Here is a 144179-nt window from a genome sequence, read left to right on the forward strand (position 1 = left end):
GGCCAAAACGACCGGAAAAATCAAACTCCACCACTCTTCAAAGTGGTCTCGACTTATTTTGACGAACTATTTCGCGAATGGTGAAGAGGCAATGGCGTGTTACGAACTTAGTACAACAAATACCACGAGCATAGTGGGTGGCAGCACCAGACGGAGGAAGTAGTTCGCCTAGGGTTTTTTCGACACCCTCCGCACGGACTCCACTCGTTCCGGAACGCTCACTTACTTGTTAATCTGCAGTGGTTAGCCTGTTTTTATTGCAGTAAAGAAATGTTAATCGGGATTTTATATTATATTTTATATTTGCCCCGGGTATACATATAGGGAGCTGTGCACTACTTTTACCCAGTGCTTGGGTCGGGTGAGGCAGTTTTGTTATGATGAGACGTGTATCACGTGATGAATTCCAATACGGTACTCAGAAAAATTAAGAGCGATTAACAACGAAAGGTGAAAGAGTGCGACCAAAATAAAGGGGGAAAATTGCGGAAATCGATGAATAGTGGCCCCAATACTTTCCCGGCTTATTTTTGTATAATCCCACACCTTTGATTTAACAGATGGCCCCATATGCAAATCAGACCTGCCGAAAAGGCCCCTTATTTTCATGAGTATGCCCATATATAGGAAGAAAAAAAAAAGCTATTTCTCCGAGATCGCTGCAAATTTTACCAATTTAACCCGGCGAGGTGCATCTCCATATCAACCACGACTTTCAGGAAAGGTTTCGAGGTCATCCGATCTGAACTGACGGAGGAGATGTGTGACAAACTATTTCAGCGCTACGTCCATTATAGTAGTGATGTGGGGTACAGAATCGTCTCAAATCGTCTGGATTCTCATCTTCTTCCTCAACAACATTGTCTGCTCTGCCAGGCTCTGCTTCCTCAGATTCATACCTGTATGGTTCAGCATCTTCAATTTCACCAAATTCATCAGCATCTAATGCCTCCATACCTCCCAATTCATTGTCTTCAATTGTCGTGTTTTGAGCTGCAGCATCCTAGCTCATGTATACAGTGAGTAACACGTGGGGCAATGTTTACTAATGATGTGACGTCAGCCATCGATGGCTCGTAGGGAGTTATTTGTGTCACCTATATAATTAGCTAAATGAGCGGTGTGTGTACTCTTAAGTCGATTTTTTCTTCTGGTATGCCTGGTTTTCATTACTGGCTATACCTTAGGCCAGGTTTGGTTTCATTTCTCATGATTTTGTAGATTTATCAGGAGCCCTTTAAAGCATTTGGCTACAGCTAGAGTGACAACATTGTTATGGTTGGTGTATCTAATGAGTCGCCATTACATATCACCCTGGTTTTCGAGTTGACCTACTCTGCAAGGTCATAGGGGTCGAGCTCTTAAATTTCACCAATAAGTGGCACGTTTTGTCATTTTTAGCTCAGCTGACGAAAGACAGCAGAGCTGGTCCAAAATAACTATTCAGAATGGCGTCTGCCCTCCATCCGTCAACATGGGGGCACTTTTTGAAACCGTAAGAGTAGGCAATTCAAATCTGGGCATGAGGAAGAAGAGCCAATGAAGGAAATGCCCCCGACAGAAAATTTAGCAGCGTTCGACTTAAACTCTTCTCACCATGGAGCTAAATGCCCGAGCCGACGACATGTTTATCATTTTTATCATGTTTGGACATTTCGGGACTTAATACGTTGTGATGACGATCATTTCCAGGTCTATTTCGGTCAGTCAGCACATTAAAGAGGTCACCTAGCCAAACAAGACTGAGCATTATTTGTGTGTGTGATAAGCAACCATTCACAATTCCACTCAGTGCCAGCATCGCACACAAGCGCAGAAGGTATCACAACGATGTAATCATTTATGGTTATATCGTTTTCCAATGTTTTACCAATGTGTGCCTTCGGAATAGGCAAGGAATTCCACCCGTACGAAATTTATAGAGGGATCAGTATGATGATCTATGTGAAATGATGCTCTTATTGATGCTCCACATCTAGCGCTGTGTTAGTGAATACGGTACCCCAATGCGGACTGCCGGTAGTCTATCATATCTGCGGGCGTTTGAAACATGACTGACGGTCGTTCAAAACACAGCGGACGGGCGCTTGGGCCGCTAAAACTAGTTTCTTTGCTTTTGGAGACCAACCTTACCGGTGTAGTATCTGCGAAAACTGTGTGTCAGAGTTTCCCTAGAATAGACCAGGCCTTGTGAATGGTTGTTCTGATATTTTTTTCCCTGTGAATCTGTGAATAAGGGAACTATGAGGGAAACATTGGCAGATGTTACACCGGGCACTGACACCAATACGGCCTGCGGGGCATATGTACAGAGAATTAAAGGATACTAAAACACGATCATTCTATCTTAATTGTCAATATCCTGACCAGCGCGCAGGGGCAAATTGACACAACGGCGGATATGTTAGTTTGTCAAAGAATTAAATTCGCGTTCTTAATGACGAAAATTCAATTCCCGTAAGTTTAAAAATTGTTTAGCAAATTAATAACATTCGTGTGCATGTAGGCTAGTTTATTTACATGTGAATAAAATATTTTTTACCTAAGGGATCAATATTATCCGTAACCACTGTTGTAATAACCTAATTTAATGATATCTAATCGGGTGAGCGCGCATATGCTACACGCTGCAAATACTCTGCCGGTTATTACGGTTTTTTTTCAATCATTAGAGCACTCACTACCGCATAACATAACGAGTAAAACTTTGATAGATGCGAGGTCCTTTTGTTTGTCGTGCAAACATGTTTAGTTGCCTGGTCATTATGATAATCCCTCTCACAGATGGCGCGGTTTATTCGCCGCCGCCTAACTATAATGTATTTGTGATTCAGCGGTGATTTGGTCATTAAGATTACTCGCTGGCGCTGTTTTTTAATAAGAAATGGTCGGCTTTTTATTGCAGTATGGTTGTTCATCCTCTGGTTCATCAGTAAACTATTTTTCTGAACGTGTTCGATGCTTTTCCAATTATGTTTCAGGTCTTAAATAATAAAAAAACGCGTTCTTTCATAACGCGCGAGTCCTGGCGCGAAAGACCTTTCCCGCCACGTGAGTGCACGCCCTGATCCTAGTTCACGTCACCCCGCTATTCAGGTCTCATTAGGGAGGGTTTTTTTTATCCATCCCCCCCCCCCCCCCCCCACCGTAGTTCCTAAAATCATTGATTTCTCGGTCCTTACAGTATGTCAGTGTTGATTCAGCACGAGTTGTTTTGGCAAAGACATGTTTTTTTGGAGTGCGCTACTCAATAGGCGCTGACAAGAAACTACGCATTTATACTGTTGTTGCCGACGTATGTGTACACTGAACTTGGGATGTGCGTCGGCCCCGTGTTGAAATGCCGTCCAGTGACAGTTGGTGCGTTTTTCGCTGATTTGTGCAAAATTCAACATAATCAAAAGTTCAATGGTTGACCCTCGATTTTTTTTGATTTTTGTGTAGCGTAAGCAACTGTCTTTCATGAGAGAATGGTCACTGTAAGAATTATTCAGGAAGAAATGTATGATATTTGGGGTTTTTCGTGATTGTCCGGCCCAATTGGCAATATTGCCATTTGGGATGGTGAACAGAGCTAGGAGCAAATGCGACGCTTATGATTTATTTAAAGAAATAAAATGCCCGATTTAACATCCTGCAGAATCGGGGAATAGGGCGTTTCCAGTGATATACGACACAAATGGGTTGTCCTCATGCATTCACTTTGGAAACACATTTTAAAATAGATGTTACGTCATGTTAATGGGGCACGTCATCATCGCGTACATTTGGGAAAAGCTCCCTACCTTCAGGTAGTTGATAAAGTATGGAATTAGTGAAACCTTGGAAACACTGATAAACCTTGTAATATTCAATGTAAACCATGGAATCACTGTGCAAATAGCGCGGGAAATCGGGTGCGTTCCTTCCACGATTTATACCCTCCCAACTGACAGTCTCGTCCCAGCTGACTTTATTGATAGCAATTTGCCAGTTAGTTCAGAAGCCAACATTTTTAATGTGGAGGATGACGTCATCAATTGGCAATGCGCTGTGGTCGTTAAAATATTTTATTTCTCTTCAATGGAAGCAAAAATTAGTTTTTATGATTGTTTTGTATTCCATAGACGATAAAGTATTATGCTCGGTACTAGATGCACGAGATCATAGGACAAACACACACGTGAATAAAAAAACCGCTTAGAACTGGTGACGTCACAAAGATCTCTGCATCCCTCGATGCTTACTGGAAGATGTAAGAAATCGCTCACGGCGAAGGAAATTTTCATCCGCAAACTTCGGTAATAAACATACATGACTAGGCTTCTTTTATTCATCGTTTGTTATAAAATATCAGTCAATCATAGACAATTAGGCCTAGACATAGTCGTCAACCTTATCCATGCATAATGCATGACAGGCCCCCAACTTCCCAAGCAACTCGTCTGATCGAAAAGGCCCCGCGTGGTGGTGGCGTATTTATAAGCGGAGCGCTATTGGTCCATATTATGGGTGTGTGGTGGGCGTGTCTTCCCATATTTGGGAGATCATTACTGTACACTGGAGGCGAGGTACAACTGGGTTGTTTTAAAATATAGACTATTGAATCGGATATGCGACAGATTTCTAAATTACCATAAAATTCCGATCTGATCATGTAAGAATAAGCTCCAAATGTTGATTCGTAACCACGTTAGGTTCGAATGGCATTATTTCATGTTTTTATGCATTTTAAGGAGTGTTTCCAAGGTTTATCAGTGTTTCCAAGGTTTCACTAATTCCATACTTTATCACCTACCCTACCTTCAGACGTAATGACGACATTTTCATGTGCTCAGAAACTATTAATTTCAACTTAACCACGTAGCTATGAATAATTTGATTAATTTCCAACAGAAATATATATGAAATATGCAATATTGGTGAACAGAGCGCCGTTTGAAACAACAGTGCGTCATCGTTTTCTTCAACGCATTTTCAGTATGCCCGAGGTGAAACTCGGCCCTTTTCATCAAATTTGGTATCTCATGACAACGGAGGTGTCCTCTTAGAGAATCCAGTCCGACTTTTTGCACATATTACAAAGAAATGCCTTGACTACCTGAAAATACAATCTGTTCGGCATTCCCAAGGTCAGTTTTGCTTGCAGCGCGAATGCAAAAAGACCAGTTGCGCTTAAAGGGGTACCTGTTTTAAGTGCAGTTTCCGCCAAATGTGAACACTACGGTGGCACAAGGCATGAATTGCCTTGCCCAAGGACTAAACAAATATGTTTCTATATGATATATGTTGAATATTTGAATAGCTTGATTCTTTCCGGATAAGAATATGCATGTTTTGCAGTATGTGATTGACGCTGAACGTGATTATTTTGCACAATTGAGGCGTTCTATATATTTCGACGTATGGGATGCTAAGTATGACACAATTTGAGCAGATTGTCATAGTACATATGATATTTCTAGATGGTCGTTCCAGCCTTTCCTTTTGAGGAAACCAGTGTTGTCGGGTATCAGGAGACTTGTAGAAGGCTGCAGTTTTATCATATGTTAAAGAAAGGCTGTCAGGGTAATGTCAACCTTACCTCAAACGTAACGTCATTACCATTTATCGTCGCAGTTGCGAAGAAATCAAGCGCCATCAGCGTGACGTCGGAAAAATCGATATCAGCACCAAGACGTCACAGGGTAGATCCATGCCTCCAGGAAGCACCTTTACTAGTGCACCGTTCAACGTGGAAACGGTCGATGCATGGAGAGCTAACTCGGGTCAAATCGGAGTTAACATCATTTAGTCAGATTTTGAATTTTTCCTTTTTGTGCAATTTGTTGATGAAAACTACTTAATGTAAAAAAAACAAAAAAAAACATTGGTCCTTAGGGGTGTCATAAATGATGCCGACCGCATTACCGTGGATATAAAAAATAATGCCGGCGTGGCTATAAAAAATAATGCCAATGGTCCTTTATTAGTGTCATAAATGATGCTGACCGCACTACCGTGGATACTTATAATTTATACCAAATAACCACTACTGGGATGGAACATATTAACGTTTGTCTCGTCGCGCAATCACAGCGAGAGAAAAATACTCCAGTGGTATCTACACTCCGGAAGCAGTGGACCGGCGGCCTCGTTCCTAGGATGACGCAATGGGCTGCCCAATGAGTCTAGTGGCGTCAGGCCTTTATTCTGATTAGTCGATGGTAATATTGATCTTGTAATTGCCAATCCCCGGAAACAAGAGTGTGATAGAAAAACACTAGCAAAACAATGACTGTCCAGGCCTTAAAAAGGAATGAGACTCGGCCTCATCCTCACTCACGAGACCGACTGACACACTGAAGACACCATGAAGTCCGTGATTATCTGCGTGTGCGCCCTGTTGGCGGTCGTCGCCAGCAGATATATAGACAAGCCAATTGATGAAGGTGTTAATCATAGCCTGGTTTGATAAAGTTCGCGTATTTGACTGCGATTTGAAGCACATGTTCAATCACAGCGAAACGGGCGTCAGTGTCGAGCATTATTACAAATGACTCCAAGTTCGTCACAGCTTTCTCGGTTTTTGGCTCACCGTATGGGAGTCGATAAAACACCGCAGTGTCCGTCGTCCGTATCCTGTTTCAAAAACAGTGGCATGTTTTTAAACCGCTAAGTCTTTGAACTTGAAACTTTGTACACAGGACCCCCCCCCCCCCCCTCCCCCAGGTGACCTCTTGACAATGAATTTCGGTCCGATCTGATTCTTCATTTGGCCACTAGTGGGCCATCAGTGGAAACCTAAATAGTGTGATATCTCTCTCGTGAGTGACTCGTTTTCGATAAAAGAATTATGGTATGTTCTCCAAGTAAGGTTACATCACATATCATCCGGGTTTTTGATTGGACCTAATTTTCATGGTCACATAGGTCAAATGGCGTAAATTGGCCATTTGAGTGTCACTATGGCACATTTCTTAACTACAAAAGCTATGAACTTGAAATATGGTACACATGTCCCTCTACGTTATGCAACCTCGGACACCGAAATTTGATCCGATCTGATTCTCGACTTGGCTACCAGGAGGCCAAGACTAAAAAAAGGTAAAAAGTGCAATATCTCGCTTATTAGTGACTTGTTTTCGATGATATTTTATGGTAGGTACTCCAAATAACCGATTTTGGTTTGACCTGTGTGCTATACATGTAGCAATTTTATACCAAATATCCATACGGTGAGCACAATGGACCTTGGCCGTTTCATTCATCATTTGAACTTCTGGTTGTTCTGTCCCTTTAAGATAGTGAGCGTGTATTCATCAGAGATCTCGACCAAAGCGGGGAAGCTGATCCTCCGATCGTGACCTTGAAGATTGACCACCCTGGAAAGGAGAGAAGCTTGACCCTACGTCGCAGAGACAATTTCAACAAAAACGTCCCCGTGTTCATAACTGGTGAAGATGGAAAGCCAAGGAAGGAGCCGAGATCCCGTTCACTGGTAAGTAGACAACATAACGTTCCATTGGTGTGGCCTCTTTGTGCTGCAACTGCGGTATAATGATATCTCGCAGCTGCAATCAGTTTTTGACTATCTAAACTTTTCGCATGCAATTATGGCGATGTGCCGCTGTACGGAGGGACCAAGTAGAGCCTGTTTTCTTTGCCTGAGAATGTCGACCTCCGCTTGAAAATTTCGTTGCTATTGAAATCAATGACCTAAGATTACGATTCGACCTTCATTTTGAGCTCACCTCTGGGGAGCTTATACGATACCGTGGCATCCGTTAGTGGAGCACGTTTCGTCACCGCTAGGGCTAGATGGCTAAAACTTGGTGTAATGGTAGCTTTGGGCAACATGCCCAGACACATTTTTCTTTTTCGCGATATAACCTACTTTATGACCTCCAGGCGGCCATCTTGGAAATTGATTTTTTTCCATTTTTGAAGCTATGACGAAACATTTATGCCATATCACCCGGGTTTTTGATTTGACCTACTTTTCCAGTTCACAGAGATCAAAGTTCACTAAATCACCGATAGGTGGCACGTTTCGTTTATATTTGAGCTAAAAGGTTCTAAACTTGTGAGGACATAATATTAAGGGAACCTCTATTCTACCCCAAAATTTTGTCCTGCTCGGACTTCAAATATGGCCGCCAGGCGGCCATCTTGAAGATTAACAAAGTCGGATTGCAACAAAATTTCATGTAATTGTATATGCATGTACTCTCTACAACATCCCTGATTTTCAGTCAAATCCATCTACCTATATGGCCGCCAGGCGGTCATCCTCTAAATTAAACAAAGTCCTATTAAATAATGATCGGATTGGCCACCAAACTTCATGTTATTATGTATCTGTGTACTCTTATCAATATTCCTAATTTTCATTCAATTCCAAACACAAATATGGCCGCCAGGCCGCCATCTTGAAAATCCAACAAAGTCCTATTAGTCCTAAACTGTTGAACAGATGTCAACCAATTTCCATGTGACATGTACAGTCTTTAATAACCCTGAAATTCAGTCAAACCAAAATGCTATACTTTATGGTACCGGTAATTTTCTTTTGTGCTATTAAGCCGAGAAGAATAATATTATTCAATGGAATCAAAACTGGTGAAAGTAGCCAGAAACTGTTCTCCCCATTTTCACTGCAAATGACATGCATTACATTACCCGAGGTGAGCACATGGTTCCTGGACCATTTAATGCAAACCACGGCGAAGGTGCCGGGTCGTGTTAGCCAAATTTGCGGACAATGCCCACTTTAAAATTGCACACATCCTCGGCGACACCCATCGTCTCGCTTGGGAGTACTGGGAGAGACGAACAACTTTGCTTGAAAGTTGTTCAGCGAGAAAATGGTGAAGCCAAAAAAGGGGGGGAGGGAGGGCAAAACTTAACCGTGCGGGGGTTGAGCCTTCTAACCCGACAGGGAGCACAAGCAGTCTAGCCGAAGTGTAGTGCACCTCACGTGCAACACCTATCCTCGACAGGAGAGAGAATAGTGAACGAGGCCGAATGGGTGGGCATATTCATACTACCGCTCGACGTTAGGTGTCGCCAGGGGTGTGAATTTCTCCTAGCCATGATGGATTACCGACTTCTAGTGAAGACGTCTTGAATACCGAAGGAATTTTGCGTATCATAAAAGCAAAAAAAACATTTTCAATAGCATTTAATTAGGAAAATTGCTGATACAATAACATCGGTATTTTCAACATAAACAGTCTAATCACGCCGAGCTCCGTTGTCCGATAAACCAATTAACACTCGTGATCAACGCAGAATAACTTCAGATCACGTTTAATTAATTGATTACTAACTAGTCGTCTTAAACGCTCAAATTTCGAATTTTCGTGTTTTTTATCAAGTTACCTTTGGAAAATTGAAAAAAAACCCTCTCTTACGTGAAAGCCAAAGTGAGTGAATGCAACTACACGTATCAACTTCCAATGCAATGTTCCAAAAAAGGGAAGTAGGAAGTTGAATTTGGTCAGCAATGCATTTATATTAGTAATTAGCCAAATTGAGTGGCATCTTTTAAAATCTTTTGTGTTTCTTGCTTATCAAACACACATCTACCTATTCGGATGGAGTCGTAACTTTATGATACCAGGCATTAATTGAATATTTGCGTCTCGATGCCCCGCATATTTTGGTAACATAATCCGGCAACTTATAGGCGCATGGTTTCCCGCTTTGCCGCGTTGATTGACACTGCCTTTTATCAGAGGCTTTAAAATAAAGAGTCCAGCAGGCAACTAGAGAACTAATGGCCACCCACCTAGGCCCCAAAAGACGCGCGTTGGGACAAAGCTCTCTCGGGTCACTCATTGACTCATGAATCCAATCCGCACAACTAGAACTGGAACAATTTTTCGATCAGCTGAACATGGCCATTACAAACACACCGTTTTAAAGCAAACACCAGCTTCGAATTCTTCGATTTCTATAAAGCAGTTTAGTGTCATAGACGACATTGATGTGAAAACCGATATGTTTCGACTTTTTCATTTCGACAGTTTTGAGAAAAAGTGATGGCAATTATTTGAGAATAATTTTTGAAATGCGTTTTTCTACTCCACATCATCACACATCTTTGTGGTTAGCAGTTAAGTATGTTGTCGGTTCAAATGGACATCCAGGGGTATCGTATGGTTCCATTTTTTCTCATCTAATGGAATATTCATATCTTATCAATTTTGACCTACCACACAACGAGTTTTATAGCAGGTTTAGTATCGCATTCTCACGGTTTAAAAAACGAAAAATGTATGAAAAAAAGCAATGTCTCGACCTTTGTGGCAAAACGATTAAATGTTTAGAAATCACATGTTTGAGCGCATGGTGTGAGGTATCGCCTTTTCAAATATTGTTGAACACACAATTTGGCTTAAACCCTTACATGCATTTATCATGTGTACTTTTTGATTCATCTCATTCGTTAAGATACAACTGTATACAGTGTAGGGCAACAATTTATATTGTATGTATTTGCTTCCCGGTAACTCATTATGTACATGTATATCGCATGTGCAGAGTGTGTTGTTTTGCCACTCAGCTCAGTTTGTAGCTGAATTAAAATGGGCCTTTATAGGGCCTCCAGCTGAGACTTATTATTTGAAGTATTGAGTTTTTGCCTCCAGTTAATTGCCCGAGAGAGCTGTTGGATCAAAGAAAATTTGCCGTGTTCTGATTCTTTATTTGAAAGACTCCGCTTTTATACACTTATGTCTATGATTTTAGGGTACAGCGTACCACGACGCAGAAAACGGAGCGGCCTTTCTCATCTCAAGTGATCTCACTGAAAGTGGCGTTTACAGAAGGAGTGTGGTAAGTATAGATGTCTTGCCTTGATGGCGAAATGGCCAGCCATTGCAATTGGAGTCGCCTCGGGCGGATTCTATACAGTGGCACAGCGGTCGCTACGGATGGCGACAGAAGATTCTGGTTCGGTTGTGGATGTGAAAGGAAACTTAGTCCCAACTTAGTCGTAGCCCCATTGTTTGATTATTGATAATGGCTTTATAGCAGGAGGCAAAATAACGGCTTTCGGTTATTTCTAGTTGTAGTATTTGTAATTCGGTCCTTAGACTAAGACTGCACACTAGTTGTTTACGTCTACATATGCATGGTCTAGACCTTTCGTGGACACCATGAATTACCATTTTAATGTTTCCTTCTGCCAATAGAGGGGTCTGCTTCATGATGGCGACTACACCATCCACTTCGAGCCCAGCCAGGAGATCACCACGGACAGGAAACGTAATGTTGATGGGGGTGTACCACACTTCATGGTCAGAAAGAGGAATGAAAAGATTGACTTTGGAAATGGTAAGTTGTTACTTACTGCATAGAAAGCGCCACATATTCGCGCCTTTTTACCAATTGCGATTCCTGGAAATATCGGATTTTTCATGATTGCTATTTTTGCGGAAAACACAGAATTTCTTTTCATTTCGTTGACCACTCTAATACACTTACAACCCACGATGGGGGTGCATACTGCTGGCGTAGCAACCCGAAGTTTTAATTGATTGCACTGAACATTATACTACTGTACGCGACGACACACAATTTTACATTTATTTCACAAACCCCTGCTCCTGATGCCAAAATGGTGAAGCTGTAGAAGGCCAATTCACCAGCATTCGTGAAGGACAGGTCCCTCTCCGAATTCGTGTCACCTAACTCCTAATCCGTTAATCAATCGTTTCCCCTCCTCAGATGCTCTCCCTATCCATGGCAACTGGACGACAATGAGCAAGAGAGCTGAGCCACCGATCATCGTGTCGAAAAGAGATGGCTGTAAGACAGCATACGGCGTTGAATTGATGTTCTTCTGCGACTACAAGTGCTATAATAAGTGAGTAGACAACAGTCAGGTGGAAAGCTAGGCATTACACTGAATGAGATTGAAGCGATTTCACATAACGAGTCACGTGCACTGATGCACATAACGAGTCACGATTTCACATAACATGTCACGTTCCAGCTTTACTTAACGTTCCTCGGTGAATGCACGGCCTTGTGGCATGCATTCAGTGAGGAACGAACGCATTAAGGGGAACGTGACATGTGGGAAGTGAACGAATGAGGCCTATGTAACGTCAGCCTTAGGTGCTTCTTTCACGCGAAACAAATTCTCTAGATAATATTAGGCATCATGAGATCAGGGTTTTTTACTCCATCGTCATTACACTATTATCGACTGGCGGAGTATATTGAAAACCACTGGTTATGTCAGGACGTCTAATAGGATGAAGGAAGAAGCAAGACGGTCTCTACAAAATTTGTGCATTTTTAAAGATTTATTCGTTTAGCTAAAAGTGCGTGTGTAATCTCACGTGATTCGAGTTTTTCTATTTTAGCCACAACCAGAATATAACCGAAATTAGAGAGCACTTCAGCTACGTCATAAATGGAGTAAGTCGACACGCATTTCCTCTCAGTCAATGATAAAGCCACTGGATTTTTGATCAGGTCGTAAATAAGATTAACATCCTTGTATTGCAAATGATGTTGACGTGGCAATTTGGTGTCCACTACGCCTGCATGACCGCAACTGAATGAAGAGATCATTCAGGGACTGTCTGGCAGCTGTTATGTTGACCAGACGTCATGACATCATGATGACGTCATGGCATCCTTGTTACGTCATCAGTGACATCGTAGCCTGAGCCTGCATGCTCTGTTGCTCATGGCAACAAGAGAGGACCAAAATGAAGGATTTTGGCTACTGGGCACCGTGCACTGATGATATGAAGCAACCACGTGTGCCTGATAGGTCATGAAGGTGCAGGAAATGCGGTTTCGTCAAGAGAGACTCATCAGATGCGTGTGGCGACAAAGAAATACGGTTGGATATACAGAGGTATCCTGATAGCGGGACCGCAAGGAGTCAATTTCTGCCCTTGATTGACCTAGAGTAGATCTTGGTCAGTCCATCCAGGCATTATGGACTGCTGAAGGGCGGTCTGAGCCAAGCAGTTGGCAAAAAGTGGGTCTAGATGGTTAAAAGTTTAACCTGTGTGCCTTAAGAAGACACGTGAAACCGGAGAGGTTGAAACAGCTGGACAGTAAAGGAAATAAGTATACGGAGGGAAATAGTATTTAAATGACGTGGCAATGTACGTATACTTACCTTGGGAACATGAAATCACTCACTTCAGAGTGCATTATTCATGGGCTTCAGCTCCATGAAGCTTTCATCAGTGCACCCAGCCCCTGTGGATTTCATGTTCCCAAGGTAACTATACGTACATTGCCACGTCATAAACATCCTTGTATTGCGTCCACATTATTATGTTTTTGAATTCTTGTTCTTACATATCGAAGTCTTTTGAAAAAATAAAACAATTTGTCTGGTGCGGGCTTATTTTTGACCTGCAACCGTGTTACGTGTTGACAAAGTAGTCCGGGCCACGAGTTCTACGTGGCAGGTAATTTTTTGAAGACGTGTCCTGTCCGCTACACCGTCGCCTCTGGTATGACATTTTTATTGTTTATTTTCCATCCGATATGAATTCTTTGAGGGGTGAAATGAACCTACGATATCTCCCTTTTTCACCATTCAGAATTCATCGAGTGTTCTGTTGAGCATGTTCCTGCTAGTAAAAATATCGTTGTTGATTTGTGTTCGCAGATGGACCTCCGCTACGCAAACATTGAAGATTCTTCCTTCTCCATCTACGTTCGACTGGTTGCTTTGCAAATCAGTGCAGTAAGTAAATAATCAGCAATCGAGTAGTCATTATTCCGAAGTTCAGTAGATTAATTTCTGATCTGAAACTCTGAATTTCTGAATCTCAGGTTAAGAACTATCAGTCCTATATGGATGGTTCTGAGCCCCCCTAGGGCCTAGTGTTCAGACACGGCCCACATGAGATTCACCCGTCCCGCGACATATTTCCGAAAATTGCAGCAGTTTTACAACGAGTATAAAGTTGATAAGACTACCTACTTAGTCGGAACCACCCAAAGCATTGCTAGAACTAGGCTCATATATTCGAGGAGAAGTACTGACAATTTGGTTCCGAGACAAGACCACAATTGATTTGTTAAGCCTTTTAGCAGTTAAATTGTCAATGTTTGACCGCGACGCATCAAATACTGCGTTCGGTTGTGAATCTGAAATTTAGATTATGTTATTCCGGACAGTCGGGCAAGTAAATGGTGAAAAATAAACTGGTGATTGACCACGGACATTTTTTGATAATCGACAAATTTAGACAGACTTTGATATTTCCACTCTTTTCAGCCAACTGGCAGAAAAAACTCAAAACACGCCCCCTATTACCCAATTAGCAAAATTCGAAATTAATTTTTTATCAAACAATTTCTTTATATCTGTAGACTTGCCACAACAAATATTTTTTCAATACCTCTCCAAATATGTACTTGAGAGTTAAAAACATGCACTCGTCTAATTGATAGGCCTCGACCCTCCAACCTATGAATATTCATTAGTGGTCTTGTCTCTTCCATGCCGATTCTTTGATATCGTGGATCTATAATACCGTGTCGATAACAACACACAACGCCGATTTTTACATGGGCATGAAATCTCCCGGCGATAAGGCCTTTTTTGCGAGCAGTGCCAGCTTTTCATAGAATGGACCATAGTCAGTGACAAAACCTATCCATGCATGGCGTTTATGAGATGTTTCTTGATCTTCAGTTTCCCGACAACTGGACGCACTCATTCGACAGCGATGGAGTTGTGGATGCTAACTCAGTACTAAAAACTTTCAACGACTGGCACAACTCGGCAATGTCCTCTCTTCCCGACCATGACCATGCCATGCTCATGACTGCGTAAGTCTTTCAGTTCAGAGGCCTAATCAACTTTCGATCCCGTGACAAATGGAGTGGTGCGTGACGTCACTTCGGAGACCTTTGGATATTATATTCTCGTTCTCTCCTACCTGGGTCTACTTGATTAGCAATTCAAAATGACTGCACCGTAACCCCTGGTAACACCCATAAACACCATGCCGCGTCACCACCAGAATCTGCTGGTGACCTAGCATGTCTGACCTCTGACCCGTCTAGTTGGCCGTTACGTGTCACTACTGTTTCTACATGACAACAAAATTTTGATGAAATAAGTTTTAAATTGAGAACACATCTTATGGTAGAAATATATCAAGATACATGAAATAGATTCTTTGTCGCGAATTGTGATATGATATTTTGCCACCTGCAAAAATAGAACCATTATAAAAACAAATCCAAGCGGCTGTCATTTAATACGGATGACAAGTTTTTGTTGCAGTTAATTCAGAATAATCATGCAGCAAATGGTAAATATTTGTCCTTGATATTCTTGTTAGTCTCGTATGAAATATTCTCGTGCAATTTATTGTTTTATTTTTGCCGCATTGGGGAAATTAACACTAATTATAACTAAAGGTCAAGAGCTAGAATTCAACCCATATGAGGTTTGGATTACTGTTCATATGATTACCAGAGGCAAACTTAAAATTGTATAAGTTCATATGCTGATGAAAAAATGTGATAGCGAGTGACGTCGTCGATATTTATGTTAATTGTCAGTAACTAATCATAGAGCATTTACTTTTGCATGAGTCCAGGGGTTAATGAGAGAACCACCGGAAGTGGCGAGCGCATTGACGCCTGGAAATAGAGGTTTCGTCATATTTGTCTCCTTAGAGCTGGTCGTGTGGGCAGGTTTCCCGAGGCCATCTTTATAGATCTCGAATTTTTTGCCCGCCGAATATGAAAAATACAAATCCTAAACGGACCTTTTGACCTATTGATCAATTCATCCAGCTTTTGGCGGCGTTCCAACACTATCACAATTTAGAAAAATATCTGATAACGTTATTCTGATAACGTTATTCTGATATATACGTTGTGACACCACCGCGTAATTTCATGATATTTATCATATATCTGTCAGACATGCTATGCAAAACATCATGATTTGCCACAAAAAGTAAGAACAAACTTCTCCAAAATCATGACGTCGACTACATTTATATACGTCACAAGCGCCGAACCCGGTGATGACGCCACCATGCTTAGCAACGGTACGCAACAGTTAGCAACGGTGCCGTCAAGACCGAGATCACCTCACAACCCCTTCAAAAATTGGTCACAGTTACTCTGACGATCAAATTCTACAGCAAAATAAACGTGGTAGCGACCAATATGGTTGAAATGGCACTGGTTGATAGCATCTTAAACATTCGGTCTCGAGCTTTCTTAGGCCGGAGAAAACTCGTGCAATCTGGCGACCCGGATCACACACTCGAGCAGTATTCTTATTATACCTTGGGCGATGTTGGAATTTGGAATCGTTCAACGACCATGATGGCAACTTTGACCAATTATCATAACGAGATTACTGATGTCATTAAGACGATATCAGTATTGCCATATATATAGTAACTTATGATAATAACGGTATATATAACGTTATCAGAGAATTGTGTTCGCCCTGGATAGAGCTAACATTGTCACAATAAAAATGCGTTTTATTTTTAAGGTACAAAATGTACTACAGAAATGTAGGTAAGAAACTTATCTAGGTTTTCTAAGTTTGGCGAACTTTGAATTATTTCGTACTTGAAAGTTTCTAGGTCTTCTAGGTTTGGCAGACTTGGAATTTATTTTTGTACTTATATGTTTTCTAGGTTTTGTGAACTTGGAATTTATTTGCACTTACATGTTTTCTATAGGTATGGCGTTTACGGGATGTATCTGCACATCAAGGGCTACATCAGTCGCCAGGGAGAACTTGGATCTTACGAGGGTCATCGGAGTGGCTGCACATGAACTCGGTCACAAGTAAGTAGTCTTCGGTTTAACGAACTATTTATCTCAGTGGTTCCACATTGACGAACTCGGCCACAAGTAATACATAATATTCAAACATTATTCTCTCATCATTGGTTTCCATCTTGTGACGTAAACTCAACATTATAGTGTGTCATGGTACTCACCAAAGAAGTGAAAATTACCGAAAAAAAAACGTTCGTTTTAAGTCGCCAAGTATAGACGTCCCTATGACGAAATTAGCGATTGATACGAGGTATAGTCACGAAAACTATGCATTTATTAAAAGTCTACACGCATTTCCTTTTTGTTTGTCAGTATCGGTGCAGGACACGATTCTGTTGGGAACACCTGTAGTGCGGGAGACCGTTACATCATGTCGCCTGAAATCGGCAGGTTAAGCGCGGACGACACTCTTTACAAGAATTCGTACCGTTTCTCCTCCTGCTCTATCAATTACTTCAAGAACGCCATCAACAGCCTCGGGAGGTATGTGACCGAAACAGACTCGACACAATGTTGGCGCTTTCTATTGTTAATCTCCCACATCTGCTGTACCAAACTGCAGTATCATGCACACGGCACGGAAATAAACTTTTGAGCACTCAAACGAGAAAGAGGTGGCATTTCGACGATGGATGTCGCGTTACCTTTGTCAGAATTGCAATAAACAGAGTGGTTTTAACGTTTAGTATGGTATGCCCAAAAACAATAATACAACACGATCAACTTGACTCTATGACATCGATCAGAGAAAAAAGTCGCCTTGTTCTCGTTCCTGTTTTCGCATCATATTTTAAACCTCTCTTGTGCAAAACGCGGACGCGGACGGAATTCTTTCAACAGTCTGTGATGTATCGTGTCATTCTTGGCAACGGCTTTCACCTCAGGTTTTGTTGAACGTCTTCTAGAAAAGCGACAAGAACGCTTGTGTTATACAACGTGCGGTTTTCTAGATCTCGAAAATCTGCGATGGTTTCTGAGGGGTAGCTGACCAAAGTGTAAAATAGCGACAATCCCCTTTTAACTCCACATTATTCATCTGTTTGTATTTAGCTCTAAAACAAACTGTCTGCTGGACTCGGCTGCTCACGGCTCTGACGTCTTAGAGTTGGAGGCACCAGGCCAGAAGTTGGATGTCGACGACCAGTGCGTGATAGCATTCGGAGCTGGATACAAATACCTCAGGGTGCGTAAATTGGTCAAAATCTATCGTACCTTTTTTCAAACATAGTTTACATTCAACAGTCACGATGTGAGCACTGATAAGAAAGTTTTATCCAGTCTGCACTATTATTTTTCTTAGTTGATATCACAGGGGCCTCGACAAAACGGAAAAGGGATTCAGAGGAATAGGGATCAGTAAATCTCCTAGCCTCGTCATTGGTAAGGGTTTCCTCGAGATACTAGCGTACATTTGGCCCTCTTCCGATTGGTCTCTACCGGTTTAAGAGGCAGAAAATGGCAGCAAGTCCTCTCGTTGGAAGACAAACTCGCCCCGGTGCCAAAATTAAAAAAAAATTTTAGACACTGGAATTGATCAATTGCCGCCATCTTGGGGGGCCTAACGGTATTAGGCCACGCAGCAATCAGACAGATTCTTTCCTGATCTATATCTCAAGATGGTGGCAACTTGCCAGTTCTAGAGGCGTTCTAAGGAACGAAATCAGCACCACTGTTAGAGGGAGGCTGTCTACGGAGAGGCTAAAATGTAGGAGTCGGTTGAAGAATAGGCTAAACATGGCCTTTTGTGGCACCAATTTCACATGACCTCGCTTTTGTGCTGTATTTGATGCCAACAATGTGGTTTTTCCCACACAGGGGATGAACGGAGAGAAAGATTTCTGCAAGGAGCTGCTCTGTTTGAAGGTAGGACCGAGGGTGGGCTGGAAAAATGCAGGCCATGCCCTTCGTGGAACAAGCTGTGGTAACAAGAAGGTAAATAGTATGATAATATCTATTGTCCACAGAAAATATCCCATTCTCCGTCCAAAGCAGCGATAATATTCGAGCATATTATTTCTGCCAGTATTGGCTTCCATTTCACGTGTATTGCAAGTATAATGTACACAAAAGTATGCTGCGAGAATGCTCGAACAAAATGCCGTACATATGGCGATTTACTAAAGATCTTCGAATCGGCTGTAATGTAACCCAGTTTAATATCACTGAAGTGAATATTCATTTCTATTTTGAGCCAATTAAAACAGTTCAAGGACCTATCTTGCCTCGCTTCAAATCATCGTCTGCACGAACAAACCTTATCACGCAGCAATTTTCTATGCGTCACCAAAATAAAAAAAATTAAATAAAACCCTCTCTCGACCCAGGGTGGAGCGCAACACCAAGAGGGTAAGAATTTCAACACTATAAGGGTTAATGTCGTCATAAAGTCGTCATAATGTCCAATCAGTTTTGACTTTAGTACGAATCCGACCAATGAGCGGTGTTTTTCTTTCAGTGGTGTGTCCAAGGGGACTGTGTCCATGACCCGGCAGCTCCAGCGATGGACTCGGGTAAGTAGTGAACTTACCGGCCAGTTGATACGAAATGATGTCAATTGACATCTAGTTGGGTCGTGCCTCTTCTCCGTAGGGGTGTGCAATCACTGTCAATTACAGATTTATTATCTCTTTATTACTGCATTAAGGGCAACTCTTTAACTGTCTCACAATCCGGGGTCTCGATCTAGGCACAAGTTTTTGGGGTCGTTGAAGCGGGGTGGGGGGGGGCAACCTGCTGCGTGTTTTCGCTTCAAAAAACGTAATTCAATTATAACTTGATTCCCAAACACGTGGTTTCTGGAGCATGTGCTTGATTTAAATGAAAACAAACCCTCTCATTGGTCAATGACTTCGGCAATCATCGGAAATTTCCGAACTAAACCAAACGGTCGACGGACGGATAGGTTAACGCAATTCCGACGTCATTCATCTGACAGAAAGACCAATTCCGATTCTTATAATTCATGAAATATAATAAACTCCTTTATCTTGAAGAGTCTTATTTCAGATTTTGACGTCATATTTTCTCTCCAGATACTTGCATGTATGGGGACTCGCTGCTCAGGTGGAACAGTGATAACGACCAATGCGCACAGATACCTTGGGCCTGCAAGACTTCTAGTGAAGTTAGGAAGCACTGCTGCAAGATGTGCGCTAAAGGTAAGATAAACCACAAAAAGAGGTACTGCGGGTAGAGTCAGATTAAGGAGCACTGCTGCAAGTCGTGTGCCTAAGATAAGATAAACCACAAGGCAAGGTACTGCGGGTTGAGTCAGATTAAGGAGCACTGCTGCAAGTCGTGTGCCTAAGATAAGATAAACCACAAGGCGAGGTACTGCAGGTAGAGTCAGATTAAGGAGCATTGCTGCAAGTCGTGTGCTAAAAGTAAGATAAACCAGAAGACGAGGCACTGCGGGCAGAGTCAGATTAAGGAACATTGCTGCAAGTCGTGTGCTAAAGGAAAGATAAACTACAAGGCGAGGTACAGCGGGCAGAGTCAGATTGAGGAGCACTGCTGCAAGTCGTGTGCTAAAAGTAAGATAAACCAGAAGGCGAGGTACTGCGGGTTGAGTCAGATTAAGGAGCATTGCCACAAGTCGAGTGCTTGAGATAAGATAAACCACAAGGCGAGGTACTGCGGGTAGAGTCAGAGTAAGGAGCATTGCTGCAAGTCGTGTGCTAAAGGAAAGATAAACTACAAGGCGAGGTACAGCGGGCAGAGTCAGATTGAGGAGCACTGCTGCAAGTCGTGTGCTAAAAGTAAGATAAACCAGAAGGCGAGGTACTGCGGGTTGAGTCAGATTAAGGAGCATTGCCACAAGTCGAGTGCTTGAGATAAGATAAACCACAAGGCGAGGTACTGCGGGTAGAGTCAGATTAAGGAGCATTGCCGCAAGTCGAGTGCTTAAGATAAGATAAACCACAAGGCAACGTACTGCGGGCAGAGTCAGATTAAGGAGCACTGCTGCAAGTCGTGTGTTTAAGATAAGATAAACCACAAGGCGACGTACTGCGGATAGAGTCAGAGTAAGGAGCACTGCTGCAAGTCGTGTGTTTAAGATACGATAAACCACAAGGCGACGTCCTGCGGGTGGAGTCAGAGTAAGGAGCACTGCTGCAAGTCGTGTGTTTAAGATAAGATAAACCACAAGGCGAGGTTTTCTGGGTAGAGTCAGATTAAGGAGCACTGCCGCAAGTCGAGTGTTTACGATAAGATAAACCACAAGGCGAGGTACTGCAGATAGAGTCAGATTAAGGAGCATTGCTGCAAGTCGTGTGCTAAAGGTAAGATAAACCACAAGGCGAGGTACTGCGGGCAGAGTCAGATTAAGGAGCATAGCTGCAAGTCGTGTGCTAAAGGTAAGATAAACCACAAGGCGAGGTACCTCTTGCAGAGTCAGATTAAGGAGCATTGCTGCAAGTCGAGTGCTTAAGATAAGATAAACCACAAGGCGAGGTACTGCGGGCAGAGTCAGAGTAAGGAGCATTGCTGCAAGTCGTGTGCCTAAGATAAGATAAACCACAAGGCGAGGTACTGCGGATAGGGTCAGAGTAAGGAGCATTGCTGCAAGTCGTGTGCCTAAGATAAGATAAACCACAAGGCGAGGTACTGCGGGTAGAGTCAGAGTAAGGAGCATTGCTGCAAGTCGTGTGCCTAAGATAAGATAAACCACAAGGCGAGGTACTGCGGATAGGGTCAGAGTAAGGAGCATTGCTGCAAGTCTTGTGCTTAAGGCAAGTAAAGTTAAATTGGAGATGAAGCCTAGAGACACCGATTGTTTTCAATTTATTTTTCAGTTCCGGTCTAAATGACTGATGCCGCATTGAAGACGTCGGACACGCCCGTTGCTATGCTCGTTGCTATGCTCGTTGCTATGATTCCTCGATGTTTATATGTAGACTTCGTTATACAAAATGGTGGCATAAGCAATAAAATATAATTATCATGAACACGGAGTGTCACCGTTCTTTATTTATCCGTGATATCTTTGCGGAAATTGGCCAGTTCCGCACTAAAGCTGACTCATGCGTTATGGCATTCTGTATGTTATTAATTGTGTGAGTGGCAATGACTAAACGGGCGAAATTCACCGACATTTTACATGCCTAACATGAGATCAATTCGATCAATGTCATATTAACATTTCAGGTCCTTTTCCAGTGAAATAGACCATGATATATTTCTGGTGGTTCAAAAATGCTCCGAACATTGAATGAGCCAACGCAAGCTGTCGGCTGCAAAAGTCGATCAGCTTTCACACTCCAGTGTAGTAGTTTCAATCAAGGAATTGAAAACAAATTAATATCAAAATATCAAAATCGGACCAAATTAGCACGCTCTTCCGATTTTGTTTAAAATACCGACCTGAACCGGTGCAGTGATCATCTGTGCGCGGGTCAATGCTTTGACGACGCACTGCTCGGAGGCTGGATTATTCCCCATGACGTAACGATGGCGACAACCGATAGGTACAAACTGGTTGCGCCGAGTATGGGGTTGACGAAAATGTCGAATTAATTGATCGAGGGAATGATACATCGCCGATTTCTTAAAGACAAAACCCAAGACTTATTTTTCAGGGAATCGAGTTTTAGCGCTAAAAATATTTCGCCCTCCTCGGTCAAGATTCTGTTATATGGTCGGCGCATTTGTTTATAACCCATCGAACTGAGTGCAGTCCATTTGCTCCTAGCTCTGTTCTCCATCCCAAATGGCAATATTACCAATTGGCAATATTGCCAATTGGGCTGGACAATCACGAAAATATTATACATTTCTTTCGGAATAATTCTTACAGTGACCATTCTCCCATGAAAGACAGTTGGTTATGCTACACAAAAATATTTTTAAAAATGAGGGTCAACCATTGAACTTTTGAGATATGTTTAATTTTGCACAAATCAGCGACAAACGCACCAACTGGCACTGGACGGCATTTCAACACGGGGCCGACACACATCCTAAGTTCAGTGTACACATACGTCGGCTACAACAGTAAATGCGTAGTTTCTTGTTAGCCGCCTATTGAGTAGCGCTCTAGGTTTCAGAAACTCCAAAAAAACATGTCTTTGCCAAAACAACTGCTGAATCAACACTGACATACTGTGAGGACCGAGAAATCAATGATTTTAGGAACTACGGTTAGGGCTTGGCCGAGCATGAATACAAAAAAAGTCCCTAATGAGACCTAATAAAAAATAGTTATAAGCCAAACAGGTTTGTGTGACGTAAGATAGTGACGTCACAGACGACATCGTAACCTCTCTGACGGCGGAAAACTTATCTGGAAAACTGCATGAAAGTTTAAGTTGATAAAATTGTAATAAGTGTCATTACTTGAACTGGTCTAATTCTCATCCGGCTGATCCTCCCGTGCGTCCAACTCCTCTACGACACCTCCACTGTGGTGGATCTGTATGTTATCTGCTTCATTTTTTACATTGGGGGGAACTTCACTGCCCTCCGTAACCCCAGTGACTTGGAGACTTTCGTTATCTTGTTCAACTATATTCGCCTCAGTGACCTCGTTTGCCCCACTTTCCTGGTAAACGTGGTGGCTTTGGCGGTCTTCCTCTCTGGGGGAAACAACAGTGTTTTCCGTTCCAACAACACCAACACTGTGGTGGCTTTGGTTGTCATGAGCAATACCACTGTCCTCATTGACGCCAACACTGTGGTGGCTATGGTTGTCATGAGCAATACCACTGTCCTCATTGACGCCAACTCTGTGGTGGCTTTGGTTGTCATGAGCAATACCACTGTCCTCATTGACGCCAACACTGTGGTGGCTTTGGTTGTCATGAGCAATACCACTGTCCTCATTGACGCCAACACTGTGGTGGCTTTGGTTGTCATGAGCAATACCACTGTCCTCATTGACGCCAACACTGTGGTGGCTTTGGTTGTCATGAGCAATACCACTGTCCTCATTGACGCCAACACTGTGGTGGCTTTGGTTGTCATGAGCAATACCACTGTCCTCATTGACGCCAACACTGTGGTGGCTATGGTTGTCATGAGCAATACCACTGTCCTCATTGACGCCAACACTGTGGTGGCTTTGGTTGTCATGAGCAATACCACTGTCCTCATTGACGCCAACACTGTGGTGGCTTTGGTTGTCATGAGCAATACCACTGTCCTCATTGACGCCAACACTGTGGTGGCTATGGTTGTCATGAGCAATACCACTGTCCTCATTGACGCCAACACTGTGGTGGCTTTGGTTGTCACGTGCAATACCATTGTCTTGTGTCACGCCAACACCGTGGTGTCTCTGACTACCCTCAGCTAACTCCACACTATGTCGACTTCTTTTATCCTCATTTAGTTTACGGCTGTGATGACTGTGTTCGCTCTTGGCAGTGTGGTGGCTTTGTACACTGTGGTGGCTCTTGACACTGTGGTGGCTATGTGCACTGTGCACACTGTGTTTGCTCTTGAAACTGTGGTGACTGTGAACACTCCGTAAACTGTGCCTACTCAGACTCCTGCTGGCATGGTGATCCTCTTGCGTCACGTGACCATTCTCAATCTCGTGATCTTTCACGAGAGAGTGATGGCTGCTAGCCCGTCTCGTCCCTCGTGGCTCGGGGCTATTTCGAGGAGTGGCATCCGAGCTTGATCCCTGAATATAAAGAAGACAAACAGTTAAACAATGATACGGACATTGGCAACGGTATACAATGGATACGGATATGCGGATTGAGAATTGCACATGTTCGCGCATGCATTCTCAAGATTGTGTCAGCTAGCTGTCATTCGTGTTCGTATTTTGATAATCGGTTTTCCTACCGCGTATTAAGCACCAAACTTTACTTGTTTTGTGATATTGCTCTCTCGGTCTAACGATCAATTTGTGCATGCCTCAGAATGGTCAGTTTGATGCCGATGCCCAGATAGACTGGCACATATGACAGTGATAAAGCATCTTGGAGCTGTATCACGGTGTTGATTCAAATTATAGCAGTTACGGGCCACAATAAACTTGTCGGAATTCTTTGTGACGTAATTGAGGGGCGAAAAGAACTGAAAAAATCCCTTATGGCGAATTTACTAGATGGCTCGTACAACCGGTATAGTAATTTGACTGTATATCAACAATCCCTTACAAATTTGAAATAATTATTTTGACTGGTCTCCGCGATCTATAAAATTGGTTTGGAGGTCCCCCCCCCCCCCCCACACACACACACAATTGATTGGTTCCTGATTGTAAGGCCTACTCGATTTTTACAAGGAAGTTGCATTCTAAAAGATTTCTGTTGAAAATAGATAATAAATACAGAAATTAAAAGAATGCAGTAAAGTTGTCTATCTTGATATCCATCTAACAAATACTATGAATGCCAATATTCAGCGAAATCGCATGCAGAAAATCTACACTACGACAACGTATACTTCTATTTGCCTAAGTCCCATCACAAGAACATAAAATAACACAAACAGCGCATGTTGGACTTGAACCATGTTAACGAAGACAAAATTATAAAAACTTACGCAACCCATAATGAAATGGTCCCTTTGAAATCCAGGAGAGATTGTCCGAATGTCACGTATCTGGCCCCGAGCTGGGAGCGCGAGGGAAAGACTTAACTGCTATGAGGTAGTGGCGACTCGGGTAAATGCCTCTCCTTTTGACAGATATCGAGGAATACCTTCACGCCGAGGGGATTAACGGGAACTCTATGAACAGACTGGTATCAAAGCCTAAGACGAGTTGTAACTAAAGGCTAGTCTTATTTACACGGCCGGGTATTTGTTGTGAAACCCTTCTTGGTTCCCCGAGTTACTAAAACAATGTATTTGTTTGCTTTCACGACCATTATTGAGAACCATTAGAACTAACTGGCTATCGGACGCCAGTTTATAACACATGCTAGTGTTGTTATAAACGATACCATGTTTGCAGACTTGCGTTACGTAATCATTGACAAACGCTATGAATTTGTGATAACTTGGGGTGCCATGCAGAATTGGAATTTTAATGTTATTGATTATCTTCCAACTATAATATTAATGATAATAATAATAATGATAATAATAATGATATAATGATAGTTTTTCGAACCTTTATGCGGATCGACATCAAAAAACATTTACATTAATCACACAACAATTTACTCTTGTTTTAGTGTCGCCAAAATGCATTGTCTATCCAAGTCGAACAAGTGAAATGGGGTTGAAAGACTATGTCGGTTATATCTAGCTCGAACTGAATGTTCAAACCGGTTTTAGATCGAGGAAATTAGAATATACTCTCCTTTCGTCTTTCTAAGGTTCCTTCATAAAGACCATCATTTTTGTCGGGCTTTACAAGAAGCAAACCAGTTAATCGTAATTTCATTCTTGTCAATCAAGGAGATGAAATACAATACGGCCACTAATATGCCGAAATTAAGTATCACAGGATGTGAAATCGTGATGGAAACCTGGCTGCGTAGAAAATTGCACACCGACAATATTTTTACCAAGCAAATTCCCAGTTCACGGCCGTTCGACTGTTTCATCAGCAAGATTAGGGAAATTGCGCCAATTTGAAGGGTGATCTCACTCTCCTGTTGAAGGGACAATATAGACAGCAGCTACAATGTACAGGTAAGATAAAGTTACACAAAGTAGCCAATAGGGGTCTCTCGCAATACGTCGAAATAGTTCACACTTGTACGCGGAATATATCTAGTGCTGAATCTGACATGACCCAGGGCCCTTATACTTCGTATATTAGTCACCTGAAGATGGCCACATTGGCCCCTCTGCTCATGCCTATAGTCCTCCTTCAATATCAGTTGCATTTCGCTTTATTTTAGATCGTCGAACTGATTTGATATGTTGAAACAGTTAAGGCTGTCTTTCCACAGGCTGTTCACTAGTGAACGTGTGGACTAAAGGCGTTGTTTCCAAAGGTCCCACTGCATGTAGCACTGGTAAAACCAATGGGAATGTCCTAGAAAGTCACACTAAGGCTGCGTATCCATAGGCTGTTCCGTGCCATGCACAACATTCCCTTTTTACCGCCTGGCGCGCCACACGGACAATGAACCTTCGTTGGTGTTATTGATCGTTCCCATAGGTTATGCCGTGTCACATTGCGGGCAAATATGCACTGTGGATTGGGAATATAGGCCCATATTGGGATTGAACGTGTCCATTCTTTTGCGAGTGAACAACACGGAAGCAATGTCTGGGGCGAAATTAATTCAAGAAATTCATCAACGGGAACTACTCCGGGACCCTGAAACTGATGATTATCATAACAAGCACGAACCTGTAATTTGTTGCTTAAAAGTCAAGTTTTATATACATGTACATGTCAATTTGATGTTGCAAGTGAAAATACAAGTTACTTGTATTTTCATTTTTGACAGCGTGCGGATAAACGCGATTGACCGCTGCGAAATGAGGACTACAAAGGCCTACATGACCAAAAAGGAATATCCAATGGAGACGCAGGGCATAGTGCCAGGTCACAAGGCTGTTACGCCATGACGCCACACTACACAAGGGCATACCCTATGGATACGCGGCCTTAGGGTGATTTTCCGCGTGGCGCTTCATCATTAGGTCACACAGGAGAACACGGAATCTTCATAAGCTGCCTCTCAGCGAGGAAACATAAAATTAAACAACGATTTCGGCTCGAATGGAAGGCACTCCTGTGTAGTTTATTTGGAATCATTATGATAAAACAATAATGAGTTGGTGAAATGATCTTCCTCAATGAAGTATATTAAAACAATGACGCATGCAATTATATGTTCTTTACAGTAAAGATCGTCGTCGTCGTACAGTGTAATGCGTTAAAACATGATGACATAATGACATACAATGTACATGTATACTAGTAAATAACCTAGGTCATACGACGATTGTGAACTTATTTTGGCGCCATTTTCAAAATACGTTTCGCCAGGCAATGCAGGAAACTTAAACATCAACTAGCGAAATAATAGTTTCGTTTACTCCAGTTGCCATTTGTAACTGTTCTTTAAAAATGGCCGCCAAGTTATTACGCCACTTAGGTATTCTGTTCTTACTTCTTGACAGTTATCCTCGTCCGATGAAAGCCAGGCACACAAGCGATTTCTGTCGCTACGATCTGCGCCAATTATCTAGGGGATGGGCGATGAAAAGATCGCTCGTCTACGGAAAACACTGGTAATCACTGGGTTTGATAATGCTATCATGTTGCAGCGATAACCGATTTATGTCGAAATGAACAATATTGCTTGCATGCAATCATGATCACAGGTCGCAGTGATAAAAATCGCTCATTTACGTGGTGCTTGAGTGCGTGAAAACATAATGCAGAAAAATATTCATCTGTAAAGATCGTCCAAAGATAAGTGCTTTAAAACATTATGACATCCATAATATAAGGAATGGTCTATTCTTGACACTACCGTCTTGTGTCCCAAATTACTGAATTAACATTAAATAACAGTTATGTGTTATACCTCACGTAAAGCGGGCACATTTCGATGACCTCACCGCTTTCCGCAGTCTTAACCAAGCCGTCAGTTACCTTAATCTTGCCTTTGGCGTATGTTGTCATGAACATAGAGGGGGTCTTTCAAATGTAGAGATGTCCAATAGGAGGCAGCTTATACCTAACTGGTAATCTGCACCAACTACTGGCACCAGGGGAACCTCAATTCACATAAAACAGTAAAACATAAACACTTTCGACTATTTCTTCCTTAGTAAAACCAGGGATTCGACGGAGAAAGCCACAGGCATTAGTACCAAAAAAGTTTCTCGTTAAAACGAAACCATGTAAGAAAGTGTGTTGCTGTGATACAAGGAGAAGATGGCGGGATAACAATGCTCGAAACACGCCACATGCGTCACAAGCGATCAGTGCTATACAGAGAGAGCTATACCCTGCATAACAAAGGAATGATATCAAAAGATCTTTCCTCTGGAATGTATAGCACTGTTTTCTTGTACACAGCGAAGACACAACAATGACTAATTGTAATTCAACGTTAATAACAACTCTTGAACAAGTAAACCTAACAACGAATAGTTTCGAAATGGAAGAGAGTGTTGTGTTGTAGTTGAGCAAGGTGATATTGCTGTGATGAATATTCATTATCATATATGCAAATATATATAAGTCATGGGCATTTGGTCTACACATCCCATTCTGTGGTGTAGGTTATAGAACAGATAAGTCTGTGGCCAATATAGATACTAGGATACTAACTATAATCTCCTTTCTAAGCGGTCAATGAGTCAGCCCTTCACGTGCATGGAAATCCAAAGGCTCATCACTGACCTCTTAAGGGGAGATCAGAGTATTTTTCATTCTGGCCACTAAAGGAGACAACGTGAGAAGGAGACAATTCAGTCATATTCAGAGAACTCAGATGCAAAAAGTTCCACGCCAGTATCCACTAATTGCATGGGACGAGGAAATATGGTCAGCTTTATAATTCTTTCGAGACTGGAATTGCTGTTCAATTTCATAACAGTCAGCTCAGTTCCTTGCAATTAGTTAGCTTGATAGTTTCTCATATCATAAACAACGCTAGGGCATGTTTAACTCAAATATTTCGAAATGGATGGATGTGTGGCGTTCTACACTTCACTTCAAACTCATGGCATGATTGTCGCTAGTATTTGCATAAATATCTTCATTACTATAACTTACTTTGGGTCAAGCCTTTGATGTCGTGTCCATAATATATTTCAGCGCTAACCAACCGTGTTCGTCGCTATCCCTTGCCGAGTAACATACAAGACGATAAGCAACGTGGTACAATTACATCCCTGATACAATAATAGCGCTTACAATTCAGAAAACCCCCAAAAGTACACATTTCTACACGCTATAATTGCACCAGGACTATACATGTACCACCCCGTACACATTGATTACAGTTAAAAGTGTCACCCATAAAACGACATTTCACACGATGTTCCGCCACAAGAGATAAAAAACCTGGGTTTTAACAATTGGTATGTTTTACCTTATGCCTCAGCACTAACAAGTTGCCACCATTCTAAACATGTCAGTCACATCAATATCGAAAATAGTAACATATCATTTATGAAACAAATATCCTATGATAAACAATATATTCCTGAATAATGAAAAATGTATCAGCCGCATGGATGACAGACAAGGGGATGCTAACAGCAATAATAGTACCTACACCGCTCACTAGATGTCCCTAGAAATAACATAATGCTATCCACGTGAAGTCCCCAGGTTGTCCATGCGCTACTAGTGACGTATGTGGACGACAACATCTGCTAAGTTGCGCTGCAGTCGCCAATATTTTGTTAGGCAGCGACCCCTGTTGTTAATCCTGCGGAAAATCCAAGGCGCGCGTGTTTACATCACCTCGATTGTGCAGCACTCAGCACTCCCGTGGCAGAGGTTGTGTCGATAGGATAGCGGTGATGAACGTACTGGCCAGCTCCCATTCGCATATTTTACTGGCTCTTACGCCCCACACTACGGTCACAGATATACTTACGATGAATAATATATGTCTCTCCCTGATACGGTAATTCTCCGCTGCAAGGTACATGTTGATCATTTCAGTATCCCTCGAAAGTGATCAATGTGTCAATTGTGCTAACCAACAAAATTTGTCTTACAGGTGATATGAAATCCGCCAAATCGCAAAGGTGAATCTCCAAAACGGAGCGGCGGGTAACTTAATAACCCCAAACAGACCCTGTCGACCTGCACATTTGCACATTTGCACATTATTATGTTTTTGGCACATTATAGCCCCCTGGGCTGAGTTGTTCAAAACAACGTTAGCTTTAACGGAGTCGTTAAGTCTTAACATGAAAATTCTAATGGGATTAACTGAAAGAGATAACGTCATTATGGACACTTAACGTAACCGTTCGGGATAACGTGACTTTTGTGCTTTTGAACAACCGGGCCCAGGTTGTGATATGATCAACCTCTACCGCGAAAACAATATGGTTTGAAGACCACGAGTTTTACTTTGGTCTGCCGACATTGTCATTGAAAGCACGCATCATATTTCCCGCTGGGTAGTAATTAGCAACGACGTAACACTTATTCCCCTTAATGGCCTTCCCGATTCCTAATTCTTCCGAGCCCTTCCATACCACCTGGGTGAAGTGACCTGCAGAAGGAAACAAACAATAAATAAGATCATGAATGAGTGATGAATACATAATAGTAGTGAGGGTACGTGATGACATCAAACACGTCGTATTTACGTGCTATATTACAATGGTCATTGCATATGGCGTTCATGTAAGCATGTACATGTAAGTCAATCCGGTCTTAATTCCTACTTAACGTCATCCCAGTACACCACCTGATTTATGTCCTCTGTCGAAGTACTCTAGAGGCGCCTCTGAGCCGTTTCAGACAGAAACACAACTGTACAATACTCTAGGGTACATATAAAATGACGGTTCGGCAATTATGCGAAAACTAAAGAGCGATTTCTGACATCGTCATTTCCAAACCTCCTTTTCAGACACTTAACCCCAACGTTCAGTAACCGAGTGTTTTCAACATTTGTTACGGTGCACTGAATCCATTACACCATACTCATTTGTGATAATACAGATTTGCTAGAAGGCCAATCAGTGTCTATGTGTGCTGTAGCCCGCGCATAGATGCTTAAAAATAAACAAAAAAATACAAAAGCTGAGACTACAGATAAGCGTGGCATCACGATTAGTGTAAGTCGCTGCTCTAAACATTGACACTATGTAGGCAACAGTTAGCAAAAAAATCATAAAGGTTTCTGAGCAACAACATCTTTTTCAAAAATGTGTTCTTAAACTGATACAACACAATCAGCGCTTCCTCCTATGGTAAGAGCTCATCGGATTAGAAGTATGTGTCGTCACTTGATGTACCCATCAATGAGCTTCACTTAAAAATAAAGGCAGGTCAAATTTTGCTTTTGTTTATTCTTGCTGTGCTCATTTCAGAACCGTGCTATGAAAACCCCCGCGAAAACTGTAAAAATCGTAAATATTTTCGAAATTTCTGAAAACTCATTTAGAAAACACAAAAATGCATCGTGTTTTTTTTCTAAACCCGTACGGAAACCCCACCTCCCGAGTCATTATCTGCATAGAGTTGGCTTCATTTGGTTGACAAAACTGTCGACATCTTGCAGATAATTCCTGAGAACTCCGAAAAATTTACTGATTTTCGGCATCTTTGGCTGGGGAAACCTCTCCTCATCACACATCTGAAGAAAAAGCGCAGCGCCATTTTCACGCCAAGTATGTAGTTTGATATTGTTATAGTTTTGTAAGATGTGAGCCTTGCGAAGGCATTATTTTGGCTCGGGAAATATCTTAGAGGTGTTTGAGAATTTCAGTTAAATACCACATCCTTACACTATTGAAGGCACGTATATTTGTGACAAAACTTGAGCAAAAACCACCAAATTGGAGCAACAGCCATTGAATAGTGCAAACCTATCTTGTAAAGTCATCTATTGTCAGATGTTGGTACTAAGTGCTAGGTACGATGTTACCATACTCTTAGTCTTTATCAATTCTAGGTATTATATCATGACTTTTGTTTGTTTTGCATTATGGGAGATTTATAGCGACTCGAGCATGCCGGGAGGAAACACTGAGAGACATAACAGCCCTTACCTCTCCTTCGCTTCGCTTCGTGGAGGAGATAAAGCAAGTTATTTTATTGTTTGGATATAAGACATTTAAGCTTTACTTGCTGTTAGTATATGCAACAAAGATTAATAGTACTCTTTGCTTAGTATATGTAAACCAAGAAATATTTTGAAAGAGACGCAAAGCAAACGTGGAGTGGCTTATTAGGGAGGAGCAAACTTGAATAAGGAAGGTAAGATAAGATGGCACAATTATATCCCCAGACCAATTGTATCCTTCCCGTGCCTCTTGTTGTTCTCTACACTCTTAGTGCTATTGTACTGGGGCTATTTACTGTACCACTCTGCTCTAATGCCTAGTTTTGAAAATACTGGCAACAAATAGACACATCCGAAAGTGTACAGAAGCATTTTTCGAGATCATTTTGCACTTATAATTATTTACCAAACCGGGAAGCGCCCCCTGTGTTATATCTCTGTAAATATGCACTAAATAACAACATGCATGAGATGAATGATTATCAAGAAGAACAACCTTAACCCAGTCATTTGTTCTAGAATATTGAGTTTAGAGCTGAGTGTCAACCAGGGACATTATAAGTTCTATAAACGATGTTTGGCGATTTTCATGTAAGTAGGAGGAAACCAGAGATCCCGGAGGAAACCTACGCCAGCGAAAAGTCGCCCTCTCTATCACACGAGGGTACCGGGAATTGAACTCGGGACATCTAGATCACAGGTGAGAGGCGCTGATGTTTCCACTGCACCACCCCGACAGCCCGATGGCGGTCATCGATTGCAATGGGACTTGCAACTTCAGGAAGGCTTTCATTTACATGCATCTTCCAATCCCATAGACGTAAAACTTGTCCTTTAATGGTCACTTTGGAATCAAATTCGCTAGTAAGACTGGTGGTATGTAGTCAGGATAAGTACTGGTGAACAGGCCACCACGTGACTTGCAGCAGTTCACATTTGATGACGTCGCGGCAATTTGTGAACATTGCTGCGCGCGCACCCTCCCACCCAGTCAACATATATAATGTAAGAACTTCTACAAAGCGGCATCATGCTGATATTTCTCTCGATAACACAGTGATGATTAGCCCATGATATACTGTTGTTCATGGTACTGCTCGTATCCGAGTGAAAGTGGCATCGATCACGCGACATTGAAACTGTAGGCCTAGCTTCACGCTGCCCTCTGTCCGGTGGCGCCAGGTGCACGCAGTCTCACAGCCAATAATTTATGCGTGATGTCAGAATAATATCTTTTTGTTGACAAAGATATCCATTAGTAAAGGTATTAGTAAATTATTAGTAGGCATGTCTTCATGTGCAATCAGTGTATCAATGTTAGTGTTATCTTGAACATGCACTAGTAATCATTCAACAGAAAAATTAGTTATCCTCTGAACTACACTCTACTCTTATCACATGTCTGTGAAACGCTACTGTACACACCTCTCAGAGCAGTCCATCGAAAATATGATAAACCCACCTGAATAAAGCCATTTCCGGCTCATGTCGGTAAAAGGAAACGCCAAGCAAATTATGTTGTAAGTCATATAATCCACGTTGGAAGTCGTGAAATAACGAACTGATATATGACGCAGGCTACTTAGAGGAATATGTACTGTAAAGCTCCACCAGGGACAATGGGAGTGTCCGTGCAGACATGGCAGAGGAATTCCGAAGCACTTATGGTCAGATGGCTTTATCTTTATTATTGTTGATGTTGAACTGGTGTAGCAGTCTTAAATGATCCGCTAGACAAAGTGTCCGTCCCTTTTGTGTGCTGAAGGATTTGGTATAGATAGTTATTTAGAGACAATGACCGTCAATACCTTAGATAGCAAGAGCACATAGTGATAATAATAATAATAATGCAACTTGTCATAGCGCACGTATCCAGGCACTAGTCCCGCTCAAGGCGCTTTCCAGAAGGCTCTTTTAAAGAGCAGAGTCTTTATATTTGATTTAAAGATGTTGATGTCAGTGCAAAGCGTCAGCCCCAAAGGCAACTCGTTCCACATCGCCGGTGCCACCACAGAAAAGGCCCGGTCCCCATATGATGGGATGATTGACCTTTGCTGTGACAAATGAACACCGACTGATGATCGGAGCGCCCGGGACGCACGCTTCACACTGACCAGTTCACAGAGGTAGGATGGGGCAAGATTGTGAATTGCCTTGAACGCAAAAAACAGGATTTTGTAATGAATCCGCTGCGCGACGGGAAGCCAGTGCAGTTCCTCGTAGAATTATTTGCCTTCGGATACTCTATCCTTAAAACATTTCCACAGGTGTAGACGCTTGAAATGTCCTCGGAAAGAATGTCCGGGGAACAATCAATAAGTTTATCATACGCTTTAATCATTAAGCTAATGACGGTCATGGCCTCATATAGAACCATGTACCATAATGCGTCACATCACAATAGCCTTGGACACTTATTCCAGGGAGATATTTTCAACTTCTACACCGGTTTGATAAATCTTTGAGAAAGAGTCGTTCAACCTCACTACACTTGCTACAAGTGCGTATGAGGACCCGATTCTAAGTTGTGCGCTGGTCCTGGCCCCTTCAAGCACACTTTATGCATACAATCATAACTGAGTTTGCAATTTAAGTCTTCCTTTTCTGGGTCAGTAGCGGAACGCCATGCTTTAACACCATGCCCAGATAAAATATCGTCCTTACAATAACCAGACCATTATTTTTTCGGCCTGCCGACATTTTCCTTGAACTTCTTTTGGAAGTTTCCTGCCGGGGAATAGTTTGCCACAACGTAGGTTTTGCCCTTCTTTGTGGCTTTCCCTAACCCGATCAATTTGGAGCCCTTCCAAACGACTTGCGTAAAATGACCTAAGAGAATTGAAAATGCCAGATAATTCGTATTACAAACTTTAGATTTGTATCATAGAGATGATGTAATTTTGGGTCACACTGTCTATATTTCTTGGGGATGCCCCATTGAATTTCATGGTCAGTTACGTGGAACACATTCATTCACACTTGAATTTGCAAAGTAGCGGGGAGCTTTTCATATTAAGGGTTGACCATAGGCACCACCATTAGAAAGAACTTGAAATCCTAACGCAATGAGAACTCCTTCAAAACGAAGTGAATGCCAGTTTCAAAGCTGAGAGCTCCGATGTATTATGTCGCTTTCACTTCATTCTGTACAGCTCTAATTGCTTTAGGGTTTCAATTTCAAGCCGTAATGGTGGTGCCTATGTCCAACTCTTGGATTAAGTCTCTACACCCTGAACCTGAGAAGTGTGTGCCTTCACTCCCCAGACGGAAATCATCCTGAGCAAGACCATGGTTCATCTTCGCTCCTTCAGCCCTTCACACAGTACTTGTCTGCAGGGCCGAAGAAGCGAAGACAAACCCGTGACTTCCTCAGGCCGGGTGCGCGGGGAGTAGACACAATCCAAACGGTGATGACAATTTTGACGGGCAATACGGAGACGGACATCGCCCCTAGTAAGCAACTTGCCTGGTAGATGTCTCACATGTTTTTTTCGCTCTCGCGATGAAATTAGTGGGACGTTATCTGGGTAGTTCTCCGCTGGGGCCGATACAGGAAGATAAACTCCGCAGGGGAATACATTGAAATACTCCGATTCACTGCAACTCACTGGGCTGCCCTCAGTTGAAATCAGCTCCATTAAGAGTTGACCATATGCAAAACCATTTGGGCTAACATGAATCATAAGGCTGCTTCAAGATAAAGTGAATGCCAATCCGAGGATGGGAGTGTGTTCTCCGGAAAACAAAGAACTGACTCCCACCCTTAAAATGGACATTCGCTTCATTTCGAAAAAGTTATAATTGCTTTAGGATTTCAAGTTTTATTCAACCCTTTCCAATCACACACAACAAGTCGCCGAGTACATTCTACATTGAGACCGTGTGGCCTCTAGAAATATTTCAATTGCAAAGGAATGTCACTTTAGCTTACTGCGTATTGCAATGGACACCGCTTACCTGATTTTCCCATACTCTCTTGGTTACCGTAGCTATAGTCCTTCTCCTCGCTGTACCACTGGTCTGTCACTGCTTGGCCTGGAGAGGAAAGGGTTGATTGTTATGACCACCATGTTTGAGAAAATGTTCTTGTTTTACACTTCTATCTTTCTTAGAGAACAAATGACAAGTAGTGCGCAGAGAAGACAGGGCCGGGCATCAAATATTAAAAAGGATGTAAAGAGACAGTCACCCTGCTGTGCCCAATGTCAGGCCCGGGACCTCCGGTGATAGTGTAGAGATTCCATCAGCTTATCCTTCAGTGTTCGCTCTGGACTTAGAGGGGGAATCTTCAGAGAGTATTCCCTCTCCAAGGCCGGATGGGCGTGTTCACGTGCCACTAAGGCTCGGCGCAAATAAAATGTATTGGCCTAGCGACTGTGTGTACGACCATAGCCAAGGGGTTAAAGGTGAATGCATGGCTGTAATTGCTTCAAGCATAAAGTCAGATAGGTATAGTATGTTTACCGTTGTGTGTTTATGCTTTATGCGAGTGGATTGTTGTAGGTTATCATGTATGCATACAGGTATCAAACATGCCCGATTAATTGCTGCATCTACCTGAGATAGAGTCGCACAGTGTAGTGGCACAAAACCGCAGTGCAAGGCATCAGAATTAGAATAGCAGAAATCAGAAGGGAGATAGGCCTAAGGTCAACAGAAATGTCATGGCGGACATCTTGGACGCCTTCTTAAAACACAATGTTCCGGAGCTCAAATTCTATTCAACCTTTTGTTTGTTGCTTTTGACTGCCAGTAGCACCAAAAATCATTAAAAAAACCTTTTCTAACGATTTGGTTGGGGGGTTTCAAAGAGCGGACGGCGCTCACTTGAATTCACCCAGTCTGGGAACGACCTCTTGGTCATGGAGGCCGACTCTCTTCCACGGCGCTTCTGCTGCCCTAATAGTGAACAGCAGTGATATTGCATACCCCCAGCTTCTATGCTCCCTTTGTGCTACGTTCCCCCGTCCAGTGTTCCTTAGTGGGTTCTATGTTCCTCGGGTTTTACTATGTTTCCGTGATATATAGAGAGTTCTAAGTTCCCTGTGTCCGATGTAAACCAGATGTGTTCCGACGGCAAAGCCAGTTTTGAACAAACATTTTATGAACCGTTTGGTTGGGAAAAATCCAGACCCTTACAGTACCGCCATTCCTGACCTTAACAAACACGCTCATTACTGCTTCTAACCCTGACCGGCCCTATCTCATTCAATAAGTAAGGGCGGCAGCCATGTTGAATTCCAAGATGGTCACCGGAAATGATCTCTATCACGTGACACCTACCATCATAATCTGCTCCTGAGCTGCTCATCTTCGAAGCGATGTTCTCGCCGAGGTTATTGCCCTGGAATTTGTTCGTGCTATGTTTGAATTCCCCGGTCTTGGCAAGGTGGTCGGCCCATCCTTGAGCGATGCCGCTCAACTTCTTGTTGTGTTTGAGGGCGGGTGCGCCGTGTTTGGCCCGGTATCGGTTATGGGCCGCCAGAGCCTCGTCGATGAACGCAGCATTACTGCTGCTGCTTTTTGAACCCTGCAATGACATGAAATGAAGAAGGCATGATAAATCATTTGCAACGATAAAGTAATAAATCTCATAAACTGGCAAGTGCGCCACGCGTCCATTGTACGAGTTTACCCACATCGATTCGAAATCATTTCATATCGCTCGCCAGTCGGCGCTCACAGCAGCGCACTAACATGCCTTATCTCGCGGGGCACTTTCACACAAGGCACCGTGAGTCAGAGGTACTTGAGTATTGCAAGTAACTAAAACAGCCATTCAAGGCACTTTTCGGCGCATAAAACCCGACAGATATGTTTTCTGGGTTGATATTTCATTATTTCCACAGCCGCGGTATATTTTCGCGGTATTACATTTTCTCGAAGGCCAGGCGATGGACATAATTATACGCGGCAAAATGTTTTCGCGAGTCAAGAATTAATTGTTCCAATAAAATAAAAATTGCGGAAGTCTTTTGAAAAGGTGTTTTTGACCGTGATATATATAGCCAACACGTTTCAAAATATTTAATTGGCCCACCTCCCCTCGCCGTCAACAAACATTTAGCTACGGCCCTTTAATCTATACGTGTACAAGTACAAAAGATGTACATGCAATTCGTTTAACATGTGCAGGCACTTGTCGCATTTTATCTGTGGTTATATCTATATTGATAATTAATGGTGTGTTTTTGTTAAACGTCTAGACAGTCACATTATTTCAGTAAACATCATGCGATGATTTTTTTCCGCTCGCTCAACGCCTGCCGCGCCCAGCTGGATGTATGACAATATGGCTGTAAACTCTCCCCTATATGAATGGTACCCATACGGATAATTCATATCATATGATTTAAATCTCATATCTCAATATGACAATAATCAGCGGTTCCACCTTGAGACATATAAACAGTTACAGTTGTATGTTTGCTAGAGGGGCCCCTTTGACCCGTTCATTAGTTTCCAAACTGTTTTGGGTGACGCAACTTGGACCAACTCATCGTAATAAATCGTAATAAATCGCCTTGGTGCAATGGGAGTCTCAGGGGTGGCATTGAAATGGTTCACGTCCTATCTTAGTGGCAGGTGTCAGGAGGTGAGCGTTGAGGGTAAACTTTCAAAGCCAAGTATGATCAAGTGTGGGGTACCTCAGGGTTCCATACTTGGTCCCCTGTTATTTACCATCTATACTACACCTATCGGTGCTATCATCATGGCACATAGCATTTTTTACCACTTTTATGCCGATGACAGTCAGTTATACCTGGTTTTCACACTGCCTGAGCTCGGCCCCACATGTGACTTGATGTCAACCGGTGTTTTCGACCTCAACAAATGGTTGGTAAGAAACTTTCTCAAGTGTAATGGTGAAAAGACAGATCTATTGTTCATTGGTCCCAAGAAGCACATTGACGTGCTTAGGCTGCAATCAGTCCGCATCATTGACGCTGATGTGTATGCTTCTCTTTCAGCGAGAAACCTTGGTGTAGTTTTTGACAGTGAATTCACTTTCAAACAGCACATCAGTGCTTGTGTTAGGGCCTCATACTTTCATATCCGCAATATTGGAAAGATCCGCAGATATCTATCGGTCAACACCACCAGGCTCTATATTCAAGCCCTCATCACTTCTAGACTTGACTTCTGCAATTCCCTTCTTCTTGGCTTGCCTAAATCTACTGTCCGTCCACTGCAGTTAGTGCAAAACAACGCGGCTCGTCTTATTACCAAGTCTCGAAAGAGGTCACATATTACCCCAGTCCTCAAGTCTCTACATTGGCTCCCTGTTGAACAGCGTATCGCTTACAAGGTCCTCCTCCTTACTTTCAAATGTCTCCATGGTCTGGCCCCATCCTATCTCTCCGAGCTTATATCAATCTACACACCTAACCGTCCCCTTCGCTCCTCAGCTGAAACTCTCCTTCAACCTCCCAGAGCAAAGGTGCAATCAATAGGAACTAGAGCTTTTTCTATTGGTGCACCAAAAATGTGGAATAAACTTCCAGCAACTATCAGAAACATCCAAGACATTGTTCCTTTCAAACGTTCCTTGAAACATTTCCTCTTTTCTGAAGCCTTCATGAGCAGTGATGCAGCGCTTTGAGCGATCCTAATGGATCGGATACTGCGCTATACAAGACTCGTTATATATATATATATCGTGTTAAACGCAACGGAGCACCATATGGAACTTATCATTTAGCCCCATAGTCTTTTCGACGATAATTAATGGCTTGAACGCCAGAGGCAAAATACGTGTTCCAATTCAGGATTGATTTTGATTGCGATGGTTATTGATAATCGCAATCAAAATCTATGTTGTTATGTCAACAACAAAGCTACATAAATCACTCGTTTACGAAGTCCTTTATATAGTAGCCGAAACGGTCTCGCACTGATGATAAAAGTTGGTGCACTGGTACGCACAAGTAACAGGTTTCGCAAACCTTTCGAAGAGCTGCGAACGGCAAAGTATGAAGTGCAGTAAAACCTCTATTTTATCTACACCCTTGAGACTGAGAAGTGTTGTAATTAATAGAGAGGTGTCCTAATAAGAGAGGTCAAATTGAATTTCAACACCCAGTTTGGGACCAAAAACTAGTGTCCTTTATGGAGAGTTTAAAAAAAGTTAAAGACGGCTGGGCCAGAGCTGATCCCGGTTTACGTTGCGAAAGCGACTGGGAGTATTACTGCCCATGTCTATCGCAGGTTAGACCTGTTCACACAGATGGAGAGAAGTAAGTAGGGTTAAGTGCCTTGCCCAAGGAAACAAAGATGAAACAGTGCTGATCTGTCTGAGTATCAAACCTACGATCTCCTGGTTATAATTAGAGAGGACAACTTATAAGCCCGGAGCGCTAACCACTCTGCCACTGATCCCCTTAATGGAGGGTCTCTCTAATAGAGAGGTGACCGCTAAGGGAGGTTCCACTGTACATGTCAACGTACATTATCGTCGACGATTTGTTTTAGAATATTTCTCCCATTTCCTCCTGCAACTGATAACGAGATGATTGACGAGTGTCGCGGAAATGACACAACACAACATACATTTGTACTTTGTACTTCGTTGTTCGTTTGGATTGTAAAAACTATCAGTAAATGTTCTACATAAATCCACCGGTGAAAAATAAAAAATAAGTAGAGATCTAGAGCTTTCGAAATCGGTGATGAGTTGGACTTACGGAGCTTGCATCAACAGTTGCGGACGCGGCCTGCGCACCAGCCGGAGGCGCCGCAGTCTTCTTCTTGTTCTTCTTAAAGGGGTTCTTAAGTTTCAGAGGCATTTTATCAAACTTTCTGCACCTACACCTCTCCCTTGCTATGGCCAAGCAATCACTAATGCAAAATAGGATACACGGCCGACTTTACCCTCACAGTGTACTTTCGCACAGGAAAGGCGCTAATTTAGTCGGATTTTAGTTTCCATAAAAAGGACTTCTAAATAATATAATGTAATACCCACATAAGATAAAATATTTCGGAATAATACACAATGCATACATGTGTCCTGATAGTCAGCTGTACAGCGGTATCCACAGGGTGTCCAGACATAAATTGTACTGCACATATTTGACCATTACAATGAATTATGTAATTAATCAAAATTAAAATAGATTACGTCATCTCAGAGCGTCAAGAAGCTGTCCTTGGAACTGAGCCGACAGTTCGTTTAAAACCCTCTAGTTACCGGTGTTACTGTAGGGTAACACCGGTTTTCAAACTCACCCATATTCAACAGATGTCATAAATTTATCACTAATTATCAATATATCAATTGTGATACCTGTGTGGTACATTTTGTTTATCGCAAGATCCAAATATTCATATATTCAATATGGCAGCACCAAAGTATTTCGGGCGGGGGTGGGGGTGGAGGGGTTCATATTCGATCAGGTTGGAAATACCCACAGGAAGTACCACCATTCATTGTAGCTAGAGATTATTAACTCATATGTAGCCGATTTACAATACTGATCAAAGAAGGTGATATTAGTCAAACGGGGGGGGGGGGGGGGGGGTTATATTTCAATCAATTGTGCAAAGATTTAAGGTGTTTGGCACTATCCTAGCATTTTCCTAGGTTTTGGTCAATGGGTGGTCAACCAGATGGTTTTCATGTTGTTTTATTCATGTAGGTGCCTGTATTAACTACGCCGACTATTTAGTATTCAGATCGATATAGGGTTTATGAATACCACCTTTCTTATTGGGGCCACACTGTACGGGTGTATTTGATCGTTGGTCAGGAAAATAAGTACAGTGGTATCATTTCCACACCACACAAAAAGACATTCTTGGAGATATTTGCAAGGCGTGATGAGAGTGCTTTGATGGCGGCGCATACAATTACGACGGGAAAGAATTTTGTTCGACAAGTTTTGTGAAAAGTACTCTGGGATCAAACGACTGGCAACACTTTGATTTAGCGACAACTCATAAATTGAGGAGGCTTGCTTTAAGTTTAATGGTAGAGTAGACCTCCCTAATAAGGACTCTCTAGTTTTGGATCCATATTGGTTATTTCCATTCAGTTTGACCTCACTAATCAAGACACTTTTCTATTAGGGACAGTCATTCTCGAGGGTGTCCTCAATAGAAAGGTTCTGATTGTTTTGATAGCAAATTATGTCCAGGGGCATATGCCAGCAACATGATTTTCTGTGTCGACGCTACAGCGTGTCTGTTACACTGAGGTATATTGCACACGTACGATAGGCTGTACACAGCTGCCCCTCAACCGTCGCCACAATTTTACTGAAGTGGGGTCTTCACATACTTTCTCTCGGAAACACACCTGTTGTCTGGCTTGAATACATATTAGGTCTACAGTTGACTATACAACTGCATTTGCTACCCACGGTTCGCTAAATACTTTGCATGTATACCAGTATAAAAACAATATCTCATAATATTACGTGACAACAATGCGCAAGGTGTAAATCGTCGGGCAGAATCAATGGCCTATTTCGTTGTTCAAGAAGAGATGTATTCATTATTTGACAGAGGTAATATATAGGCGACCCTGGTCTATACATTTCGTGGATGTACATGTATATTGCAAACTAGCGTGTGATTGCAATACGCTATTAGCGGACGAGGTTGATTGGTGAGGTTGATTGGTCCACAGGACTGCGATATTTTGCTTAAAAAAGTATACCTCAGGTATGTTAAACCTGTTCACTATAGTCGTAGGGATATATCAGAAGGATCCGTTGAACAGCGTGATAAAATGACTTTTTAAATAACAGGCCGAGACATGAATGCAGATGAAAGGACAAGGAAGTCGAGACTCATGGATGCCAGCAATGGGTAGATAGCTTTCACCAATTTGACAGAAAATGCCAAGTCTCTATAGTATATCATATCGACTGCGTAGGACAGCAGACTACACTTACACCAGAGGTGGTTATCCAACAGCCACCTGCGAATGCAAACTTAGTGACAAATCACCAAATACTCAGACACATTCTGTGCTGAAAAGAAGTTAGAACTTTTGGCTAAAGCTGACGTCACAGACGACGAAGCTGTAGGGAACAACTGCATGACGACCTATATAGCAAACAGCCAATTTTGTTGCAAGTGCAGCGCAGGTCCAAGGTCCGGTTGTTCAAAGTCAGGTTAGTTCAGCGAGCGCTGAGTTTTAATTGCCGCTACCAAACTTAGCGAAGGTTAAGTGACCGCTCTAACCTGACGGCACCCCATGACGAGCCCTTGAGGCGTTGGCATAGCCGCAGGTGAGCCTACGGAGCCTAATTAATGAAGCCAAACGGAGCAATCATGGCGGCATGCTAATAACTGTGTTTTAACTGCCGCCAAACCACCGTTATCCGATAGCGGAGCTTTGAAAATCCGGCCCCGGGCTCCTTGAGATTAGTATTGATACCATCCGATACAAGTTTGTGGCGCACTCTTTCGATGTCGAAGAGATGGAAGATGTTGGTTCCAGGTGATGGTCACGAAATGCTGAACGCTGAAGAAGAAGTGACAAGATTGATGGGCTGACGGGATCTAGTCGAGAAGAAGTAAGATACCCACCAGATTCCCCATTGCGTAATAGCCAAATTATGTCACAATTGAACTGTATTAATCCGCCAGCGCTTCCAGCTCCCTCTAGCTATATGATCCAAGGCCGATGAGATATTTCAACTTGTCATGCCTATTTCACAAGCAGTGTCACTGCGTGCCTTGCAAACTATTTTTATTGTCTGAAAGCATATGGACGACCCAGTTGAAAGTATTAAATTTATTCCATGATATTTCAAACGCTTGGCATTTATATTGATATGATATATATCATGTTTGGTATAGAAGTAGAAATATCCTCCTGGAAAAAGGGTCCGACCCTTATGTATTCTGAAGGATTATGGTATGGTTCTATAGAGACCATCACCGTCAATAGATCAAGGATCAAAGCGCATAATAGGATCATTTCTTCCCTCGATATTCTATCCGAAGATATTTCGAATGTTTACATCAGTCGGCTCTCCCCACTAGGAACCAATTATTTCCCCATATTTCCCTGTTTCTGCGTTTGGTATGTGTACACCTTTTTGAGACAACCCTTATAGTACTTGTAGACTTATATGCACAGGTGACGGGACAAGGCAAACACATGGCAAGAGATCGATATTTTGCGATAGGCCCACTAGATCTGTATCACTGTCAGTTGATAGAAGCCTTACACCGAGGCCTATATTATCTAGTATCAAATACTCATGCTATAGCAGCTGTGGCCCCATCCGGGACAAATAGTCAGGTTTCGCAAAACTCACTAAGAGTTACGGTTGACAAAGTACAGAGTATGTGGAATTCAGTTTATCGAGAGTTTTGTTCAATTCCCGAGGTTTCCTCCTACGAGAATATACAAAAAGATGATGTACGAGACTCGTTTGCGTGTGAATAAATTAGCACAGGACGTGGTGGCACCACAGACCTACGTAAGTCGTTCGTATGGATTGCGAAACTTGCCTAATGTTCTATAAAACATAAAAAAGACAAATAGATGAGCTGTGCAAGTATTTGACGCATTACAAAATGCATGCCCAATAGGCCGGCAACAAATTAGGCTAATGATAGGACTACTCAAATAGATTTTTTCTCCTGATTTATGAGTGACCCCTTGTCTGCACCGAAATTAACTGACTAACACGACGCGGAGTAATCTAGCCTATACGAAAGTCTACTAAGCGGGCCCTAATACGTTTTCACTGCGGACAAGTGCGTCACAAGCATACAGCGCTATACAAACAAGAAGAATAAACAATGGCCACTTTCGTTGTTGTTTAGAGTGAAAGGGCAGCTGCAGAGTTTTTTTGTCGCCGGTGTATAGCGGATGCAAATACGTGCGAGAGCGGTACTGTCATACCCTGGTAACTGCTTAAGAATGTGTTCAATGGACTCATTTTCCGGATGTATAGCACTGTACGCGTGTACACTGTGCTTTTGTTTAGGCGTACTAATGCAAGTATCAATTCGTGTCTTGTACCCCCCCCCCCCCTCCTCAAGGGTACGACACCTTATCACCCTATAACGACATCTTAAGGCTCAAGCATCACCCTTTTTTCACCAATGCTACTTTTTCTTTCGTCAAGACATCACCATCAACAATACATCAGTTATCACCGTCATATAAAGTAACCGAACTAATTTTACTGGGTAAGGCTGTATGTTCGACAAGACATCGACACATTAGCATCCTTATTCTTTCCAGCTTCGCCAAATTTTCACTAAAGGAAAAATAAATACTACTCAAGCATCGGCAAAGATTAGTGGTGATAGCTTAACTACCCTTGAGGAGGGGGGGGGGGGGGGGGGGTACAAGAAACGAATTGATACTTGCATAAAGTCACTGGCCTATCTCTCAACAGCTGTAGAAAGCATCCCACTGAGAAGGCCCCGTTATTCATCAACACAACGAGGACCAACAAAGAGGACCAGGACCTATTATTCTAAGCCGTGTTACTAATACAATTTAGTGAATGATATAGACTGATTTCATGATAATTGTTTTATGTTGCCATCAATTATTCCAATCCCACTTTTGATCCATCATTGATGACCTTGAAGTGAACTCTCAGAGGTTCAAGCTAATTATTATAGTAGGCTGACACGTACGCAAAAGGCACCTAAGGTCAATCAATGATTTGGAGAGAGGTAGCAGATTCCTATCCTACACCCTCCACACCCCTTACTGACCGAGAACCCCTCTTAAAGGCGTACGCTGTTGATGTTGTTTGTAAATAGAAAACTACTTTGGAGTAGTGCAGTTATTACGCAGGCAAATTCGCTGGAACTTGGCATTTATAGTTTTACAACAGTCTACAAAATTCATATTCATAACGCAACTGGTAATTTTGAAATTCTTATTCTTTATTTTATTTCTGAACGAACGGCATCACGGAATTTTCTTTTTGATGACCACCGCCTTTAGTCAAAAACGTCAATAGAACGTTTCAAATAAGTATTATCGGCGGCGTAATAGGATTTTAGGCATGGCCGATCCTCTGAGCAGGGGTTAAACTGTCAAAATGGAAACCTCCGCTGAGCAGAGTGGGCGGTTGCGCCCGGTGCTTCATGCCGATCTGTATCGGTCGTTTTAAGTACTTGCGATATTCGAGTAGGCCTACCTCTGATACACAGTGCCACTAAGTGGATCGAGATTGTGTGAAATTGCCGAGGGTTCTAACCGCGACAGTCTCATGCACTGCTTTAAGGGCTGACGATATACACCCCTATTTTGGCTAGAACTTAAAATCCTACTTCCAACCTTAAATTAAAAATATTGGCATTCACTTAATCTTGGAGGATTTCTAATTGCTTTAAGATTTCAAGTTTTAGCCGAAGTTGTGGCGGCTATGGTCAACTCTGAAGCGCCGACTCGCAAGAGCAATGGTCACACGCCCATCCAGAGAAGCCGGTTACCACCTAGAGGCTGGTTACTCTAATCTAGATGCTACGTAAGGCAAATGTCAGCGAATTTGATGAGTTGAAAGAAATGCGAAAAATACTAACCACACATCCCATGTTGTCCTCTCAATAAATCCGGCAGTATTGACAATCAAACCCGAATTATTCCTACAACAAACTTTAGAGAAAGACTTCCTCTAAGAACAAACAAAGGCTAGAATTTCAGCCAACACCGCCCAGCGATCAGATCACAATACTACACTGAAGTCTGCATGTGCACTACTGCTCGAACAGCTGAACGCTGAGAAGCATTCACCAGGAAGTTCAGACACAATATGTGCTTCCTCTCTAACTCGAACTAGAAGCCGATAGCCGCGATGATATGAGATTATATATCATGATATTGCACAATCATCGGGGTGTCTGCAGTGGATAATGTATCCAGACATACGCTCATAACCTCAGTCAGCATTATCACCAGCGCTTCGGTGGAATTCCATCGGATTCGGGCGATATACTGATATAAGATCTGATAAAAACATTGAGAGTTGAGTCATCCCCATCCGAGCAATATTGGAAAGTTAACGGTTCTTATAGCCTGATCTACAGTAAACCTATATCATAATACATAATATCATATTATCATATCATTACCGGCGTCGTAACCCTATTGGATCTTCTGCCGGATGTATAGGCTGCTGTCCACCTATGTGGGATATTTTACTTGTACTGGCATAAAAACTCACGTACAAGGGACCACTTTTAGTCTCATCGAATCGGACACGACTAAACCGGAACCTCGCATATAACGGACAGTCCTCTTAGTCAAAAATTCAAGTTCCAATATGTGATGCGAAACTGAAATTCCGCTAAAAATCGATTAAGAAAATGGCCGTTCAAAAACCTATGTAGATTCTTTATGTGATTTTTCTATTAGTATTTTGTAAAGTAAAACCTTGTCTATAGATAAGACTATAGAAAAAACTATCTTTTTTAAATTCGTTATGTATTCTACTTATATAGCTTGTGTCAGGTTTTACATCTCACATTAGGAGACTTTACAAAATTCAATATAAAATCTTTGCAAAAAAAAAGATAATATACTGTATATGAAAATTAGCAAATACATAGTCTTTGAAAATTCTCCACGAAAATTCCTTTGGGGATTTTTTGTATCTATAATTCATTTTTCATGGATCTGTGAATGATTTTTGTAAAGATTCTTTATAGAATATTTTGTCTGCGAGCCTGTAAGTTTTATCGCTACGTAGTGCTTGGTCATGGTAGTGTTTTATTAGTTGGTCATGGGTTCGACTGTTTTGTCTTTTGGGATGGTGGTCTCGCACAATCCAGTGCAATCGAACATCTTGGTCACGAAGCAACAAGTAAGCAAACAGGGTCATTCAAAGCGTGGTGTCAGTGACGCAAACACCTCCACAAAATAGAACCCCAGACCAGGCACTGTCACCAATAAAATAATACAAAATAATCGAACCCATGACACTTAAAAGTAACAGGCCGACACCAGAAACAGTTATGTATCTAACCAATGACTTAGCACTACACCGCTAAAGAAAATAAACTCAAAAGAATCGAATCAAACCACCCATTTTATCAAAAAGAAAACGTAAAAACATTTAATCGTTAAATATTAAGTCCATCACAACAGATGCACGTGCAGATATCTATTGTTAGAACGTTGCGTTTGGAATTTTTGAAGTGACGACACATCGCCAATGGCCCTGAAAAGAAATTCCCAGTAAGGAATGGACACGTACTTTCATCGAAATATTATTAAGAACAAGATGTGCTAAATAAGACTGCTATTTTTAGAATCAGCACCGCTTTTAAGATTAAATACATGTAGGCCTGCCCAAACCTCCTTACCTAAAATACTGATTAAAAAACGGTATTTACTAACTATGGTAATTTGTGGCCCAAAAAGGGTTCAAATGGCTATTTTGTCTTGAGTGGTTCAAATAAGACTGCTTTTTTTTTAATCAGCACCCCTAAGTATACAAAATAAGCATGTCAAACCACCCTTTACCTGAAATTATGATTAAAGGCCTCTATCTCCAAGAGTACATTCACATTGGAAAATGGTTATTGTTTGTCGTCAAGGAACTAACCGATCACGCGATCGCTTCTTCAATAAAGTTGCCTGCGTGGCTTGGTAACCGGTTGCTATAGTAACGACTAAGCATTACTGAAGACAGCCATTGTAACATTAAAAGTTTTAAGTTTCAAAAATGGAACTCTGTCTGGCAAAAGAAGTAGTCTTTGTGTCTGATGGAACGATAGATTTTGCCGAAAAGTTACGAAGTTAACGCATTTCGTACCAGCATCTCCTTTCCACGCCTCAGTCGATATCAAATTACGTCATGATCCAGTCATACGCGAGTTTCTGAAACCCTATTGACGTCATGTTCATCACGTGAAATCTAGTTAACAGATATGCGCCGGACTAATAAACAGGAATTAAGAAGATACATTTTCTCAGGGGTGAAAATGTAAAGTAGGCTAAAGCGCCGGTCGTGTGAAATCACGTTTTAGTCTTAATTCACGAGTACCAATCTCTCTCAGATGAATATATGATTATAGAGTAGAACCCTCTCTACTAAGGACATTCTAGGGACTGATATTCAGTGCTGTCCTTAATAGAGAGGAGTCTTGATTAAAGAGGTCAAATTGAATAGAAAAACCCAATTTGGGACCCAAACTAGTGGCCTTTATAGATAGGGCAATTACTAGATAGGTGTCCCCAAAGGAAGGTTCCACTGTACTTTAAGTTTCTATTCATCATCATCATAAAAATGTTACATTTCTTAAAAAGATTGGTGTAAGCTAAATGTTGGTGATTAACACCATCTTAAAGAAAATTGACTGAGCAGGATGGGCCGTGACTAACGCCGTGCAATCCATTTCAAGTGGCATTTGCGCACCTGCAGTCTGGTCACTTTTTATGTTGTCTGGAGCATTTCTTAAGACGTGCTCATGGAACATTTTTATGCATCCGGTCTTGTTTAGAAACACTCAGGATGAACCAGTATTCCAGGAACAATCCCCTCACGATCACAGGCAATGCATGTGTGGAGTAACCGCTCGATAAATCGACCAGGACATCTCGTGGCAAAAGTATGAACTAACGAAAACTGAGATGTCGAAAAGTCGGTTGACGTAAAGGGCGCTGCAGTCGGTATATTATTATCAGTTTTTGGGGCGATTAAAGCACAAACATAATGGAAATAGGTACTATCCTAAGTTAGCTTATGTACCTGAGACCATACCGAATAACGATTTTTGCATTTAATCACGGTGTTTGATCATGTAAAAGGTACATTCACCGATAAAACAATAATTGGAGATTCGCCGCGTGGACATGGACTGTGATACAAATTATATTGGTCCTACCATAACGAAATACGTCGAGCATTCTCATTCGCTGTGTGAAATGATCTCACAGTTTCGTTACAGCAACGTTTATTGGCTGAGACACTGAGGAAGAAAAAAGCTAAGTGTTCTACATACCGACCCTGGCCTGTTGGCTGCGTTCATCTTCATATCGTTCATTCGTTTCTCCAGCTGCAAGAAGGTGTGACACAGGGAGGTATAAACAAGTGAAGGGGGAGAGTGAAGCGGAGAACACGAGGATTTTCATGAAGAAATTACAAAATCCCCGATGTAGAAGTTTGAAATGTCCCAGGACAGAATGTCGGGGAACCAATGATTCTAAATAGGCTCATTTAATTTCTCCATAAGCAGAACAACACACTGTATGACACCATAACTATATCATTCTTAATTAAGTCATGTGTTATTTTCTAGGTGGAGAGGGAAGAGCGAGGGGGGGGGGGGTCAAAGTCTCCGTCCACAAATAGTTGATGGGGTTTATCATGAACGTTCCATCCATGGATAGCTGATGGGAGACCAGTTGTAAACGAGGTTTGTGATGATCATGAACGTTTCATCCATGGACTTCCGTGGACAGAACGTCCATGAGCCGTCAAGTACAAGTGGACGGAGACTTTTGCCTGTGTACCCATACCGAAAAGCCCAAGCATCTGCTGGTGGGGAAGGGAAAATGGAGCCGATCATGCAAAGAGCGCTTCACCTAAGATGGACGATGCTATAATGGGCGGGTTTTGAGAACCTTACAAAGGCCGAAGCACGAAGTGAGGGCTGTGGTGTCATCAAGTCCTGTGCGTATTGAGCACTCAACAAATTGACTTTCATGTTGAGTAGCACGAGGATCGCGGAACTCTTCAAAATCGATCGTCGATATAATTCAATTACATACGATACTTTGAACTGCGGCGTTCGTAGCTCTTCATAGGGCTTGCTAAACCTGCTAATAAAGTAACGATGCTGTGTCATCAGAGACAAAGTTTGCTATTACGCAGGTTTGCAAGTTCAATGAAGAGCTACTACAATCGACGAAGTCAGTATGTAAATGTAAACATTTCTACACATTTCCCATATTCCCCCTGCAACTGAAAATATGATTTACGAGTATCGCTTAAATGATCATGAATCAGCACAAATCTTGTCATACACCACTCCCTTTCATTTTTCGTGTTTCGCCCGTTATCTCCCTTCCTTGCGAGACCTGTCTATTAATAAAGAAGGAGAATACGACTCACGTCTTGAGCTGGGGGTGTAATCTTGCCCGGCGTCCCGTCTGATTTAATCTCGCGTTTCTCCACAGTTCGTTTCGAGCCATCGGGGTAACTATACGTCTCCTTCACCGTGGTCTCCGTTTTCCCGTCAGGGCCTCGGCGCGTCATCGTTTCTCTTGAGACTGAGGTATAACCGGCTGGGATGCCCGCTGGCGGGGGCTTGCTGAGGGATGGGCCACCCACCCGCCCTGGACTCACTGGTCGGCCCTTTCCTGCCGACCCTGGTTTCAATGCTCCCTTTGGTGGTCCTGTAAATTAAATGGGCGATTGACTCAATAACATACTTTTCTGTAGCGATTATTTAGGGCCCCTTTCTTTGCTAGAACTATTCAACGAATTTTACGTTTAGTCTACAATTGAGGTCTATTTTGCTCAACATGGCGACCCCGGTTCAACCCAGACCAGCCTACGCCTCTCTCAAATGTGGGCCCAGCTGCATGGACGTGCGATGATTACCTTAATCAATGCGCTTACCTAGAACGCTGATAATTGCCTGACAATATTTTAGCCACGCCAGCACTTTGACGGGTATTTGCTGCCCGGGTTTTATATATGACTAACAAAGGTTTATGAAGCCAGTCTCCACCCTCCCCGACCCCCCAATCTAGGACTATTATATGACTTATGACTGAGTTATTAAAATAACCTACCACCCTTCTCTGGCAAGGTGATCTTCCCATCTTTCGTTGGGAAGACATTCTTATTATTGTCGCCCATCATATTCCCGGCGGGAGAGTAGCTGCCGACCACGATAACCTTCTGGCCTCCCTTTAGGATGGCACGGCCCACACCGATCTCTTTCGAGCCTTTCCACACGACTTGCGAGAAATGACCTGACATAGACAATAAATAAAAATTTGTTACGCTCTTTCAAGCACCCCATGCTATACCACGAAAAAATGATATTTCCCAGCTACAGCCTTCTTGGTTGTCTCGTTGACCCTGTTATCTTCTTTCCTTGGGCGAGTTCGGACTCTAAGAAACGTATGCTAATTATAGATCCTACGATAGTTTGTGGTACATAGATGTGTGTAGATCAGCGTCTACTATCGGATACTCACAGATACATGTATCAGTAGCAAGACGTCACATCCTAATGACTCATGCTAATATTAGAAAATCATTTTGGCATAATTTGGTGGTAGAGTATCCAGTTCCTTTGAATGCAATAATCTAAGTACATGTACATTCGTATTGAAAAACAGAGAATATCATGAGCATGCATCACATTACAGTCCCGAGGACAAATTCTTTCAAATATGCTTTGGGTACACCTTGCACTTGCCTCAAATTCAACATGGCTGCCAAAATCCACCATGGCCGCCAGATAGTCTAAGGTTGACTTTCTGGGCTCCTTTGCCCCATTATGTTACCATTTTCTGCATTTAATGAATTCCGTCGGGACAGGAAGTTTGTTCAAAGAAATGTAACACTAAATAGATTAGCGGCAAAATCTAGGGTGCTTCAAAGCTCTGTTGAAACGCTATGGTCTCAGGACAACAGTCAGGACTATAGAACCACTAGGAAAACCCTGACTGGGTACATTCTTAAGCACATCTGTCACACGGTCCCACTGAGTGGAGTATGAGTTCTAGGCACAAAATATGCAGTCTCGTGTACTGCTGTAAGCGCCGACTGGCGGGGCAATGAAACATAGGAACTCATCTCGCACAATGACAACCAAGTTTGCTTCTACATTTTTCACCATGCCCTATATACACTCACCTGTGCTTGGACCGCCATGCTTTTTAAAATCGTATCTCTCCACCTCGCTGTACCATTGGTCAACAAAATCCTTCCCTGAAAGGAATGTACGAACATGTACGCTGATATACATGATATACACGAACCTAAAATTAACTCCTGCAAAAGTCTATAAATTCCCCAAAGCGAAACTTGATAAACGACCAACAACATCTCTGGCAATTTTATTTCATGAATTAGCCAGCCCATAATTTAGTTCAGTTGCTTTGAATAATCTTGCCGAGTGAGAGGCCCTGAATCTTATCAAAGATCAGCAACAGGGCAATAAACGCATGTTTAGTGTACATCTTCATGCACAAGTATTCCCACCCTCTATTGTGACAAAAATATTCGTGCAGTTTTTCGCGGCAACACATGCTGTCGTTGTGCCTCCTCTTCCGCCCTCCTGGGCCCGATCCTGTTTTAGCGGGCGCTTTAGCATAAAAAAATAAATCTCACTGCCGTTTTAAATACCTTTATAATCTTGTGCATTGCTTGACATTTTCATAGCTATATTCTCCCCAAGACGCGTTCCGTTTAAGTCACATTTGCTATGTGCAAATGAGTCTGTCTTGGCTAAATGATCGGCCCAGTCCTGGGCGAATTTGTTGAGCTTCGGGTTGACAGTAACTGGCGGCACCTGGTGGAGACCTCTGTAATGATTATGGGCGGCCAACACCTCATCAATGAACTTCTTGTCAGCCATGTTAGACTGTCGTCAAATATCTGAAAAGAAGAAGCATTTTCGCATTTTTGAGGCAGGTCTTTTCAAAATTTCCACTGGAATGGCAGTGTCACAGCATATTGCTTCGGCCTTCTATCGACCAGCATACCCAAGCAGCCTTGCATTGCGTACGCTTCCATTAACCCTGGGTCCTTAAAGGGGACTGACTATAAAGGAGCTGGGGAGAGGGGCTAATTAATGGTATTTAGCTAACTAAGAAATCTATATATCTAAGATGTATCTAAATGGAAGCGCCGCGGCACACTGGAAGCCTCTCTGACCTGAGATCAGAAGGTCATGGGTAAAGAGCTCAGCCAGGGCCACACGGTACTTTTTAACTTGCCTAAAATGGCGCAGAGTCCCGCGAAATGTGCGCTCCGTTTTGATTCCTATGAAGCTAATTGATAACGCCATTGAACGCTGGAGAACAAATTTAAACAAATTGGTGAAAGTACGTATGTACAGTATATAAGCGCTACATAAGATCTTAGATTTTTTATTTCACTTCATAACCTCCCACTCCCACCCCCCGCCCCCCGAGGAAAGGAAAGTAACTAAAAATTGGCTAATCAATCAAAGTCACTAAGTCCAAGCAATTCATTGCATTGCAATATTTCCGTTCGATGCAACAGCAATGATGAATGGATATCTGACGCCCCTGTAACATTTATCTCTCGGCTTCATCATTATCCTGTTAATCTGGGTGCGATGATCGGATTTTGTTCATGGTGGAGACGCAAAAATGGTAGTATCGGGGTGTTGGTAAGGTTTAGGTTTAGTTGCGAAGTGTCGCATTCACATTGAGCAGTGTTTTCCTACACGTCGAATCTCTATCAAAGAGGAAAACACGTGTATGCCGTTTTCTTCCTCATATTGAGGTAACGTTTTGGCTTTATAGAGCCAATGAAGGAATTTTTGTATGCTGTGAAACCCTACCGACGACTCCAGTTTGACTCACAGCTTATAAAATGCAGCGGTCAACTTTAACTTCGTACCCCCCCCCCCCCCCCTCGAAAAGATGTCCATTGTCCGACGGAGAGAGAGAGGGGGGGGGGGGTACGGAGTCCATGTTGACCGCATCAGGTGAATCAGTGTCGAATCCGGACCTTACAAGATGAGATGGGTCGACGAGGCTTCGCTTACCAATGCAGGAGTACATGGTTCTAACTGTACATAGGATTAAAATCGCCCCCTCCCCTTCTCAATCTCGTCCGTACGACATTCCCTTCAATGAGCACATGGCGATCAAGGTACCGCAGAATGCTGCTAAGCGTGATTGATCGATTTCCAGCATCCCTGTAACACTGATCTATCAGCTTCATGACCATGATTCTGCTAATCTGGGTGCGATGATCGGATTATGTTCTCGGCTACAGCCAACATAACAAATCTCTCTATCGATTTCTCATCGATCTGATGCAACGACTGTAGCTGTCTCGGCATTGAACTCGTCACGTTGGTGACATGGGCTTGTTGAGCAAAATATTATTATATGGGTGGTACCCCCCCCCCCCCCTCACAATTCCGAAATCCCAAACAGTTGCGTTCTGTGTCCAGTCGTAGTCATTCGAAATTTCATTTTCCTCTTTAAGGGTCATCATATCAAACAGGCGACACTCACATTACGAATATTAGTGTCTTCCTTTGATCCGGTCACTAGATCGTATTTCAGTATACAAGCCGCATGCATAATCAATACTTAAAGCATTGGGATACATCGTGTGATGCAAATGAACACGAGGCCAAATACAAGTTAGTTCTGATCATGAATATAGTTGAAATTTCTTGGCAAAGGATTCAACTGACATGACTGACGCCAGCAGTCAACAGGTTGAAGAGGACGAGGGCTAGATGGAACTTGGAGGCAAAGACCAGATTCGAAAGTCGGCCGGGCAAGCGGGTAACGGCAAATATCTTGGAGTAAACCTTGACATTGCATCGTGTCGTGTACGCACGTGTATTGCGCATTTGCACCTGCTGACAGACTTTCGAATGTGGTCTAATGACGAGAAAGTGGGAAAGTTTTTTTTCAAGAGCCAGACCCTGGTAGATGATTTAGAGTGCAGCACAAACGAGCGTTTTTGTCGCTACGATTTGCGACTATAATAGCTGCCATGTAAAATAAAAGTCATTTTCTGCGGATAAAACCTGTAATCGCGCTGCGCACTGCCTCCCCCCCTTTCAACCGCGACTCTAACGACATTTTTATTCATTTGGCCGTCTGCCGACTCTTGAAGGACAAAATTGCAAGGGCCTCAGCATCGATTCCGACACCTAGTTACGCAGTCAGCAAGACACCACAGGTCCCGGCCAATTTAAACGCACCACACCTGAAAATGTTCCCTAAACGTTTACTGTTCCCACTGCGGTTGTGCGCCTAAAGTGCCGCGCGAACGAGCGCTTTTTGTTTTGGTTGCAGCGACTAGAATCACTCGTTTACGCAGCACATCAGGCGCACAACCGCAGTGGGAACAGTATGTTAATCGAGAAAAATACGAACCTATCCTTTTAACAAACGGCCTACGATAGTCCAAAGGGAAAATGACAGTCACTGCGGATTGTTAAGGTCTGATGAGTGATATTACGCCAGAAGTCGAAATCAAGCACGTTATGCATATGCTCGCCTAGACCGTTCGTGTTTATGTTATATTTATTGTCACGGCCACGTATTTTCTAGCATAATCTTGAAAGACTACGCATAACATTTTGTAATATTCTGATATACGACGCAACATGCAGGTATATCGTAGTTCAGTGTTCATATTATAGATCGGTTTGACCGCGGCATTAGATTACGTAATCACTCATTATGCTAGTACACACAATGGGCTGAAACGTGTAAGAGCGAGGTACAGCTATTTGTCACATGGCTAATGACATACACCTCAATAAGTTAATAGCTACTAATCTATGAAAACACAAATACAAGGAATGTTGTTTAGTACTGTAGATCTAAGAAAGATCGTTGCTTATACTCGCCTCAAGCACAAACTTTCGGAAGGACCAACGGAGCTAATCTAGCTTTCGGCTGCCCAGTCATGCAAGTCAACTTTTGCTGCAGTTTCCATCAAACTGCACAGATTTAGTGTTCAATAATTTCTTTTTCTATATGAATACGAAAGGACAACTATCGAAACGCCTATTCATAACTACATGCACATGACAATATTTATAAAATATAGCATGACAGGACTGCACGTGCTGAAATGTCAAGGGCAGAGAGGCTTGACGATTCGAGTATGGTAGTGATTGCCATCCGACTTAACACTTTAACAAACTCTATCCTGAAACCGTCCAGTAGAACTGACTGAGATGAGCTACTCAATAAGCGCTCAACCTGAGCATTTCCGACCAGTACCAATTAATACACGTGGGTGGAGTAAGGCGCGTACGGCAAAAAATACCTGCCGATAGCCTCACACCGACAGAGGAGAACTACCCAGGGACTTCTTGACCGCCAGTGATGAGAGACCCACGTCACCACCGCGACTCATTTTATGTTAAAGGAGCGTTCCTCGTTAGCGAGCCGGGCCAACGCATATGAAAACCCCAGAGCCGCCACAGGCTTAACAAAATATGTTGTTTTTTGTCATAAGGTCAGTACTTGCCTTATATAGCGATTATCTGGGCTCGGTTGTTCAAAAGAACAAAGTCACGTTATCCCTAATGGTTTGGTTAACTATCCTCAAGGACGTCATCTCATTCACTTATCCCATTGAGATTTTCATGTTAAGACTTAACGGAATCTTATTCGAACAACCCAAACTTGGGATTTGTAAACAGGCCAGACAGACTGCTGACGAATTTTGGATTCATATACAGTAGAACCTCTCTATTAAGGACACCCATGCGACTGACAAGTGCTGTCCTTTATAGAGAGGTGTCCTGATTAGAGAGGTCAAATTGAATGGAAATAATCAATTGCGGACAAAAACAAGTGACCTAATAGAGAGGTTGTCCTTATTAGAGAGGTGTCCGCGAAGGAAGGTTCCACTGTATATGTATTTGCTACCTATCGCTACCATCTACACAGTCATATCGCTTTAGTAGCCAAGTAATAAAACATGTTTTAATAAGTTAATAAGTTAAAAAGTTTTAATAAGATAACGTTTTCAGTTTGAGAGTCAGATTGATTCCTGTAATATTGTATGTCTCTTTTGAATATTACACATGAAGTTAAACTAGATACCACAGCACTGCTGAATACGTTCTTCACACCTTTTTCATAATTGATAAATTTGCATATTTCCGTCTCACCGCCGGCGGAAACCGCACCATCCGTTTGAGACGTTAAGCCAATAATTTGGAGACGTGAGATCATTCTAATCAGAATCGCTTGAATGCCTCAGGCAAAGAAACTTTATTCAACGACATTGTAGTTGCATTTGACGTCATTCTCGTCGCCATCTGGAACCGTTCGGGAATTTCCGGTAGATCGGAAAAAGTTCGAGACATCCGGAAGGCCGAGGTTTGACTGCTCAATACAACAATCAACATTACCCACAAGCTCGCACACAGGTGGAGTTCGATGAAATGTAACACTGATTGGTATGACAAAATTATGCCATCGGTCTATAAACGATCCCTTGTTAATGTTGCTATAAATCCTTGGCTAAGTGATGTACATTTTATTTCCCTTCTACCTGAATTCGAGCTCGTCAGTGATGTTCATTGTCATGATGAAATCTGTGTATTGGCCAATGACGGGCGAGACTCAGTAATGTTTGAGTCGGCGATCGAGCGACAGACTCAGGCACAGCGAATCGTCTGTACACGACAAGATAAAACCGCTAAAATTGTAACATCGTCTCTCGTTGCACGCAATGGGTTTCCCTTGAAGAGCGGCAACCATATACGAACATGGCACGCCGCATTAGAGCCAATGACCGTGTCTGCTGTCAGCTTGAAGATGACATGGAATGTATCTTTGTCTCTTGATGAGACAAGATGACACTAATCAGAGTAAGATGAAATGTATGAGAGTCATAGTGATTAGGGCTAATCCAGGGCGGTGAAGAAGTAGAAAATGTCCCCCTTGAAACAATGTCCGGCCCTATTGTATTCCGACAAATCATGGTCTATATTTCTACAGAGGCCAGGGCTGTCAATAGCTCAACGATTGAAGCACACAATAGAATGCTTTCTTTCCAGGACATTCTCTCCTAGGACATTTCAAACCACTACACTAATTCGGCTGGATCAAAAGACACCCCGACAGGCAGTGTAGTTGTATTACAAGGATAAACTTCCCTTTGAATTTGTATATTGTGAAACCCAATCTTCTGCCAATGTTGCGATATTGGAAAACTTGTTCGTTAAATTTCAACAATAGGGAGCTTCCGCACCGCTTACGATTACGATTACGATTACGATTACGATTACGATTTCAAAGTCGTAATCGTAATACTCTCAAAACCGGTGTAACATCTGTGGTTGTTCCCCATGTGTCAGTGTTTCCAAACAATAGGCAGCTAGAGAGACCACGACTTTTCAATAGGGGGGATACACAGAAAAACTTGTCAATCTATTTTTGAGCGTTCCCAAACAATGAGGGGAAACACTCAAAAACAGAAACACTCAAAAACATTACACCGGCATGAACCAGAAATTTTGTTTCCGCATTCACACCAACGACTTGGTGTACTGTGGTATAGGCCCTATACTCTGCTCTCGTGCTCTGGATGCACTTTTCTCGGCGCTAAAACATGATCAAAATCGCCGTTGATCAAATTAAATGCAGCTCCTATGTTTGACAGATATGTTCTAAAGTATTCTTCAATGAATATTTCACCTTGAATTTGATATGTAGCGTGAAAAATAGGCTTTTCGCCAATCCATGTAATCGTTTTTCGACTTACGAAGATCAGCCGGAATCCTCGTAAGAACGAGACGAAAGTACCATCGACGATTTCGCTGGGGACGACGTAGCACCGAAAATCGATGACGTCAAACACAAATCGTAATCGTAATCGTAATCGTAAGCGATGCGGAAACTCGCTAATGTTCATTTTGATGGATTACGAAAACATTTTCTGTTTTTTCGACTAAACGACATTTTAGTTTTCTTTTCCTTTTCGCGAATCTCGAAGCTCAGGAACACGAGGTGCTCGGAACCATGTAATGCTCGGAGTTTAGCATCATGATATTCCAGAGGTGGGGGAGGGGGGGGGGTAACTATAGATGCACTGGACGTTGATAACGATAAAGAGAGCGGACCCCGAATTCTTTCTTTGTCAGCCCCTATAAATAGAGCAAATCAGAAGACAAGATTATATAAATGTCGCCGCACTCCTATAAACACAGTCACCGAAGAACATAATTCTGAAAGCAGATCCGAACGCTTCAGGAGAATGGTTGGAGAGTAGACTAATTTCTCCTTGGAAACGGTGACGTGCATGTCGTCAGCTGTGACGAGGCCATTGAGTAAATAAGCGGGGGTTGTCAGGAAATGCACGAGTGTTATGTTTTCATTGGACTGCCATACATGTATAGAGATGAGCGATGTTCTTGAAGTAATGGATGCGTGAGAATTTGTTGGAACATGCCGACATGTTGTTGATAGATCTATCAACATGTCGACTGCTTAAACCTTGAGCACACATGTCATTCTCTTCGTGATTATGTCGCGGAGCTAGAGGTTCTTTAAAAGTCTATACCCAGTAAAAAAAACCCATGGGAGATAGATACACTGAACGCATATTTGCTAATCATCAGAACTCCAACTGTGTTTTTCGCCTTAAGGAACAGTCCATAAGAACAGACGAATAAGACGACGAAATGGACTGGTCTGGAGTGTGGAAGATTAGGTACATCTGACCCGGCTAAGAATCCCGCGGTCCCGGGTATATCGATCCGATCTAGTCCAAGGTCATGATAGAACATTCTATCATACCCCGCAATGACTAATTACTCCATCGCAAAAACGACCCTCTGGTATTAAATTAACACTGGGAGCGTTATACACAATGTATAGCAGATCTAAAAACGACGTTCGTAACAAAACGAATAGGACAGAGCTAAGAGAAGTCGAAGGACATTTTCAATAGTCCAGAGACCATGTACTTATGTGCTCGCCTGCAGTAGGTCCTCACATAGAAAATATGAGGTTTTCATCGAATTTAGTGGCATCTTGGGATTTTCTGGTGCTATAATGAAATCTTCGATGAGTGAATCAATCTGCAGCAAACTCCTCCAGTTTGCAGAGGACACTTTAGTACATTTGCAAATGAGACTTTGACAATGTTTGATGCCTTTGAACAGGGCCCACATTTATGATACATTTTCGCATGCCACTTTGATACAATTTGCTCAACCCACTCCGACACATTTGCGGAGGCCACTTTATAAACACATTTACGCATGGCCACTTTTATACATCCATGTATATTATGATACTATAACATTCTCTTATTCATTATTATTTTCTGTTTCAAAAAAAGGATTGGAGTGTATTTCCTACAGCTGTATCTAATGAGGGTATTTGTAGGGAGAACATGACAGATTTCAAAGTCAGGTCGTGCAGGGCTCGGCATAGTTATGACACTGCAATTATTCATGCCCTGGTGCGATATTTTGTGAAAAACAACAGACGCCACGCAGTAGTTTTACTGTTTTCCTAAATTTGCATCCAATTTGTGCAAAACTGGAAAAAGGGAAAACGCACCAGCTTGTACAAAAATATGTAAGTTAAGAAAGACCAAAACGCCAATGGTTAGCGTAATGTACCTAAGTAAGCTTATGGACGAATTGGCTGACTAGCCGGTGTAGAAGTTTGAAATGTTCTCGTATACATGCTTCCCGAAATTGATGGCTTGCATTGGAACTAACTTTTCCCCCCTTGTCCGTCATCAAAGGCATTCAAGTGTGTTGGTCAACCATGACTATCTCCTTTGTCCCTCCACCATAAGGCCTAGTTTCCCCTTATGACATCACTATTTCGGACACTCAGCGCCCCATTTTTGGAAAGGTGTATAGAATGTCCGGGGAACGATTTCATCATGCTTTTGAATCTTTGAGCTTTTAAATTATAGGTCAATGTGTATGCAGATACATAAAGCAAAACAATGTAATGGCGTAATGGACTGGATCATTTATTCATGTTTTTTATGCAGACTACACCATACATTCATCATAGCTGTGTAACACACTATATAGCATAGGATTTAGCTTTGTTTGCGGGTGTACACTTGCGCTGTATGCAAATGGTAGTATCATTAGCAATAGCGCTAATTGATATCATCCGATGATAAAATGACACAGGATAGCGGCCACCTTCATAAATGAGGTAGAACCTCTCCAATAAGGACAACCTCGGGACTGACAAGTGCTGTCCTAAATAGGGAGGTGTCCTGATTAGAGAGGTCAATTTTTAATGGAAAAACCCAATTATGGTCCCAAATTTAGCGTCATCAAGAGAGGGTGTCCCCATTGAGAGGTGCCCAGTGATGGGGTTTCACTGTACATGCATGTACATACCGCATGCGAAATATATCTGTACGAGCACGTCAAATGCTGCAACAACGACGTTATTACATGTACATGATGTTTGGCATTGTGACTAAAAATTACGGTGACATGCGTGGGCATATCATTTTTTATGAACCAGAAACTAATATTTTGACCCCCAAGCCAGTACGATCGGCAAGAAGGGTTTTGTTTCCAAGGCGTTGCTCTATCGTAGATGTGGAATGATATTGATATATTTATTCACTCTGTATGGGCAGATGACATAAAATGACCTCGAATTGTAATAATCTCAACACAAGCCGACCAGGAATTCCTTTATATTCATCTCGGCCAGAAACTTGATATACATGCACCACAAGAACTTAAAAGAAACCTATAGCAAAATGCTTATAAAGATAGGGAGTTTTGAACGTCCCGGTTAAAACCTAATGCGGGAATAAGCTTCCATTGATAAATGTTAGCAGTTTCGAGTTCCCTTCAGGTAGTTGTTTGTGTAGTCAATGAACTGTATGAGATGAAATCACCAATTAAGTTATTTTTACCACGTTCAGCTAGTCTCTAAATAACGACTTGTGCCACGATTGGATCTCTTTAATATAGCTTTGAAAGCTTTGGTCTTCACCACCCCCATTATCAACGGTTGAATGCGTCCATTTACGGACCAACAAAACGGAAATATGATAATTTTGTTATTCCCGAAAGGCGTAAATGAGAAGTGAGGGGGTCGTGAGAGGTTAATGGGTCAGGTCTCTCCAGTGACTCTTTTTATGATGAATGGACTCAATCAATGGTCAAGACACCCGGTGATATTCGAAACTTGCTGAAGTACATTTGAGTACATTGATCTTCAAGGTCTCATGACCTTGATTGATAGGCACGAGATGTTGTTTTGGCCGTGAATTGACACACTAACTTTTCCTGTGCGGAACTATTTTTTCGTCTTTCAGAATATTTCGTCATGCAGGGTGTTGAAATATCATTACAACGATATGCTCCTATTACTGCAGTTTTAAGGTTGAATAGTATTTTCATAAGTGTTTCCTTCCGAAAAGGATGTTTGCAATGAAAACTAGACGCGACAAGATTTGTTATAAGTGTCATCAGTCCTGCTTTAATTGGTAAACAGGGCTAAAACAATATGCTTCAAGGCCTACGCTGCTCATAAATTATTTGAAATGTGTAATTGAATTAGAAAATTTTAAATGGTGTAAATACATACTGAATATAATTTTCAACGAAGACGTTCCCCATGTTTGTATTTGCGTATTCTTACAATATTCTTACAAGATAGCATCGCGCAGGCCATTTCAGTTTACAACAGCTGTCATTAAATCTCCCCTCATCTGTCTGATCCAGAGCGTGAACGACATAGTCTAAACCAGGCTTGCAGCACTAAATTGCTTGGGGAAGTTACAAGCCACAGCAATCTGTATAAATCAATATCAATAAAACTCGGGCTATAAACCTCGGGGCATTCATCAAAGGGCCATGTCGGATAGAAATATTACCCGTTTTATCACATCACGGCGATAAAAACAGGTCTAACAATCAAAAAGGGTACAGTTTATGTATTACAGGTTTATAGATGCAAGCAGTACCCGTGAAATATACCCTTTTGGGTGTAAATAAGGATGTAGAGCAAATCTTTGGTTTAACACACTTAAATTACTAATAAACTGTAGCCAATGAATGCCAGGGTATTTTTTTTGCAAATAGGGTTGTTCGTTTCCCTGAAAAAATCACAACTGACTGCATATTTTGTGAAGGTCGAAACAAACAGCAAAGGTTCTCCAGAAGCCAAAAAAGCTTTATTTCTCAGACTAGAGTGCAGGGATAATACTTCCTGATCCTTTTTGATAGGGCGACCTGTTGCTGTTTCCCTCATTGAACGATGTCTCGCATAGGCCTACATTAAAAGCCGAAGTTATATATACATACCGCACGAAAACATCAGTTGTAATATTATACATGTATAATTCGAAATCAATTCCATACCGCACAATCAATAATGTTAATTATTCGGATTATAGAAAATGTGAGAATACTATCTTGTCAATGGTATGCATGTACTCGTAGTTTGCTGCATGCATCTATTGAAGCATGCTGTGCCTTACCACGAGGATGCTAGCTTATGTATACACCGCCATATTGACCGCCAATAGCAACACGTCAACGCAGAAGCGCCTGGTGAGCATTTACCGATAACGTAACAAGTCGAGCATGGAGCTAGTATAACCGGTATGGGCTTATCGATCCCTGGTAAAGCAGTGGTAGTAAATAGATGTCCATGTCATGACATTGTGTGTGCATGTAATTTGAATAGTTGATTATGGCACTTATCTACAATAACATAAACAGCTGCCTTTTTGAAGAGATACATTGCGCCTCCAGAAGACTCTTCTTCGGAAGAGTGCCAGCTAGTCGAAGAGAACTTAGCTAAATATACATGTATTGTACGGCGAGAGTTCTTAGCTGTATAATCATTCATGTACGAAAAAGGTTTTGGTTAATAGTCTGATATCAGCAACAGTAGACAGTTCAAACAACGATCCCTAAATGGCACGCTGTCGCCAATTCGGGCGACAAACCACTCGAAACTCCCAATGCGAGTATGCCATGGAGATACAACATGTACAGTGGTGAGTCTCATGCAAGCAGCTAGGTCTATAGTTGTGCCAACACGTGTCAGAATGTACAGCGTTTTACACATGTACATGTACATGAATTTGTGATATCTCGCTAAATTTTACCAATAGTCAACTGGTGATACACCAATTGATAGAGAAAATGGGGGAACACTACGTAGAAATCATCACGACCTTGCACGGATGTGAGCTTTATTTTGGAGACCCTTATATTAGAAGTGACACCGATAATAGTCATGATAGTGAGACTGCTGTCAGGATCCCAGCCAAGACGGTAGTCGAATCGGCAGGTGTCCTGGCGAAATAGCTCGTTTTTGCGTTCGGGGATCCTTGCCTCACTGATAAAAGGTTATCATGATACATTACGCTCTGCATGCTATAAACAACTTAAATGGACTCTTTAGCAGGAGTCAAGTGGGCCGGATTAAGTTACACAGAGCCGTCAATAGGAGTCTCAATGAAGCACAATGAATATTTTTATTTCTCGGTCTTGGGGGAAGTGAATGATATCAAAGAGACATGTATATTAAACCAAAGTCATAGCGAAGGCCGGGGCTTGCCAGTAAACTGCATGAAAACGCAGAATGGCATGAATGAGATCTTGCTAATCAATTAGACAAGCCATGCAGGATATCCTGAAAAACGCATCACGACTTTATCAACACAATACGATACGACTAGGAAAAAGAAATGAGCATCAGGAACTTACATCGATACCAGTATGTGTATATCGCATATGAATACAATGTGATATTCCCACCAGTACCAGCAGCAGGCGCCAAGGACGTGACATTAAAGCAAGCCGAACAGCTTTATTTTATGTCCTTGGCTAGTTAATCCTGACAAAAACAATACATATTCTCGGCCAGCGTGTTTTCTAAAACGAATTTCGAGCTAAAATTAAAGTAAACACTCACATGACAGAGATAGAGAATGTATCCAAAGGTTTATCCAATATGAATCGTGCGCGTATCAGCGCCAACGCTGGATTGAATGTCACCAACACACGCACACACACGCAGATCGCGGCGCTTTTTATGCAAATACAAATCTCGTAATCTAAATATAATCACGTGGCATTGAAGTGAGATATGTTCTAGTACCCTAGTCCACCCTTGATACAGTTCCCTTCCTGTTTCCTTTATGTCGCCTACACCTCCCCTACACCCCGTATCGTCCCCTAAGGGTCAGACCAAGTTGCCATGGCAACCTATTCAGAAGCTTTGTTGCATTGCGTTTGACAGCGACTCAAACATGCAAACGCACGATATCAAATCAATGCGCGCGTTGGTTTACTATGACCTTGACCTTGACATTCAGATGACAATCAAACCGAAACTAAACAAGCAATATTCTCAATTCATTATGATGCTGAGATGAATGAGAGACAGTGAGTGTTATGGCAGCATGGATGCTATGGTTATGAAGACAACGATAATTGTTGAATGTACTCCGAATTAGCTGCGACCGATGGCTCGCTATTCCTTTAACATGTGCAAGGGGAACGCGGTTGGTAATTACTGTGGTACAAGAAAATAAGCGGTCATACGCAATGTCGTAGTACTGTAATGCATTTTAATTCATTAAAACTCGGTGCTTATGGGTATGGCATATGTGTATATGGTCACAAAGTCATCGTTTGAATTTACTTTGCGGTCATCGACGCGAATTTTCTAAAGTCAAAATCGCAGCCAGCTTTCGGCATATTACCGCACCTCAGATTCAGTGCGTATTCACACAGCTTGAAATGTTCAAATTCAATAACAAATTTTAATTCAAATATTTGACGAATGACGTATAGGAATTAAATCGACCTTCGCCGTTTTTTCGTAATCAAAAATTCTATAATCACATTTTTTGATTATGTAAATACACTGTACTAATTGAATGTAAGTTTCAACACTGCTTATTATGTTAGTATACACTGCAGGATATAGATATTCTCAATACGTCAATCTTCGTCCTGCTGACGCGTCTGGTTCTATACAGCGGCAATGTTTATTTCGATATAATTGTGGCACACGTAAATACAGTATATGCGAACAGCGCAGGCATTTGATCCAGTAAACAGAGAAATGGATTTGATATTCGAAGGTCGATTGTAATAAAGTTATCCTCTGCTAAACTAATTGCTGATAACTTCCGAGCATCGCTGGAACAACCTCCTCTGCCATAGGAACTCGTAATCTCCGCCCAAGCGCGGAGTGATAATCCGCAGCACTCAATCTACCGCGTTATTGATGGGACCCGTGATGGAGGATGAACACCGCAAGCGGATGCTGATTAACATGTGATGGCATAACGAGAGAGCGCGCCCATCCATTGATTACAGTGATTAAAGATGATAATTTCATGGTCGGTTGGAAGTGTGGGACATAAAATTTTCCGTTGCCGTTGCCTGATGCTGAATTATTGTCTTGGATTTGATTTAGATACGCTCTTCTCTTAAATCACGTTCTTTTTCCAATAACCGCTGGCGTAGTTCGGGCTAATACCCTAGCGCCCCCCCCCCCCCCGCACACGTAATAGCCACGCATGGGTCCTCATGAACTGATCATGATGGTTCCTGTTTGTTGAATCCTATAATCGAAACGTCTGCGTTGTACATGTACAGGGCTGAGAGCACTATTAACTGTTAAGTGCTATCAATTACGATAAAATGCTTAAAAAGCCCTGTCGTGCCTTAATACGGCCTGGAATATTAGTTTGGGTTTCCAAACATCATTTTGGGCTTTTCTGATTTTGAATTATATAAAACTAACAGAATTATGATCGATCTTGAAATTTGAACTCCTTTTCTAGATTTTACGGGGCTGGAATTATATTCTCTCACAGGCAGTAAACATGGCCGCGTATTGTCTCATATTCTGACATGTCTCACGAAAACGCTAATAAAACAAATTAAAATCATTATTATAGAACTGTTTCAAATTTACATATGACATTGACAAGATATACATGCTTCCCGAAATTGGTGGCTTGCATTGGAACTAACTCTTTTCCCCTTGTCCGTCATTAAAGGCATTCAAGTGTGTTGGTCAACCATGACTATCTCCTTTGTCCCGCCACCATAAGGCCTAGTTTCCCCTTATGACATCACTATTTCGGACACTCAGCGCCCCATTTCTGGAAAGGAGGACTGCACTTTTGCGAAGTGTGATGAAAATACCAGCATGGATTTGTTTTTATATCACGAAAATGTATGTTTACAGAATGTACACGGAATGCATAGCCGATTTATTTGTGCACTGAGCCCTACTACAGAGCGGTTCATTCAATGAGCAAAATTATATATTTCAGATTACTGCATAAATCGCCTCTTTTGATTTTACTGCACCCTGTAGTGTATTGTGTGGGTGATTCATGTTGGCATTTGATTTATAAGTTTGAATGAAAACAACTCAGTTATTCAATCAATCAGTCATTCAATATCTGAATCACTGCAATTACTGTGCCTTATGTTGCCTTATCACCATTTGCTCAAATTCTTATGATTTCTTTTTAATGAAAACATGGTAAATGCAACCAATCAATAGGTTTGCCATGGTCGACTTTCCATTCGACACTGCAGAACGATTTTATACAGAACCAGCCATCATGGCACACTATTTGATATTTGGGGACAACATGCTACAATTTACTAATGGCAGGAGCTAGGGGGTCCAATCAATAGTAGGAGCCTTTTTCCGACTGATTAAAGGTTTCTCTAACTTTTTCCGGATTTATCCGACATTTCTCTGACATTGTCCAACTTTTCTCCGACTTGTTACAATAAACTTCTTGAATTGTACACCATACTCAAATCTGTTTGCAAAATATGAGTCCGAAGGTATGTTGTATAGACTTGAACAAGTGCAGCAGACAATGTATGTTTAACAAATCCTTATATCGCAATTCCGAAAGTACAATCGTGCTGTGTATGGAGGAGGGTTCGCATATTGCATTGCCTGCCAAATTTAATGCTTGTGTATGGCTCTTGAAGTTTGAATTTGATGGTGCATTCTAGAAAATCTCAAAACTAAAATCCCCACAAAAAAAATCCTATTCAACTTAGGCCTTTTATCTTTAATGAACTATTTTGGGAAGCCCTAGTATTTTTCACAGGTTTTCTGGAAATCCGACCTTTGGACGAAGTCGGACAAAAGTCAAACAATGTCGGAGAAATGTCGGATAAAATAGGAAAAAGTTAGAGAAACCGTTAATAAGTCGGAAAAGCCTCCTAGAAGTGAATACATCTTTTGCTACCGCACCGGTATACACTGACCACGCCAGACCTGCATTAATCCGTACTGCCCAATTACCCGCAGTTCTGTCGTTCAACCACAGTCCCTATAAGTATTTGGTTGGTTATATAACAACTGAAAAACGAGATGGCAGCACTGAAATCAATCCAATGCAGACCTCCAACTTTGGATTGGGTAATGCTAGCTATTTTACAATGAAACTTTGCCTAGCCCATGTTGGGATCCAAGCCACTCGATCTATACCGGGTGCGGGAAAGGGAGTACAGTACATACACTTCAATAACCCTTCGGTAGCGTGTGATACTGGGCTTGCCGGTTTCGTTTAAGGCCCAACGAAAACACCCGCAATGCAAAAATAGCTTTTTCGGAACTTCTGGCACGGAAGAAAACGAAAATGAAAATGAATTTTTGCCGTCTGATGTTAAAGCATTCTATTTTCGTCGTGGACGGCTCGAACGTAAAGGAAAGCTCATTTTCTTCTTGGACGGCTTCAGGCCATTGTATCGTCCCTAAAAGACACTAAGGCAATGTCCAGTGTTGCAATATGTGTGAGTAAAAGATGAGAAAACTTGACTCTGATTAGAGAATGACTCTCTGGCCGTGACCAGCCACAAGCCCGCGTGCGAGATCCAACTTCAGAATAGCGCTTGTGTGAGTGCAGAATCGATCGAAATGCCTGCTACATGGGAGTAGGGCGAAAGGTGACTTCGGTTGGAATCGAAACAGGGAGTTTCACAACCCCCCCCCCCCCATCTCGTTGTTCGATCTCGTGGTAACGAAGTCGAACAATGGGATAGGCGTTCACGTTGACGTTTCGGGTGCTTTGCGAATGCTCTCTATTCATTAATATCATTAATCTATTTAGTCCCCTTTAATTCAGCTTCGTTCTCTGATGTCAATCTAAGTCAAAATCTCTCTGACAACAATTTCACAATTTTATTGAGTATATTGCCCATAATGAAGACACATTGACATGATGTCCTCATGAATCATGTTATCAATAAAGAAACTCTGGGCTATACCATGAAGGGAAAGTGAAAGAACAGGACTTCCTGGTGACTGCAATGACGGGATGTCCGCAGATAAGTTATTAGGTTAAGGGTCAATGACTACACTTGCTTATCATAGTACATTTCTGTACATACTAACTATAGTCATAAAGACCGGGAACAATTTTCACTGAATTGATATATCACGACCGTCATAAATTTGTTACAAACAATTATTATTTGTACTTTAAAAAGCTTTGTATTTGAAAGATTTATCAGCGAAATTAACATCGTTTATGACATGTAATAAATATCGAACGCCTTTGACTCGATACATGTTATTGTTTGACAAACCAACATCTTTGAGGCCGACGAGACAATTTTGCCACGCAAAATGAAACAATTTATGATTATGTAGTTTTAGGAGACATTTTAAGTGTACGATTTATATCTACCTACCTTTGATGCCAGGCCAGTTTGAAGAATAATCATACTATAGACAAATTTGCCCCCTCGTTTTTCTAAAGCCTATAAACGATCAATGGAAAATGCATCATTCACTTAATTTGGTTGTGTCTTAAAATTAGAGATGAGTCTATGCTGTCACGATCAAGTATTTTATAGCTTTCACCCTCGCGGTGTTTGGTGCAAAATTTATCACCTCCAGCTCGGTATCAATAAAAGGACTTCGCCGTTTGTTTACATAATTTCAGTTGACTTAAAGAAGTGGCTCGACTATATCTAGTGCCATCTACGATCGCCAGGCGACGCCCGCAGTCAATGTGTGGGTTTGTGTACAGCGTATATGAGGGGTCATAATGTACATGGAGGTTTGCGAATAGCAAGGCGTACTTGTGTTAACCTTCAACTGATACTGATAGGCTCTGCATACACGTAATCATTGATCATGATTGGCAATAGATCATGTTCTTTAAATTAATGCAATTCAGCGGTCGAAAATTTGCTAAACTCGGCGGGTAATCAGTCCCATACGTTGCTATATTTTTTACAGGGGGGGGGGGGGGGCAGAATGACCCCCGCCCCCTGGTAATTATAGGTGCAGTTGCGGCTGCGACGAGGCGGATTTTTCCTAGCTTTATCCTAACAACATCAACAATTATGTTCTCGATTATCGAACATGAAAGCTTTTGGCCTTCGAATTCACTTCCTCGCCAAAGTCAATAACTGTGTCACACCTCTCACGACATGTAGCACACTCTGAATAGGGACTATCACTAAGTAAATTTGTTGAGGCATGTAATCATGTTTTGTCATTTTATCTCAACCCCAGTTGGTGCATCATTAAGTACATGAGTAATGAGATAATTATTATATCAAGGGGAAATTTTGGAATTTCATTTCGCCGTTGTTCGATGAATTTTTGCATGACCACGTTACCATTTAGGTTTGAAGAATATATTTAAATGTATTTCTATGGCGTTTGTCGGTTTTGATGCCTCTGTTTCACATAGGCCTATTGCACGTAATTATTGCCTTTTGTACGGGCGCCCTTCAATCGACTTAATGACGCCTCCACAGTATATCATGAACAATGTCAAGGTCTAAACGCTGTCGCCAATCTAACATGTATGATATCTGCGCGCAGTGAATATAAAAAACAATTTCTTCGGCACTGTCAGCTATATAAAGACTTCATAGAGTCTTTGATTATTCAAACAACCTGTCTTCCCGTGGTCTAAGTTTCAATTAATGAAAACCTCCTTTTATCGAATGAAAACAAGATGAAATCATTTAGTAAGCGCATTCTGTGAAAAAGCTCTTGATCTCAAGATGAAGCCTGACAGGCTGAGTGATTTCACACGATCTTCATAAAAGAATATTGAGATATAGCTGAGCGTCGACTCTTTAAACAATATTGCAGGGTAAACCAAAGAACCCGGAGGTAACCTACGTCGGCAAAGACAGTCGCCTTCTCTATCACATGAGTATACCGAGACCGACTGGATATCGAACCCGGGACCTCTGAAGCGTCGGGCGCGGATGTTTGCACTGAGCAGCACCAAAACTTCTACATTTGCTCTGCTGATAGAGACATCCGCGAAAAACAACTCATCCACGAATCTCTGGCTTCGTTGACTCATGTTAAAGCGGTGCCTTTGATGATGATTATAAAACAATAAAAATCTCTTTCTCTGATCAAAAGGAAACTTTCATGTATGTCGGGTCAATGACATGGCGAACGTCAAAAAGAGATAAGCTTTATGTTGTCATTCACTTATCTTGGATTGCGCCGGTAAATTTGGGACATTAGACAAACATAACCAACATAAGACATTCTAACCCACTGGTAGGATTCTTTTCCGGCTTCTTAATGGTTTCTCTAACTTTTTTCCTGATTTATCCGACAGAAATCCGACACTGTCCGACTCTTCCCTGAAAGGTCGGATTTTTTAAAAACCTGTGAACAATATAGGCAACACAGATCAAAAGTCTATGTTGAGTGGGGTTACCGAGGTGTGAGCCAAACACTCAGATTGACTCTAAGTGTGAATGCAAATTAGCTCACTCAATTAGGTCACCTCACCTGTATTGTCTCGGGATTTTAAAACGACTCATCCAGCGCGATCTTTGATGCCATAACTACGCCCACCGTCGTATTTTAATCATAATAGCCTATTGAAATAATGCTTGACCTAATTTAATATCAAAGATTTGACCAGACAAGTTGTTCGCTTATTTCTATATTTTGCTTTGTTCTTAAGCGGCATCTTTGATGCCTCACCAATATCGCTTTCATGTAATGAAACAAAGACCTCAAAATCGGGCCGATACCTCGTGATCCAAGGGAACTGTCCGGCGACCACACTTAAGATTTAGGCCGGGTCTATTTGGCAAGCCGCTCGCCGAACAGGCATCTTTTTTTTGTCATGTTTGGAGAGCCGCTTGCCAAACAGCACTAAAAAGCCACCCTGTTCGGCCAGCCGGGCTTGCCAAACAGGTAAAAAATCTACCCTGTTTGGCAAGCTGGAGACTTTACTTTAATATTAATGAGTTCGGCTCTCCATTCAGGACAAGAAAAATGGGGCTGTTTGGTAAGCCGGGCTTGCAAAGTAGTCACTTCCTAAGATTTATTAGTAAAAACAGCTAAAACCTGGTAGTAACTATTACTCTAACTTTACTGTGAGATAAGTAAACAAATAGCGTAATTAACAATCACTTAATTGTTCTAGCTGAATAAGAATGGTAAAAATACCCATCAAAAACGGTAAAGAAATAATATTTCGATAGCTACAGCAACTAGTTTCACAGTCGCTGCAATGGGAATTACCAGTTGACAGAGTGGTCGAGTTATTTTCACTGATTAGTCTTAAGAGTGTATAAGCACCGTATAAGGAAACTACATATACCAAGAATATGTTTTTCTCGTAATCGAACGCGTAGTGAAAAGACCAGATAAACGAAGCTTTATTTTGGTTATCAAACCAGTATCATATTTCCCAACGTTTCTCAGTCTTTTTGCTCCATTCCGAGGACAGTACAGATGGATCGGGCAAGCTCTGTAGTAACCCGATTCCCGGCAAGTGGGGAAGCATATTGTCCATGATTTTTGTGACAGCGCTGAAAATGCCAAATAAAAGCGACAAAAATGGTAAATCTACTCAAGGTAAAGACGCGTAAGGTTGGTCATCAAATGCTGGCGAACAAACGTCTTAGTTATCTGAAAGACTAGAGTCAGCATGGCTGGGACTGATACTAACATACAAAAGTTCATGATGCGTGATTCAATTTCATTTTACTTATTTGTACGAGTGGTTATGTAGGAGGAATTGTAGAAAGTTTCAAAAACGTATCTTCGATAACAAGCATACACACTTCTTACTTCGCGCCGTTCGTAGCTTTTCGTAGGGCGTGCGAAACCTGGCTATTTATACGAGTCCGGCCGTGTTCTGGCCAGCTGCCACAAGGTCACAACATACCTGGCCATGAAGTGACATAAAGGATAAAAGATAGACATCGATTAGATCGAGTGTACTTTATGACCTCCGAGCCATGGGTGACCAAACAAGAAGTATGCATGCTCTATGTCACGATGATAGTGCACAAGCATTATGAACACTATCTTCACTTATTAAAGGCCTGCGCTGTTCGTTAAAAATTTAAAATTTGTAATTGATTGATAATTCAGCACGATTTTTAATTGCGTGAGTATTGTAAGATTAGATTTACGCATTGCTGTTGTGAAGACAGATGTACCAATACTTTTATTACCAATTTTCGAGTTCATTTATTTGCATAATAACTGGACTGTGGCATTGTGTATAACTGCATTTTTCTTTTCCTGGACCACCATTAGTTACGAACGGCGTGTACCCCATTAAATTGTTGTCCAAGTATATATTTGTTTAGACATATATGGTGACAATTGTTTATATATCATGTAGATTTTAAATTTGGTCGCTTTGTTAAGTGGCATGAACGGGGTCGTTGAATATCGGACAGTCCACCTGTGGTGACAACCTCAATCGCAATTCTCGGCCGATATGGAATTCCGCCTGCCCCATACAACGCCTTTATTTTTGGTGGTCGCTATGTGACACATCATAGCCATCATGCATGACAGGCCAATGACTGAATGCTCTCAACAATAACTAAAGACTAATAATTTCGAAAACAGTACCGCAGCATCTTAACTAGCACTAGGAACCAAATAGGAGCTTTTGCAAGATCATTCGGCTTCTATTCAATGACCATCGCTACTTTTGGCTGGTGGAGTCGTTCGCCTCTGCTCACACCTATATCTTTGAAGGCAACGTTCGGCATATAGATAACCTTCACCCTGCACCTAGTCCTCTGACCCGGTCAAATGGGCCTATAGAGACTTGATAAAGTCAAAAGTCCTTCAAACGAAATTATTTCAAAATATCAATGGAGTAAGTATTCACCTTGGTGTTGTCAAACTATCAAATTTCGATCGAATATTGTTCATATATTGCGAATGCAATATTGCATTGTGAAATGCATGTTTGCAGTAAGTACCTGTATTACTATACGTTAGTTTACACAACAAGCAATTTTCCGTCCGCGAGTCAAATAACTTGGCCCATTTCCCCCAATTCAAAAGCCCTTGAGTTTATCCAATATTGAGTATAGAATGTCATTAAGGCAGTGAAGGGGGATGCAAGGCCACCAGGGTACTTATCTGTCGTTGAGAAATCATTTTCATGCGAAATAGATTTTCCTGCTTCAAATGCAGATTTGGCGGGCCTTATGAGAGGAGCAGATAAGACGAATTCTAGTGCACGTCTAGTAAGTAATTGACAGGCCCGGCTTATAGGTTCTTGGTTGCATCGATTTCAATGCAATATTCTAAAACACCTTGATTTCTGATAAAAGGTTGTTTACAGTAATATAGGTGAAATCAAAAGGCGGCTTCTGAGGCGCATATACCAGTTACATGTAGTATTATGCGCCTTTGAAGCCTCCTTTTGAATTGGGTTGGTGCAAAACATGGAAGCAGTTTAATTTGAGGTGTTTGTGAACCACCATGGCAACCCATGTGTTAGGGCCTATCATCAGGTTACAATTTATGCAAAACGCATCACACCACAGGTGCGCAGCGCATAGTTGTGCATGTCTGATGCTGTATACGGGATCATCTGTTATCCTCGTTATGGATCAGCAACAGATCGAGGCAGCGCATCTGTGTTCCCCAAGTCCTATGTTCCCTTGGTCCTTTGTTCCGAAAATTTTATATTCTCCCAATAAAAAAAGGTTTTCTTATGTTCCCAGTCAACGGGTCCTATGTTCCTTATCCCCGGCCCTATGTTCTACCGGTCCTATGTTCCTGGGTCCTATGTTCCCTGGCTTTCTATATCCTCAGGGTTCTACATTTCCCGGTATAAAGAGTAATCTATGTTTCTTAATCCTATGTACCCCAGCCCTATGTTCCCAAAGTTCTATGTTTCGACGGTTTTACGCTCCCCGAATTCTATAGTCCCCAAAAAGATGAGGTTTTCTTTACCTCGCCGTTGGCGGGTTATTGATTGGTGGTTCTTTGGCTACCCAGCCTCAAAATAAACCGGAGACCAGAGAGACGTTTCAGGTGGACAGGCAGACACAGAGGAAATGAAATATTGGACCAATGTGAAAGCGGTCTTCAACGCTTGAAGAGAAAGACTAGTCCGCTCTTTCTTCCACCTGGACTTCAATTGTTTTGCTTTGATAATACAACTTGATCTTGATTCATAAAGCTGCATCAAAATAGCTTTTGCCGACGATGGTTAAGACCAATGTTGTGTATTACTGCGCGTGTTCAGGGAGATGCGGATGTGTACAATACTGAAAAACGAATAATGGTAGTCAACCTGCCTCAGGTCTGTCAAAATATAAATCCCGTGACCGGCGGATTTGAAGCCTCGATTGCAGGACACTGAATTGTTTAGGGTGCCACTGATCCTACCGAGGCATATTTCTGTGTTAAACGGGATTGGGCCTGTGGATAGATATACTAATATGTCTATATGGCATATAGAGAGCACTTTACTTACCGTGTTAGTTGCTATGTATACTCCAGGTGACAGATGTGATGCCTTCTAATCCAAGACTAGGTTATGATTATCACTTATAATGAGTGTCATTATATTCAGGCCCATCTGCATCAAGCAGGCCTACGATATCCAGTCAGGGACTCAGTTTCTTTTAGTATATATCATATGATATATAGATTCAGGGATATTAGCAAATGGAAACTGTCAATCGATTATCCGCCATAGAACCACTAAAGGCCCTTGGTAGAATCGATAATGATTAATCACTATACATCATCGAGTCATCGACAGAAACTGTTGCTGGCGTATGGGTGGATTACATTCGCGGCTCCTTCTGTAGAATGCAGTAACCCATAACAATGTCATTCATATCTGATTTTGAAAAAGCGAAGACCACACAAATTTCTAATTAATCGTCATTTTCTAAAACTTAAACAAATACATCTTTACATGTATTAATCATAATCTTTTTAAATACAGATTTAAGAGTATACACAGCGTCAATTAGTATACAATAGTCTAATAGGCTCGACAGTATCGGTCGATATGTGCATTATAAAACTCTAATTGTGTGTTACGTGTTATCAATCACAGTAATAATAAATAGGTGGCCCACAAAAAAATGAGTACACTCCTGATTATGAAATTAGACAAAAGGGATACACTAATTAAGATATTTCTCAGTCATATTGGAATGTGCGCCACGTAAATCAAAAGAAGAGATCCGTTTATGAAAGGGTTATTAGACAGTACGGCCTATTTGAAAGACACGGTTTCTTTTTCCTGATGTCCGAAAAATACATACACTGTATATCTTACCCAAGAATTCAATTTTTTTCCTATGCGAGAGCCTGCGGTCCCCCCCCCCCCAACCCCTTTCGTCAAACGGCAGATTTACTCAATTTCAGGCCTAATCAGCCATTGATTTCCTCATACCCAGGATATGCCCCCCCCCCCTCCCCAGGTCAGACTAGCCTTCACCCCCCTGGAATGTTGTCAGTTCAATGTAAAAACAGCAGTTTTAACGGAAAATCGCCTTCTGTGCGAGCAAAATTCCGATTCCGGGTAATCCCAAAAATCAGTTTCTTCTGCGTTCGAAAAAATCTGCGTGTCATTATTGAGAAAAGGACCATTATTCTATTGGTGACCTGAGATAGATTGTCATCACAGCGCACGAGTATTATTGCGTAGCGATTTTGGTAGTTATTTTGGTAGCAATTCAATTTTTTCCAGCGGAATGATACACATATACATTTTTGGGGCATCGACGTTTGGAATGCTTTAAAAAAAAATCGAGTCAGGTTTAAAGCAATAGATGAAGAAACTCATTCGAAACGTCTTTGCCATAAATCACACCGAAAATGTAAAAGTCAAAATACCAGTAATCGAAGAGTAGACCACACCCGCTCTGAAATCCCTATCAGTCCGTTCACCAGTTCTGAATTCAAGACATTTGTGTACTGATAACTGGTCAGAAGTCTCTGGTTTCCTTTTGTTGTGCTAATCGTGTCAGTTGATTGGTGGATTCTGGTAACTTCACGCGACTATATGACTTCATGTGTAGTGGAAGTCTGCCTTTGGAGCGAGAATACTCTTCGAGCTGCTTGGAGAATTGGATGCAGCACTGTATTACCGTACAGTCTTACGCGTGCTCACCGCCGTAGAGCCGTCAGGCTTGGTGACCGTTTCCTTCACAACGGTCTCCGTCCTTCCGTCAGGGAGTCGTTTCGACGATGTCTCCGTTTTGACCGAGCTGCTTCCTGGGGCACCCGCTGGTTGTTGGCGAGCTAACAGGCCACCCGCCCTCCCTGGACTCACTGGGCGGCACGCCCCTGCTGACCCTGGTTGCAGCGCACCCTTTGGTGGCCCTGAGGAAGAAAAAATGCTTGAAGGCGTACGTCGTTCGAGTTCATTTTATCTACCAGTGATTTGGATTCAAGAAATACACAGAGCTGTAATGCATTGAAGAATGCATGTCAATTCGCTTACTTGGTAACTGTAGTATTAGTTTATCTGTCTGTACAACGGTACTGTTTGATAGCATATTGCATGTGTGTTAACATAGTAAAAATTCATGAGAAATAAAATATATTTTCGAAAAATTTAAGTTCAATTTTTGACCAAACGGAGATGGTCTTTCATTAAACACTGGCCTTGGCGTTGAGAGGGCTTTCTGAAAACGTCATATTGTCCATAGTTTCAATTCAATGAAATTTATGTCAAACAAGTGATAAGTGTGGTCATGGTTGAAGAGGCAAGATAAGCATTGTAAGCTGTTTCCGTTTATTTCTGCTTGAAATTGGGCTAGATTATTACAGTGATAGGGGGAGGTGCCAAGAGTAAACATAGACCGATTACATTGTGGTCCACGGAAGCGGAACCGAGAGCAAGAACTTACAATGCGTGGTATGTCAATACATAGTCTGAATAACCGCACTGGTGACACTATGGTCCGAGATCCTACATGAAAAACTCACCACTCTTCGCTGGCAAGGTGATCTTCCCATCTTTCGTCAGAAAGACATTCTTATCATTGTCGCCCATCATATTCCCGGCGGGAGAGTAGCTGCCGACCACGATCACCTTCTGGCCTCCCTTCAGAACCGCGCGGCCCACACCGATTTCTTTAGAGCCTTTCCACACGACTTGCGTGAAATGACCTGAAACCCATAACAAATGAAATGTGCTAAATACACTGGAAAATACATGTTTTAAACTGGCACTGCTTCAACAGTCTGCTTTCGTAACTCTACGAAGGACTACGAACGGTATCATCCGAATGATCTAAATAGACGACATTCTGAAGTTGGCCAGTGGGTAATAACAAATCCGCAATACATGGAACACATGTGGTTCATCTATATTATATCGAAAACAATCGTTTTGATTTTCCCCTTTTCCTAGTACTACCAAGTACATGACCTATGAGTGTAACGTAACTGAACGCACACAGGAATTAGGTTGCCCCAAACACTCTACTTCATCGTTCGCGCGTTGTTCGTAAGGTTTGCCAAACCTTCCTAGTTCCTGAACGACTCACCTGTGCTTGGACCGCCATGCTTTTTAAAATCGTATCTCTCCACCTCGCTGTACCATTGGTCAACGAACTCTTTCCCTTAAAAGGAATAATGTATACAATCATGTATCACACATGTTTTGACTGCAGGATTCCGCCGCGTGCGAGTGCGACAACTTCGTTCATTTAAGCCCCACTGCACACCCACAGAAAGTGTAATTGGTTCTGCATTGCGCATATCCTGTGTGCGATCGAAGGGACAACGAATTGAAGGAATTAAAATGGCCATCTTAGCCAATGTCAGTGCATAAAGACAAATGGGTTGCTTCTGTAATTTGTGACTGAGGTTCCATAATTTTCATAAAACAAACCCCTTTATCACGCAGGTAAAATGCCAATTTGATATATCGTAAGTCAGTGTGAACAGGTTTGCAATGTGTACATGACTGTGTACAGGTATTATTCGGGCAAATATCGCAGTTCTGTGGTCCAGCAAACCTGGTCAATAAAACTTATCTCATCCACATATTGCGCATTGCATTAGGAACACCGTCACAGACGAAATAATACATACACAGGCTGTGAATCTGCTATAGAGGACGCTTTTCAAGCATAAAATCACACAGTACCGATTTATTACCTTTGTAATCTTGTGCATTGCTTGCCATTTTCATAGCTATATTCTCTCCAAGCCGCGTTCCATTTAGGTCACATTTGCTATGTGCAAATGAGTCTGTTTTGGCTAAATAGTCGGCCCAATCTTGGGCGAATTTGTTGAGCTTTGGGTTAACTGTAACTGGCGGCGCCTGGTGGAGACGTCTGTAATGATTGTGGGCAGCCAACACATCGTCGATAAACGTTTTATCAGCCATGTTGGACTGTGGTCAAATATCTGAAAAGATAACACTGATATGATGATAAAAGTTACATAACGGATATTCCGCTATGAATATTGTTCTGCGGCACAACAAGTCAGACGTATCATTATATTCCTGACAACTTGGACGTGATACTCACAGAGGTGGTCTTAAGGATAATACCCCTGCTAGCCACTAAATGCCGCCACGAGTAGCACCACACACTTCGGATCTCTAAGAAATAACTTTCGCTTTAGTGTGGAATGGGGGTTTTGGACATTTATGGCCTGCGCATTCCAGGTAATTAAACAAACGGTCACCTTCCGTTTAAGGGCATTGTCTACAATAGTTAAGTGGTTTTTCGATGATCTAGTCTGGAAAGTTACGGTCCAGATGTAAGAGTTTTGGGATGGAAAACCCACCATAGAGCAAGACCGATGCCCTGCAAATTGTCCCTCTAACAAGAGCCGCTGGAATAAAGATCATGTTCGCATTTTTCTGGACACTCAATTATATTCATAACTAATACTGTGGTATGCCGTTATGACTAACATGAACGTCAAGTACATAATACTGCCTTATTTGCAACAAACAGCTGGACTTTGTACAAAGAAACCAGGTAATAAATATCGATTGTTTGGCGATTCGGGTCGCTGTGGTAATGCCTGAGAGACCGGTGGCTTCAGCGGCCTCGATTTAGCAACGAATGTTGAGGAAAAAATTTAGCATTCATTTTAACTGCATTTCCCCCAAAGATTTGTCCAGCTAGATAGATATAGGGTGCATTATTTCATTAACACTTATAGATGTAGCGTGGTCATAGCATGAAATCCCTTATAAGAGCATCTTGCTTTGAACGTTTTCTCTTCATTTGGGAACATAGATCTAATCATAATGACCTGAAATTGCATTTCAGAATTTTTCAAAATCTGCACTCTATCTTGATAGTGTTTATACCGGGATATTATCTAATATTAGACTTTCAGTAGCCTAACTGAAACTATTATCAGTGGAAGGGTAAATTTAATCCTCTTGATAAATAGTCCAACACTATTGTTGCATTACGGACTTTAGTTGATGACAACATAAGAGGTGAATGTCCTCTTCAATAGCTTGCAACAAAAAAGAATCACCCTCCCCACTGATTAATAGTCTAACACTGATCCGTGATAGATGAAAAGTCGATGGAGAAAATGACCAATGTTCTCTTAAAAGCATGTTTTAGAATAAAATCCCCGATATCCCAAACCTTGCCCTCAGGAAGTCATCAGTCCCTTATACACTGGGCCGCCACCAAGCTGACGTCAGTTAGAGGGGCCTAAAGATGCATAAAAAACACTTAATCTTACCTTTTATACCCGTTACTCTCCAAATAAAATAACCTTGTATACTCCAAAAATGTCAGGACGGTGTTCGTCCTTCAAATCCACAATAGGTTATGATTATCGCCGACGATGTGTGTCACCTTTACAAGGCCTATCAAGTTGGCCTCAAATACCTGAGTAGGTACAGTTTATTGCCTTATCGATAGGTGATAATGCAGGCCTGATAGTTCTCGTGCATTGTTTATTGCAATTCAGCGATTTTTCAGTTATCCGGTTTGGAGAAATCATGGTCCTAGTAATAACGAATGTAAGGCCTCGATTACCATAGAGAAACCATTCCATTCAAGTTACGGACTTTGTATTTACAACAAAAACGAGAATATGGTGCCACAGTGGTATGAGCAGTGATTTGTTAAAGGGACAACTTTGACGTGAGCTATGTTGGTTTTTCAGCCGGACCGTAATTTCTCCAAACGGGATTATTGAAAAAAATCGCTGAATTGCAAAAAAACAGTGCACTTGAAAGAGCCTGCCTGATATTCACAAGTCAAGTCCAAAAAACAGTTTCGCAACACTGGGCAAAATCATTATCCGAGTGCGGAGGTTTTAGACTGTGAGTGGCAGCGCATGGTGATAAGCAGGGGCATTATCCGCCTGGCCCGGTAAGCCCCAAGCCCAAGTTGTCCTTTCAAATGTTAGTTTGTGTGTAGTCTATAGCTCATATTAATATTAACACCTACTTCAAACGATATCTCTCACACTAATGCACGAAATGCAATGCGGTTTTTAGCATATTGTTAGAAATTTTGTTTTCTAATAATCCATTGCGACAGAAATGTAATGACACAGGTTTTTCATTATTTTCAAGCCATATCAAGAGTTCTGACTGGTCGATTTTAATGAACTAAAGACCAAGATTCTTAGAACTCTGTGTTTTATCATTCAAAGGAGAAAGACTCTTTAGAGTTCGTTTTTTTGTAAGGGTTTTTTAAATGGCCGATTCCATTACGAAAAACGTATGCGATTACATTTCTGCTATAATGTATGATTAGAAAACAAAATTTCTGACAATATGCTAAAAACCGCATTGAATTTTGTCTATTAGTTGGTGAAATATAGTATAAAGTAGGTGTTGATATAAATATGAACTTGGCTGTACATGAGATTATGTATAGGCCAGAGTCCTCTATTAAAACATGTGTGCATTACGTGTACATTGTTGTGCATAAGTTTTGGTAAAAAAAGTACTCATTGGACCAATCAATCTGCACAAAATTTTATATGTGTCAAGAAGAACCCTTTGCCAATAGCATAATAAAGTTTAAAAACATTCCAATACCGATTGCCTGAGAAAAAGAGATTTCCGTACACCATATCCATCAAAACGTCACTGGCGCATTGATATGGCCCTGTCAAAGTACAAGTTCTGAACTGACCAGTGAGACCACATTTTCTTAAATATATTATCGAAAAGCATATTTCTGTGATGGCCCGACTCTGTAGATTAGGAATAAACCACAGATTGAGAATTAATTCCACTTTGGTCCATCCCAGCCATGTATTTACCACAACTTGACATTTTGATAAGCTCTATGCCACACTTCCGGTCGTGGATGAATACAGGTCTCTGCCCTATATCATAGGCCGCTTTTTTTTAATGTGAAACTTATTTGGTTGGCGAGAAAAATATCTTTGGCACTTTGAAACAAAAATTTGACACAAAACGTCAAATATACGGATCATCTGTCACACACGCCACGTCATCTCCTAAATCCGTCGATCACATGGTCTCTGGCGTATGGGTGTTACCAGATATTACCGTCACTATAGTTAAAAAAGGCTTTTTTCAGACTTTTAACGATTTCTCTAATTTTTCCTCATTTATACGACTAAAGTCCGACATTTGGTTGGGTTGATGAGGCGACTTAATTGAGTGAGCAAACCCCATTCAACATTAGGCCTTTGATCTGTATTGCCCTATTTTGGGAAGGAAGCAACAATCATGGCAATGTTTCAAATGAAGCTTGTAGTTCCACCAAATCAAATATTGTACGACAAACCTTGGAGGGGGGCGACAAAGTTTGTTTGGGCTCGGACCAGTCAAGCTTTTCTCCAGGAACAAAGAGTGGCAGTGGCCCAGGCCCAGGCCCTCTCCGATAATAGGTTCTGATGAGCTCGCGCATTTGCTTTGCTTGGGCGCTGGTTTGAAATGATTAAAACATTGTACGTTTTGGCAAGCTAATCCCAGCTGATGCCGACAAATGGCCGATGTTGTTGGCGACGAGGTTTCTTGCATACCTGGTGTGTTTGGAGACGGCTTTCGCGGTATCAGGCAGAGACGCCCCTCAATTATAAGAACGAAAATTCGTGAGCATGGTCATATATTCCCAAGTTGAATAGTCTTCTACGATGTTGGCGCGAATTTTCAATTACAGCAGTGATTTGGACAGTTGACTTTTGTTAAAATAAAGCTTTAAATTCCATGGACATTGTCATGTAGTCCCGTGCTTCGAGGTACATAATGTTTGTGATAAATATCCAATTTGACATTGTCTGAATATCTCAGTATCTCAATGGCTTAAGAGAGACGTTGATTTAGTAACTTGGGGTCCACAAACACACGATTGGAACTCATCACTTGCCAAAAAGCCAAGTTATCGTCAAGGTGCGACAGACAAAAATCGACATTAAGGTTTCGTAAACCCGGGTATCCGAGGCCTGTATTGGCGATGCAATTCCGTTGCAATATTCAAGTTACCTAGAGGTAAGTCGCCTTTTGAGGTTGTGCAGTTTGTGAAGCAACTTTAGCAACCAAATACAATTAAAGGTTTCCGATCTTCGATCAAGATCATAGCGGCCAGGTTAGAAAACACAATTAGAACTAAGGGACCGAGAGGTAAAGACTTGCATCCAGGGGAAAGCGAAATCAAACTGGACATAATTATTTAAGACATGGCGTGCAACTCTTCCTCCACCTTCGAGTTCCAGACGAATTCTCCCAATGGTTTCTCAAGATGTACCAGAGCCGTTGACATTGGATCGCCTCCAAGCACCTCCAACAGTGATTTCATATTTCAGTGCTGGTATTGATCAGGCAGAGCAAACGATATTTTCTCCGGCAACACCATTACACCACGCGGTGTAAAAGGCGCAGCTGAGAAGGCAGAACAGGAAGACGTATTTAGCCAATGACAAAGAAAACGAGGAAATATTTTTTTACGCTTTTATTTCTCATCTTTACTGTATGCTTAACCCTTTTTCAAGGTGTACACCCATTTTCAATCGAGAGATGAATGGATTAGATTAAACACAATGAAATCCCCAGGAACATGTGCCTCGATTTTTTCCATCTCCGGGACAGCAGTTATTGTTCACCGTGCACCACGAGCCAATGGCATTGCAACCACTGAAAAGGAAGAGTGACAATCAGTTAAAATAAACCTGTACGTTGTACGTTGTGCTTATGTTGAACCCTTTTTGATGTTTCTTTCATCCGCAAAACTACTTCTATTGTGAACAAACGCCACGTGTTCGTATAACATACTTGTTTTTGAAAGTTAAGTATACTTGCTTCAAATTCGACAAGATCGTGCATATGGAGGAGATATGCTCGATTCATATTCTCATGTGTACTAATGTCACGTGCTCAATTTTAAATACAAGGAAATAATGGTGTGTCACAGGACCAATGAGTACGAGAGTCTTGCACTTTTGGCGAGCAATGTAAGTTGTTAAGTAGAGTTCCAAATCATTCTTCTCATTGTTAACACCCGTGATTATTCACCGTCGCAGAATTACCAAGGTTGGGCAAGGCAGATTGTGTCATGTGAAATCTCGCAACAGATTTACCAAGCGTTAAAAAACAGCGATTTTAAAGTCTTTAAATATTAAAAAGGCTAATAACACCGACAGAATGTCGGTGTCGGGAATTCTGGTGGTGCTGCCGGAGACATTTTAATAGGTCGATCAATCGAGTTGCATTAAAAAACGGATAAAAACACAAAATACACAAAAGACAGCAGGAGAGACGTTAAGAGCTGGCTGGTTGCACGTCGGCAAATGGCCCTGCAAAGACAACATTCGGCCGATCAATGCAACACTCGGGGCTACAAAGCATGCAATTTCACAAATGATATAATGGCCCGAAAAAAACGACGCAATTTTCTTGTAGATGCAATTATTTGTTTATATCGGCATTAGCGCATATATTATCCGTGTCAATTAAGTTCTATCATGCCGTCAATTGATTTGTGATCGCATAATAGGGTAAATGGTCATGTAAACTGATAAGTCACTTTTTTCGCCGATTCAATATATGCCATGAACATGCCAAGTGTCAAAACGTTATTCGTTGGCCAATCAAATATGTTTTAGCTCAACATGATACCAGGGTCAGTGCAAGTGACCATAGGAGCGCGCAATGACCCCTGGGTAAACAAGGTTGATGCCAAGTGCACATGTTCAGCCAGTGACCAAGTGACCCAATGACCTGTCTGGGGTTTGTATGATGCATTTCAGTATGATGCATTTCAGCACGAAAGCCGTGAATAAGTAGTACACCCCTCACTTTTATTGTTTTTGAAGCTCAATTTGACCTAAAATACACACATTTTTCAAAAAAGTTGGATCTTTATTTCGACTGAATTGCACATCAGTTTTCATAAAACCCCGGAAGCGGTTGTGATCACTCCATGTCGATATTTGGAGTTGGTCGACGATTTCTTAGAATCGTTTGACTGCCCTCGAGCGCCATCTAAGAGCAAAATATGGAAGTATGGACTAGGCCGCTTCAAATTACCCGGAGCTTAAAGGGGGGGGGGGCTATTAGGTAGGAGCAGGCTAATTAGGTCATCTTCAGGTGATTAATATACACAGTGAAGGCCCTGGGTCATGTCAGATTCAGCACTAAATATATTCCTCGCACAAGCCTGAATCATTTCGAAGTACTGCAAGATGTACACTCATGGTCAAAAGTAAATGGACACCAGTTTTTCTTGAATTTCTCAAAAACTAGGCTAAGCAGAAACATTCACCTAACACCGATTGTAGCAAATGATCTTGGCTATTGAATAATGCTCAAATTTTAATAATCTGTTTAGTTTTGCCTTTGATAGGAGAAATTTGGTAAATGTCTCTTTTTCACTACTTCTTTATTAGTAGGAATTCACCAATAAAAATTACATCCTCATGTTCGACTCATGAAGGCCTTTCATAAGATATCCAGTTTTTGGCCACTTTTACGGCAATGATTTGGATCATGCTTGACACATCTACGACATGGTCCCTCCTCATCTATTGAACAGACCTTTCGAGTGAATGAGTGGGCATTGTGTTTTTCATAGTAATCTGACCAGTTAACTAAAATGACAACCATGTTACGCAATTGGTAATAGACCCGACCATAATCGTTGGGCCTGTGCCTAGTCATTGTGAAACAGACAGATCACAATACAAGACAATTGGCATTCATTCACAACCACTTCACTTCATTTGGAGTCGACAATGGTTTAATGGGACTATGTCGAAGGTGTCTCCAGTGGGGTAAAAATCATTACCGTAAAAGTGGCCAAAAACCACATTTCTAGTTTGAATTATTTCAAAAACTGGATATATTATGAAAGGCCTTCATGAGTCGAACATGAGGATGTAATTTTTATTGGGGAATTCCTGCTAATAAAGAAGTAGTGAAAAAGAGACATTTACCAAATTTCTCCTATCAAAGGCAAAACTACAGATTTTTAAAATTTGAGCATCATTCAATAGCCAAGATCATTTGCTACAATCGGCGTTAGGTTAATGTGTCTGCTTAGCCTAGTTTTTGAGAAATTCAAGAAAAACTGGTGTCCATTTACTTTTGACCATGAGTGTACTGCGAGATGCGAGAGACCCGTACTGCGAGATACGAGAGACCCCTATTGACGACTTTCTGTAACTTTATCTTGCCTGCCTGGCTGCTGCCTATATTGCCCCTTTAAAAGAAGGATACGTTGTAACATCTCTTATGCAAAAAATTTACTCACCGTTTAGCGAATGCCTCGCTGTACTCTGCTTCCAACGATTCCATGTCGGGCTCCGAAATCTCGGACTCTGAAATATGCAGTACACCGATGTAAGATTCATTGACAAAGAGAGACTTTTATGGGCGTCATGACGGACCAATGTATGCCTCTCCTTCCGGGGACTAATACCCATGGATTTGAAATAATCATGCCGGAGCCCCGGGAAACATCGGCAACTGCATTGCTAAAAAAAGTAAAGCTATTTGGTGAATATATCCACGTGGTCTTTATCATCCCATTCGAATATTTATTGCAACAAACCATAATCATGGCAAAAAAATGGAAAACATTTGTCGTAGAAAAACCCCGGCCAGCAACTCCCGATTTAAGACTACGGAATACCTCGATCGGGGTGTTAATGGTGTTATGACCGGCAGCTATTTTGGTGTGAATTCTCACGAGTCACAAGAGAAATATTAACCAATAATTTCTTTTCCCCGCCAATAATGAGAGAATCTCTACAGACTTCTTTGTTTTCCAAAGCAAAGTCGTCCTAAATATTTATGAATACCTACATTCCAATGCTCAACGTACCCCCAATATTGGCCGGCAGAAAAATGAAAGAGATGAATAGGAAAAAAGATACATCTTCATCACGGAAAAACCGAACTGTCCTGAATTTCCAAATGCGTGAAGCATAAAAAAAGGCGATATTTCGTCAAATTTTACCAATTTTCACATTGTCTTATACCAAACAGACATAATACCCCCAGCATACGCCACGAGTCGGAGGAAACAAACAATCATGACAATATGTCTTGACGGTCAAAGACACCAGAAAGATGGCTGCGAAGCTAAACTACTTACCTGCTAGAGCAAGGCCCAGGATAAGCAGTCCAACGAGAAACAAACAGGCGGTCTTCATGTCGGCAAAAAATCAACAACTGAAAACAGACAAAAGTTCGATCGATTGTGGTTGAAAAACACAACAAACCGGCTGTAAAGAACACCGCGTGGCCGCATATTAGTTACATGGCATTCTATTCGGCAGCATCTAAAACCACATACCACATAACTCATACCCGAAGATATTCCCATTTGGCAGAGGGTGGAAATATCAACATAAGTTGCTGGCGGTTGCGACCTCCAAGGTCGAAAGATCGACAGATTTTCCTTTAACAATTGTTAAACCGTCATTCGATTGCCCCACCTGGAAAAAAATTTGTATGTGGGTATGTGTATATGTGGTATGTGGTTTAAGATACTGCCATTCCATACGAGGGTGTAGATTCAGCTTTCTTGTGGCAGTCACTGGCCTCCACGGACTGGAACGTAGTCACAACTACTGGCCAAATGTTCCGATATACGGCAACTTGGGCATTTTCACTCCGAAGGCATGACGAAATATAACACTGGTAAGAAGTGACCATGAATAACGAGCATCCAGGTAGTTGGACGGAAAAGATTGCCCCGGTCGAAACGGAAATATCGATGGGAAACTTACCAATTTGAAGTAATCTTTCAAGATGATCCGGCGAGTATGTGAAGGGGGAAGAATTGCCGGAGTTATATACGCCTTGGAAAGGTCCAAAATGTAACAGGGGCGAGGGAGGTGAACTTGCACCCTCGTTCACAGTGGATGGTGTTTTCACAATGTAATTTTACATTTTTGCCTATTAGAAGACAAATGTGTATTTCAAATTGAGGGGCGTAAGGCCCCTTTTTATTGATTGATGTAAAACCTCTGAAATAGGCCTTTTCTTAATTCTGTTTGTTAACTGATGTGGATCCATTGTAAAAGTAGGCATATTATGGTAATCAACCTTGACTGATAGGTTTAACCCTCTATCGTGTCTTTTGGTCAGTAGTTTCTTGACACGAACATCGTGGATTTATCAACACAAGGCCGGTGTAACATCTGTGGTTGTTCCCCATGTGTCAGTGTTTCCAAACAATAGGCAGCTAGAGAGACCACGACTTTTCAATAGGGGGGATACACAGAAAAACTTGTCAATCTATTTTTGAGCGTTCCCAAACAATGAGGGGAAACACTCAAAAACAGAAACACTCAAAAACATTACACCGGTATAGTAGGTGTAATGGCTATTTGAATAAAAAGGCCTAGCGGTAACTGTGGCTAAAGGTATCGGTTTGCTTAAGAAAAATACTTGCTTACCTTGAGAGGAAATGACGACACAAAAGAAACATACAAGAGATTCGTTCATTTTAAGGGACGTAAGGCCCGGATTTATTATTTTCATCCTCCAATACTGTAATGGGAGAGCCTTATTCTATTGTGATGCAAAAGTAAATCAATTTATTACCCACCGTGGTGATAGTCTGGTGACACTTGGCAGTAAAACCGAGCATGTTCTGCAGTATATCGTTCCAAATGTCTCGGGAAATGAGAGGACGAGAAACAAGCGGCAGACGTTATCGAAAAAAAGGAGAAGAAGGAAGTTAAGTTTGATACATTCTAAGCTACAGGACGCTTGGTTCTTGATATATGTCTTCACAAAGGAACCAAAATGTTCATAAACCTCCAAAATCCGGTGGAACATTGAGTTTGAAAACACTATACATGTAAATGAAAATGGCGACAGGGCCGGTTCAATTTTAGTGGACCGAGGTAAAAAATGTGGCCTGCGCATTCCAGGTAATTAAACAAACGGTCACCTTCCGTTTAAGGGCATTGTCTACAATAGTTAAGTGGTTTTTCGATGATATAGTCTGGAAAGTTACGGTCCAGATGTAAGAGTTTTGGGATGGAAAACCCACCATAGAGCAAGACCGATGCCCTGCAAATTGTCCCTCTAACAAGAGCCGCTGGAATAAAGATCATGTTCGCATTTTTCTGGACACTCAATTATATTCATAACTAATACTGTGGTATGCCGTTATGACTAACATGAACGTCAAGTACATAATACTGCCTTATTTGCAACAAACAGCTAGACTTTGTACAAAGAAACCAGGTAATAAATATCGATTGTTTGGCGATTCGGGTCGCTGAGGTAATGCATGCGAGACTGGTGGCTTCAGCGGCCTCGATTTAGCAAAGAATGTTGAGGAAAAAAATTAGCATTCATTTTAACTGCATTTCCCCCCAAAGATTTGTCCAGCTAGATAGATATAGGGTGCTTTATTTCATTAACACTTATAGATGTAGCATAAGAGCATCTTGCTTTGAACGTTTTCTCTTCATTTGGGCACATAGATCTTATCATAATGACCTGAAATTGCATTTCAGAAACTTTCAAAATCTGCACTCTATCTTGATAGTGTTTATACCGGGATATTATCTAATATTAGACTTTCAGTAGCCTTACTGAAACTATTATCAGTGGAAGGGTAAATTTAATCCTCTTTATAAATATTGTCCAACACTATTGTTGCATTACGGACTTTAGTTGATGACAACATAAGAGGTGAATGTCCTCTTCAATAGCTTGCAACAAAAAAGAATCACCCTCCCCACTGATTAATAGTCTAACACTGATCCGTGATAGATGAAAAGTCGATGGAGAAAATGACCAATGTTCTCCTAAAAGCATGTTTCAGAATAAAATCCGCGATATCCCAAACCTTGCCCTCAGGAAGTCATCAGTCCCTTATACACTGGGCCGCCACCAAGCTGACGTCAGTTAGAGGGGCCTAAAGATGCATAAAAAACACTAATAAAAAACACTCTTACTCTTACCTTTTATACCCGTTACTCTCCAAATAAAATAACCTTGTATACTCCAAAAATGTCAGGACGGTGTTCGTCCTTCAAATCCACAATAGGTTATGATTATCGCCGACGATGTGTGTCACCTTTACAAGGCCTTTCAAGTTGGCCTCAAATACCCGAGTAGGTACAGTTTATTGCCTTATCGATAGGTGATAATGCAGGCCTGATAGTTCTCGTGCATTGTTTATTGCAATTCAGCGATTTTTCAGTTATCCGGTTTGGAGAAATTATGGTCCTAGTAATAACGAATGTAAGGCCTCGCTTACCATAGAGAAACCATTCCATTCAAGTTACGGACTTTGTATTTACAACAAAAACGAGAATATGGTGCCACAGTGGTATGAGTAGTGATTTGTTAAAGGGACAACTTTGACGTGAGCTATGTTGGTTTTTCAGCCGGACCGTAATTTCTCCAAACGGGATTATTGAAAAAAATCGCTGAATTGCAAAAAACAGTGCACTTGAAAGAGCCTGCCTGATATTCACAAGTCAACTCCAAAAAACAGTTTCGCAACACTGGGCAAAATCATTATCCGAGTGCGGAGGTTTTAGACTGTGAGTGGCAGCGCATGGTGATAAGCAGGGGCATTATCCGCCTGGCCCGGTAAGCCCCAAGCCCAAGTTGTCCTTTCAAATGTTAGTTTGTGTGTAGTCTATAGCTCATATATTTATACAACACCTACTTCAAACGATATCTCTCACACTAATGCACGAAATGCAATGCGGTTTTTAGCATATTATTAGAAATTTTGTTTTCTAATAATCCATTGCGACAGAAATGTAATGACACAGGTTTTTCATTATTTTCAAGCCATATCAAGAGTTCTGACTGGTCGATTTTGGTGAACTAAAGACCAAGATTCTTAGAACTTTGTGTTTTATCATTCAAAAGAGAAAGACTCTTTAAAGTTTGAAATAAAAACGTTTTTTGTAAGGGTTTTTTAAATGGCCGATTCCATAACGAAAACGGTATGCAATTACATTTCTGCTATAATATATGATTAGAAAACAACATTTCTGACAATATGCTAAAAACCGCATTGAATTTTGTCTATTAGTTGGTGAAATATAGTATAAAGTAGGTGTTGATATAAATATGAACTAGGCTGTACATGAGATTATGTATATCATAGGCCGCTTTTTTTTTTAATGTGAAACTTATTTGGTTGGCGAGAAAAATATCTTTGGCACTTTGAAACAAAAATTTGACACAAAACGTCAAATATACGGATCATCTGTCACACACGCCACGTCATCTCCCAAATCCGTCGATCACATGGTCTCTGGCGTATGGGTGTTACCAGATATTACCGTCACTATAGTTAAAAAAGGCTTTTTTCCAGACTTTTAACGATTTCTCTAATTTTTCCTCATTTATACGACTAAAGTCCGACATTTGGTTGGGTTGATGAGGCGACCTAATTGAGTGAGCAAACCCCATTCAACATTAGGCCTTTGATCTGTATTGCCCTATTTTGGGAAGGAAGCAACAATCATGGCAATGTTTCAAATGAAGCTTGTAGTTCCACCAAATCAAATATTGTACTACAAACCTTGGAGGGGGGCGACAAAGTTTGTTTGGGCTCGGACCAGTCAAGCTTTTCTCCAGGAACAAAGAGTGGCAGTGGCCCTGGCCCAGGCCCTCTCCGATAATAGGTTCTGATGAGCTCGCGCATTTGCTTTGCTTGGGCGCTGGTTTGAAATGATTAAAACATTGTACGTTTTGGCAAGCTAATCCCAGCTGATGCCGACAAATGGCCGATGTTGTTGGCGACGAGGTTTCTTGCATACCTGGTGTGTTTGGAGACGGCTTTCGCGGTATCAGGCAGAGACGCCCCTCAATTATAAGAACGAAAATTCGTGAGAATGGTCATATATTCCCCAAGTTGAATCGTCTTCTACGATATTGGCGCGAATTTTCAATTACAGCAGTGATTTGGACAGTTGACTTTTGTTAAAATAAAGCTGTAAATTCCATGGACATTGTCATGTAGTCCCGTGCTTCGAGGTACATAATGTTGTGATAAATATCCAATGTGACATTGTCTGAATATCTCAGTATTTCAATGGCTTAAGAGAGACGTTAATTTAGTAACTTGGGCTCCACAAACACATGATTGGAACTCATCACTTGCCAAAAAGCCAAGTTATCGTCAAGGTGCGACAGACAAAAATCAACATTAAGGTTTCGTAAACCTGGGTATCCGAGGCCTGTATTGGCGATGCAATTCCGTTGCAATATTCAAGTTACCTAGAGGTAAGTCGCCTTTTGAGGTTTCGGGGTTGTAGGTGTGCAGTTTGTGAAGCAACCAAATACAATTAAAGGTTTCCGATCTTCGATCAAGATCATAGCGGCCAGGTTAGAAAACACAATTAGAACCAAGGGACCGAGAGGTAAATGCGAAATCAAACAGGACATGTTGATTTAAGACATGGCGTGCAACTCTTCCTCCACCTTCGAGTTCCAGACGAATTCTCCCAATGGTTACGAATTCTCACAATGGTTTCTCAAGATGTACCAGAGCCGTGACATTGGATCGCCTTCAAGCACCTCCAACAGCGACTTCATATTTCAGTGCTAGTATTGATCAGGCAGAGCGAACGATATTTTCTGCGGCAACACCATTACACAACGCGGTGTAAAAGGCGTAGCTGAGGAGGCAGAACAGGAAGACGTATTTAGAAAATGACAAAGATAACGAGGAAAATATTTTTTTACGCTTTTATTTTTCATCCTGTATGCTTAAGGTGTACACCCTTTTTCAAGGTGTACACCCTTTTTCAATAGAGAGATGAACGCATGAATGGATTAGATTAAACACAATGAAATCCCCAGGAACATGTGCCTCGATTTTTTCCATCTCCGGGACAGCAGTTATTGTTCACCGTGCACCACGAGCCAATGGCATTGCAACCACTGAAAAGGAAGAGTGACAATCAGTTAAAATAAACATGTACGTTGTACGTTGTGCTTATGTTGAACCCTTTTTGATGTTTCTTTCATCCGCAAAACTACTTCTATTGTAAACAAACGCCACGTGTTCGTATAACATACTTGTTTTTAAAAGTTAAGTATACTTGCTTCAAATTCGACAAGATCGTGCATATGGAGGAGATATGCTCGATTCATATTCTCATGTTTACTAATGTCACGTGCTCAATTTTAAATACAAGGAAATAATGGTGTGTCACAGGACCAATGAGTACGAGAGTCTTGCACTTTTGGCGATCAAAGTAAGTTGTTAAGTAGAGTTCCAAATCATTGTTCTCATTGTTGACTTTTTATAACACCCATGATTATTTACAGTCGCAGAATTACCAAGGTTGGGTAAGATAGATTGTATCATGCGAAATCTCGCAACAGATTTACCAAGCGTAAAAAACAGCGATTTTAAAGTCTTTAAATATCAAGAAGGCTAATAACACCGACAGAGAATCTGGAGTTGTCGGGAATGTCGGTGTCGGGAATTTTGGTGGTGCTGCCGGAGACAATTTTAAGAGGTCGATCAATCGAGTTGCATTAAAAAACGGATAAAAACACAAAATACACAAAAGACAGCAGGAGAGACGTTAAGAGCTGGCTGGTTGCACGTCGCCAAATGGCCCTGCAAGACAACATTCGGCCGATCAATGCAACACTCGGGGCTACAAAGCATGCAATTTCACAAATGATATAATGGCCCGAAAAAACGACGCAATTTTCTTGTAGGTGCAATTATTTGTTTATATCGGCATTAGCGCATATATTATCCGTGTCCATCAAGTTCTATCATGCCGTCGATTGATTTGTGATCGCATAATAGGGTAAATGGTCATGTAAACTGATAAGTCACTTTTTTCGCCGATTCAATATATGCCATGAACATGCCAAGTGTCAAAACGTTATTCGTTGGCCAATCAAATATGTTTTAGCTCAACATGATACCAGGGTCAGTGCAAGTGACCATAGGAGCGCGCAATGACCCCTGGGTAAACAAGGTTGATGCCAAGTGCACATGTTCAGCCAGTGACCAAGTGACCCAATGACCTGACTGGGGTTTGTATGATGCATTTCAGTATGATGCATTTCAGCACGAAAGCCGTGAATGAGTAGTACACCCCTCACTTTTATTGTTATTGAAGCTCAATTTGACCTAAAATACACACATTTTTCAAAAAAGTTGGATCTTTATTTCGACTGAATTGCACATCAGTTTTCATAAAACCCCGGAAGCGGTTGTGATCACTCCATGTCGATATTTGGAGTTGGTCGACGATTTCTTAGAATCGTTTGACTGCCCTCGAGCGCCATCTAAGAGCAAAATATGGAAGTATGGACTAGGCCGCTTCAAATTACCCGGAGCTTAAAGGGGGGCTATTAGGTAGGAGCAGGCTAATTAGGTCATCTTCAGGTGATTGATATACACAGTGAAGGCCCTGGGTCATGTCAGATTCAGCACTAAATATATTCCTCGCACAACAAGCCTGAATCATTTCGAAGTACTGCAAGATGTACGCTCATGGTCAAAAGTAAATGGACACCAGTTTTTCTTGAATTTCTCAAAAACTAGGCTAAGCAGAAACATTCACCTAACACCGATTGTAGCAAATGATCTTGGCTATTGAATAATGCTCAAATTTTAATAATTTGTTTAGTTTTGCCTTTGACAGTGAAAAAGAGACATTTACCAAATTTCTCCTACTTCTTTATTAGCAGGAATTCCCCAATAAAAATTACATCCTCATGTTCGACTCATGAAGGCCTTTCATAAGATATCCAGTTTTTGGCCACTTTTACGGCAATGATTTGGATCATGCTTGACACATCTACGACATGGTCCCTCCTCATCTATTGAACAGACCTTTCGAGTGAATGAGTGGGAATTGTGTTTTTCATAGTAATCTGACCAGTTAACTAAAATGACAACCATGTTACGCAATTGGTAATAGACCCGACCATAATCGTTGGGCCTGTGCCTAGTCATTGTGAAACAGACAGATCACAATACAAGACAATTGGCATTCATTCACAACCACTTCACTTCATTTGGAGTCGACAATGGTTTAATGGGACTATGTCGAAGGTGTCTCCAGTGGGGTAAAAATCATTACCGTAAAAGTGGCCAAAAACCACATTTCTAGTTTGAATTATTTCAAAAACTGGATATATTATGAAAGGCCTTCATGAGTCGAACATGAGGATGTAATTTTTATTGGGGAATTCCTGCTAATAAAGAAGTAGTGAAAAAGAGACATTTACCAAATTTCTCCTATCAAAGGCAAAACTACACAGATTTTTAAAATTTGAGCATCATTCAATAGCCAAGATCATTTGCTACAATCGGTGTTAGGTTAATGTGTCTGCTTAGCCTAGTTTTTGAGAAATTCAAGAAAAACTGGTGTTCATTTACTTTTGACCATGAGTGTACTGCGAGATGCGAGAGACCCGTACTGCGAGATGCGAGAGACCCCTATTGACGACTTTCTGTAACTTTATCTTGCCTGCCTGGCTGCTGCCTATATTGCCCCTTTAAAAGAAGGATACGTTGTAACATCTCTTATGCAAAAAATTTACTCACCGTTTAGCGAATGCCTCGCTGTACTCTGCTTCCAACGATTCCATGTCGGGCTCCGAAATCTCGGACTCTGAAATATGCAGTACACCGATGTAAGATTCATTGACAAAGAGAGACTTTTATGGGCGTCATGACGGACCAATGTATGCCTCTCCTTCCGGGGACTAATACCCATGGATTTGAAATAATCATGCCGGAGCCCCGGGAAACATCGGCAACTGCATTGCTAAAAAAAGTAAAGCTATTTGGTGAATATATCCACGTGGTCTTTATCATCCCATTCGAATATTTATTGCAACAAACCATAATCATGGCAAAAAAATGGAAAACATTTGTCGTAGAAAAACCCCGGCCAGCAACTCCCGATTTAAGACTACGGAATACCTCGATCGGGGTGTTCATGGTGTTATGACCGGCAGCTATTTTGGTGTGAATTCTCACAAGTCACAAGAGAAATATTAACCAATAATTTCTTTTCCCCGCCAATAATGAGAGAATCTCTACAGACTTCTTTGTTTTCCAAAGCAAAGTCGTCCTAAATATTTACGAATACCTACATTCCAATGCTCAACGTACCCCCAATATTGGCCGGCAGAAAAATGAAAGATGAATAGGAAAAAAGATACATCTTCATCACGGAAAAACCGAACCGTCCTGAATTTCCAAATGCGTGAAGCATAAAAAAAGGCGATATTTCGTCAAATTTTACCAATTTTCACATTGTCTTATACCAAACGGACATAATACCCCCAGCATACGCCACGAGTCGGAGGAAACAAACAATCATGACAATATGTCTTGACGGTCAAAGACACCAGAAAGATGGCTGCGAAGCTAAACTACTTACCTGCTAGAGCAAGGCCCAGGATAAGCAGACCAACGAGAAACAAACAGGCGGTCTTCATGTCGGCAAAAAAATCAACAACTGAAAACAGACAAAAGTTCGATCGATTGCGGTTGAAAAACACAACAAACCGGCTGTAAAGAAGACCGCGTGGCCGCATATTAGTTACATGGCATTCTATTCGGCAGCATCTAAAACCACATACCACATAACTCATACCCGAAGATATTTCCATTTGGCGGAGTACCACATCCGGTGGAAATATCAACATAAGTTGCTGGCGGTTGCGACCTCTAAACTGGAAAAAAATTGGTATGTGGGTATGTGGATATGTGGTATGTGGTTTTAGATACCGACATTCCATACGAGGGTGTAGATTCATCTTTCTTGTGGCAGTCACTGGCCTCCACGGACTGGAACGTAGTCACAACTACTGGCCAAATGTTCCAATATACGGCAACTTGGGCATTTTCACTCCGAAATCATGACGAAATATAACACTGGTAAGAAGTGACCATGAATAACGAGCATCCAGGTAATTGGACAGAAAAGATTGCCCCGGTCGAAACGGAAATATCGATGGGAAACTTACCAATTTGAAGTAATCTTTCAAGATGATCCGGCGAGTATGTGAAGGGGGGAAGAATTGCCGGAGTTATATACGCCTTGGAAAGGTCCAAAATATAACAGGGGCGAGGGAGGTGAACTTGCACCCTCGTTCACAGTGGATGGTGTTTTCACAATGTAATTTTACATTTTTGCCTATTAGAAGACAAATGTGTATTTCAAATTGAGGGGCGTAAGGCCCCTTTTTATTGATTGATGTAAAACCTCTGAAATAGGCCTTTTCTTAATTCTGTTTGTTAACTGATGTGGATCCACTATAAAAATAGGCATATTATGGTAATCAACCTTGACTGACAGGTTTAACCCTCTATCGTGTCTTTTGGTCAGTAGTTTCTTGACACGAACATCGTGGACTTATCAACACAAGGCGGGTATGGTAGGTGTAATGGCTATTTGAAAAAAAGGCCTAGCGGTAACTGTGGCTAAAGGTATCGGTTTGCTTAAGAAAAATACGTGCTTACCTTGAGAAGAAATGACGACACAAAAGAAACATACAAGAGATTCGTTCATTTTAAGGGATGTAAGGCCCGGATTTATTATTTTCATCCTCCAATACTGTAATGGGAGAGCCTTATTCTATTGTGATGCAAAAGTAAATCAATGTATTACCCACCGTGGTGATAGTCTGGTGACACTTGGCAGTAAAACCGAGCATGTTCTGCAGTATATCGTTCCAAATGTCTCGGGAAATGAGAGGACGAGAAACAAGCGGCAGACGTAATCGAAAAAAAGGAGAAGAAGGAAGTTAAGTTTGATACATTCTAAGCTACAGGACGCTTGGTTCTTGATATATGTCTTCACAAAGGAACCAAAATGTTTATAAACCTCCAAAATCCGGTGGAACATTGAGTTTGAAAACACTATATATGAAAATGGCGACATGGCCGGTTCAATTTTAGTGTACCGAGGTAAACAATGTGGCTGAAAAATCACCAACTGGCTGTTTTTATTGGCAGCCAACGACTGGGGTTTGTATAAAATGTTAACGCTCACAAAACGGCTTTTTTAGATTACCAGTTAGCTAGAAAGACAGATGACACTGTGGAAATAAGCAAATACCTTGGCGTTTTCTGTCGGTTAACTAGTTGCCCTGGGGAAAAGAGCCGAGGATTGTCCTCAGAAAACGTGGTGCTGGTTCTCCAGGGTGAGTATCAGCAAACGGTAATAAGAAGTAAATCTTGGGTTGGTAGGACGAGAAAAAAAACCGCCTACAAATTTAATCTTAATATCTCGAGAGCAAGGGTTTTAAATATAATTTAGATATCGAATTATATAGATGTTGTGAATTTATCATGTTTGCAATGTTATTGTTGGTCAAGTCGATTGCTGAGAGCAAAAACAGCTAGGCCTACGTGTAGTTTTGAAAACACGATTCAAGAACATTGGTTTCAGTTAATTTATGCAGGCCATCATTATATTGGCATAGGAAGTAAAAAAACAGCTCAATTTAGTTAATTTGTTATCACCAAATCATTCCCTTTGACTGGTGGAAAATAAATACTCTCTCCGCGGACTCATGAGGTCAGCATTGCATCCACAAACACAATTTTAACAACCTTATAGCAGGTATGGGATCATTGGCAGACTGTCAATTTTAAACTTGTTTGGTTGTTAGGCTTCCTGTGTTGATTTCAAAGTGCATCGCTCCGTGTAGAAATATTTGTCATTCATTAAAAACTGAACTTTTATGCCAACGGTAAGAGTATTTCAGCAAGAATTGATATAGAATAATATTTTTTGCTATAACTGATTCACTAGAAACGGTAAAAGATGATTTCTCGAATCCAACACCGATACATTTGTATCAAATTCGTATAATTCAAGTTTATTACAGTGGATAAAGATTGATACCTTTCTTAAATTTGGCCACCCGATATATCCTTTCAAACTAATTTTTCTCTCCACTCATTATTATTACAAAAGAGACAATAAGCATTGTGTTTCTGATAGCGAGAACTCGATCAATGAATTATAGATAATGAACGAATTGACTTCATAAATTTCATACAATGTGATTATTAGAACGGTGAATTCAAAGCAAAACTGGACATCCGATCGCTATTTTCCAAATGGTTCAAGACACGATGTCGGATTCGACTTGGTTAAGAGTCAGACCGATTAAATTGTTGATCGGAATCGTAGCATAGATTCCAAAAAGTGTAGTTAATTGACTAAGGTTCTACACGGCCAGTGGTGATTTGACAACGAAATATTTTCCTACTCCAATACAACACTCCACTGTGACCACAACCGGAAAGGTATGCCTAGGAAGCAGCTGCCCTGTGATGTTGAGATGCTTTCCTGCTGTTAGCTGTTTATCTACATGCCCTTCCTTTACTTTGGGATTCCATCTTCAACGGTGCCGTAGTCAGATCACTTTCCTCAACGTGATCTTCGCCTGTAAGGGCTATGGGCTTATCTAAAAGCTAGACCATGATGAGGTGGGAATTAGCACTTATTCGATTACAATGGTCCACATATTTTCTGAGATATTGCCAAAAACCGAATTTCGTTTACGAAGTGGCTATGTACACAGCCGACTGCTGTGTACAAAGGAACAAGTTGGTTGCATGCACAGCAGAGGCGAATTAACATAACCGCGTCATCAATGACGTCGGCTGGAGAAAAAAGGCGGTGGCGGTGGAAGAACTCTCCGCTTCCCTTCAAGTTGGGGCCAAATTCTCATCCTTTCCCGCCTTCCAAACAGCTCTCTCTCGGTATCAGGAGCAACACAACGTTACCTTTGCAATACGGCACTCTAGAGCCATCGACAAACAAGAAAGAGTCTTAAGAAATGATGGGAAAATTCCGCAGGACTTGAAGTACGCGTATGTCAAGTACCACTGCCAGCATGGTGAAAAACACGCAAGCCGTAGTCCAGGTGTGCAAGGGATAGTAGTCCTAGGGCTGTTAGTCCGTGTAACAATAGCCCGCATTGCTGAATGTTTTGGTTAGGGTTAGCGGTACAATATATCATGCTGCTTAATTGATCAAATACAATGCTACCGGACTATGACTCCAGGGGGACTATATCCGCTGTCACACCGGGTTTTTAGACGGCATGTGTGCCATATGACCAAAACAGTTTTCTCCAGCCAGCAAAGTCTGCTGTGTGCTCTAGACAATGTGCGTGCCTGAACATTGTATACACAACATATTGTGTATTCAAGAGAAAATGTTGTTCGGATTCACAGCAGGTAGCATAAAATCGGAGGCGGGGCGTTATAATGTGCCTAATGAATATTAATGTAAAATGCTGTGAACATAAAACTACTGTCTGTTGCATACACAGCATGCTGTGTACATATCCTCTTCCTTTTGATTATGGCCGCTCTCATTTGCATAATTTGCATAAATTGCAAAAGTTCAACACATCTAAATGAACAACAACGGGCTTAGAATGTTCGTAGACCCTAATAACTAAGTTTACACACCGATTTTTTTCTTTATGATGAATATTTATCGAGTTATAGCCAATTCATGGAACTGCAGTAATGGCGGACCTAATTTGCATATTTTAATGCTCAAGGGATATCAGCGGGTAACCTCTGGAATCTTGATGAGCATCGCAAAGACTATTTGAAAACAGCAAAAAGAAAAAGCTTCCATCATTTCCGCGTCCGACCCCTTGCTCCCGGACTGTCAGTTCAGTTGGATCAATGTTAACATCAGACGACTGTAATTCACTCTCCAAGTTAAAGTCGGAGTGAGAGTCGAAAATGATTCTCAGCTTCTGTAATAACTGAGCATCACTAGAGAGTGAAACTAATGTTATCAAATTTTGAAAAAGCCATCATCGGTGGACATGGTTTGACCAAATTCATAGGTCAGGAAAAATCTGATATTTTCTGTAATACTTGGTCAAGGATGTTTTTTTAATGCTTCCAACTCTTCCGTAGCATTCTTGTTCAGAAAACAAGTAACAGTGCGCGAAGCTTTATTAGAACTAGAAGTTGTAGGCCATATTCGATCAAAGCTTGATTGTACCAGAGAATGCTTGAGACAATTCATGGCCAGTAAGACAGAACAGTGTCTCGGGTTCCTTTACGACGTCAAAGAGACCAGTTGTGGGGTTTACAAAGTATTTGGGTGAATCCCCTCTACAGATAACTATGCAGCGACGTCAAGCCGATATCAACTACAGGAATTTTGAAAATTAAATCACAGCGAGTGGAGCTGCAAAATGATAATATGCTCCTAGGATGTCTGTACGGAAAGTTCGGGTGTCAAGGGGAAAAGGAAATGGGAAAAGCGTAATGCTGAAAGTATAAATCGCTCGAAATCTTCGGGTTTTTTGGTCGATGTGTTTGATAACAAGTTAGACCTACTGTAAGAAAGGCAAACTCATGAAGTAAAGCGCCGACTCGTATAACGCATAAGACGATGATAATGACGCAATTAGACTCAAACAACTTACATTGATGGTTCATCGGAAGACTTTGAAAATATATATCGCAAATGATAACATGGATATTTGTATAAATTTTGACTTTCGCTCTTATAAATTAATGATATGTACCACACAAACACAAACAAAGAGAGCATTGCTGTTAATACAATTGAAAGTTATTCCAAATTGTGATCATTGACATTACAGCTGATGAAGATTGATACCTTTTGTATTGGCCACCCGATATATCCTTTCAAACTCAATCTACTTTCCACTCAAGCAAACATTGATTTATTAATAACAAAGACTCAAGAGCAAAAAAAACATTTTGTTTCTCATAGCGAGAACTCGATCAATATAATATATAGAGATTAAACGTATTGACTCCATATAGTTCATATAATGCAATATTACAACGGCGAATTCAAAGCCAAACTGGACATCCCATCGCTATTTTCCAAATGGTTCAAGGCACTAGGTCGTATTCGACTTGGTACAAGAGTAAGACCGATTATGACAGTTGATCGGAATCATGGCATAGATTCCAAAAACGTGCTGTTAATTGACTTCAACTTTTGTTGGTGTTTGATGGTGGCATCAGTGATGATTTCGTTGTCATACTTTATGTGCATTTGTGCAGGTGTGACTGCTGGCTCTCCCCCGAAGGGTAAGAGAGAGACCACGATATAAGGGCATTGTTGTTCCCAAAAAGTTAGTCAGTGATTTGGCTTTAACTTACGAACATAACGTGAAGTCATAGTACACGCTATATTCTTGACCTAACATGTTTGAACAACTGGCCTCAGCCTAAAACACCGATAATGGGCCAGACGAACATGTGTTAAAACTGAGAGATGAAATGCTTGTGACCACAAGGGGATGTTCTTAAAATTAAGGTCATTATAGTTTAAGTATTCGCTGCAAGAAACTGTCGTTTATGGGTTCTAATATGACTGTTAGCTCTTCTGGATTACAAGCTTGATGGATCTGATCCGGATATACGGTTAGTATATCACAGCACTTAACAGTAAGTTTGAATTTTATCGGTCTTTTCGCAAGTTAGGCCAAACCTTATTAAAGTGTGCATAATGGGTACAAGAGGGTACGTGTTCAAAGCACACACTACCGCAAGGAATATTATGACACGATCAGGACAGATTGTCCTGTCATAGGATAATGTTTAATTCATGTCATTTGAAAATGACATGAGTAAGCCAGAGTTTGAAGAAAGCATTGATGCATTCTGATTTGAATGATCACTTAACTTTGAATGGGCCTAGATCAGTAGATGACTGACCAAAACTAAAGCTGACCTGTCCGAAATTACACTTTATTTCCAATCATGACAAATTCAGTACATTCGGTTTTTGAAAATGTCCTTTTCTAAATCAATTCTCATTACGTTTAAGGTACATTCAGATTTCTGACCATAGGAACAGTAGAAATATAAGGCATCACCTGAATCATTATTCTCAAGATGATCAAAATCAATCTCATTGTCCTCATCATCTTCATCTTAAGGAAGGTCATTAGCAATATTTCTGTACTCCCCGTTTTCATTCCGGATGAGTCCAGCTACCTGAAAGGCACGTGCTGTGGATTCAGAAGGGACGTCATCCCAAGCTCGGCTATGTAGAATAGATGCAAGGGGTTGACTCATAGATGTGCACCGCGCGGGAATGTTATCAAGGAGCACACCAACTTCTACAATAGGGGTACAGAATTCATCAGCCAAGTGAGGTCTAAACTGATCTAAGAGTAAAAGATCTAAGAGTAAAAGCCTTGTATTTGGTTCAAATTCACCAATGAATGGAAAAAAGAATTCATCAAGCAAATGTTGGAGTGTGTCATGATTCTCCCACTCTGACCGTGGTGAAGTGACACGGACATTTTCAGGAATGTTTCCAAGTCCACGAATTTCTCGGATGAAGCCTGGTTCTGTGAACACAATATGGGCTGGCATTTTTTCCCCATTAGATCGAATTGTCAACCCAACGGTGCATCCTAATTTAGAATTGCCCCTTGAAGTTTTAACGTCAACATCCCCCTGTCTCGGAGTAGCTGCCGTATACATGGGCAGAAAGTCCAACTGACAAAAGGTTTCATTCATATTGTAAATTGTATGTTGCCTCACTGTGTCCCTGACGTTTCCTTGAAATCGGCGGACACGCTCATTAGCGTCAGCTGGAATCGAAGTCGTGTTTCTTCTCTTGCGACGAAATACAATACGTTTCCGTTTCATGAAATCGCTGATCCATCCTGGAGAGCACTGAAAAAGGGACCGTTCCGGTCGGTTCAAAAGGTAGTTGTCTCTATCATCACCTGGAAGATCATCCCACCAGCGGTGAAATTCCAGCTCGGCAGCATGGACCAGATCACCTCTGGAGACGGTGAGGGCAAGACGAGAAATTCGAGAAATCGGTTGTGAGCCTGCTCCTCCACTTGTGGCCGCCATCCGTCGTGGTCGCTTCTGACCCTCCTACTTTGAGCATTGTTCTCGGCCTGCTCCGTAAACGTTTCCCGATTTGCTATCCATCTTCGCAATGACGTAACTGGCAACCCGAAGCGTCTGGCATACTCTGCCACATTAAGCAGCCAACCATGTTCAATCGCATGTTCGCAATCGAGGACGCGGGCGCAATCGTGCAGTTAAACTCTAGCTGTTGTGACGTCTTGGTAGTCTAGAACTAGCAACTTCATCATCCTCATCAGTGTCCATACCAATGGCAGTTGAGAGTATGAACACAAGATACAACAGATATTTTCGAATTTTCGCATTGGGCATTATCTCCAGCTGGAAAAGCTCTGTCCTGAAGCTTATAGGCCTGCATGTACCATAAACCTACCTGTACATATTACATCACGGCAATAATAGAGTTACACAAACCACACTCATGGGGACATCAAGCCTGGCTGAAAATTGATTAGGCCAAGTTGACGCAACTGCCTACCCCAGGATCTAATGCTTACCTGATTTCTCCCATTGTGGGCCTCAAATTGGTTTTGGCTGTAAACTAGGTCGAAGACCGATAAAATCCGAACTTACTGTATATAGTAACTGGCTTCAGGCCACTTCGGGTCACTTTAGCCCAATGGTAATAGGCAGGTTTCGCACCGTTACGAACTACGAAAACCGAGCACGAAAATCGAAAGAAGACGAAGAAATATTCTCATAGGGGAGCAAAATCTAAAGTCTTCTCCTGCTTGTTGGCTGGGGAAGCGTAATGTAACGAAGAATTAGACTTATTTTTATTATAATAGTGGATTAAAATCAATAGTCTTCACCAGCCAACAAGCTTAATTAAAAACATCACCTTACAACCGGAAAGCAACTATCACTTACATGTTTACCATCCCGTGACCAACTCAATTTTTATCATTTTTATCTCGTAGCCTATCTGGAAATGCGAAGTACGTTGAGTCTCTAGTTTTTGGGAAAGTGCTTCAGTTTAATGATAAGCACGCATCTGCAACTCTACCTTACACAAACACATTAAAATACAAACATATTACAATTACCTTTTATATAAGATTCCTTCTGAACAAGCAAGCCCGGAATACGTGGGTATGTTTCTATAATAATGTAGAAAGAATTAGCGTAGGAAACCAAAATTACCAAGTGAGGATTGATTTGTGGCACAGGGATACCTCTAAACATATCTTTGTACGAGACCATTTTTACTTTTACATCGGCTATCAATCGATTGTCAGTCGCAAATGTTGGCAGCATTTTGCTGTTACAATTACCATTAATAAGTCTATTCCTAAGCCCCATGTCAAACTTTATAGGAACGGAAACCTCTTAAGAGTGACAAAGTTTAAGCGATATAAAAATACGCATAAGAGGAGAAAGTATTCATTTTTGGGTCATTTCAATCATATGAATCAAATGTCGAATTTTAGGTTTTACCCAACTATCGTGACAAAACTTGATATTTTGAGGAGCAAAAAAAGAGGTAGGTTGGTCAACTCGTTAATTATCTGAGCCGGAGGCCTGCACCACGACTTTGAATGCGAGTTTATTATTTTCATGTCATGCACTGGTCCGACTAGGAATTTTAGGATATAATTGTGCTTGGAGACGCAGTTTTCTTGTGAAAACTTGAATTTATGTTGACATCAGACGACTGTAATTCACCATCCAATCATTCGTAAATGAGCATCATCAGATACCTAAGCTAATCAAATAATAAAGAAGCTAGGGGCCATTGTGCTCACCGGTATTCAGGTAATGACTTAATTGACAATGGACCTTGAAAAGTAGGTCAAATCAAAAACCGGTATAATATGTAATGTATCCTTGCGTGGAGTAACAACTTTTTCGAATACGAATCACTAATCACACTTTCTAGGTTTTCACTTTTTGCCCTGGTGTCCAAGTCGAGAAACAGATCAGACCAAAATTCAGTGACAGAGGTAACCTGATCTAGGGTGTGTACAAAGTTTCAAGCCCATATCCCTAGCAGTTTTGAAACGTGCAACAGATATGCTCAAACGGCCAATGTTCGCCATTTGACCTCTATGACCTTGAAAAACAAGTCAAATCGAAAACCTCTATGATATGTGATGTATCCTGGCTGGGAGTACCTACCATAACAATTTTATCAAAAACAAATCACTAATAAGTGAGATATCACACTTTTTGTGTTTTCAGTTTTGGCCCCCTGCTGGCCCAGTCAATAATCAGATCAGACCAAAATCGGCTGTCAGAGGTCATCTGACCTAGGGGGTCATTTATGAAAACTTCCAAGCTCATAGCCCTACCCGTTAAGAAACGTGCCACAGTTACACTCAAACGGCAAATTTACGCCATTTGACCTCTGTGACCCAGAAAAGAAGGTACAAAAACACGTATGATATGTGATGTATCCTTGCTAGGAGTACCTACCATAAAAATTTCATTAAAAAACAAGTCACTTATAAGTGAGATATCACACTACATGTATTTATGTTTACAGTTTTGGCTCCCCTGGTGGCCAAGTCAAGAATCAGACCGGACCGAAATTCAGTGTCAAAGGTCATCCGACCAAGGGGGTCCTAAATACATAGTTTTGAGTTCATAGCCCAAGCAGTTAAGCAACGTGCCACTGTTTTTGAAATAGGATACGACGGACGACGACGATGACGATGACGGACCACGGACACTGCGGTGTTGTTAGACTCACCGTATCGGTGAGCCAAAAATCAGCATCGGTCGGAATGGTTCAACCAAATTCTTGTGTCAGGAAAACATCAGGACAATGGCAAATATTACTGCAGTTCATCATACGTTATCAGCAAGTTGGTATTTCGAGGACGAAATATACTATGGAAATGTTAGTCTACATATGCAAGTTGTGGCAATATTTAGATTTTTTAGCATGCGAAATGTTCCCAAATCTCTTCGGCACATGCAGCTTGTTTTTAAACGAATGGGTTTATTTTTCTCCTGTTTCTTAGCAAACAATACTTCTGACTTTTTTTCACGATCTGTAAATTTTGTTGGTACTCTTAGTTATAAAAAACACTATTTTCGTAAATGTTCCCCCTCAAACCTTCACCTCATTAACAGGGTAACTTAAGGCAGTGAAGGCAGTGTTGCTTTGCCGTGATTTGTTGGGCAGAAACCTTGCAAACTACGCCTTTTCTTTCCCACTTTTCTAATTGTTCGAAGCTAACTTAGGAAAAGATGACGAATGTACGCACTGCCAGTGTATTTTTATGTGTTCAAACAATTAAAGCTATGTCATCTGCCACCGAGGTTGTTTGAGGCTCTCCCTGATTCGCCAAGCAAAAAGGAAACATCTATATCTACAGCGTGATGTCACAGTGTAGATCCATGGCTCCATTCAGGGCCTTACTAGTGAGTGCATCGGTCCTCATAGAGAGGATCGACGCATGGAGGGCCGACTCGGTTCAAATCGGAGTCAACATCGGAATAGCATGATAATTCGAGTAGATTGGGAATTTTTCCTTTTTTTTGTGAAATTGGTCGATGGAAACAACTTTATAGAGGTGACTGGGCAGCCGACAGCTTGGGAATACTGCCCTTCAATTACTAATACCAACGGTCCTCCGAACAAGCATATTTCGGCTCAAATTTAAATATTAGCTTCTTGTCTCCTCCAATAATGAACTTTGGAATAGCTTTATAGTACAATTTGAGAAATATTGGCATCTGTTCAACAAGATAGCTGCCGAAATATGAGCATTAGTTGCAGCGAACATATGCCGAACAGGGTATATCGCAAAAGCTTTCTTCATTCTTGATATTGTGCTGCTCGAGGGGAAATTGCTGAAAACAATGCATAGGCCTATTCGAGAATGTGGCAGTTGTCTTTATGTCTATAAACACCTCGAGAGCTTTTTCAGGTGATAAAAGCTTAATTAGCTATCCAGATCAGAGTTCAATATATTCACAAAAATATAGTAATATGTCTAAAGTAAGAGAAGTTCCTTATATGTAAATTGTCGATCAGACGAATGCTAAGCCAGCTATGTGCCAAAGTATAAACCAGGCACAAGACCAATGATACTGGGTCAATGAAGTTTTGTTAATGCTTTCGACTCTTCCGTAGCATTTTTGTTCACCAAACAAGGAACAGTGCACGAAACTTTACAAGAATTAGTAGTTGTGGACCATATTCGATCTAAGCTTGATTGTACCAGAGAATGCTTGAGACAATTCAGGACCAGTGAGGCAGAAAAGTGTCTCGGGTTCCTTTACGAAGTCAGAAGGACCAGTTGTGCGGTTTACAAAGTATTTGTGTCGATCTCATCTTTAAATAATTATGGAGCGACGACAACCAGATATCAACGACAGAAATTTGCATGTACCTAAAGTAATAGAGCTCACTATCTAAGGAACAAAGCAAGATATTACATTTTCATTGAAACAAGTTGTTGTAAATCATCTGACCCATCTTCTCTGAAAATGGCATGACGATACCACTGATAATAAGAGAGTTGCGAGCTAACGACTGAGATAAACAAAAGACAAGGTAGCTCATCAACGTCGTACAAATTAGTTACGTGACTGAAAAATCTAACCCACTTGCACAACTTCACACATTACCAATTATCCCTGAAAGTAAAAGCTCTCCGCCATGCAGGGTGAATCCCCTCTACAGGTAACTATGCATTGACGTCAAGCCGATATCAACTACAGGAATTTTGAAAATAAATCACAGCGAGTGGACCTGCAAAATGATAATATGCTCCTTGGATGTCTGTACGGAAAGTTCGGGTGTCAAGGGGAAAAGGAAATGGGAAAATCGTAATGCTGAAAGTATAAATCTCTTGAAATCTGCGGGGTTTTTTGGTTGATGCGTTTGATAACAATTAAGACCTGTAAGAAAGGCAAACTAATGAAGAAAAACCCCCGACTCAAATAACGCACGAGACGATAATAATGACGCAATTAGTCACAAACAGCTCAATATTGATGACTCATCGAAAGTCTTTAAAAATCTATATCGTAAATGATGACTTGGATATTTGTACAAATTTTGACTTTCGCTCTTATAAATTAATGATATGTACCACACACACACAAACAACGAGAGCATTGCTGTAAATACAATTGAAAGTTATTCCAAATTGTGATCATTGAAATTACACGTGATAAAGATTGATACCTTTTTTATTGGCCACCCGATATATCCTTTCAAACTCAATCTACTTTCCACTCAAGCAAAAAATGATTTATTAATAACAAAGACACAAGAAACATTTTGTTTCTCATAGCGAGAACTCGATCAATATAATATATAGATATTAAACGTATTGACTTCATATAGTTCATATAATGTAATATTACAACGGCGAATTCAAAGCAAAACTGGACATTCAAGGCACTAGGTCGTATTCGACTTGGTACAAGAGTAAGACTGATTATGACACCTGATCGGAATCATGGCATAGATTCCAAAAACGTGCTGTTGATTGACTTCAACTTTTGTTGGTGTTTGATGGTGGCATCAGTGATGATTTCGTTGTCATACTTTATGTGCATTTGTGTGCGTATAACACTTAATATAGGAGGTGTGACCGCTGGCTCTCCCCCGAAAGGTAAGATAAAGACCACGATATAAGGGCATTGTTGTTCCAAACAAGTTAGTCAGTGATTTGGCTTTGACTTACGAACATAACGTGAAGTAAAAGTACACGCTATATTCGTGACCTAACATGTTTGAACAACTGGCCTCGGCCTAGAACACCGATGATGGGCCAGATGAACATGTGTTAATGCTGAGAGATGAAATGCTTGTGACCACAGGGGGGATGGGGGGGGGGGGAGGGCTGTTCTTAATTAAAGTCATTATAGTTTAATTATTCGCTGCAAGAAACTGTCGTTTATGGGTTCTAGTACTTGTTTCACAAACGCTTATTAGAAATATTACAAATACTAATGTTATTATAATATGATTGTTAGCTCTTCTGGATTACAAGTTTGATGGATCTGATCCTGATATACGGTTTGTATATCACAGCACATATACAGTAAGTTTGAATTGAATCGGTATTTTCGCAAGTTAGGCCAAACCTTATTAAAGTGTGCGTAATGGGTACAAGAGGGTACGTGTTCAAAGCACACACTACCGCAAGGAATATTATGACACGATCAGGACAGATTGTCCTGTCATAGGATAATGTTTAATTCATGTCATTTGAAAATGACATGAGTAAGCCAGAGTTTGAAGAAAGCATTGATGCATTCTTATTTTAATGATCACTTAACTTTGAATGGGCCTAGATCAGTAGATGACTGACCAAAACTAAAGCTGACCTGTCCGAAATTACACTTTATTTCCAATCATGAAAAATTCAGTACATTCGGTTTTTGAAAATGTCCTTTTCTAAATCAATTCTCATTACTTTTAAGGTACATTTAGATTTCTGACCATAGGAACAGTGGAACTATAAGGCATCACCTGGATCATTATTCTCAAGGTCATCAAAATCAATCTCATTGTCCTCAGCATCTGCATCGTCGAGAAGTTCATTAGCAATATTTCTGTACTCCCCGTTTTCATTCGGGACGAGTCCGGCTACCTGAAAGGCACGTGCTGTGGATTCAGGAGGGACGTCATCCCAAGCTCGGCTATGTGGGGACAGGTGCCATCGGCTGCAGTATTTGCATGCTTCCAGTTTTTCCAGCGGCGCCAACGTGAGCTCTAAATGCCCTCATAATGGTCAAGTCCAAAGGTTGACTCATAGATGTGCACCGCGCGGGAATGTTATCAAGGAGCACACCAGCTTCTACAATAGGAGCACAGAATTCATCAGCCAAGTGAGGTCTAAACTGATCTAAGAGTAATAGCCTTGTATTTTGTTCAAATTCACCAATGAATGGAAAAAAGACTTCATCAAGCCAATGTTGGAGTGTGTCATGATTCTGCAACCCTGACCGTGATGAAGTGACACGGACATTTTTCGATGATTTCGATGATTTCGTGGTCATACTTGATGTGCATATGTGCGCTTACAACACGTATAGGAGATGTGACTGCTGGCTCTCCCCTGAACGGTAAAACAGAGACCACGCGAAAGCTGAGGGTTGGTGAGGTGTCCTCATATTGTTCTATTGTTAATCGGACACAAAGGTTTATGGAGCGATGTGTACCATTACGATGTAAGGGCATGTTTTTCCATTAAGTTAGTCTGTGGCTAACTTACGGACATAACGCCAACTCAAAGTTCACGCTATCTTCGTTACGTGACATCGGCTAAGAACACCGATGATGGGGCATACGAACATGTGTTAATGCGTAGAAATGAAATGCTTCATTAAAACACGTTGAGTGCCAGCTACAGATTTAGTAGTATTTGTAAGTTCCTTCCGGTGGCCGCCTACGAGTTCATTCGTAGTATCATACCTCTACTCTTCAATCATTAATTTCCCCCAAAGACACATTTTAAAGGTATTCATGCCCAGTTGCCAAGTACTAAGTGTATGGACAATCATAATGACAAATCGCATCTCATGAATTCAGATTACTTCAATTAAAAAATCAAGTTACATACTGTCACCAGGAAGTCAAGTTGCAAGTTGTCGCCAAGAAGCATGTATGTTCCTGAAAAGTTCTATATCTTCCTGAAACGTTCTATCCTTATGAAATTTGAAGGAGAACCATTTTCATAACATCGGTTTCAACAAAATGAGTCAATAAATGCACATTCTCGTGCAGTTTTACATCGTGTCACAAAAACATGTTAGGTACTCCGGTTCATCCACATTTTGAAAATACAGTACAATTGGAACATGAAACATCTAAAACACTTCCAAATCTACTACTTCGGTGTCTACTATCTCTTCTATTCTACCCAATTATGCCAGTCCAATTGTGTAATAGTGCCTGAAACAAACATCACTGCAGAGAGCCAGCTTGTCTGCACATGTTGGACAGAAGTATCTGGTTTCTTTTCTCACACCCCGTCTTGTGTAAACGCGGAAAGGTTTAGTTGGTCGTTGTTTCTTCTATGATGGTTGAATGGAATTCAAGTAATGGAAGTTTTTCGCATCTGCCACTGGTTCAGGTTGCCTCTATATGCGTTCCACAACTTCAAGCCCAAGTAAGTGCTCTATGACGGTTTCGCGAAACTTGAGTTGTCGCATTGTGCTTCCAGTTTCAGCCTTGTACAACATATGGTCATTCGAAATCCAAATCTCAACCAAGTGAAGAGCCATCTTCTTATACCATCTGATAGTTTTGCGTAGTGCTGAGTAAATACGACAGCATTTGATCAGATCGATCGATACCGGACATACCAAGATTGCGAACGCGCACAATATTGGGTGTTTGCGATGCCTTGTTATTCCGGTTGCGGACCTCCACCATCTCATCGCGGTGCACATTGCTTATTGTCAACATTTCCCGTTTATCCTTCCACTTACAAAAAACGACTGACTCAGACCGTGCCCATGTCATTTCACCTTTCCTCAGCGTTTTGTTGGTCACATCCTGAGGGTTCTCCTTCCGATCACTACGGAGGGTTCCACTGCTGTACGTCGAACGAGTGGCTAGTTTCTTAGCGAGGGACACTGAATTGTAAAAATTGCCAGTGAAGACAGTGTGGACTTTGTCTGAGAAGTCATCACCAAGAAGATACAGGACTATTGCTCCAGTTTGACCAAGATTGTGGGGATCTGGGTGCCCTTCTCCAATGTAAAGACTAAGCCTGAGTGCAATCCCGTCGGACTCGCAGAGCTCGTGCAGCTTCATCCCGTATTTGTGCTTTTTGTTCTTGATGTATACTGTCTGGATAATAACCTTTCCCGCAAAAGAACCATATATTCAGCGATACTTAGATCCCTCCCAGCAGGATAGTAGATTTCATCCATCACCGTGTTCATATGGTTAGAAAAGGGGAGGATCTTTTACTGGCGATCATTGTGTTTTGACCGACTACGTTATCAGCAAAGTGCCAGAATCATAGAAGCCACTGGGAACGATTCCGACTCATGACTTTGCTGAACATATGGCAATGGTAGAGGGGGTCCTTACTCCAGTAGATCGCTATAGTTGGTTGTGTGTTAGGACCCATCTGAACAAGAAGGCCGAGAAAGGCCCTCATTTCTGACGCATCTGTGTCTTTCCATACCGCAAGACGAGAATTCCTACGTAGCGGACCATTTGCAGCAATTTGAGCAGCTGCGTATCTATTAGTCTCAGTAACCATGAGATCAATAACTTCCTGGGTAGAGAACAGGTCAAAGAAATCAGTTGGCTCATGAAATACCATCAGAAGTTTCAAACCAGGTATTTCTTTGAAAGGATATACAGGTGGATCTTGATGGGTGTTTGTCCACTGATGAACGGTTGGTGCAGCAGCTTGGGCCTATAATGAAATAATGAAATTTTACCCTGGGTAAAACAACTATTTCTCTGAATTTCACTGATATACAAGTGTCGTTTTATCTGTCATCGACATACCTGGGATGCCACGATTCGGGGTTGGTGTACTGCAGGATGCGCTGAACTGGAGCTGCTCTGTGAGCCTTATGAAATAAAAAAAATCTAGCCCGGATAAAACAATTGTATCTCTAAATACACTGATATACCAGATTCATGTTCTCTGCATTGGCATACCTGGGATGCAATTTCTTTGGTTGCTTGAGGTTGCTGCTGGATTGAAACAGCTGCTTGATAAGCTTGAGCCTGTATTGAAATGATAAAATTCCAGCCTGGGTAAAACGACTTGATATCTGAACTATCTGATAAGTTTCGTTTTATCTGCTATTGACATACCTGTCGTTGGGGTAGGCCTACTGCAAACTGCTGATGGTTTGAACCTCCTCTACCACGGTCTTTGCCACCACGATTGCGTACACCATGCCCTTGCACAAGAATTAGTGGAGGGGTAACGGTTCTGGCCAGATTTTGTCCCCGACCCCCTCTTGAGCGTGGATCCCTAGGCATCAGATGCCTCTTCTGATCAGATGCATCGTCTGGTGTAGCGGGGGTCGTCTGTTGCAGCTGGGTGCTCGTAGCTTGCAACATTACTGGTGTTCATATCAGAAGGATCGTTATCAGGAGGATCAGTATGGATCAGGGATTCGTCTGCACTAGTAACAGATGCAGAATCTACCTCCATATCAGATTCTTCGTGCATAAACTGATCAGCAACTTGACTTGCTGTCAGTGCCAGATGACCACGCCAAAGGAAAATTACAGAAGTACGACGTGGTGGAACATGGGAGCAGATGACGTAGTAGCACACAGAAAAGGCGGCAATTTCGAATTTACCATTGTTTATTTGAAGATCAGACTGTAGATATGCCAAGGTGCCAAGAAGTGCCAAGGTACAACTCGTTGTCTGGCAATGGCGGGCAACTTCCTTCCAGGTGGCCAGGCTATGAGTCGTATCATGGCCTCCTCGATGGAAGTTCCTTCCAGGAAGCCAGGCTGTGGGTCGTATCATGGCCTCCTGGATGGAAGTTCCCCGCCATTGCCAACCCAAGAGTCGTACCTTGGCACATGGGGGAAATGTTCTTCAGTGGTGGCAACTACGAGAATTATATATTGCTTTATTTGTCATTCAATTAGGTTTAGGAACCTCGTTCCCACCTATTTGGAGTCTCTACGGACTAATGCATGGACTGTACTAAAAGTCACACATTGGCACCTGGGATCAGAAATCAAATATTGGCCTGGCACTCAACGTGTTAATTGGTGTGACCACAGGGGGGACAGGGGAAAGGGAAAGACTTACCAGTTAACCTTAAAATTTTATTAGTTTGCGCATTCACTGCAAGAAACTATCGTTTATGGGTTGTAGTACCAGTTCCACAATAGCTTATTAGAACAACATGATTGTCAGCTCTTCTTGACTACAAGCTTGATGGATCTGATCCTGATATACGGGTTGTATATCACAGCAAGATAAAGAGTTACAGCAGGCTTCAGGCCACACCGGGTCACTTTAGCCCAATAGTAATAGTAGGCATAGCGAAGTTCAACTGAAGGTGATTAAAACATGACAAATCACAATGCATATTCTATCACGTGACTCACCACACCGTGCATGTACCAACACGACCTAGTGTGCACCGATGTCAAAGCCTTCGCGTCAAGAGGAGGAGGCTGTTCGGTTTGACAGGAAAATTAGCACGTCGTCGTATTGTTTGGAAGCCATATACATTGATCAAAATATCATTTCTTGATTTCCATCACGTGTCATCAATGGCAAACTTAATTTTCACCATGGTGGCATCAGTGATGATTTCGTTGTCATACTTTATGTGCATATGTGCGCTTATAAGACTTATAGGAGGTGTGACTGCTAGCTCTCCCCCGAAAGGTAAGACAGAGATCACTCGAAAGCTGAGGGTTGGTGAGGTGTCCTCATATTGTTCTCTTGATGATAGTTAAATTGGCTAACTTACGGACATAACGTCAAGTCGAAATACACGCTATATTCGTGACCTTACATGTTTGAACAACTTGCCTCGGCCTAGAACACCGATGATGGGCGAGACGAACATGTGTTAATGCTGAGAGATGAAATGCTTTATTAATTGGTGTAACCACAGGGGGGACAGGGAAAAGGGAACGAGTAATCAGTTTACCTTAAAACGTTCTTGAAATTAAAGTCATTATCTGTATAGTTTATGCATTTGCTGCAAGAAACTATCGTTTATGGGTTGTAGTACTAGTATCACAGTCGCTTATTAGAAATACTAATGTTATAATAACACGATTGTTAGCTCTTCTGGATTACAAGCTAGATGGATCTGATCCTGATATACGGTTTGTATAACCACAGCACAATATACAGTTACTAGCTTCAGGCCGCTTCGGGCCACTTACGCCAAATGGTACTAGTAGGCAGAGAGAAGTTCCATTGAAGGTGATAAAAAGAAGACGAATCACAATGAATGGACTATCACGTGACTCACCACACGGTGCATGTACCAACACGACGTAGTGTGCACCGATGTCGAGAGGAGGCAGTTCGGTTGACAGGAAAATTAGCACGTCGTCGTATTATTTGGAAGCCATTGACATTTATCAAACTATCGTTTCTTGTTTTCCTTCCCGTATCAATTGCAAACTTAATTTTCACCATAATCATTTTCTCCGTAGCCTGATTGGAAATGTGAGATATGTTGAATCTCTAGTTTTTGGAAAGGTGCTTCAGTTTAATAATAAGAACGCATCTGCAATTTTACCCCATATAAATTTATTTGAATTGAAAGATATGACTATTATGTTTTATATAAGATCTGATCTGATCAAGTCTCGAAAAAATCATTTGATGGGTTTCTATAATGAAAGAAGAAAGATTGACATAGGATATAACGGCTGTAAAGAAGTGTTGATTATTGTTTGGCAAATTAATCAAAATAAAGGTGATCATCAGAACATTGCAGACGCTTCTTATTTTTCTCTCGGCTATTATATCATTCTCAGTCGAATAAGTTGGCAGCATTTTGCTGTTACGATTACCAAGTATAAGAAGAATAGTCAGCCTCACGTGAAACTTTATAGAAACGGCAACCTCTTAAGAAGATCAGGTGATAGGCGAAATCAAGCACCGCACTTGGGTGGAACGTTTTCAATTTTGGGTAACTCCATTTCAGTGAGTCAATTGTCGAATTTGAGAGTTTACCCTTCTGTCATGACAAAACATGATATTTTGAGACACCAAAAAAGAGGTAGGTTCGTCAACTACTAGCTTGCTGGGTAACCTTGGAATCGAATAGGGAGCCTTACCACATGACATGAACTGACAGCATTAGCTCTAGATTAGTCAGGGTGCTAAAGGCTAATAAATGATTTCCTAGAACATGGAAATGTCGGATGAAGTTTTTTTCTTCGCTGTTTTCTATAGTCTGGGGAGTGTTCATCAAGATCCAAGAGGGTGCCCGATGATAGCATTTCTCAAAATATGCAAATTAAGCCCGCCATAACTGAAATTCCATTCATTTGTTATAACTCGATAAACATGCATCATAACAAAACAAAATTACACGAAGGTTATTTTTAATTGTAAATAAGTGTAAAAATAGAGTATAGTTCCAAGGTTATCATGATCTGGCTAGCAGATAAACCCATAGCTGGTGATTGTATGCATTCAATAAGACTGGGATATGCAAATTGGATGCGGCCATTAATACAGAAATTTCATTTTTATGCAATATCTCCTGAAGTGTAAATGATAAAATCACAAACTAATTGTCAATACAGAGGTTATCATGGTTTATCATTCAAACCAGGCCATTGCTGATGCGATTGTACGCGCTGCATAACATTGAAATAAGCAAATTAGATGCTGCCATCACGAAAGTCCATTTTCCGGTAATATCTCGTTAGCTATCTAGTATGATATCATCAAAGAAGTATCATGATCTAGGCTATCATGTTCTATCATTCAGCTAATATCATAGCTATTGTGTTTTTAGTGATATGCTAGGAGTTATGATAGTTTTTTTAATGATGAATCTAGAAAGGTATTCAGTCCCAAGCATCCTATCGGGTAACATGCACAGTGCATTCTGAGACATGATAGGCCACTCATGATCACTTGCACCAGTTTGAATTGTGAGCGCTTTTGCTTTTGCATCCACATCGGATCATATATAGTATGTATTCTAGGGGTTTGACACCATCTGGAATGATGGCTGCATTGTGTCAGTGACCTTTTTCTATGTACTTCCATCTGAAGTTCTCAGGGTTTATTACTAGCAAAAGATGGCGTTAATCTAAAGGACCATTGGCATTATTAAGGGCAATTATACTAAACTGTCGGCTACCCAGTCACCTCCTATTTTACAGTTTCCAGCAACAAATTGCACAAGAAAGGAAAAATTCAAACTCTGACTGAGTTATCGCGCTTTTCCTATGTTGACTCGGATTTGCCGCGAGTTAGCTTTCCACGCATGGACTCTTTCCATGTGGAGCGATGCACTAGTAAAGCGTTTCCTGGAGCTAGGATCTACCCATTGACGTCATATTGCTGATATCGATTTTTCCGAACTCACGCTGATGGCGCTTGATTACCTAGCTACTGCGACCATAAATGGAAATGTCGTTGCGTCTTAATAGCGGGGTGATGTGAACTTGGATCTCGGCGTGCACTCACGTGGCGGGATAGTCTTTCGCGACAGGACTTGCGCGTACTGAAAATAACGAATAACGCGTTCTTCTACTATCTTAGAGCTGAAACAAAATTGGAATAGCATCAAACACGTTCAGAAAAATAGTTTACTGATGAACCAGAAAAACAAACATACTGTACTAAAAAGCCGACTTTTATTTTAAGAGTCTGGATTGCTTGATAGTGAGCGACTTCACAGTTTTTTGCAAATGCTTTACTTGTAGATGGACTAAAGAGCACGGTGTGGCAATATGCTCATTGCCATGTTCTCTTCTCCATAACTACTTAGAGTCTGATTACTGACATGGTCTTTGAATCCTTCACCGTGTCAGGCAGACATAAAAGTAGTATGCTGTAGCTTGGTCCTTGATGTAATTAAAGTTAAGGTTCTACACGGCCATTGGTGATTTGACAACGAAATATTTTCCTACTCCAATACAACACTCCACTGTGACCACAACCGGAAAGGTATGTCTAGGAAGCAGCTGCCCTGTGATGTTGAGGTGCTTTCCTGCTGTTAGTTGTTTATCTACACTGCCCTTCCTTTACTTTGGGATTCCATCTTCAACGGTGCCGTAGTCAGATCACTTTCCTCAACGTGATCTTCGCCTGGAAGGCCTATGGGCTTATCTAAAAGCTAGACCATGATAAGGTGGGAATTGGCTCTTATTCGATGACAATGGTCCACATATTTTCTGAAATATTGCCAAAAACCGAATTTTGTTTACGAAGTGGCTATGTACACAGCCGACTGCTGTGTACGCAGGAACAAGTTGATTGCATGCACAGCAGAGGCGAATTAACATAACCGCGTCATCAATGACGTCAGCTGGAGAAAAAAGGCGGTGGCGGTGGCGGTGGAAGAATTCCCCGCTTCCCTTCAAGTTGGGGCCAAATTCTCATCCTTTCCCGCCTTCCAAACAGCTCTCTCTGTCGGTATCAGGAGCAACGCAACGTTGCCTTTGTAATATGGCACTCTAGAACCATCGACAAACAATAAAGAGTCTTTAAAAATGATGGGAAAATTTTACAGCACTTTATTACGCGTATGTCAAGTACAACTGCAAGCATGGTGAAAAACATGCAAGCAGAAGCCCGGGTTTTTAGATGGCATGTGTGCCATATGACCAAAACAGTTTTCTCCAGCCAGCGAAGTCTGCTGTGTACTCTAGACAATGTGCGTGCCTGAACATTGTATACACAGCATGTTGTGTATTAAAGAGAAAATGTTGTTCGGATTCACAGCAGGTAGCATAAAATCGGAGGCGGAGCGTTATAATGTGCCTAATGAATATTAATATAAAACGCTGTGAACATAAACATACTGTCTGTTGCATACACAGCATGCTGTGTACATATCCTCTTCCTTTTGATTATGGCCGCTCTCATTTGCATAATTTGCATGAATTGCAAAAGTTCAACACATTTAAATGAACAACAACGGGCTTAGAATGTTCAAGGGATATCAGCGGGTAACCTCTGGAATCTTGATGAGCATCGCAGACTATTTGAAAACAGCAAAAAGTAAAAGCTTCCATCATTTCCGCGTCCGACCCCTTGCTCCCGGACTGTCAGTTCAGTTGGATCGATGTTAACATCAGACGACTGTAGTCGGAGTGAGAGTCGAAAATGATTCTCAGCTTCTGTAATAACTGAGCATCAATAGAGAGTGAAACTAACGGTATCAAATTTTGAAAAAGCCATCATCGGTGGACATGGTTTGACCAAATTCATAGGTCAGGAAAAATCTGATATTTTCTGTAATACTGGGTCAAGGAAGTTTTGTTAATGCTTCCAACTCTTCCGTAGCATTCTTGTTCAGAAAACAGTAACAGTGCACGCAGCTTTACTTGAACTAGAAGTTGTAGGCCATATTCGATCTAAGCGTGATTGTACCAGAGAATGCTTGAGACAATTCATGGCCAGTAAGACAGAACAGTGTCTCGGGTTCCTTTACGACGTCAAAGGGACCAGTTGTGGGTTTTACAAAGTATTTGCGTGAATCCCCTCTACAGGTAACTATGGAGCGACGTCAAGCCGATATCAACTACAGGAATTTTGAAAATTAAATCACAGCGAGTGGAGCTGCAAACTGATAATATGCTCCTAGGATGTCTGTACGGAAAGCTCAGGTGGAAAGGGGAAAAGGAAATGGGAAAAGCGTAATGCTGAAAGTATAAATCGTTTGAGATCTGGGGATTTTTTTGGTTGATGCGTTTGATAACAAGTAAGACCTGTAAAATGGCAAACTAATGAAGAAAAACCGCCGACTCAAATAACGCACGAGACGATAATAATGACCCAATTGGTCACAAACAGCTCAATATTGATGGCTCATCGGAAGACTTTAAAAATCTATATCGCAAATTATCACATGGATATTTGTATAAATTTTGACTTTCGCTCTTATAAATTAATGATATGTACCACACACACACAAACAACGAGAGCATTGCTGTAAATACAATTGAAAGTTATTCCAAAATAGGGCCGTTTAGACGACATGAAAAAAACCACATGCGATCCAATTGAATCCGAATGCGGTTTAAATTTTTCTCGTCTAAATGCAAAATGATCCGGATCAATGTGGTCCCATCCGGATTAAAAGAAAACCACCGGTCGAGGTAGTTTTAATCTGGATGCATCCGGATCAATAGCGTCGTCTAAACCCAAATGGATACCCAATCCGGATTCATTCTACCTGGGCGCATGCGCACTAACGTGTGTGTTGGTACTTGAAACGTTTTGCGTTGCACGAGAATTGTGTTTTTGGCGCGGAGAGTGAGATTTTTAGTTAAAGTGTTTTTTCCCGGACTAATTTGCGATTTTTTCAATCAAGCTATGGCTAAGGCGGATCGGTTTACAGAAAGCGATGTGTTCGATCCCGCGAAATATCCCGCGAAGAAATGCGGTTCAAGTACCAAACCACAATTTTTTTACACCTCCACAACAAACAGGTATTGGAGAGTTCCAAAGCTATAGATATGCGTCCAGATGAGCCCGGATTGCGCTTATCGTCTAAATGCGCGCAATTTTTGAGACCTGAATGTGGTTCAATCGGATCGCATGCGGATCCGATCCGAATGTGGTTTTTTCGCCTGTCGTCTAATCATTGAAATTACATGTGATAAAGATTGATACCTGTTTTATTGGCCACCCGATATATCCTTTCAAACTCAATCTAATTTCCACTCAAGCAAACATTGATTTATTAATAACAAAGACACAAGAACAAAAGAAACATTTTGTTTCTCATAGCGAGAACTCGATTAATACAATATATAGATATTGAACGTATTAACTTCATATAGTTCATATAATGTAATATTACAACGGCGAATTCAAAGCAAAACTGGACATCCCATCGCTATTTTCCAAATGGTTCAAGGCACGATGTCGTATTCGACTTGGTACAAGAGTAAGACCGATTATGAGAGTTGATCGGAATCATGGCATAGATTCCAAAAACGTGCTGTTAATTGACTTCAAGTTTTGTTGGTGTTCGATGGTGGCATCAGTAATGATTTCGTGGTCATACTTTATGTGCATATGTGCGCTTACAACACTTATAGGAGATGTGACTGCTGGCTCTCCCCCGAAAGGTAAGACAGAGACCACGCGAAAGCTGAGGGTTGGTGAGGTGTCCTCATATTGTTCTCTTGTTAATCGGACACAAAGGATTATGGAGCCATGTGTACCATTACGATGTAAGGGCATGTTTTCCCTTTAAGTTAGTCTGTGGCTAACTTACGGACATAACGCCAACTCAAAGTTCACGCTATCTTCGTTACGTGACATCGGCTAAGAACACCGATGATGGGGCATACGAACATGTGTTAATGCGGAGAAATGAAATGCTTCATTAAAACACGTTGAGTGCCAGCTACAAATTTAGTAGTATTTGCAAGTTCCTTCCGGTGGCCGCCTACGAGTTCATTCGTAGTATCATGCCTCTACTCTACAATCATTAATTTCCCCCAAAAACACATTTTAAAGGTATTCATGCCCAGTTGCCAAGTACTAAGTGTATGGACAATCATAATTACAAATCGCATCTCATGAATTCAGATTACTTCAATTAAAAAATCAAGTTACATGCTGTTAACAGGAAGTCAAGTTGCAAGTTGTCGCCAAGAAGCATTTCCTGAAAAGTTCTATATCTTCCTGAAACGTTCTATCCTTATGAAATTTGAAGGAGAACCATTTTCATAACATCGATTTCAACAAAATAATTCAATAAATGCACATTCTCGTGCAGTTTTACATGGTGTTACAAAAACATGTCAGGTACTCCGGTTCATCCACATTTTAAAAATACAGTACAATTGGAACATGAAACATCTAAAACACTTCCAAATCTACTACTTTGGTGTCTACTATCTCTTCTATTCTACCCAATTATACCAGTCCAACTGTGTGATAGTGCCTGAAACAAACATCACTGCAGAGAGCCAGCTTGTCTGCACATGTTGGACAGACATATCTGGTTTCTTTTCTCACACCCCGTCTTGTGTAAACGCGGAAAAGTTTAGTTGGTCGTTGTTTCTTCTATGATGGTGGAATGAAAGTAAAGTAATGGAAGTTGTTCGCATCTGCCACTGGTTCAGGTTGCCTCTGTATGCGTTCCACAACTTCAAGCCAAAGTAAGTGCTTTATGACGGTTTCGCGAAACTTGAGTTGTCGCATTGTGCTTCCATTTTCAGCCTTGTACAACATATGGGCATTCGAAATCCAAATCTCAACCAAATGAAGAGCCATCTTCTTATACCATCTGATAGTTTTGCGTAGTGCTGAGTAAATACGACAGCATTTGATCAGATCAATCGATGCCGGACATACCAAGATTGTGATCGCGCACAATATTGGGTTTTTGCGATGCCTTGTTATTCCGGTTGCGGACCTCCACCATCTCAACGCGGTGCATATTGCTTATGTTCAACACTTCCCGTTTATCCTTCCACTTGCAAACAACGACTGACTCAGACCGTGCCCATGTCTTTTCACCTTTCCACAGCGTTTTGTTGGTCACATCCTAAGGCTTCTCCTTCCGATCACTACGGAGGGTTCCACTGCTGTAAGTCGAACGAGTGGCTAGTTTCTTAGCGAGGGACACTGAATTTTAGAAATTGCCAGTGAAGACAGTGTGGACTTTGTCTAAGAAGTCATCACCAAGAAGATACAGGACTATTGCTACAGTTTGACCAAGGTCGTGGGGATCTGGGTGCCCTTCTCCAATGTAAAGACTAAGCCTGAGTGCAATCCCGTCGGACTCGCAGAGCTCGTACAGCTTCATCCCGTATTTGTGCTTTTTGTTCTTGATGTATACTGTCTGGATAGTAACCTTTCTTGCAAAAGAACCATAGATTCAGCGATACTTAGATCCCTCCCAGGATAGTAGATTTCATCCATCACCGTGTTCATATGGTTAGAAAAGGGGAGGATCTTGTACTGGCGATCATTGTGTTTTGGCCGACTACGTTATCAGCAAAGTGCCAGAATCATAGAAGCCACTGAAAACGATTCCGACTCATGTCTTTGCTGAACATAGGGCAATGGTAGAGGGGGTCCTAACTCCAGTAGATCGCTATAGTGGGTTGCGTGTCTTTACACAACGCAAGACGAGAATTCCTACGTAGCGGACCCTTTGCAGCAATTTGAGCAGCTGCGTATCTATCAGTCTCAGTTACCATGAGATCAATAACTTCCTGGGTAGAGAACAGGTCAAAGAAATCAGTTGGCTCATGAAATACCATCAGAAGTTTCAAACCAGGTATTTCTTTGAAAGGATATACAGGTGGATCTTGATGGGTGTTTGTCCACTGATGAACGGTTGGTGCAGCAGCTTGGGCCTATAATGAAATAATGAAATTTTACCTTTTCTGGGTAAAACAACTATATCTCTGAATTTCACTGATATACAAGAGCCGTTTTATCTGTCATCGACATACCTGGGATGCCACGATTCGGGGTTGGTGTGCTGCAGGCTGTCGCTGAACTGGAGCTGCTCTGTGAGCCTTATGAAATAAAAAAATTCTAGCCCGGATAAAACAATTTTCTCTCTAAATACACTGACATACCAGATTCATGTTCTCTGCATTGGCATACCTGGGATGCCATTTCTTTGGTTGCTTGAGGCTGCTGCTGGATTGAAACAGCTGCTTGATAAGCTTGAGACTGTATTGAAATGATGAAATTCCAGCCTGGGTAAAACGACTTGATATCTGAACTATCTGATAAGTTTCGTTTTATCTGCTATTGACATACCTGTCGTTGGGGTAGGCCTACTGCAAACTGCTGATGGTTTGAACATCTTTCTACCACGGTCTCTGCCACCACGATTGCGTACACCATGCCCTTGCACAAGAATTAGCGGAGGGGTAACGGTTCTGGCCTGATTGCCCCGACCCCCTCTTTTGTGCGTGGACCCCTAGGCATCAGATGCCTCTTCTGATCAGATGCCTCGTCTAGTGTAGCGGGGGTCGTCTGTTGCAGCTGGGTTTTCGTAGCTTGCCACATTACTGGTGTTCATATCAGAAGGATCGTTATCAGGAGGATCTGTATGGATCAGGGATTCGTCTGCACCGGTAACAGATACAGAATCTACCTCCATATCAGATTCTTCGTGCATAAACTGATCAGCAACTTGACTTACTGTCAGTGCCAGATGACCACGCCCAAGGAAAATTACAGAAGTACCACGAGGTGGAACATGGGAGCAGAGGACGTAGTAGCACACAGAAAAGACGGCAATTTCGAATGTACCATTGTTTATTTGAAGATAGGACTGTAGATATTTTTCCCCATGTGCCAAGATACGACTCGTTGTCTGGCAATGGCGGGCAACTTCCTTCCAGGAAGCCAGGCTACGAGTCGTATAATGGCCTCCTGGATGGAAGTTCTTTCCAGGAAGCCAGGCTATGAGTCGTATTACGGCCTCCTGGATGGAAGTTCCCCGCCATTGCCAACCCACGAGTCGTACCTTGGCACATGGGGGAAAATGTTCTTCAGTGGTGGCAACTACGAGAATTATATCTTGCTTTATTTGTCATTCAATTAGGTTTGGGAACCTCGTTCCCATCCATTTGGAGTCTCTACGGACTAATGCATGGACTGTACTTAAAGTCACACATTGGCACCTGGGACCGGAAATCAAATATTAGCTTGGCACTCAACGTGTTAATTGGTGTGACCACAGGGGGGACAGGGAAAAGGGAAAGACTTACCAGTTAACCTTAAAATGTTATCAAAATTAAGGTTATAATAGTTTGCGCATTCGCTGCAAGAAACTATCGTTGATGGGTTGTAGTACTAGTTCCACAAAAGTTTGTTAAAAAAACATGATTGTCAGCTCTTCTGGACTACAAGCTTGATGGATCTGATCCTGATATACGATTGTATATCACAGCAAGATAAAGAGTTACAGCAGGCTTCAGGCCACACCGGGTCACTTTAGCCCAATGGTAATAGTAGGCATAGCGAAGTTCCATTGAAGGTGATTAAAACATGACGAATCACAATGCATGGTCTATCACGTGACTCATCACACCACGACCTAGTGTGCACCGATGTCAAAGCCTTCGCGTCAAGAGGAGGAGGCTGTTCGGTTTGACAGGAAAATTAGCACGTCGTCGTATTGTTTGGAAGCCATATACATTCAACAAACTATCATTTCTTGTTTTCCGTCCCGTGTCATCAATGGCAAACTTAGTTTTCACCATGGTGGCATTAGTGATAATTTCGTTGTCATACTTTATGTGGCTATGTGCGCTTTTAAGACTCATAGGAGGTGTGACTGCTGGCTCTCCCCCGAAAGGTAAGACAGAGATTACGCAAAAGCTGAGGGTTTGTGAGGTGTCCTCATATTGTTCTCTTGATGATAGTTAAATTGGCTAACTTACGGACATAACGTCAAGTCGAAGTACACGCTATATTCGTGACCTGACATGTTTGAACAACTTGCCTCGGCCTAGAACACCGATGATGGGCGAGACGAACATGTGTTAATGCTGAGAGATGAAATGCTTTATTAATTGGTGTAACCACAGGGGGGACAGGGAAAAGGGAAACGAGTAATCAGTTTACCTTAAAACGTTCTTGAAATTAAAGTCATTATATGTATAGTTTATGCATTTGCTGCAAGAAACTATCGTTTATGGGTTGTAGTACTAGTATCACAGTCGCTTATTAGAAATACTAATGTTATAATAACACGATTGTTAGCTCTTCTGGATTACAAGCTTGATGGATCTGATCCTGATATACGGTTTGTATAACCACAGCACAATATACAGTTACTAGCTTCAGGCCGCTTCGGGCCACTTACGCCAAATGGTAATAGTAGGCAGAGAGAAGTTCCATTGAAGGTGATAAAAAGAAGACGAATCACAATGAATGGACTATCACGTGACTCACCACACGGTGCATGTACCAACACGACGTAGTGTGCACCGATGTCAAGAGGAGGCAGTTCGGTTGACAGGAAAATTAGCACGTCGTCGTATTGATTGGAAGCCATTGATATTTATCAAACTATCGTTTCTTGTTTTCCATCCGGTATCAATTGCAAACTTAATTTTCACCATAATCATTTTCTTCGTAGCCTGATTGGAAATGCGAGATATGTTGAATCTCTAGTTTTTGGAAAGGTGCTTCAGTTTAATGATAAGAACGCATCTGCAATTTTACCCCATATAAATTTATTTGAATTGAAAGATATGACTATTTTGTTTTATATAAGATCTGATCTGATCAAGTCTCGAAAAAATCATTTGATGGGTTTCTATAATGAAAGAAGAAAGATTGACATAGGATATAACGACTGTAAAAAAGTGTTGATTATTGTTTGGCAAATTAATCAAAATAAAGGTGATCATCAGAACATTGCAGACGCTTCTTATTTTTCTCTCGGCTATTATTCCATTCTCAGTCGTATAAGTTGGCAGCATTTTGCTGTTACGATTACCAAGTATAAGGATAATAGTCAGCCTCACGTGAAACTTTATAGAAACGGCAACCTCTTAATAAGATCAGGTGATAGGCGAAATCTAGCACCGCACTTGGGTGGAACGTTTTCAATTTTGGGTAACTCCATTTCAGTGAGTCAATTGTCGAATTTGAGATTTTACCCTTCTGTCATGACAAAACATGATATTTTGAGATACCAAAAAAGAGGTAGGTTTGTCAACTACTAGCTTGCTGGGTAACCTTGGAATCGATTAGGGAGCCTTACCACATGACATGAACTGACAGCATTAGCTCTAGATTAGTCAGGGTGCTAAAGGCTAATAAATTATTTCTTAGAACATGGAAATGTCGGATGAAGTTTTTTTCTTCGCTGTTTTCTATAGCCTGGGGAGTGTTCATCAAGATCCAAGGGGGTGCCCGATGATAGCATTTTTCAAAATATGCAAATTAAGCCCGCCATAACTGAAATTCCATTCATTTGTTATAACTCGATAAACATGCATCATAACAAAACAAAATTACACCAAGGTTATTTTTAATTGTAAATAAGTGTAAAAATAGAGTATAGTTCCAAGGTTATCATGATCTGGCTAGCAGATAAACCCATAGCTGGTGATTGTATGCATTCAATAAGACTGGGATATGCAAATTGGATGCGGCCATTAATACAGAAATTTCATTTTTATGCAATATCTCCTGAAGTGTAAATGATAAAATCACAAACTAATTGTCAATACAGAGGTTATCATGGTTTATCATTCAAACCAGGCCATTGCTGATGCGATTGTACGCGCTGCATAACATTGAAATATGCAAATTAGATGCTGCCATCACAAAAGTCCATTTTCCGGTAATATCTCGTTAGCTATCTAGTATGATATCATCAAAGAAGTATCATGATCTAGGCTATCATGTTCTATCATTCAGCTAATATCATAGCTATTGTGTTTTTAGTGATATGCTAGGAGTTATGATAGTTTTTTTAATGATGAATCTAGAAGGGTATTCAGTCCCAAGCATCCTATCGGGTAACATGCACAGTGCATTCTGAGACATGATAGGCCACTCATGATCACTTGCACCAGTTTGAATTGTCAGCGCTTTTGCTTTTGCATCCACATCGGATCATATATAGTATGTATTCTAGGGGTTTGACACCATCTGGAATGATGGCTGCATTGTGTCAGTGACCTTTTTCTATGTACTTCCATCTGAAGTTCTCAGGGTTTATTACTAGCAAAAGATGGCGTTAATCTAAAGGACCATTGGCATTATTAAGGGCAATTATACCAAACTGTCGGCTACCCAGTCACCTCCTATTTTACAGTTTCCAGCAACAAATTGCACACAAAAAAGGAAAAATTCAAACTCTGACTGAGTTATCGCGCTTTTCCTATGTTGACTCGGATTTGCCGCGAGTTAGCTTTCCACGCATGGACTCTTTCCATGTGGAACGATGCACTAGTAAAGTGTTTCCTGGAGCTAGGATCTACCCATTGACGTCATATTGCTGATATCGATTTTTCCGCACTCACGCTGATGGCGCTTGATTACCTAGCTACTGCGACCATCAATGGAAATGACGTTGCGTCTTAATAGCGGGGTGAGGTGAACTTGGATCTCGGCGTGCACTCACGTGGCGGGATAGTCTTTCGCGACAGGACTTGCGCGTACTGAAAATAACGAATAACGCGTTCTTCTACTATCTTAGAGCTGAAACAAAATTGGAAAAGCATCAAACACGTTCAGAAAAATAGTTTACTGATGAACCAGAAAAACAAACATACTGCACTAAAAAGCCGACTTTTATTTTAAGAGTCTGGATTGCTTGATAGTGAACGACTTCACAGTTTTTTGCAAATGCTTTACTTGTAGATGGACTAAAGAGCACGGTGTGGCAATATGCTCATTGCCATGTTCTCTTCCCCATGACTACTTAGAGCCTGATTACTGACATGGTCTTTGAATCCTTCACCGTGTCAGGCAGACATAAATGTAGTATGCTGTAGCTTGGTCCTTGATGTAATTAAAGTTAAGGTTCTACACGGCCATTGGTGATTTGACAACGAAATATTTTCGTACTCCAATACAACACTCCACTGTGACCACAACCGGAAAGGTATGCCTAGGAAGCAGCTGCCCTGTGATGTTTAGATGCTTTCCTACTGTTTGCTGTTTATCTACACTGCCCATCCTTTACTTTGGGATTCCATCTTCAACGGTGCCGTAGTCAGATCGCTTTCCTCAACGTAATCTTCGCCTGGAAGGCCTTTGGGCTTATCTAAAAGCTAGACCATGATAAGGTGGGAATTAGCACTTATTCGATGACAATGGTCCACATATTTTCTGAAATATTGCCAAAAACCGAATTTTGTTTACGAAGTGGCTATGTACACAGCTGACTGCTGTGTACGCAGGAACACGTTGGTTGCATGCACAGCAGAGGCGAATTAACATAACCGCGTCATCAATGACGTCAGCTGGAGAACAAAGGCGGTGGCGGTGGCGGTGGAAGAATTCCCCGCTTCCCTTCAAGTTGGGGCCAAATCTCATCCTTTCCCGCCTTCCAAACAGCTCTCTCGGTATCAGGAGCAAAACGCAACGTTGCCTTTGTAATATGGCACTCTAGAACCATCGACAAACAATAAAGAGTATTTAAAAATGATGGGAACATTTTACAGCACTTTATTACGCGTATGTCAAGTACAACTGCAAGCATGGTGAAAAACATGCAAGCAGAAGCCCGGGTTTTTAGATGGCATGTGTGCCATATGACCAAAACAGTTTTCTCCAGCCAGCGAAGTCTGCTGTGTACTCTAGACAATGTGCGTGCCTGAACATTGTATACACAGCATGTTGTGTATTTAAGAGAAAATGTTGTTCGGATTCACAGCAGGTAGCATAAAATCGGAGGCGGGGCGTTATAATGTGCCTAATGAATATTAATATAAAACGCTGTGAACATAAACATACTGTCTGTTGCATACACAGCATGCTGCGTATGCAACAATAATTGTTCTGCTGCATACACAGCAGGCTGTGTACATATCCTCTTCATTTTGATTATGGCCGCTCTCATTTGCATAATTTGCATGAATTGCAAAAGTTCAACACATTTAAATGAACAACAACGGGCTATGAATGTGCAAGGGATATCAGCGGGTAACCTCTGGAATCTTGATGAGCATCGCAGACTATTTGAAAACAGCAAAAAGTAAAAGCTTCCATCATTTCCGCGTCCGACCCCTTGCTTCCGGACTGTCAGTTCAGTTGGATCGATGTTAACATCAGACGACTGTAATTCACTCTCTAGGTTAAAGTCGGAGTGAGAATCGAAAATGATTCTTAGCTTCTGTAATAACTGAGCATCAATAGAGAGTGAAACTAACGGTATCAAATTTTGAAAAAGCCATCATCGGTGGACATGGTTTGACCAAATTCATAGGTCAGGAAAAATCTGATATTTTCTGTAATACTGGGTCAAGGAAGTTTTGTTATTGCTTCCAACTCTTCCGTAGCATTCTTGTTCAGAAAACAAGTAACAGTGCACGCAGCTTTACTAGAACTAGAAGTTGTAGGCCATATTCGATCTAAGCGTGATTGTACCAGAGAATGCTTGAGACAATTCATGGCCAGTGAGGCAGACAAGTGTCTCGGGTTCCTTTACGACGTCAAAGGGACCAGTTGTTGGGTTTACAAAGTATTTGGGTGAATCCCCTCTACAGGTAACTATGCAGCGACGTCAAGCCGATATCAACTACAGGAATTTTGAAAATCAAAATCACAGCGAGCGGAGCTGCAAAATGATAATATGCTCCTAGGATGTATGTACGGAAAGCTCATGTGGAAAGTGAAAAGGAAATGGGAAAAGCGTAATGCTGAAAGTATAAATCGCTTGAGATCTGCGTGTTTTTTGGTTGATGCGTTTGATAACAAGTTAGACCTGTAAGAAAGGCAAACTAATGAAGAAAAACGCCGGCTCAAATAACGCACGAGACGACAATAATGACACAATTAGTCACAAACAGCTCAATATTGATGGCTCATCGGAAGTCTTTAAAAATATACTATCGCATATTATGACATGGATATTTGTATAAATTTTGACTTTCGCTCTTATAAATTAATGATATGTACCACACACACACAAACAACGAGAGCATTGCTGTAAATACAATTGAAAGTTATTCCAAAATAGGGCCGTTTAGACAACATGAAAAAAACCACATGCGATCCGATTGAATCCGAATGCGGTTTAAATTTTTCTCGTCTAAATGCAAAATGATCCGGATCAATGTGGTCCCATCCGGATTAAAAGAAAACTACCGATCGAGGTAGTGTTAATCTGAATGCATCCGGATGCACCCGGATCACTAGCGTCGTCTAAACCCAACCGGATTCCCAATCCGGATTCATTCTACCTGGGCGCATGCGCACTAACGAGTGTGTTGGCACTTTAAACGTTTTGCGTTGCACGAGAATTGTGTTTTTGGCGCGGAGAGTGAGATTGTGAGTTAAAGTGTTTTTTTCACGGACTAATTTGCGATTTTTTTTCAATCAAGCTATGGCTAAGGCGGATCGGTTTACGGAAAGCGATGTGTTCGATCCCGCGAAATTTCCCGCGAAGAAATGCGGTTCAAGTACCAAACCAATTTTTTTACACCTCCACAACCAACAGGTATTGGAGAGTTCCAAAGCTATAGATATGCGTCCAGATGAGCCCGGATTGCGCTTATCGTCTAAATGCGCGCAATTTTCGAGACCTGAATGTGGTTCAATCGGATCGCATGCGGATCCGATAAGAATGTGTTTTTTTCGCCTGCCGTCTAATCATTGAAATTACAGGTGATAAAGATTGATACCTGTTTTATTGGCCACCCGATATATCCTTTCAAACTCAATCTACTCTCCCCTCAAGCAAACATTGATTTATTAATAACAAAGACGCAAGAACAAAAGAAACATTTTGTTTCTCATAGCGAGAACTGGATCAATATAATATATAGATATTAAACGTATTGACTTCATATAGTTCATATAATGTAATATTACAACGGCAAGTTCAAAGCAAAACTGGACATCCCATCGCTATTTTCCAAATGGTTCAAGGCACGATGTCGTATTCGACTGGGTACAAGTGTAAGACCGATTATGACAGTTGATCGGAATCATGGCATAGATTCCAAAAACGTGCTGTTAATTGACTTCAACTTTTGTTGGTGTTTGATGGTGGCATCAGTGATGATTTCGTTGTCATACGTTATGTGCATTTGTGTGCTGATAACACTTAATATAGGAGGTGTGACTGCTGGCTCTCCCCCGAAGGGTAAGACAGAGACCACGATATAAGGACATTGTTGTTCCCAACAAGTTAGTCAGTGATTTGGCTTTAACTTACGAACATAACGTGAAGTCATAGTACACGCTATATTCGTGACCTAACATGTTTGAACAACTAGCCTCGGCCTAGAACACCGATGATGGGCCATACAAACATGTGTTAATGCTGAGCGATGAAATGCTTGTGACCACGTACGGGGGGGGGCTGTTTTTAATTAAAGTCATTATAGTTTAAGTATTCGCTGCAAGAAACTGTCGTTTATGGGTTCTAGTACTTGATTCACAAACGTTTATTAGAAATATTACAAATACTAATGTTATTATAATATGATTGTTAGCTCTTCTGGATTACAAGCTTGATGGATCTGATCCGGATATACGGTTTGTATATCACAGTACATATACTGTAAGTAGTTTGAATTTTATCGGTCTTTTCGCAAGTTAGGCCAAACCTTATCAAAGTGTGCGTAATGGGTACAAGTGGGGTGTTCAAAGTACACACTACCGCAAGGAATATTATGACACGATCAGGACAGATTGTCCTGTCATAGGATAATGTTTAATTCATGCCATTTGAAAAAGACATGAGTAAGCCAAAGTTTGAAAAAAGCATTGATGCATTCTGATTTGAATGATCACTTGACTTTGAATGGGCCTAGATAAGTAGATGACTGACCAACACTAAAGCTGACCTGTCCGAAATTACACTTTATTTCCAATCATGAAAAATTCAGTACATTCGGTGTTTGAAAATGTCCTTTTCTAAATCAAGTCTTATTACTTTTAAGGTACATTCAGATTTCTGACCATAGGAACAGTGGAATTATTATTCTTAAGGTCATCAAAATCAATCTCATTGTCCTCAGCATCTTCATCTTCCAGAAGGTCATCAGCAATATTTCTGTACTCCCTGTTTTCATTCGGGACGAGTCCGCCTACCTGAAAAGCACGTGCTTTGGATTCAGGAGGACGTCATCCAAAGCTCGGCTATGAAGAACAGATGCAAAGGGTATTCTGGGACAGGTGCCATCGGCTGCAGTATTTGCATGCTTCCAGTCTTTCCAGCGGCGCTGACGTGAGCTCTAAATGCCCTCATAATGGTCAAGTCCAAAGGTTGACTCATAGATGTGCACCGCGCGGGAATGTTATCAAGGAGCACACCAGCTTCTACAATAGGGGCACAGCATTAATCAGCCAATTGAGGTCTAAACTGATCTAAGAGTAAAAGCCTTGTATTTGGTTCAAATTCACCAATGAATTTAAGAAAGACTTCATCTAGCCAATGTTGGAGTGTGTCATGATTCCCCCACCCTGACCGTGATGAAGTGACACGGACATTTTCAGGAATGTTTTCAAGTCCACGAATTTCTCGGATGAAGCCTGGTTCTCTGAACACAATATGGGCTTGCTTTTTTTCCCCATTAGATCCAATTGTCAACCCAACGGTGCATCCTAATTAAGAATTGCCCCTTGAAGTTTTAACGTCAACATCCCTCTGTCCCGGAGTAGCTGCCGTATACATGGGCAGAAAGTCCAACTGACAAAAGGTTATGTTGCCTCACTGTGTCCCTAACGTTTCCTTGAAATCGGCGGACACGCTCATTAGCGTCAGCTAGAATCGAAGTCGTGTTTCTTGTCTTGCGACGAAATACAATACGTTTCCGTTTCATGAAATCGCTGATCCATCCTGGAGAGCACTGAAAGAGGGACCGTTCCGGTCGGTTCAAAAGGTAGTTGTCTCTATCATCACGTGGAAGCTCATCCCACCAGCGGTGGAATTCCAGCTCGGCAGCATAGACCAGATCACCTCTGGAGACGGGGAGGACAAGACGAGAAATTCGAGAAATCGGTTGTGAACCTGCTCCTCCACTTGTGGCCATATCTGTCGTGGTCGCTTCTGACCCTCCTACTTTGGGCATTGTTCTCGGCCTGCTCCATTGACGTTTCCCGATTTGCTATCCATCTTCGCAATGACGTAACTGCCAACCTGAAGCGTCTGGCATACTCTGCCACATTAAGCAGCCAACCATGTTCAATCGCATGTTCGCAATCGAGGACGTGGCGCAATCGTGCAGTTACACTATAGCTGTTGTGACGTCTTGGTAGTCTAGAACTAGCAACTTCATCATCCTCATCAGTGTCCATACCTATGGCAGCTGAGAGTATGAGCACAAAATACAACAAATGTTTTCGAATTTTCGCATTGGGCATTATCTCCAGCTGGAAAAGGTCTGTCCTGAAGCTTATAGGCCTGCATGGACCATAAACCTACCTGTACCTATTACATCACGGCAATAATCGAGTCAAACAGACCACACGCATGGGGACATCAAGCCTGGCTGAAAATTGATTAGGCCAAGTTGACGCTACTCCAGGATCTAATGCTTACCTGATTTCTCCCATTGTGGGCCTCAAATTGGTTTTGGCTGTAAATTAGGCCGAAGACCGATCCGAAAATCCGAACTTACTGTATATAGTAACTGGCTTCAGGCCACTTCGGGTCACTTTAGCCCAATGGTAATAGGCAGGTTTCGCACCGTTACGAACTACGAAAACCGAGCACGAAAATAGAAAGAAGACGAAGAAATATTCTCATAGGGGAGCAAAATCTAAAGTCTTCTCCTGCTTGTTGGCTGGGGAAGCCTAATGTAACGAAGAATTAGAAATAGTTTTATTGTAATAGTGGATTAAAATCAATAGTCTTCACCAGCCAACAAGCTTAATTAACAACATCACCTTACAACCGGAAAGCAACTATCACTTATATGCTTACCATCCCGTGACCAGCTCAATTTTTATCATTTTTATTTCGTAGCCTATCTGGAAATGCGGAGTACGTTGAGTCTCTAGTTTTTGGGAAAGTGCTTCAGTTTAATGATAAGCACGCATCTGCAACTCTACCTTATATAAATACATTAAAATACAAACAGATTACAATTACCTTTTATATAAGATTCCTTACGAACAAGCTTGCCAAGAATATGTGGGTAAGTTTCTATACTGATGTAGAAATAATTAGCGTAGGAGATAACTCACAAAAGGAAGTGGAGATTGGTATTTGGCACACGGATACCTCTAAACATATCAATGCACGAGACTTTTTTCACTTTTCAGTCGGCTATCAATCGATTGTCAGTCGCAAATGTTGGCAGCATTTTGCTGTTACAATTACCAGTAATAAGTCTACTTTTAAGCCCCATGTCAAACTTTATAGGAACGGGAACCTCTTGAGAATGATAAAGTTTAAGCGATTTAAAAACACGCATGTGTGGAGAAAGTATTCATTTTTGGGTAAATTCATTCAAATGAATCAAATGTCGAATTTTAGGTTTTACCCAACTATCGTGAAGAAACTGGATATTTTGGGGAGCAAAAAAAGAGGTAGGTTGGTCAACTCGTTAATTATCTGAGCCGGAGGGCTTCACCACGACTTTGAAGACGAGTTTATTATTTTCATATTATGCACTGGTCCGACTAGGAATTTTAGGATATTATTGTGCTGGGAGACGTAGTTTTCTTGTGAAAACTTGAATTTATGTTGACATTAGACGACTGTAATTCACCATCCAATCAGTCGTAAATGAGCATCATCAGATACCTACGCTAATCAAATAAAAAATCAGCATCGGTCGGAATGGTTTAACCAAATTTTGGTGTCAGAAAAACATCAGGACAATGGCCAATATTACTGCAGTTCATCAAACGTTATCAGCAAGTTGGTATTTGGAGGACGAAATATACTATAGAATGTTAGTCAACATATGCAAGTTGTGGCAATATTTATATTTTTTAGCATGCGAAATGTCCCCAAATCTCTTCGGCACATGCAGCTTGTTTTTAAACGAATGGGTTTATTTTTCCCCTGTTTCTCAGCAAACAATACTTCTGACTTTTTTTGACGATCTGTAAATTTTGTTTGTACTCTTAGTTATAAAAAACACGATTTTCGTAAATGTTCCCCCTCAACGATTCACCTCATTAACAGGGCCACTGAAGGCAGTGAAGGCAGTGTTGCTTTGCCGTGATTTGTTGGGCAGAAACCTTGCAAACTACGCCTTTTCTTTCCCACTTTTCTAATTGTTCGAAGCTAACTTAGGAAAAGATGACGAATGTACGCACTGCAAGTGTATTTTCAATTACAAGTTACGTCATCTGCCACCGAGGTTGTAAAAAGGAAACATCTATATTTACATCAAGACGTCACCGCGTAGATCCATGGCTCCATGCAGCGCCTTACTAGTGCATCGGTCCTCATTGAGAGGATCGATGCATGGAGGGCTGACTCGGTTCAAATCGGAGTCAACATCGAAATAGCATGATAATTCGAGCAGATTTGGAATTTTTCCTTTTTTTGTGAAATTGGTCGATGGAATCAACTTTATAGAGGTGACTGGGTAGCCTACAGCTTGGGAATACTGCCCTTCAATTATTGATACCAATGGTCCTTCGAACAAGCATATTTCGGCTCAAATTTAAATATTAGCTTCTTGTCTCCTCCAATAATGAACTTTGGAATAGCTTTATAGTACAATTTGAGCAATATTGGCATCTGTTCAACAAGATAGCTGCCGAAACATGAGCATTAGTTGCAGCGAACATATGCCGAACAGGGTATATTGCAAAAGCTTTCTTCATTCTTGATATTGTGCTGCTCGAGGGGAAATTGCTGAAAACAATGCATAGGCCTATTCGTGAACGTGGCAGTTGTCTTTATGTCTATAAATACCTCGAGAGCTTTTTCAAGTAATAAAAGCTTATTAGCTATCCAGATCAGAGTCCAATATATTTACAGTAATATAGTAATATGTCTAAAGTAAGAGAAGCTCCTTATATTAATTGTCGATCAGACGAATACTATAAAAGCTAGCTATGTGCCAAAGTATAAACCAGGCACAAGACCAATGATACTGGGTCAAGGAAGTTTTGTTAATGCTTTCCACTCTTCCGTAGCATTCTTGTTCACCAAACAAGGTACAGTGCACGAAACTTTACAAGAATTAGTTATTGTGGAACATATTCGATCTAAGCTTGATTGTACCAGAGAATGCTTGAGACAATTCATGACTAGTGAGGCAGAAAAGTGTCTCGGGTTCCTTTACGAAGTCAGAAGGACCAGTTGTGCGGTTTACAACGTATTTGTGTCGATCTCATCTTTAAATAATTATGGAGCGACAACAACCAGGTATCAACGACAGGAATTTGCATGTACCTAAAGTAATAGAGCTCGCTATTTAAGGGACAAAGCAAGATATTACATTTTCATTGAAAACAAGTTGTTGTAAATCATCTGACCCATCTTCTCTGAAAATGGCATGACGATAGCACTGATAATAAGTGAGCTGCGAGCTAACGACTGAGATAAATAAAAGACAAGGTAGCTCATCAATGTGGTACAAATTAGTTACGTGACTGAAAAAATCTAACCCACTTGCACAACTTCACATACTACCTATTATCCCTGAAAGTAAAGCTCTGCCATGCAGTTACGGGGAGTGGTCTAGAATTGATTTTTGGTCGTTTGATAATTACCTCAAACAATAGAGCTATCTCATGAACGATGCAAATATAAAAATTGTGCCTACAATGAAAGTTGTTGCAAAGCATCGATTCAGCCCTCCCTGGAAATTACATCACAATAGCATTAATGATTAGCGAGCTGCGTGCTAACGAGGTAAAAAAACAATGAAGCTCGTTATTATACAAATTAGTAAGATAACTGAGAAAATAATCAAACGCACATGCACAACTTCAACATACATGCATCACTTATCATTCCTGAAAGTTGCAGTGTTCTCCGCCAAGCGGTTGCGGAGGATTTGTCCGGTACAAACGTTTTTAATTTGATAACTGTGGGATAAAGCAAAACGGGGAACTTCACTTCCACATTGGGAATCAGGATTCCGGGGCCTTCCAGCACGTGGCCTGCATAAGTATATGATACATGCAAACGCATCGTTACAGAAGGCTTGATATTCTTAATATTCTATTTCATTGTAAAACAGCATAGTAAGTATAAACACAACAAAACATTTAAGGAAAGTGGATGATTATTGGTTAAGAGGTAAACTGGTCTGAGTTCTCACTAGCCAATGGCGACCTGGTTGTAAATCATCTGACCAATCTTCTCTGAAAATGGCATGACGATAGCACTGATAATAAGTGAGCTGCGAACAAACGACTCAGATAAAAAAAGACAAGGTAACTCATCAATGAGGTACAAATTAGTTACGTGACTGAAAAATCTAACTCACTTGCACAACTTCACATATTACCTATTATCCCTGAAAGTCCAAAATCTCTCCGCCATGCAGGGTGAATCCCCTCTACAGGTAACTATGCAGCGACGTCAAGCCGATATCAACTACAGGACTTTTGAAAATTACCTCACAGCGAGTGGAGCTGCAAAATGATAATATGATCCTAGGATGTCTGTATGGAAAGCTCAGGTGGAAAGGGGAAAAGGAAATGGGAAAAGCGTAATGCTGAAAGTATAAATCTCTTGAGATCTGCGGATTTTTTTGGTTGATGCGTTTGATACCAAGTTAGACCTGTAAGAAAGGCAAACTAATGAAGAAAAACTCCGACTCAAATAACGCATGAGACGATGATAATGACGCAATTTGTCACAAACAGCTCAATATTGACGGCTCATCGGAAGACTTTAAAAGTCTATATCGCAAATGATGACTTGGATATTGGTACAAATTTTGACTTTCGCTCTAATAAATTAATTATATGTACCACAAACACAAACAACGAGAGCATTGCTGTAAATACAATTGAAAATTATTCCAAATTGTGATCATTGAAATTACAGGTGATAAAGATTGATACCTTTTTTATTGGCCACCCGATATATCCTTTCAAACTCAATCTACTTTCCACTCAAGCAAAAAATGATTGATTAATAACAAAGACACAAGAAACATTTTGTTTCTCATAGCGAGAACTCGATCAATATAATATATAGATATTAAACGTATTGACTTCATATAGTTCATATAATGTAATATTACAACGGCGAATTCAAAGCAAAACTGGACATCCCATCGCTATTTTCCAAATGGTTCAAGGCATTAGGTCGTATTCGACTTGGTACAAGAGTAAGACTGATTATGACAGCTGATCGGAATCATGGCATAGATTCCAAAAAGGTGCTGTTGATTGACTTCAACTTTTGTTGGTGTTTGATGGTGGCATCAGTGATGATTTCGTTGTCATACTTTATGTGCACTTGTGCACTTATAACACTTAATATAGGAGGTGTGACTGCTGGCTCTCCCCCGAAAGGTAAGATAGAGACCACGATATAAGGGCATTGTTGTTCCCAACAAGTTAGTCAGTGATTTAGCTTTAACTTACGAACATAACGTGAAGTCAAAGTACACGCTATATTCGTGACCTAACATGTTTGAACAACTGGCCTCGGCCTAGAACACCGATGATGGGCCAGACGAGCATGTGTTAATGAGAGATGAAATGCTTGTGACCACGTACGGGGGGGGGGGGGCTGTTCTCAATTAAAGTCTCTATAGTTTAAGTATTCGCTGCAAGAAACTGTCGTTTATGGGTTCTAGTACTTTTTTTCACAAACGCTTATTAGAAATATTACAAATACTAATGTTATTATAATATTATGATTGTTAGCTTTTCTGGATTACAAGCTTGATGGATCTGATCCGGATATATGGTTTGTATATCACAGCACATATACAGTAAGTAGATTGAATTTTATCGGTCTTTTCGCAAGTTAGGCCAAACCTTATCAAAGTGTGCGTAATGGGTACAAGAGGGTGTTCAAAGCACACACTACCGCAAGGAATATTATGACACGATCAGGACAGATTGTCCTGTCATAGGATAATGTTTAATTCATGCCATTTGAAAAAGACATGAGTAAGCCAAAGGTTGAAGAAAGCATTGATGCATTCTGATTTGAATGATCACTTAACTTTGAATGGGCCTGGATCAGTAGATGACTGACCAACACTAAAGCTGACCTGTCCGAAATTACACTTTATTTCCAATCATGAAAAATTCAGTACATTCGGTTTTTGAAAATGTCCTTTTTTAAATCAAGTCTCATTACTTTTAAGGTACATTCAGATTTCTGACCATGGGAACAGTGGAAATATAAGGCATCACCTGGATCATTATTCTCAAGGTCATCAAAATCAATCTCATTGTCCTCAGCATCTTCATCTGCATCTTCGAGAAGGTCATTAGCAATATTTTTGTACTCCCCGTTTTCATTCGGGACGAGTCCGGCTACCTGAAAGGCACGTGCTGTGGATTCAGGAGGGACGTCATCCCAGGCTCGGCTATGTAGAACAGATGCAAGGTGTATTCTGGGACTGGTGCCATCGGCTGCAGTATTTGCATGCTTCCAGTCTTTCCAGCGGCGCTGACATGAGCTTTAAATGCCCTCATAATGGTCAAGTCCAAAGGTTGACTCATAGATGTGCACCGCGCGGGAATGTTATCAAGGAGATCACCAGCTCCTACAATAGGGGCACAGAATTCATCAGCCAAGTGAGGTCTTAACTGATCTAAGAGTAAAAGCCTTGTATTTGGTTCAAATTCACCAATGAATGGAGAAAAGACTTCATCAAGCCAATGTTGGAGTGTGTCATGATTCTTCCACCCTGACCGTGATGAAGTGACGCGGACATTTTCAGGAATGTTTCCAAGTCCACGAATTTCTCGGAAGAAGCCTGGTTCTCTGAACACAATATGGGCTAGCATTTTTTCCCCATTAGATCGAATTGTCAACCCAACGGTACATCCTAATTAAGAATTGCCCCTTGAAGTTTTAACGTCAACATCCCTCTGTCCAGGATTAGCTGCCGTATACATGGGCAGAAAGTCCAACTCACAAAAGGTTTGATTCATATTGTAAATATTCATATTGTATGTTGCCTCACTGTGTCCCTGACGTTTCCTTGAAATCGGCGGACACGCTCATTAGCGTCAGCTGGAATCGAAGTCGTGTTTCTTGTCTTGCGACGAAATACAATACGTTTCCGGAACATGAAATCGCTGATCCATCCTGGAGAGCACTGAAAGATGGACCGCTCCGGTCGGTTCAAAAGGTAGTTGTCTCTATCATCACTTGGAAGCTCATCCCACCAGCGGTGGAATTCCAGCTCGGCAGCATGGACCAGATCACCTCTGGAGACGGGGTGGGCAAGACGAGAAATTCGAGAAATCGGTTGTGAACCTGCTCCTCCACTTGTGGCCACCATCCGTCGTGGTCGCTTCTGACCCTGCTACTTGGAGCATTGTTCTCGGCCTGCTCCATTAACGTTTCCCGATTTGCTATCCATCTTCGCAATGACGTAACTGCCAACCTGAAGCGTCTGGCATACTCTGCCACATTAAGCAGCCAACCATGTTCAATCGCATGTTCACAATCGAGGACGTGGCGCAATGGTGCAGTTACACTATAGCTGTTGTGACGTCTTGGTAGTCTAGAACTAGCAACTTCATCATCGTCATCAGTGTCCATACCAATGGCAGTTGAGAGTATGAACACAAGATACAACAGATTTTTGCGAATTTTCGCATTTGGCATTATCTCCAGCTGGAAAAGGTCTGTCTCTCCAGCTGGAAAAAGGTCTGTCCTGAAGCTCATAGGCCTGCATGTACCATAAACCTACCTGTACCTATTACATCACGGCAATAATCGAGTCAAACAGACCACTCTCATGGGGACATCAAGCCTGGCTGAAAATTGATTAGGCCAAGTTGGCGCTACTGCCTACCCCAGGATCTAATGCTTACATGATTTCTCCCATTGTGGGCCTCAAATTGGTTTTGGTTGTAAACTAGGCCGAAGACCGATAAAGTCCGAACTTACTGTATATAGTAACTGGCTTGAGGCTACTTCGGGTCACTTTAGCCCAATGGTAATAGGCAGGTTTCGCACCGTTACGAACTACGAAAACCGAGCACGAAAATCGAAAGAAGACGAAGAAATATTCTCATAGGGGAGCAAAATCTAAAGTCTTCTCCTGCTTTTTGGCTGGGGAAGCCTAATGTAACGAAGAATTAGAAATAGTTTTATTATAATAGTGGATTAAAATCAATAGTCTTCACCAGCCAACAAGCTTAATTAACAACATCACCT

The 144179-nt window shown here is 41.4% G+C and overlaps 6 protein-coding genes across 11 annotated transcripts; 1 reads left to right on the top strand and 5 right to left on the bottom strand.

The window, feature by feature from the left end:
- The first annotated feature begins 6306 nt into the window (after positions 1 to 6306).
- On the top strand, positions 6307 to 21725 carry LOC135501312 (A disintegrin and metalloproteinase with thrombospondin motifs 6-like). The gene is made up of 16 exons (XM_064793363.1): positions 6307 to 6410; positions 7263 to 7459; positions 10714 to 10800; positions 11160 to 11301; positions 11695 to 11833; positions 12339 to 12393; positions 13613 to 13690; positions 14648 to 14784; positions 16481 to 16506; positions 16674 to 16782; positions 17089 to 17259; positions 17827 to 17959; positions 18592 to 18708; positions 19232 to 19286; positions 19809 to 19934; positions 21573 to 21725. Exons 1-16 carry the CDS (start codon positions 6332 to 6334, stop codon positions 21581 to 21583), a joined length of 1662 nt encoding a protein of 553 aa, XP_064649433.1. The 5' UTR covers positions 6307 to 6331; the 3' UTR covers positions 21584 to 21725.
- A 1397-nt stretch (positions 21726 to 23122) lies between these two features.
- LOC135500980 (suprabasin-like) lies at positions 23123 to 24276 on the bottom strand. Its single transcript, XM_064792700.1, has 2 exons — positions 24265 to 24276; positions 23123 to 24133 (listed from the first exon to the last, which is right to left on the bottom strand). The coding sequence occupies exons 1-2, from the start codon at positions 24274 to 24276 to the stop codon at positions 23123 to 23125; spliced, it is 1023 nt and encodes a 340-aa protein (XP_064648770.1).
- Positions 24277 to 27414: 3138 nt separating this feature from the next.
- Positions 27415 to 76887, bottom strand: LOC135501634 (uncharacterized). 5 transcript variants are annotated; one of them, XM_064793853.1, is made up of 10 exons: positions 76820 to 76887; positions 53717 to 53968; positions 53225 to 53299; positions 52150 to 52332; positions 51464 to 51747; positions 50352 to 50405; positions 37698 to 37944; positions 36372 to 36449; positions 32401 to 32415; positions 27415 to 30893 (listed from the first exon to the last, which is right to left on the bottom strand). In XM_064793853.1, exons 2-10 carry the CDS (start codon positions 53946 to 53948, stop codon positions 30745 to 30747), a joined length of 1317 nt encoding a protein of 438 aa, XP_064649923.1. In that variant the 5' UTR covers positions 53949 to 53968; positions 76820 to 76887; the 3' UTR covers positions 27415 to 30744. The 5 variants fall into 5 exon arrangements, with proteins under 5 accessions (XP_064649923.1, XP_064649922.1, XP_064649924.1 ...); XM_064793852.1 differs by lacking the exon at positions 76820 to 76887 and adding an exon at positions 65995 to 66203; XM_064793854.1 differs by lacking the exon at positions 76820 to 76887 and adding an exon at positions 65787 to 65832.
- A 344-nt stretch (positions 76888 to 77231) lies between these two features.
- On the bottom strand, positions 77232 to 82257 carry LOC135501635 (Golgi-associated plant pathogenesis-related protein 1-like). The gene is made up of 5 exons (XM_064793858.1): positions 82042 to 82257; positions 80476 to 80727; positions 79860 to 79934; positions 79297 to 79479; positions 77232 to 78687 (listed from the first exon to the last, which is right to left on the bottom strand). Exons 2-5 carry the CDS (start codon positions 80705 to 80707, stop codon positions 78449 to 78451), a joined length of 729 nt encoding a protein of 242 aa, XP_064649928.1. The 5' UTR covers positions 80708 to 80727; positions 82042 to 82257; the 3' UTR covers positions 77232 to 78448.
- A 2982-nt stretch (positions 82258 to 85239) lies between these two features.
- Positions 85240 to 90368, bottom strand: LOC135501807 (nemertide alpha-1-like). 2 transcript variants are annotated; one of them, XM_064794133.1, is made up of 4 exons: positions 90345 to 90368; positions 88884 to 88960; positions 88038 to 88104; positions 85240 to 85423 (listed from the first exon to the last, which is right to left on the bottom strand). In XM_064794133.1, exons 2-4 carry the CDS (start codon positions 88939 to 88941, stop codon positions 85321 to 85323), a joined length of 228 nt encoding a protein of 75 aa, XP_064650203.1. In that variant the 5' UTR covers positions 88942 to 88960; positions 90345 to 90368; the 3' UTR covers positions 85240 to 85320. The 2 variants fall into 2 exon arrangements, with proteins under 2 accessions (XP_064650203.1, XP_064650202.1); XM_064794132.1 differs by lacking the exon at positions 90345 to 90368 and adding an exon at positions 89521 to 89593.
- Positions 90369 to 94457: 4089 nt separating this feature from the next.
- LOC135501855 (nemertide alpha-1-like) lies at positions 94458 to 98766 on the bottom strand. Its single transcript, XM_064794235.1, has 4 exons — positions 98741 to 98766; positions 98152 to 98229; positions 97308 to 97374; positions 94458 to 94666 (listed from the first exon to the last, which is right to left on the bottom strand). The coding sequence occupies exons 2-4, from the start codon at positions 98207 to 98209 to the stop codon at positions 94564 to 94566; spliced, it is 228 nt and encodes a 75-aa protein (XP_064650305.1). The 5' UTR covers positions 98210 to 98229; positions 98741 to 98766; the 3' UTR covers positions 94458 to 94563.
- Positions 98767 to 144179: the final 45413 nt, after the last annotated feature.

This window comes from Lineus longissimus, chromosome 17 (assembly GCF_910592395.1).
Source record: "Lineus longissimus chromosome 17, tnLinLong1.2, whole genome shotgun sequence".
NCBI lineage: Eukaryota > Metazoa > Nemertea > Pilidiophora > Heteronemertea > Lineidae > Lineus > Lineus longissimus.

Bases quoted from the DNA above. Each gene is read 5' to 3' on its own strand.
- LOC135501312 (XM_064793363.1), top strand. From the start codon at position 6,332: ATGAAGTCCGTGATTATCTGCGTGTGCGCCCTGTTGGCGGTCGTCGCC. The intron at 12,394-13,612 runs GTAAGTCGACAC...TTGTGTTCGCAG, and splicing joins TCAGCTACGTCATAAATGGA to ATGGACCTCCGCTACGCAAA. The intron at 18,709-19,231 runs GTAAATAGTATG...TTTTTCTTTCAG, and splicing joins CAAGCTGTGGTAACAAGAAG to TGGTGTGTCCAAGGGGACTG.
- LOC135501634 (XM_064793853.1), bottom strand. From the start codon at position 53,948: ATGGCTGACAAGAAGTTCATTGATGAGGTGTTGGCCGCCCATAATCAT. The intron at 53,300-53,716 runs GTATTTAAAACG...CATTCCTTTCAG, and splicing joins CAATGCACAAGATTATAAAG to GGAAGGATTTTGTTGACCAA. The intron at 52,333-53,224 runs GTGAGTGTATAT...TGTCTATGTCAG, and splicing joins GCATGGCGGTCCAAGCACAG to GTCATTTCTCGCAAGTCGTG.
- LOC135501635 (XM_064793858.1), bottom strand. From the start codon at position 80,707: ATGGCTGATAAAACGTTTATCGACGATGTGTTGGCTGCCCACAATCAT. The intron at 79,935-80,475 runs GTAATAAATCGG...ATTCCTTTTAAG, and splicing joins CAATGCACAAGATTACAAAG to GGAAAGAGTTCGTTGACCAA. The intron at 79,480-79,859 runs GTGAGTCGTTCA...TATGGGTTTCAG, and splicing joins GCATGGCGGTCCAAGCACAG to GTCATTTCACGCAAGTCGTG.
- LOC135501807 (XM_064794133.1), bottom strand. From the start codon at position 88,941: ATGAAGACCGCCTGTTTGTTTCTCGTTGGACTGCTTATCCTGGGCCTT. The intron at 88,105-88,883 runs GTAAGTAGTTTA...TGCATATTTCAG, and splicing joins CCTGGGCCTTGCTCTAGCAG to AGTCCGAGATTTCGGAGCCC. The intron at 85,424-88,037 runs GTGAGTAAATTT...CTTCCTTTTCAG, and splicing joins AGCGAGGCATTCGCTAAACG to TGGTTGCAATGCCATTGGCT.
- LOC135501855 (XM_064794235.1), bottom strand. From the start codon at position 98,209: ATGAAGACCGCCTGTTTGTTTCTCGTTGGTCTGCTTATCCTGGGCCTT. The intron at 97,375-98,151 runs GTAAGTAGTTTA...TGCATATTTCAG, and splicing joins CCTGGGCCTTGCTCTAGCAG to AGTCCGAGATTTCGGAGCCC. The intron at 94,667-97,307 runs GTGAGTAAATTT...CTTCCTTTTCAG, and splicing joins AGCGAGGCATTCGCTAAACG to TGGTTGCAATGCCATTGGCT.